This window comes from Labeo rohita, chromosome 3 (genome assembly GCF_022985175.1).
Source record: "Labeo rohita strain BAU-BD-2019 chromosome 3, IGBB_LRoh.1.0, whole genome shotgun sequence".
Taxonomy (NCBI): domain Eukaryota; kingdom Metazoa; phylum Chordata; class Actinopteri; order Cypriniformes; family Cyprinidae; genus Labeo; species Labeo rohita.
In genome coordinates this window covers 2,733,866-2,844,533 of record NC_066871.1, presented here as the reverse complement: position 1 = coordinate 2,844,533, position 110,668 = coordinate 2,733,866, and the positions used below count along the sequence as shown (strand labels likewise).

General features: G+C 34.8%; 3 protein-coding genes and 1 long non-coding RNA gene across 9 annotated transcripts in view; all 4 read left to right on the top strand.

The window, feature by feature from the left end:
• The window catches only part of si:ch211-108d22.2 (uncharacterized), a 28,665-nt gene extending 18,549 nt beyond the window's left edge, over positions 1-10,116 (top strand). Inside the window, exons 7-9 of the mRNA XM_051106697.1 lie at positions 5,879-6,325; positions 9,579-9,823; positions 9,970-10,116. Coding sequence (XP_050962654.1) covers positions 5,879-6,325; positions 9,579-9,804 — 673 coding nt within the window. The 3' untranslated portion in view covers positions 9,805-9,823; positions 9,970-10,116. The remainder of the gene's footprint in view (positions 1-5,878; positions 6,326-9,578; positions 9,824-9,969) is intronic.
• Positions 10,117-15,975: 5,859 nt separating this feature from the next.
• On the top strand, positions 15,976-16,909 carry LOC127163601 (uncharacterized). Its single transcript, XR_007827498.1, has 3 exons — positions 15,976-16,063; positions 16,504-16,530; positions 16,670-16,909. It is a non-coding gene; the product is annotated as an uncharacterized LOC127163601 (long non-coding RNA).
• Positions 16,910-29,793: 12,884 nt separating this feature from the next.
• Positions 29,794-82,024, top strand: plppr2a (phospholipid phosphatase related 2a). 5 transcript variants are annotated; one of them, XM_051105742.1, is made up of 8 exons: positions 29,794-30,125; positions 39,766-39,887; positions 55,132-55,320; positions 68,632-68,752; positions 70,659-70,909; positions 73,150-73,326; positions 74,493-74,620; positions 77,866-82,024. In XM_051105742.1, exons 2-8 carry the CDS (start codon positions 39,819-39,821, stop codon positions 77,972-77,974), a joined length of 1,044 nt encoding a protein of 347 aa, XP_050961699.1. In that variant the 5' UTR covers positions 29,794-30,125; positions 39,766-39,818; the 3' UTR covers positions 77,975-82,024. The 5 variants fall into 5 exon arrangements, 4 of the variants coding, with proteins under 4 accessions (XP_050961699.1, XP_050961702.1, XP_050961700.1 ...); XR_007827427.1 differs by having other exon boundaries at positions 29,795-30,125; positions 74,493-75,083; positions 77,866-77,951; XM_051105745.1 differs by having other exon boundaries at positions 29,795-30,125; positions 74,493-74,636.
• A 1,283-nt stretch (positions 82,025-83,307) lies between these two features.
• On the top strand, positions 83,308-106,276 carry tlcd4b (TLC domain containing 4b). Of its 2 annotated transcripts, none has more exons than XM_051105949.1 (6): positions 83,308-83,587; positions 88,939-89,091; positions 102,592-102,650; positions 102,753-102,847; positions 104,817-104,890; positions 104,987-106,276. In XM_051105949.1, the coding sequence occupies exons 2-6, from the start codon at positions 88,946-88,948 to the stop codon at positions 105,315-105,317; spliced, it is 705 nt and encodes a 234-aa protein (XP_050961906.1). In that variant the 5' UTR covers positions 83,308-83,587; positions 88,939-88,945; the 3' UTR covers positions 105,318-106,276. The 2 variants fall into 2 exon arrangements, with proteins under 2 accessions (XP_050961906.1, XP_050961905.1); XM_051105948.1 differs by lacking the exon at positions 83,308-83,587 and adding an exon at positions 90,974-91,063 and having other exon boundaries at positions 88,946-89,091.
• The last annotated feature ends 4,392 nt before the right edge of the window (positions 106,277-110,668 follow it).

Below are 110,668 nucleotides of genomic sequence, written 5' to 3'. Positions count from 1 at the left end.
TTTATTATATAAACATATTAAACTAATTACCTGTTACTTAATGGCTACAACATTATAAATACTGTGTTGTCACAAATAAATTATCTGTTTCATTCACATTCATACAGATCTTATCGATATTATTCTAGCGCATCACATACACCACATTTACACTACCAACTTCTGCTGAATGTGCTGTCTTCATTCACACCCAGTCACATTTTGAACAAGTGATTTCACCAACCTGCTTATGCATGAGATTTAGTGAAAATGTTGAATTCCTCCTCATTTCCTGCTGGATCTTTACTCACATGTGAAGAACTATGAGACTCAAACAGGCAGGAGTTTCCTTCCAGCATTACAGTCAGTTTTCCAGTCTCCTGATGTCTGGATCATAGATCTCTCACAGAGAAAGAGCTCCGTCCTCCTGGAAGTGCTGAAACTACAAACAAAGAAGAAACCAGTAGAGCTGAGAGGATGTTCAGAGGAAGAGAGTGAAATGATGAGTTTCCTTCAGTGTCTGCCCTACATCTCACAGCTGAGGTAAGACATTGTACAATTTTCTTAACATGTTTAAAGTTAACCCTCTGAGTGTTTTAAATGTATAAATACAAAAAAAACACAAAATTTTTACTGAACTTTTGAAAAGGAGGAATTTTATGTACAGTATAAATAAAGTATATTTATATATGATATTTGTGTAATTGGGGTAAACGTGTTCAATGGTGTGTGTTCTAAACAACATCACTATTTTTTATTACTTTACGTGCCATCTTGGAGTTATACATTACATAACTGGGCATTTTTTCTAGTAAACTGCAACGTTCTTCGAAGAGCAAGACAACTGTAGTGGGTTTGAATTATCAATGTGTCCCTTTAGCAAATGTAGTCTTTTAAAAGCAAGATTCATTTACATTTGGTCGTCAGTATTTTACGCCATAGTAAAAACGGTAGACAAACATACAAGAAAAGTTCAATAAAACACTGTGGAATAAAAGATGTTCATTGTGTAACTTGGTAATGTGGTTTTTCATTATAGTTATTTAATAAATTAAAACATTTCAGTGCAGTTGATGTTAGTATATGTGCATTTAATAAATGTGGAACTCTTTTGTTGAATAATTAGTAGGGGTTTGATGAGACACTTATTCCACAGAGACCAGGAGAGATTTTTAAACAGTTTTTAAGAAAACCTCTAAATGATGAAATATATAACAGTAAATAGTCTTTTATTTAACTTTAAACTGACAAAATGTATTTTAAAAAAAAAATGTAAGCATTTGAACTTTATGAAAATAAACTTCCATTTTAACCTTAAATATTATGTAGTAATAAAGAACATTTAAACTTTAGAGCTTGTTTACGAATCTGGATAAATTGAGAATCACAGTTATTTTTAATAAAACTGGAGACCATGATTTTTCTCAGGACTTGGAGAAAAAAAGATTAGAAAACTAAACAAAATAACATAATTTACTAGCGGTTCTGACAAACTGTTCATTGCTTATAACTTTTAAAAACAAATATTAATTTAAACAAACAAACAAAAAAACATTCAATGAAGCAGTTCAGTCGTTTCTCTACCAACATAAGACTGTGTTTGCCATCTTGAAATCTACATTATGAATGATTCAATAGTATACTGCCTTTTTCAGCGCAAGACAACTGTATTGGGTTTGAATTATCAATGTGTCCGGAAGAAATGTAATCTTTTAAAAGCAAGATTCATTTACATTTGTTAAGATACTTTCGTTTTGATAAAACACTGTAGACAATAAGTGAAATATACCCAAACTATAAACTTTTATTCCAGTACTTGTGTTATTTAAATGTCTGTAACACAGAAATAGTAATTATAATGTGGTTGAAAAGACAGTTCTGCGTTCACATTTTGTAAACCCTCTGATTCATTAACATGAGCAGCGACAAAACCTTTTCTCAGGCTCCACTAACACTCGCGATGTGTAACAGTCCTAATACTCATAGCTAAATCGTTAGTCACACCTGTCATTCAGGAATAAGATCGCGTGGGTGTTTGAATGAAGATCTGAAAATTTAAGGATTAATCGTGCAATTCTAATATAAACACAGCGAAATGTTTTATGAGGATATCCTAACGAGATCTCGCGAGATCCAACTGGTCCCGCGAGACACATCTGATCTCATCACATCCATAATAATTAGCTTTGTATTGACCTTTGGATTGAGTTTTGTGTAAATAAATGTCATTAGATACTGTCCTCTTATACAGTAATGTTGCTGTTATGTTTTTTTAAGAATAATTATTTTTGTACGCTGTATAGTTTTTTGTCTTAATTCAGGGCTACAGAAGCATGATCGTAGGTTTGTTTGTTACACACTTCAATTTACACCCAACGTTTTTGTTTGCCTCTTATTTATTAAATCCAGATAATTGGATAGTTTTAGACATGAATTAAAACTAAGGTAAAATTTATACAAAATTTAATTCACTTTAAATAAAGACTTTTTATAAATAAAATTTAATGAAGTAGCCTTGGTTAAACCTCTTGTCTGACCCACTCTGACATATCACCTCTTATGACATATATACATTTTAAACAAATAATATTTTATTATATAAACATATTAAACTAATTACCTGTTACTTAATGGCTACAACATTATAAATACTGTGTTGTCACAAATAAATTATCTGTTTCATTCACATTCATACAGATCTTATTGATATTATTCTAGCGCATCACATACACCACATTTACACTACCAACTTCTGCTGAATGTGCTGTCTTCATTCACACCCAGTCACATTTTGAACAAGTGATTTCACCAACCTGCTTATGCATGAGATTTAGTGAATACACAAAAAAATGTTGAATTCCTCCTCAACCATATCTATAAACTTTGCACATGATGTATCACATAACACTGCAGTAATGATGAACCATTCCTTAAATAGAGTCCTGTTGTCAAATTACTTTCACATATGGGATATAGAGTTTTATACAATCTATATGTTGTCACAAGTTAACATATTTGTTTCTCTGTATTTTATCAGGTTTTGTTTCTATCATGATGAAGAATGCAGATGTCTGGAATAAGATTCCTGCTGAGTCTCAGTGCTGCTGCAGTCAGAATTGACACAGTTACAGGAACAAGATTCTCGACAATGTTGTCATTTGTGTGCAGTTATAAAACCTTCCCTTTTCATGAAGAGTTTGATAAATACATTGCTGATGATCAGAGTGATTTCCTGCTGGATCTTTACTCACATGTGAAGAACTATGAGACTCAAACAGGCAGGAGTTTTCTTCCAGCATTACAGTCAGTTTTCCAGTCTCCTGATGTCTGGATCATAGATCTCTCACAGAGAAAGAGCTCCGTCCTCCTGGAAGTGCTGAAACTACAAACAAAGAAGAAACCAGTAGAGCTGAGAGGATGTTCAGAGGAAGAGACTGAAATGATGAGTTTCCTTCAGTGTCTGCCCTACATCTCACAGCTGAGGTAAGACATTGTACAAGTTTCTTAACATGTTTAAAGTGGTCGGTCTCTGTGTTTTAAATGTATAAATACAAAAAACACAAAAGTTTTACTGAACTTTTGAAAAGTAGGAATTTGATATGTACAGTATAAATAAAGTATACAGTATATATGATATAGAGTGTAACTCTGTAAAAAAGCAAAGTTCAGTCGGTGTCTCTGACCAACATCACTATCTGTGCTGTGCCATCTTGGAGTTATACATTATAACTGGGCATTTTTTATAGTAAACTGCCTCGTCCTTCGAAGAGCAAGACAACTGTAGTGGGTTTGAATTATCAATGTGTCCCTTTAGCAAATGTAGTCTTTTAAAAGCAAGATTCATTTACATTTGGTCGTCAGTATTTACGGTAGACAAACATACAAGAAAAGTTCAATAAAACACTGTGGAATAAAAGATGTTCATTGTGTAACTTGGTAATGTGGTTTTTCATTATAGTTATGAAATAAATAGAAAACATTTCAGTATTTTTGATGTTAGTATATGTGCATTTAATAAATGTGGAACTCTTTTGTTGAATAATTAGTAGGGGTGTGATGAGACACTTATTCCACGAGACGAGACGAGATTTTTAAACTTTTCTTAAGAAATCCTTAATGATGAAATATATAGGGTAAATAGTCTTTTATTCAACTGAAAAAGACAAAATGTAAAAAAAAAAAAAAATGTAATTGCAGTTTGAACTTTATGAAAATAAACTTCCATTTTAATTAATTATATGTAGTAATAAAGAACATTTAAACAAGAGCTTCACGAATCTGGATAAATTGAGAATCACAGTTATTTTTAATAAACTGGAGACCATGATTCTCTCAGGACTCTGGAGAAAAAAAAAGATTAGAAAACTAAACAAAATAACATAATTTACTAGCGGTTCTGACAAACTGTTCATTGCTTATAACTTTTAAAAACCTATATTAATTTAAACAAACAAACAAAAAAAACAAAAAAAACATTCAATGAAGGAGTCAGTGTTTTACTTCAATAAGACTTGTTTGACTATTGAAATCTCCTGAATGAATGATTCAATGACATACTTTTTTTAAGCGGGCAGTTGTCGCCACCTCCTGGCGGAAGAGGATAATCGTTACAGTACATACACGTGTTAAAATACTTTCGTTTTGATCGCTGCTGTAGACAATAAGTGTTTATACCCAAACTATAAACTTTTATCCCAGTACTTCTGTTATTTAAATGTCTGTAACACAGAAATAGTAATTATAATGTGGTTGAAAAGACAGTTCTGCGTTCACATTTACCCCGACCCTCTGATTCATTAACATGAGCAGCGACAAAACCTGCTTCTCAGGCTCCACTAACACTCGCGATGTGTAACAGTCCTAATACTCATAGCTAAATCGTTGTCATTCAGGAATAAGATCGCGTGGGTGTTTGAATGAAGATCTCGAAAATTTAAGGATTAATCGTGCAATTCTAATATAAACACAGCGAAATGTTTTATGAGGATATCCTAACGAGATCTCGCCAGATCCAACTGGTCCCGCGAGACACATCTGATCTCATCACATCCATAATAATTAGCTTTGTATTGACCTTTGGATTGAGTTTTGTGTAAATAAATGTCATTAGATACTGTCCTCTTATACAGTAATGTTGCTGTTATGTTTTTTTAAGAATAATTATTTTTGTACGCTGTATAGTTTTTTGTCTTAATTCAGGGCTACAGAAGCATGATCGTAGGTTTGTTTGTTACACACTTCAATTTACACCTAACGTTTTTTTTTTTTTTTTTTGCCTGTTATTTATTAAATCCAGATAATTGGATAGTTTTAGACATGAATTAAAACTAAGGTAAAATTTATACAAAATTTAATTCACTTTAAATAAAGACTTTTTATAAATAAAATTTAATGAAGTAGCCTTGGTTAAACCTCTTGTCTGACCCACTCTGACATATCACCTCTTATGACATATATACATTTTAAACAAATAATATTTTATTATATAAACATATTAAACTAATTACCTGTTACTTAATGGCTACAACATTATAAATACTGTGTTGTCACAAATAAATTATCTGTTTCATTCACATTCATACAGATCTTATTGATATTATTCTAGCGCATCACATATACCACATTTACACTACCAACTCCCAGTCACATTTTGAACAAGTGATTTCACCAACCTGCTTATGCATGAGATTTAGTGAATACTTTTAAACAAAATGTTGAATTCCTCCTCAACCATATCTAAAAACTTTGCACATGATGTATCACATAACACTGCAGTTATGATGAACCATTCCTTAAATAGAGTCCTGTTGTCAAATTACTTTCACATATGGGATATAGAGTTTTATACAATCTATATGTTGTCACAAGTTAACATATTTGTTTCTCTGTATTTTATCAGGTTTTGTTTCTATCATGATGAGGAAATGCAGATGTCTGGAATAAGATTCCTGCTGAGTCTCAGTGCTGCTGCAGTCAGAATTGACACAGTTACAGGAACAATATTCTCGACAATGTTGTCATTTGTGTGTAGTTATAAAACCTTCCCTTTTCATGAAGAGTGCAATGAATACAATGCTGAAGATCAGAGTGATTTCCTGCTGGATCTTTACTCACATGTGAAGAACTATGAGACTCAAACAGGCAGGAGTTTTCTTCCAGCATTACAGTCAGTTTTCCAGTCTCCTGATGTCTGGATCATAGATCTCTCACAGAGAAAGAGCTCCGTCCTCCTGGAAGTGCTGAAACTACAAACAGAGAAGAAACAAGTACAGCTGAGAGGATGTTCAGAGGAAGAGAGTGAAATGATGAGTTTCCTTCAGTGTCTGCCCTACATCTCACAGCTGAGGTACCTGAAATTTCATGTTTTTGATTGTTGATTTAACCTTCAGAGACCCAATTTTTTCACCATAAAATGTGCTTTTATGACACCATTGATAAAAATATAGCAAATGAAAGTTTGAATTCAGTGCAAACTTGTATATGAAGAATATAATGTTACAATCAGTAAGGAAAACTTCATGAACACAGAAGAGCTGTAATTATTTTAATTCATTAACACCACCAAAACCAAGAACTATTTTAAAAAAAACAAAAAAAACACACACAATAGAAATTCATTCAAAGCAAACTGACCCTAATCATAGTAAAATAACAGTTGAATAATCCGTACACAACTGTTGAAATAAACAGCATCTTTCTTTTGTAAGTTAAACTTTGAAATTAGTCGAACAGGCGGAGTAGAACAATAGCAGACAGATATAACGAAGGCAAGACATGGGGATAGTCCGTGTAGCAGGCGTGGGTCGATGATCGGTGAATGTAATCCAGGGGGAAAAGCGAAGGGGAGATCCGTGAAACAAGCGAGTAGTCCAAAGGCAGGCGATGAGACAGACGAGACAAGTACTGCTCACTGTAGAGACGAATGGCCTCCAGCTCCCCCTCTCTGGATGTCCAGCTCCACCTCTGTGTGAACTAATGGGTGGAGTTATGTTTAGGATAGGGTAAGGGGTAGGGTTAGGGTGTGGTTAGGTGTCTATCTGCCCCCATTACCTCCAGCAAGGGGGAGCTAGAGCTCCAGCTCCTCCCATTTGGCTCTGCAGCGTGGAATCCATGATCCGTGAAACAAGCGAGTAGTCCAAAGGCAGGCAGCGAGACAGACGAGACGAAATGGCCAGGTGAGAAAGCAGACTTTTGATCACAGACTTGTGATCAGATGAGACCTCTGGAGCGCTCCGGTGTGCACACCAAATGGCAACCGCCATTAAGGGAAGAGCAGCAGCGGATGGCAGGACCTCTTTAATGGTTGGATTAGAAGGTGCAGATGCCACTGGGATGTTTGCAGCCCGCACTGACACTAGTGGTGGGTCCAGCACGCTGGCCATCATGACAGGCCGTGACCTTGGGGTCTCAGACGAGACATGGCGAGGCTCTGGGCTGTCAGACGAGACGTGACTTGACCTGGCTTGTGAAGATCTGCAGTGACGTGACTTGGCTTGTGGAGATTAGCAGTGACTTGACTTGGTTCAGGAACGACAGCTTCGACTTTGCTTGACTCTGGAACAACAGCTGTAACTTGACTGGACTCGGAATCAACTTGACTACAGCTGTAGCTTGACTTGACTTGGGAACAACAGCTGCAACTGGACTTGACTCGGGAAACACAGCTTTAGGTTTGCTTGGCTCAGGGGTAGCAGCTGTGACGTGACGAAGCACCATTTTAGCCGCCATTTTGTGAACGGGCTCCGCCGTCGCCGCCATTACATGAGCGCGCTCCGGTGCGGCCGCTATGTTGCGAACAGGGTCAGTTGTAGCCGCCATTATGTGAATGCGCTCCGGTGCAGTGTTGCCAACTTGGCGACTTTGTCACTAGATTTAGCGACTTTTCAGACCCCGCTGGCGACTTTTTTTCGAAAAAGCGCCTAGCGACAAATCTAGCGACTTCTTGGACAGACCTTATTTAGTTTATGAGACTCTCTGGTACTGCCGCGCGAGCGCAAACTTGTGCTTTTCCAGCGCGCGCGCTCTCCCTATCTCTCTATCTGCGTCTGCTCTGTTCAGTGAGTGGCAGAGAAGCAGCACTTTCAGATAAAAAAAAAAGATATTCTGATGCTTCTAACTCTATTTTACATGCAAGTATAGCCAAAATCACAGCACAGCCATTGTCTTAATCGTATGTGTATTTTATTTCATTAGACAATGTCGTGATTATGAATCACGATTTTAGTGTAGATAAATATCTTCGAGAGCTGGTTATGTAGTCCTAATGGGCCGCGTTTCAGTCACTATTTCATATTTACCCCGTTGTCTGACAAAAGAAACCGTAAAATATATCAATATATCTATGAAATATATGAATGAAAATAGTTTTATTGAATTTGGCTTCATTAAATAGCAGTATGTGAGCACAGAGAGGCAAGACAATACGATGTACTGAAGTACGCTAATGAGCTAATATGCTAATGAGCATATGACGTCATTTAGCAACATTTAACGACTTTTCAAGTGGGGTTTAGCTACTTTCCATTGAAAAAAGTTGGCAACACTGCTCCGGTGCAGCCGCCATTTCACAAGCGGGTTGCGTGGCCAGCATCACCGGGATGTCGCGTTCCTCATCCGCCACACCCACAGTAAAAGATGAGCCCACAGTCAACAAAGCAAAGTCCATAAAAGCAGCCAGTGATGAACGCGGACCCTCACGTCTAAGTTTCGTCTTTAACAGTTCATTTAAACTATCGCAAAAAAAAATCTATTAAAATACAGTCTGGGAGAGCTGAATGATTGGCAATGGATTGAAATTCACAGATGTGCTGTTCGAGTGTTCGTGGGCCTTGTTTTAATCTGAATCGTATCCTTGTTGTGTTCACACCTGTGTAATGTCCCGGTTTAAAGCTGCTGGATCCTCATTTGACGGAGTATTCTGTAAAGCTGGGAGAGAGACGAGAGGCGAGCGGATCCATTCGCAAGCTTTTATTCATTGGATGAGACAAAGACATGGTCGAACAGGCAGAGTAGACAACAATAGCAGACAGATATAACGAAGGCAAGACGTGGGTCGATGATCGGTGAACGTAATCCAGGGGGGAAAGCGAAGGGGAGATCCGTGAAACAAGCGAGTAGTCCAAAGGCAGGCGGTGAGACAGACGAGACAAAATGGCCAGGTGAGAAAGGGGAACTAGATATACAATGCAATAACCACAATACTCCGTGAGTCTCGGGGGGAAGTCCAGGTCTTATATAGAGCGCCTGATTGACCACAGGTGTTAGCGCAATCAGCGCGATGGGAGATGGGAGAAGTAGTCCGGGGTGCAGTGCAGCAGTCTGTTTGATGTGAAAGAGTGAGAGCAACATCTGGTGGTGAGCGGACCGACGGTCACCGACCAGATTCATGACAATGGGCTGTGTAGTGTAGTATTTTTATACTATTTAATTGGAATAAAAAGTTTGACCGCTTAGAAAAATGCTCATAAAGTCTTTTCTCATTTCTTTTTCCAGGGACCAGGGACCAGTGACTCAGGTTTGACTGTAGTACACATTTCAGCAGTGTTTGACTTTTATTTCCATGGTATGATAAATACAAACAATGAATTCTGTATGTGTAGGCCATCGAAAGAGACTCTCCAGAAGCTGGTTGAATGTGTCTGTGAAGCTCAGGAAGAAGAACTGACTCAATGCTTCCTGCAGAAAGTGGGTGGAGGATCTGACTTCCTGTTCCCTAAACTGGGAAGAGCTTCATTATTTTCTGCAGCACACAAATTCAACTCATTGCTGTGGACTTCAGAAAGAGCAACATTAAATGCAGCATCAGTGAAATTCTACCATTCCTGAACAGGATTCATTTTAAACGGTAAAAAATAATTATTTCTTTAATAAAATCTGCATGTAAAATGAATTGCTTTTCTTTTTTTTTTTTTTTTTTTGCATAAAAACGTAAACTGAATAGCATGATAAGAAATGTACAATGATTTAATAGCGAAAAATATGTCTTTACAGGATGAGCTCTAGCTTCATGCTGTCTGTAATCAGAGAGATCCATGAGTCCGGCTCTGTTGGTTTTGTGTCCAGTCTGTTGAGTTCAGTGGAGAACTTCATTAACCTGCAGAGCAGAGAGCTGGACTCTGTTCACTGTGCGGCCCTGCGATTCACACTGCAGCACTGCACTGCAGTTTCACTCAATCTACAGTGGACCTCCATACCAGAGGAAGAGCTGAAGAGCATTCTGCCTCTCTTCACACATGTGTCCCACCTCAGGTCTCACTGCATTTCTCTGTTTTTCTGTTGTTCACATTTTCGGTCTCAGGTCTGCCTGTGTGTTGCATTCAGCAGATTTATTGGTGATTTATTGCTTAGTTAAAAGCATATTATTTTCTTAGTAGTATTTTCATTTAAAAAGGTTCATAGACACCTTTTGAATTAATCAAAATTATAACAACCACTAGGTGATAGAACTGTGTTTCCAAACATTTCTACTTCAAAAGTAGTCAAAAATGTATTATTAATGGAACAATTAAGGTACTCAGAACCATTAAGAGGAATCATAATCTTTGAATTAATTAAAATTAACATTTATGCTTTTAAACTGTTTCCAGAATCTGTCCTGATCTAGTGTATGTCTGTGTTCAGTGTTGACAGACTGCTGTTACTGAAGATGCTTTACTGCTGCAGTGTCTCTGATGTCCAGCAGGAGGCAGCAGCAGTTCTGCTCATAGTCCTGCAGCACAAGCTGGACTTCTCCTGCCGTTCTGCTGTGGATCTGACAACAAACACAGACTCAGAGACTCTACATCTGACAACTGACGACTGCCGTGTGATGTCCAGAGTCATTCAGAGGGCTCATTCAGACACAAAGATACAGCTGATTCTACATGACTGTGAGATTAATAGAGCTGGAATTTATCAGCTGTTCCCAGTGTTACATTCTGTTCAACTCTGGTGAGAAACTTGAACAGATCACATTCATAAACAGATCCAGTATAAACGCATTCAATATGTATGAGGCATCTCTGACTCTCTGTCTTTCAGCTGTGATAAATCTCTGCTGCTTCAGTTTCTGGCTCATGTGAGGCCTGAGGAAGCTGAGTCTCTTTCTCAAGCTCTGGGTGAAGAGCTCGACCTCAGTCAGACTCAGCTGGACCCGCAGGTCTGTCGAGGTCTGGTGCTGATTCTGGAATATTCTGAAGGACTGACAGAACTGGATCTGAGTCAGTGCCGTCTCACCGATGACAGCCTGAATCTGCTGCTCCCAAACCTCCACAAAGCACAAAACATTGAGTGAGTGACTGAGAAAGAAACTCAAAGTGCACATTTCTGAAGTAGCCTATAATGTAATTGTTCTTACATTTCTGATTTGCTTGTTTGTTTGATCTCAGTTTTAGTGGCAATGGCATCACTGACGTTGGGGCTCTAAAAATCTACTTTATCGTCACTCTTAAGAGTAACATAAAGACAGTAAGGTGTGTGCCTGAGTCTCAAAATTCTTTGTTATTTAAATGATGATATCTGATTTATGTTTGAGTAAAGAGCATTTTGTTGTCATCCAAAAATAAATAAATAAAAATCCATACATTGATGCAGTTTATACTGGTCAACAGAACTAATTTCATTTAAATAGAAGCTTTTAGATCAAAACTTTGTAGTCATGAAAACTAATTTGGTGAAGTTTGTCCAAACTTTTGATTGGTAGTTCATACTAAAATCATTAATGGTTATCAATGTGTGTGTGTGTGTGTGTTTTATTTACATGAATTAATTTTACATGAATTCAAGTGCAGAATTCAAGTCATCCAAAGTGATCTGAAGTGAATTGCAAATGAAGAGTACAATTAGTCGGTTGTAATACCAGTGTGTGTTTGTATCTCTGTAGGCTCTTCAACAACAGAATTGAATTCAAAGAAATCTTTCCACAGAGACCCACGATTTGAGATCTGGTGATGCCAGTAAACTCTCAACTCACTGGAATCAACAAGCAGGTGAAATAACCAGTGGGGAATAATTAGGTAACAGATGTAAAAACTCTTGAAGAATCCCAAAGACAAATCAAGCCACCAGTTTGTAAACCACATTCATTTTTATCATCACTTTCAGTCATAATCAACACTAAGTTTCTGTTGTATCAACTGTGTTTTATGACATGACCAAATCTATCTCATTTGTAAACTGTCTTTCCCCTTCTCCACTCTTTATATTATTTGTGTCATGCAGAGTTCTGAATTTTTATGTTTTTATTTCTCTATAATTATTTATTTGCCTTTTCAAAAAAAATTTTTTGTTAGTTCTTATTCAATTTTTTTTTTTTTTTTTTTTTTTTTATTTTAATTTTTAATTTTCATTTTAGTACCCTATTTTGGGACCCCTTTTTTAAATGTAATTTTAAGAAAAATAATTTAAATAAAAAAAATTATAATAGCATATCTTTCAAAAAAAAAAAAAAAAATACTCCAGCTTTGACATCTTGCTGTGTAATATCAAAATCATTCCAGTAGAGGACAGCAGCAATTTATTAATAACAGGAGCAAAAAATCCACAGTGAAGATACCAAGGGGGACCACAAACCAGAAACAACCAATATAGAGAGCAAGTGCATTTAAACCATTGATTACCTGATCTTCTCTTCATCCTAAAGAAAGATCATTTGCAAGCAGGAAGTGTTTTACTGTCTGAACTCTAGTGTTTCCTGCAAACAGAATACAAGAGAAAGACATTATACTCAGGAAATCACACTTACCTCATTCCTGTGACTGAAATGTTTGGCTACTGTATTTTTGCTTTTGTTTTTATACCTACAGTATTAAATGTCATGGTACTAAAGCAGTTAGGTTAAATTACAACTGTATTACAAAATTTTACAGGACTTTTCTCATTGTGATACTGTTACTTCTTCTTTTTATGATAAATTGTATGGATGTGACGAGGTCTCCGACTGGCCTCGCGAGATCTCGTGAAGATATCCCCATTTTGCAGTGTTTACTGTGTTTACAATAGAACTGCACGATTAATCCTTAAAACATTAAAATCTCGATTTAAACACCCATGGGATCTTATTCCTGAATGACAACGATTTAACTATGTCTGTTAGGACTGTTTCACATCGCGAGTGTCAGTGGAGCTTGAGAAGCAGGTTTTGTGAGCAACACAAACAGTCTTTTCAACCACATTATAATCATTATTTCTGTGTTACAGATATTTAAATAACAGAAGCACTGGGATAAAAGTTTATAGTTTGGGTATAAACACTTACTGTCTCCAGTAGCGATCAAAACGAAAGTATCTTAACACTTGTATGTATTGTAACGCTGATCCTCTTCCGCCTGGAGGTGGAACTGCCCATTTAAAAAAAGTATGTCATTGAATCATTAATTCAGATTTTAATAGTCAAACAAGTCTTAATGATGTGAGATGTGAATAATATTATTATTATTTTGTTTAAATAAATATAGGTTTTTAAAAGACTTAAGCAATGAGCAGTTTGTCAGAACCACTAGTAAATTATGTTATTTTGTTTGGTTTTCTAATCTTTTTTCTCCAGAATCGTGAGAGAATCATGGTCTTCAGTTTATTAAAAATAACTAGGATTCTCAATTTATCAAGAATTGTGAAGCTCTTGTTTAAATGTTGTTTATTACTGCTTATGATTCATTAAAATGGAAGTTTAATTTTATAAAGTTCAAAATGCAACTAAATTTTTTTTTTTTTTTGTCTTTTTCAGTTGAATAAAAGACTATTTTCCCTATATATTTCATCATTGAGGATTTCTTAAGAAAAGTTTAAAAATCTTGTCTCGCCTCATTCTCGTGAACCCAGTCTCGTGTCTCGTCTCATGGGATAAGTGTCTCGTCACACCCCTAATAAATTGTGATAACTGTTTATGCTTTCGGCCAGTATAAATCTGTGGATATGATCATAAACTGTTACTGTATAAAAATAAAATGCTCCTTTGCTTATTCATGTGAAGTTCAGTGTGAATTCATTTGGAATCTGGAAACAATGTTTTGCTTTTCCTAAAAAGTTCAATTATTTTCAACGGTAATCATGATCCGGCTTTATTTCATGTTTTATTCTCTCTTTAGGCTCGATGGATATTGAATCATATTCAGGAACAGACTGTGAGCTTTTGTCTTTCTGTATTCATAACTACTGATTTTGAGATGTTTTATCTGATTTTAGCAGTGCTTTTGAGCAATATATTCTAAGATAGAAAAACAGAGGACAATCTGATGGAGATGCACATTAGGGGGATGATAGGGGTACTTGTACTGTCCTCTTCAGGGTTTATGAACATAGCTGTTGCCATGACGATTCCATTTCCACAGACATGCTGGAACAATGGCTTCAATCACAGAAACAATCTCAGGGCTTTTTCAATTGGACAATGAACATGTCTGTACGACAAGGGAATCTCCTGACGGCTAAGTGCTTTCAGAACATAAAAGCATCTTAACATCTTTTGGAAAGCGAGACGAGCAGCTGTTGAAGTGCCTTATATATGTATTCAACAATATAACACTTCAGTTAGGTTTGTTCTGAAGAGAGATACACTGCAAAAATGATTTTCTTACTCAGTGTTTTTGTCTTGTTTTCCATTACAAATATCTGCATAAACCTTCTTATTTCAAGACACTTTTACTTGAGAAGCTAAATGAATTAATCTCAAAGTCATTTATTTCCAGACATCATTATAGACTACATAAAGAGTCCAGAGTAACCTGCCATTTAAACTGGGAAAGCCTGTAGTGAGTCATTCGTTTCTGTTGAACGTTATGGCATAAGACAAAACCTGCATTTTTATGCAAATAGTCAGATTCTAGGTGACAATCAAATGCAAGAATGAAATAATAAATGGCAGTCAGAAGCTTGAAGTTAACATGCTTTGTGTGCCATTTATGTGTGATTAATTAGACATACACTTGAAAATTATAGAAAAACAAACCATTGACTATTATATGCAGCTGATGCACTATATTGGAAAGGTCATAAAGAGCTGCTTTGGGTAGAATCTTTTCTTGATCTTCAAAATGCTGTGAAAGCTTGTTTTTATAGGGAAATTTGTGTCCTAAATTATATATTACACAGTATGCATTTATTGATTGATTAATGTTACATAATGAAAAAATATCTATATTCATACCTAATCACTAGGACTGTCAATCAATTAAAAAATGACATGATTGTCATGAGTTAACTCACACATTTGAATTTATGAATTTAATTGCACATTTTTATCTGTTTTAAATGTACTTTAAATTAACACTTTTTAAGTTTTTATTTTTATCAACATGGGCATTGACAAATATGAATGCTTTATGCAAATGTATGATTATTATTAGTTAAACCATATTCAACATAGAGCTTGAAGACTAGACATTTTTCAAAGGTCATAGATGTTTTTTAAAGAACTTGTTCATGAACATGGCTTCCCATTACTTCTCTTTCTTTGCACTGAGCAATGCTATCACTGTGTATGACAAAAAACAAAAGACAGTGTGTTTTTTTCGTTTGAATGCTTTAAGCAGTTAAACCTCTCACCTTCAGCTTTGAACTTTTAAACTTAACTGTTGAAAACTATAAAACACATGCAGTTTGTGTAGTTAATGCAAATGAAATGCAGTAAATTAAATTATTTATCTTTTCTAGTTATCAATCATGAAGCGTTTATCTGCTGGTTTTGTGGATTTGTTTGACCAGCATGTGTTGGGAGTCTGTCTTTAGCTCTTGGAGAAGCAGAGAGTCCTGGCTGGCTCTTCAATGAATTATTCAGCTTTTCCACTTTGACCTGCTGTGGGTTTGTTTTTAAAGTCTTCTACAACCTTCATTTGCTTTCAGAGACCCAGCAGGTGCTTCAGCAGAAACAGTCTTCTCATATTGTGGGTTTTCTTCATAGTTTTCTTTTTATATGTGGGAAAGGAGTGTGTGTCTGTGTGTGGTAAAAACTTGGAAATAGTTTCTGCGACCCAGTGTTTATGTGATTTTTTTTCTCCAGGTTTATGGAGTTAGGAGTTATTGCTCAATCTCATCCAGTACAACAATATTTGTTGTGCTTATCTGGAGTTAGTTCAAGGGTTTGATGTACAACTGCTAGTTCAGCCATGCAGTAAGTTTGCCTGTCTATTTAGACTAACAAGTTTTGTTTTGACAAAATACACCATTATGGTGCAACTGACTAACATGCATGCTCTGTAAGGTTCATGTATGTATCCGAAACGGAGATCAGTGTATTTAAGTCGCGGAGACACATCAACAATACCCAAATGTTGTTCCACCCTATATTGAAAAAAACAGCACATGCTGGTTAGGTATGTTCTGAAGCATGGCAGCTTTGAGCTGTCAGGAGCTGGTTATAAGCTGGTTTTGAGCTGGTCAGGAGTTAGTAACTTAGGACCAGCACATGACCAGCTTAAACCAGCTCATGACCAGCTCATAACATACACAGATTCTGCACAACAAGACCACTGTACTGTAACAAAGTCAGTTTTGATTGATTGTTGAATTTAAATTGAAACTAAAAACATCTTCATTTGTGTTTCATTGAAGGTCATACAGGTTTAGAATGACATGGGGGTGAGTAAATGATGACAGAATTTTCATTTTTGGGTGAATTATTCCTTTAAATGACACAATCATTTGTAGTGAAGTACACTTTTTGTTATTGTCGCACAGAGCTGATTAGTCCTCCTTTGCATGTGTGCTTCGCCCACAGAACACCTCCCTCTCTCCTCCACCCCTCTCATTTCTGCTTTCATCTGCTCTTCTCTCAGGAAGGCTGTATTGTCTCGTATTGTCTTTAAGCCCTAAACACGAAAGCAATCTGCTCAGCAACTGGCACATCAGACGACATGAGGCTTCCCTGTGATAAACACTTGCAATGTTTGATTGCATAACAAAAAAAAAATCTTTCATCCCTTTTAAACATTGCATCTAAAGGCAACATGAAATTAAAACTGCATTAACAACTAATTGTTCAGTCAGGTTTAATGTTTTTTTGTTTCATTTCGATTTTGGAGTCAATATGTAATCAAATCTGTAGGTCACCACTTTTTACAGTACATGTTGTTTTTATACTTCACTGTTTTGTCACACATGACTGTTATACGGTGCCATTCCCACAGAAATACAACAGGCCACAGAGACTAATTCAACAGCATAAGAATGAAGCTACAGTATGTGCTTTTAACATCAGTTTACCTCTAGCAACAGTTTTACTTGTTATAGAGTTTCTAATATTAAGTCTGGTCTTCTGTAAATGTCCTGGTTAGAGGTGACAGGGCTGCTGTAGATTGATGGCAGAGATGCTGATGTCTGCAGATGGTGTGTCTAATGCTGATGCAGCTATGGAAAGCTCTCAGCCATCATTCCAGAGGGGTCTTTCCAACTCTCAGCTCATTTAAATTCAGCAAAAGAGCAGATTTATAGAGTCCACTTAGAGCTTCACCTTAGCATGAACTTTCCTATGTACATCACACTACAACAACAACAACAAAAAATAGCTAAGAAAAATATAGCTGCAAGCAGCGGTTACTGGGGTTCAAGCACTTTAAGGCATTTAAGCAAATATGGAAAAAGACATTACATATTGTTTAGCAAGCCTGTAAAAACCTAAATCAATGACTGTTTATGACCGTTATCACACCACCTGTTGTCTGATCTCCTTAAAAGTTTGTATGCTTGTTTAGAATCACCTGTCACATGTGCTCATCAGGTTTTGTGAAGTTTTGAGTTTTGCTTTAGGCTTTATAGGCTTTGGGGTATATTTAGACAGGCCCCTTTTCTAAACAATATAGCTTATAAAAAGGGTAAATTTCAAAATGTATTTGATAATTATTAACCTAGAGAGTTCAGAGAATTCTACTGCAGTGTTTTTTTTTTAGACTGAGCAGAAAACCTAGGGCTAATTTGCAAAAGTAGTTTTTTTTCATCATATAATATCATATAATCATATTTAACAAATGATTTGATCGATAGCAGTAGTTCTAGAGGCAAAGTTGTCCGAGAATGAGGAGTTCTATCATATGATACGAATAGCGTGTGTGTGTGCGGAAAAACGCACAATGTACAATCGCTTACGGCCTTGAAAAATGCGTTATCATCCCCAGTGGCCGATTTCTTTCAAATTTCTCAGAGACCTTTGGGGCCGTGAGTCAAACAGGCTCACCGAGTTTCATTCCAATCCGGGCTCCATTAACCTTGTCTAATAGGCAGTGCTTGAAGTCATGCCACTTTTGACATGTTGCCGGTACTCAGAGTCAAAGCATCAGTGTCTGGCCGATTAGAAATGGCCCTATAAATCACACTACAAGGAGTTGTTGTCTCATCTCGACAGTTCACCTGAATGGAGACAAGTTGGTCTACCTCAGGGGTTGATCACCCAATCTTTTGAAAGTGCGTGGGGTAGATGTGTATAATATGCACGCGAAAACTGTGTATTATTTGCACGACAAACATATGCATATCATATGCACGCCAAAGTCAATTTCAGCGTATGAATAACATGCCAAATAGAAAGAGAAAATCGTGCTATTTATACGCATTTTCATTTAACGAAAACAATACCTTAAAATGAAAAGAAGCAGATTTTTGCGATCACATAATTTTAAACCGGTAAACTCCTGGAAAGTCCAAGGGTTTAGTAGGTGAAAGTATTCAAACTAAAAGTTCAAAATAGCGCTAATAGCGCTTTAATTATTGATGTATTGATTGTGGCACTACACATACATTGTGAATTATGAAAATGAAAAAGTACTTATTTATTTTTTTTCCACTTTAAGCACTGCTAATAGGTGCTTAAACTTCATCATCCAATGGCGACCATGTTTTCTTGAGATATGCAAATGTCCTTAGTCACTTGTAGGATTTCGTACTTTCGTTTGCCGTAGCACCCCCGTCAGGCAGATTGGGGTGAGCCTTGGTCATGTTGTAGGCAGTGTGAGTACTACCATCCCTCCAAGTTTCAAGTCTCTACAACTTACAGTTTGGTCTGCACAATCAGCTTTACGTGGAGATTGCAAATCCTTGACCATTCTAACAATTTTCAGCACTACGTGCTTGAATCCCTAAAAAAATCTCAGTCCTGTGAGCATGGCAAGAGATACCAGGGAATTTTTAGAACATGCTTAAAAATAAGGGCCCTTTACCAGCATTGATGATTCCATGAGGAACCTTTAACATTTACAGAAACTTTCAAATGCACGAAAGGTTCTTTATACTGGAAAAAGTTCTTTATATTTAAAAAAATGTTCTTCACACTTCACTGAAAGGTTCTTTTGGGAACCATAAATTATTTTTATGGCATCACTTTGAAAACCCCTTTTTAGAACCTTTATTTTTAAAATATGGTTATTTGGAACATACTGTAGCTGTTTTTGTTTCTTCTTTGTATTTCAGTAAAAGCTTCAGTACAATGGTATTATGATCAGGGTAGCATTTCTCTTCAGGTTTGATTCATGGTTATGTTGCTAGAGGTTTATATGAGGTTTATAGAGGTTTATACCTTTATGATCTATAGAGTCATTTGATGTGATGTGAGAGCAATAGGGCTGTATGGCCAAAACACATAAATAATAAACAAGCTTATACTCTAGAGCAGCTACACTGCCATTTTGTCCTTTTGTGTTCATATTTGCAACTGTTGGCTTGCAGGACCCACCATCAGTCATTCTGTCAAATTAATTCCCACCTCAGAACCTCATCAGCCGACCGTTTCCAGCGAGTAACCGCAGATAAATAAACCTGTCTTTAGCTTTAGTGTCAGCTGGCTCTTTATGAACTTATTCCAAATGATGATATAAAATTATAAGTAATGAATGTATTAGTATTAACTGATGATGGAAAACTAAATAATACAATTATTAGTTATTATTATTATTACAATATTAACAATATTATTAAAGTGATTTTAACATCGAGATACTATTATAGTTTTTATTTTTGTGTTTTCCATTTTTATTTTAAATTTAGCTAAACGTTTAGTAATTTTGTTGTGTTTTGTTATTTTTATTGGTTCTTTTTTAAATGTGTAATATAGTTTTTATTCATTTTTATTTCAGGTTTAATTTTAGTTATTTAGTACATCTAGTTAAACTAAATGAAAATAACAATTTATATCATTTAATGTTTTTCAGGCAAATTTTTTAATGGTTTATTTAACTATTAACTTATTAACTAACTAATTATACAAAAATTGTATAAAATCCAAATGTATTAGTTATTTCATTCAGAATACAGTATATATGTGACCCTGGACCACAAAACCAGTCTTAAGTAGCACGGGTATATTGATAGCAATAGCCAAAAATACATTGTATGGGTCAAAATGATCGATTTTTCTTTTATGCCAAAAAATCATTAGGATATTAAGTAAAGATCATGTTCCATAAAGATATTTTGTAAATTTCCTACCATACATATATCAAAACATAATTTTTGATTAGTAATATGCATTGCTAAAATCTTCATTTGGACAACTTTAAAGGTGATTTTCTCAATATTTTGATTTTTTGCACCCTCAGATTCCAGATTTTTTGGCCAAATATTGTCCTGTCCTAACAAACCATACATCAGTAGAAAGCTTATTTATTCAGCTTCAAAAAATGTATAATTTTATCAGTTGCATAAATGTATAAACTGACCCTTACGCATGGTTTTGTTGTCCAGGGTCACATACTTATTTATTATTTCCTGGTATGATTTTCATTATTTTCATTAAAATCGTTATTTCCTGGTGTGATTTTAACCAATAATTTCCACAATTCTTTCATGATTCCAATAGCACAATAATCCAGTTTCTTGGTTCCTCTAAACGGCTTCATCTTTCACATCCTGGGGCTTGTGCCTATTTGCAGGAGATTTGCTGTGGCGTGACTCACAAACACTTTCTAACTGAGATTTCAGCCATGCTGGACTCAGAGAAACCCAGAGAGCCTCGGGCCTTAAAATATGACATGCTTTCACATCACCCAACTCACAGCTGCTTCACCGTGACCCCAAATGCATAACGTATTTTCAAAAATAAAAATAAAATCACATCTAAATACAAGATGTTCTACCCATACTTAAGAAATCTACTTTTGGAGGGATAAGCTTTAGTTTAAAATGTCTTAAATCTTGATTTAATCTTTTTTGAAATTAAGCAAATGGACTTTATTTTGCTTTTATGTTGACTTTAAAGTTAGAAATGGTAATGGATAATAGTTTTGATGGTAATATAAATGAAAGAAAACTAATACTCTTTCATCACTGTGTAATTATCAGTTTGAAGTGAATATAGTTCAGGGATTCTCACAAAGGCATTATAGAAGGTCTCAAGGAAATAGAGGTCAGTAGGACATGATATGAAGCATGTGATGAAATGCATTAGTCCCAGTACATGAACACACATGCACATATGCACACATATACATGCACGCACATTCACCTCTCATTCCTGAAATATTCATTCAGTGGCATGATGGGATATTTCAAAAGCAGCCATGCATGTGACAGAGGGTGGACAGAGCAAGATTCCTGTGCATTTTTCTATCAGCTCGCCTCTTCTATCGGAACTCAGTGAGGTCATGTGGCTCTGATTTAAATTAGCTGGACTGTTCCAGACACAATCTGGATTCTCAGTGAGCTGCCAGCTACTGCTGGAAGAACATCCAGCCCTGTGCCAATAATTTTCACTAACCAACGTTTGTGTGTGTCTGTGTGTGCTTTTGCATGTAATGTTTTCATTCCTTTAAGAAGTGAGATGTCTTCATTATTTATCTTAGATGTATGTTTAAAGGAACTGTACACTCAAAAATAAAATTTGCTAAAAATGTACTTACTCTCAGGCCATCCAAAATGTAAAGTTTGTTTCTTCATATGAACAAATTTGGAGGATTAACATTACAGCACTTGCTTACCAATGGATCCTCTTGTGAATGGGTGCCGTCAGAATGAGAGTCCAAACATCACAATAATCCACATGTAATCCACACCACTCCAATCCATTAATTAACATCTTAATTTAAAAGCTGTGTGTTTATATAAAACAAAACTGTCATTGAGATATTTTTTTAACTTTGCCTTCTGCCAAAATACCAGTCCATAATTCAAAATAACGCTTCCTCCAGTGAAAAGGTCATCTTGTCTAAATCAGGAGAGAAATATGCACAGATGAAGCATTGTTTACAACGGAAAACAGTCCAAAACAGTTCTAAACAAATATGCTGATTTTTTTATTCACTGCAGGAAGCATTATTATGAATTATAGACCCGTATTTTGGCCAGAAGTGATATTTTAAAGTTAAAACACCTTAATGATGCATTTGCTTTTACAAAACAAACAGAATTTCAGTTCACAGGATGTTAATTGATGAACTGGAGTGGTGTGGATTACTTGTGGATTATTGTAATGTTTTTATCAGATGTTTGGACTGATGGCACCCATTCACTTCAGAGGTGAGCATCTCTGCTGATGAAGAAACAAACTCATCTAATCTTCTGTATTCTCTGTTTTATCACATTTTACTAGTGACAGACCAGTTATCTCACTTCATATGTCATGATTATAGTCTTACATTGTTCTCAGATTTACCCAGCTACTAAATTCTGATATCAAATCTCAAACTGCAATATTTCAATAAAGTTGAAATTGTTGAAAGTTAATACTTAATAAAACATAACTGAGATCTTTGTTACAACTTGTCTTTGTGTCAACATGTTTTTAGTAGCCATGAAAGAGAAATGTGACCCTGGACCACAAAACCAGTCTTATATAGCATGGGTATATTTGAAGCAATATCTAAAAATACATTGTATGGGTCAAAATTACTTGTTTTCTTTTTTTTATGCTAAAAAATCATCAGGATATTAAGTAAAGATCATGTTCCATGAAGATATTTTGAAAGTTTCCTTCCGGAAATATATCAAAACTTGATTAGTAATATGCATTGCTAAGAAATTCATTTGGTTAACTTTAAAGGTGATTTTCTCAATGTTTTGATTTTCAAATAGCTGTATCTCAGCCAAATATTATCCTCTCCTAACAAACCATACATCAATGGGGCTTATTTATTCATCTTTTAGATGATATTTATATTTGTAAATGTTAATTTGTCATAAATCTATTTTGTCTAAAGAAATTAAATGTATTGTTTAACTTTGAATGTCTCTTAGGATCATATCAGGCAGTGGGGACGCTTTGAGTCATTGCTGAATTGTGACGGCACCTCATACCAATGAGTACAAATCAGATTCATGTGCCATGACAGAACATGTGAGAGGAAATTATTTGTTTCTCCATCTGAATAATTCAGATCTTTGGATCCACTACAAAATAACCTTTGTGTTGATTTTTTGTTTACATGTTGTCTTTTGAAGTTGCTAAAGTGAAATCGCATGTTCCTACATATTGAAATAAAAAGAGAAACAATCTTAATCAAATTACTATGGTTTAAAGTTTTCCATAAATGATAATGACTATTGCAATTGTGCAATTGCAATACTGTGTTTGAGGAATGCGTCTACCACAAAAAAATGAAAGAATACATCCTGTCCTTTCTGACTGTTTGCTGGTTATGACCTCTTTTTTGTCATGAATTTTAATGAGGGAAGGCCGTTTATTTGCATGTCGCAGCAGTGTATTCTGCATCAGTTCTCCATCTGGTGCGCTGAATGACACGCATCATTTCCCACGCGGCAGCAGAAAAGAAAGGCAGGCGTATTTCTAGGGAACCAGAGGTTCTACAAGATCTTCTGAAATGAGCTCTAATGAAACATGATGTTCATTTACCCATTGTACATTACACTGTGGGGCAGATGAGGGGAAGAATGAGTTGCACCCACTGATGGTGCCAGGGATTTTTTGCATAAACTGTTTGCGTTGCTTTAGCACCTAATTCACTGAAGGAATTATGCAAATCAGGGAACAGTGAATATGTGCACATAAAATCCGAATGGTGAATGCAAGTTGCAAATTTTGTTCCTAGTTGAACCGAGCTGGTGATTATTGAGTTTCACCAAAATAATAGTTACGGTATAAGTTTATGCATAAGAGCATAAGAGACTTCCTGAAAAAATGATGTATTAAGCAGCACAACTCTTTCCAACATTGATAATAAATCTGCATATTATAATGATTTCTGACACTGAACACTGGAGTAATGATGCTGAAAATTCAGCTTTGCATCACAGGAATAAATTCTAATTTATAGTATATTAAAATAGAAAACCACTATTTTAAATTGCAACACTATATTCATAATATTACCGTGTTTTCTGTATTTTAAGGGATGCAAGCTTTTGCCAAAAAACATGCATTAATGATCTAAACTTGTTAATTTTCTGCTAACATTTTAAATATTCATGATTTTGCCCTTTTGTGCTTTTTTATTCATCCTTCAGGCCTTTAAAAATATAATGCAGTTGTTTGCTTGTATGCAGCTGACATGCATAGTAGAAATATGAGGCATTCGAGGTCTTTATCGATTTTTCTCTTTCTCCAACACCCCCTTATTGCAATGATCAAGTGTGAGCAGCACTGCCTGACTGAATGCAGTACTCCAGGGACTGCATCTTGATGTGTGTTAAGCAGAGCTGTCCAATAACACACACACACTAGAAGCAAAGGTTAAGTCACATTTGCACCCAATGGACTGCTTTAATGCACATAACTCACCCCTGAGATATGTTCACGTTTCATTTGCATTTACTCCAGTCACTGATCTTTTTGCAGTTCCAGATGATTGCTAGGGCATTGCTAGGTGGTTGTTAGGGTATGGAACAAAAATAATGCCAAAAGTATTTGAAATAAAAAGCTTGTTGAATTACACAACTGGGAAAAAATGCATTGCAATTAACAGTGCTTACATTTTAATGCATTGTATTTTCAGGGGTTGCATTTTTGTGCGCTGCATTTTAACATGGTTGTATATTTAAGTAGTGAATATTTCAATCGGAAACATTTCACCAACTTTTTCATTGTTAAAAATTCAATAATTAATATTCACCTCACAAAGTCCATTTCCAAAATATTCAGTTTGTTTAATAATTCCAACAATAACATTCGTCAGACAATTTTCGGTTAATTTTATTTCACTTTACAAATTCGTTTCCGAAAATTCAGTGGTTCAAATTCGACAGCTCTTAGCAGCGCACATCCGGGAACTGCAGGAAAAGCAGTAGAGTACCGGTAGAAGATCGCCATCTGCTGTTAGACGTCCTCACCAGCAGGTGGTGCTGCTTCATCAACAGGCCTGTGCAAAGCGATATGTGGCCAAGATGGACCAAGCGGTGAGTATTAAATACCAATTAAGACATAAAACCGAACTTTACTTCTTCAGTTGCCTATAGTAATATGTCATTTCTTTTTACCTCGTGTAACATGATCTTCTTTCACTGTAACCTTAAACAGGGCTCGAAACAGCCATAATCAAAGCAGGCTAGTCTCTCAATATTCAAAGTGCAAATAGAGAATTTTTCCAAGCATGATACAGAGCTATAGACAACTATACACAACCTATTATAGCCTACAGCCTAGTTATGTTATGTAGCCCAATTTGCGCACATTGGGGAGTCGCTCTATGCGTGTGGTATTAAAATTACTTTTGAAGGCGCGCGCGCCTTTTACTTTCGGTTTCGTTTTAACGATGGCACGAAACTCTCGGCGGTGCCGAGCGTGCATTCTACAATAGAAGACATTAATTTAACAAAACAATTTGAAAGTGGGGGGACACAGTCGGGATTTTGAAAAGTGTGTCCCCAGTGGAAATTACGCCCTTGCGTGAGTGGAACTCTGAAGATGAGTTATCATTTGATGTGAATGTGTGCCGCGTTGTACAGTATATTGAGACGGAGGCGCCAGAATTGCGTCTGACAGAATGTGCGCTGTAGCACGAAATATAGTATATTTTTTCAAAAGCAGATTGTGGAGACATTTTAATCGTCCACAATCAAAAATCGTCATATCACACACCCCTAATTTCAATGAAGTTTGCGCAAATCCGGAACGGAGGTTTGTTGAGAGAGAGAAAAAAAAGGCCGGTTCCGAGTTTTAGCGGAGCGCAGTGTCAGTGACAGCGAGTGATTGACGGCTAATATCTAAAATCTGCATTTAAGATCAAGTTTAATTAGTTATGTAATGCTGGAGAAAACGGCGAAACTGTCACTGTATCAGCTCACAGCACTCTGGGCAGTAGTTAGGCTAGCGAAAGTTTTGTAAAGAAATTAAAACAAGTCGCACCACAACAATTTCTGGCACTCGCACCAATGCTTCCAAATATATTTTGGAATATAATTTAATCACAGATTAAATTTTAGGAGCATATGTGCGACCAAAACGGTCGCAATTTCGAGCCCTGACCTTAAAGGTGATATAACGCAATAAATGTAACACATCACATCCAGTTTTCCTGTAGTTGGCAGTTATGTTACGTTTTAGAGAAACCAACGTAATTCGCAGAGAACGACTTGTCTTTGCTATTGACTTTTGTTTCCAGTCCACATACTGTAGCATAAGATTCTTAAATCGAGAAGTTTTTAGTAGACAAGCAACAAGTAGTCTACTGGTTTGTTTTCTGGGGAAAAAAAAAAAAAAAAAAAAATATATATATATATATATATATATATATACACACACACACACACACACAAGTCGTTCTCTGCGAATTACGTTGGTTTCTCTAAAACGTAACATAACTGCCAACTACAGGAAAACTGGATGTGATGTGTTACATTTATTGCGTTACATCACCTTTAAGGTTACAGTGAAAGAAGATCATGTTTACACGAGGTAAAAAGAAATGACATATTACTATAGGCAACTGAAGAAGTAAAGTTCGGTTTTATGTCTTAATTGGTATTTAATACTCACCGCTTGGTCCATCTTGGCCACATATCGCTTTGCACAGGCCTGTTGATGAAGCAGCACCACCTGCTGGTGAGGACGTCTAACAGCAGATGGCGATCTTCTACCGGTACTCTACTGCTTTTCCTGCAGTTCCCGGATGTGCGCTGCTAAGAGCTGTCGAATTTGAACCACTGAATTTTCGGAAACGAATTTGTAAAGTGAAATAAAATTAACCGAAAATTGTCTGACGAATGTTATTGTTGGAATTATTAAACAAACTGAATATTTTGGAAATGGACTTTGTGAGGTGAATATTAATTATTGAATTTTTAACAATGAAAAAGTTGGTGAAATGTTTCCGATTGAAATATTCACTACTTAAATATACAACCATGTTAAAATGCAGCGCACAAAAATGCAACCCCTGAAAATACAATGCATTAAAATGTAAGCACTGTTAATTGCAATGCATTTTTTTTTCCCAGTTGTGTAATTCAACAAGCTTTTTATTTCAAATACTTTTGGCATTATTTTTGTTCCATATTAGGGTGTTCTGGATGGTTGCAAGGGCATTGCTAAGTTGTTTTTAGGTTTTTCTGGATAGCTTGTTAGGTAGTTGTTCGGGTGTTCTGGATGGTTACTAGGGCGTTGCTGAATGGTTGTCATGGTTATTTGGATAGCTGCTAGGGAGTTGCTAGGGTGTTGTCACAGTGTTCTGGATGGTTGCTAGTGGTTTTATGGTGTTCTGGATGGTTGCAAAGGCATTGCTAGATGGTTGTCAGGGTTTTCTGGCTGAATAGTTGCTAGGGCATTGCTGGTGGTTCTTAGGGTGTTCTGGATGGTTGCTAGGTGGTTGTAAGGGTGTTCTGGGTGGTTGCTAGGGCATTGCTAATTTTTTATGGTATTCTGTATGCTTACTAGGGTGTTGCTAGGTGGTTGTCACAGTGTCCTTGATGGTTACTAGGGCATTGCTAGGTGGTTGTCACCGTGTTCTGCATGGTTGCTATAGTGTTAGGCTGTTCTGGAATGTTGCTAGGGTGTTGTTAGGTGATTGTCACAGTGTTCTAGATGGTTGCTAAGGCATTGCTAGGTGATTGTCATGGCGATTTGGATGGCTGCTAGTGAGTTGTTAGGTGGTTGTCACCATGTTCTGATTGGTTGCTATAGTGTTAGGGTGTTCTGGAATGTTGCTAGGGTGTTGTTAGGTGATTGTCACAAGTGTTCTGAATGGTGGCTAGGTGGATGTTATGGTGTTCTGGATGGTTGTTAGGGCTCTGGTAAATGGTTGTCAGGGTTTTCTGGTTTAATAGTTGTTAGGACATTGATAGTGGTTTTTAGGGTGTGCTGTATGGTTGCTAGATGGTTGTTAGGGTGTTCTAAATGGTTGCTAGGTGGTTGTCAGGGTGTTCTGGATGGTTGCTAGGGTGTTGCTAGGTGGTTGTTACAATGTCCTTGATGGTTACTAGGGCATTGTTAGATGGTTGTCATGGTGATTTGGATGGCTGCTATGGAGTTGCCAGGTGATTGTCACATTGTTCTGAATGGTTGCTAGGTGGTTGTTAAGGTGTGCTATATGGTTGCTAGGTGGTCATCAGGATGTTCTGCATAGTTGCTAGGGTGTTGCTGGGTGGTTGTTACAGTGTTTTTAATGGTTACTAGGGTGTTGCTAGATGGTTGTCATGGTGATTTGGATGGCTGTTAGGGAGTTGCTAGGTGTTCTGAATGGTTGCTATAGTTTTAGAATGTTCTGGATGGTTGCTAGGTGGTTGTCATGGTGTTCTGCACGGTTGCTAGAGCATTGCTAGGTGGTTGTTACATGTTCTGAATTGTTACATGGGCAATGCAAAGTTGTTTGGTTTTTCTGGATGGTTGCTGGGGCATTGCTAGATGGTTGTTAGGGTGTTTTGTATGGTTGCTTTGGCATTGCTAAGTTTTTAGGTTTCTTCTGGATAGTTGCTAGATGGTTGTTTGGGTGTTCTGGATGGTTGCTAGAGGGTTGCTAGGTGGTTGTCACAGTATTCTAAATGATTGTTATGGTTTTAGGGTGTTCTAGAATGTTGCTAGGGTGTTGTTAGGTGGTTGTCACTGTGTTCTGGATGACTGGTTGTCATGGTGTTTGGGATGGTTACTAGGGCATTGCTAACTTGTTAGGATGTTCTGGGTGGTTGCTAGGTTGTTGTCAGGGTGTTCTGAATGGGTAAAAGGGTGTTGCTAGATGGTTGTCATGGTGTTTGTCACAGTGTTCTGAGTAGCTGCTGTGGTTTTAGGATGTTCTGGTATTTTGTTAGGGTGTTGTTAGGTGGTTGTCCCAGTGTTCTGGATGATTGGTTGTCATGGTGTTTGGGATGATTACTAGGGTATTGCTAACTTGTCAGGGTGTTCTGGATGGTTGCTAGGTGGTTCTCAGGGTGTTCTGGAATGTTGCTAGGGTGTTGTTAGGTGGTTGTCACAGTGTTTTGGGTGATTGGTGGTTGTCACGGTGTTGCTAGATGGTTATTAGGTGGTTCTGGCTTTGTGCAAGGTTCTTACTTACTGGCTAATGTCAAAGGAGCAAATGTCTAAAGAAACCCCAGAATTGTCATTTTTGAGTACACTCTGAATCAAGCCACATTTGCAACAAATGAAATACTAGTAGTCAGTCATTTCTAAGGGAAAGTTGCATGGAGACTTTGTGGAGTTTTGATTCAATTAATCAGATTTTATCTTAAACACCTGGTAACATGTTTCATTAATTCCGTTGTTTAACTCTGTAGCAACCAATAATATGATCCCTCCCCAATTACTGGAAGTCGTTTGTCTTATGTAGGTCACTGTTCATTCATTAGACTATTCATTATGCATTACTATCAATACTGATGCAATTTGTCTTATATATTGTAGAGGCTTTGGCACCCTTGACCCACAGCACATCACTGTGAATATAACATTAACCTACATTCACTACAACTCACTGTTACCTGAATTCTCAGCGCGCGAGAGAGAGAGAGAGTGAGGGAGGCACGAGTCTGAATACAAATCAGACTCTCCCCTAGACTCCCCGTTGCACCGACTAGCACGGGCGCACACGCGCATTCTCTGCAGCCGCACTGGAGAGCTGCGGATGAGGTGACGGTTTAATCTCACACGCCTCATTAAGGAAGGATCCGCCTGGTTTGCACACAGACCGTGAGCGCATCTGCGTGCGCTAATGTGAGAAAACGCTCCGCGAGAAAAATCCTGCGTGGGTGGGTGGATAAACGGAAGAACGAGGACGAGGAGAGGGAAGCTGGATCGGTGCACAGGAGCTCCATGGAAAACACACGTTATGGCCACTGCATAGGAATCCATCGCGACGGCTGCAGGGTGTGAGGTAAGTCTGGCTATCCATTCCGTTGTGCATGCAAACGCTTGTGGTCATTGTGGTGCATGACTGTAATTTCAGGGTGCATGTGGGGGCGAGTCTGGCCGCTCTAGAGTGAGTCACCCTGGAAGGATGAGTGATGATTCCTGCCCCATATCGCTGGAAATCATAAGGACGTGGAAAAGGAAGGAGGGTGGGGGTGTGGTATTCCCCAAACGCTAGCTCTAATTACCCTGTATGGCAAAATCCCTTTAGGGTTTTACGCTCTTATTGCTTTCGCATGCACCCCCACCTTTAATAGCTTGAAATTGCGAAGCTGACGGCTGATCCATGTGGTGGTTTGAAACGTGCATGTGTTTTGGGGGTGTCTGAAACCCAGAGACACGTTCAAATCAAAGATGAGACAGCAATGCCATAGACACGTACACGCAGTGTAATCCAGGTGCTTACAACAGCACGCCAGCAAGAGGATTACGCTTTTACGCTCTTCAGCGTCTCTTTTATTACTGGGTTGGACAAATGAAGGAATACAGAGAAGAGCGTGAATCAAGTGACAGTAAAGTCGTGCATCATGCCTTGGTAAGTGTTTATGAGTTGCATTTACACAGGATACAATGATGGGCTGGCCTTTATCTTTTTTTTATGTTTGGTAAAAGAATAGTTAAGGCAAAACTGAAACGTCATTTGCTCAACCTTAAAAACCTGCATGACTTACTTCTGAGGAATACAAAAGGAGTTATTTTGAAAAATGTCTCAGTGATTGTTGTTGTCAGTGCATGAAAGTCAGTGGGGTTCAGTGTTTTCTTTTGTGTTGTGTAGAAGAAAGATTTGTACATGCAAAGACATAGAACTACATGAATGAAAGTAATTGATGGTATTTTGATTTAAGTCAAGCATTAGTTTCCACTGCTCATTTTAGGGTTAGGAATTTCGACAGACCCTTAAAGAGCAGGTCATATGGTATTTTAAAGTGTCATAATATTGTTTTGGAGCCCCCTACAACAGGTTTAAATGCATCTAAGGTCAGAAAACACTGTAATTTTCTCTGAATATACATTTAATATTAGAGTCATTTTGCAGTGATTTAAAAACGATTAGTTTGAAGCAGTTCTAAGATCTGTAACCCCACCCTTCCATAAGCCTACTCTGTTCTGATTGGTCAGCTGGCCAAGTCTGTTGTGATTGGTCTTTCCGTATACAATGTGTGTCAGAAATGAAAAACACAACAAATCAAAAATAGTGGATGCATTTGCCAGGTGCCAACATTACTGACTGATGAGAAAATACAGTTTGTAAACTGAAATATATCTACATTCTTTATTAATAAATAAAAAAATGAATAATGAATGACTACATTAATCATCACATTCTTAGGAAACAGTGGGTTCACAACGAATTATCAGAACTATTTCAGTAAGACAGTAATATCATGGTTTACCTGGAAACCTAAAGCTGCACAAGGTAAACATCACATATTAGCAGGAAAAACTTGATAGTTTGAGCACTACAAATAACGTATTAATCATACTTACAGGTTGTGGTTTGGAGACACTTGTTGGTACAAAAAAAAATGTATGGATTTATCTTTCAAGGACAAGCATTTAGCAAATGCCACATTGGACTCGCCAAGATTAGAGAAGCACTCCTCGGTAAATTGACGAGCACAAAACAAAAGGTTTGAATTGTATTGCTGTGGTATCGTGAAAAAAAAGAATTTTATGCACTGATTCTTTACATCATCATCTTTATGCAATGAAAACAAAACAAGCTTGCTTGGCGCAGAACACAGCGTCTTTTTGACATGATGTAAACACACTAACTAGCAGAAGTGTTTGTGGTTAGGTCAGAGTGTTCGTATTTTGCAGGCAGGCGGGGATTATGCTTGTGGGTTACCCAGTGACGTAGATCAGTAACAGGCAGAAGATTCGAAAATATGATGAGAGACAATATCTTTATTTATTATGCACGTTTTTGGTTAACAACTTTGCAGACTGCTTACGTAGAACGTTACAAACTGCAAAAAAGATATTTTCGAAAACCCATATGACCTGCTCTTTAATACTGTATAGTGTTACACAATTTGGGGAAAAATCAAATTGTTATTGTTGTGTTAAAATTGTGATTATTATTTTAATGATTTTAAAGTGATTAAAAAAGTTTGTAGGGTTACACAATTTGGCTTTTTTTAAAAAAAGTATATAATAATAATAATTAGTAGTAGTAGCAGTAGTATAACTAAATAAAATAGTAAGAAAAGACCTAAATATTACTGTTGAAATATTTAACTGTAAAATAAAAAAATCAAGCATTTAAAAAATAATTTACAGTACTAAAGTTAATGTAAATTGATATTTTTGTCTGTCTTAATTTCTTCATTTCACACATTAAATCATAGAGCTTTTATTCTGGTGGAAAACCACAGGGAGTCATTAAAGCTTCTGTTTTGTTGACAACAGCTGGTTTGTAAGTGCTTCTCATAATAGATTTAGGAAGATGGTTGGCACATGCTGTTCCCAAATGACATTAAAGCAACCCGAATGACCAGATAAGTTTATGTGGAGCAGCATTTACTGCAAATGAAGCTGCTCTGACACACTGAAAACACTGGATCATGAGCTGCTCACATGTGAAAAAAAATAATGCTGGGTTTCACTCTGAAACACACAAAATTGCTGAACTGCAATTTTATTTTTATTTTGATTATTAATTGTGCATACTGCACATTGGGATGTAATTCATCTCACATTGTTTGTGTAGTAATAGACATAAATATGTTGAGGAAAGGCGTGCTATTAATATTATAAACTATTTCTAAAATGGACATGCATTTTGTCATTAGTGTGCAAAAAAAGATGATTTACATATTTACATTGAAGGAGGGACCTAAGCCATACAGTATCTGTTTTGTGGGCTCATTTTATTGTAATGTAAGCAAATACCTAGCAGTTGCCCAGAACACTTTAGCAACCACCAGTTGTGTCAGTACTGCAAAACTTTTGATTTGCATTTGCTGCTATCAAGGTTAAGGTTTGACTCTAAATAAACATGTTGCATATTCATTGTCCAGGACTTTTTGCAGAACGAGTGGGACCAGGCAAGCACCTCTCACATTTTCTGTTGGAAATGTTTAAATAAAGGTCATTTATTGGCATCATTAGGAACCTTTAACATCTATGGAACCTTCACATTCCACAAAAGGTTCTTTATAGTGGATGTTCTTCACACTATAAGAAACTTATAGTGAGAACTGTTTGCTGAAAGGTTCTTTGGGGAACCAAAAATGATTCTTCTTTGGCATTACTGTGAAAACCCCTTTTTGGAATTTTTTAAAGTGTATTTCTACTTTTCTTGCTCTTTTCATTCCATACCATGTTTTCATGGTTTGTTAAAGTCAGGTTGCATTGGTGAGGATAGTACTGCTTATTCTGGCAAATACCTGCCAAATACATAGAAACCCTGTTGAAAAAACAGCATATGCTGGTTACATATGTTTTGAAGCACAGCAGCTGATTTGAGCTGGTTTAAGGTGGTGAGTTAGTTATAAGCTGGTTATGAGCTGAGCAGGAGCTAGTTCCTTAGGACCAACTTAAACCAGCTCATGACCAACTAAGGAGCAGCTCAAACCAGCTGCCATGCTAAAAATACTGGCTACCTATCCAGCATATGCTGGGGTTTTTTTCAGCAGAGAACATGCTGTCTGGCCACCATAGGCTAGCATGCAAAAAAATTTAGCTTACCTATCCAAATAATGCCACCGCAGTCTGTACAAACAGACAAAACTGAGAGTTATTAGAAGATGTGAAGAGACTTAGTGGTCAACAGTGTTCATATTTACACAGTTTACTGTTGTAGACAGCTTTTGTATTTTGTTTTGTTTCAGTAAAGTCAATGCATGATCATACATTTTAATCAAATTCACTCTAAAATTGCAGAAAATGTTAACATTTAAGCTAAAAATAATGTGCAAAATACATTCTCGTCTTTCATGTATCTCCTGTTGTTTGCAAGTTAGATCAGTCAAAGTCAAAGACCTTGAGGAGATTGTTTTGCTGTACTTATATCACCATTCTTAAATAGCAATCACTCTGAACTCTAATCTAATATGAAAGCTGAGACAGGCCATCTATATTTTCATACCTGAACCATAATGGAAAGTCAGGGCAAGCTCTGCGTAATAGAGTTGGTCCGCCCTGGGATCCTACAACTGTTTGACTGTACTAATTGAAGCTCAAGTGTCCTTTGAGAATATAGCAGCCCAGTCTCAATTTGTGGTAATCCAGCAACCATATATCTCTGGAAAAGCCCTCCTGTTTGAAGGGGCTCGTTCAGTATAAGGGGCTAATTTTAGCCATTGACTTTGTGTTTGTTTGTTAGCTTGGCTCTGTGGAGTATAGAGTGTTGATAGATACATATGAGTTAGTCATACACAGCCAGACTTTTGACTGTCAAGCATGTCTGGCCCACTTTTCAGCTTTTTTCTGAGCAAAACCTGTTCAGTGCCATCTGACAACAAGAATTATGCAAAAATGTGCACAAATTGGACAAAAATGTTAAAAATGTTTTAAAGGGAACCCTGGGTTTTAAGACTTGTATGGATTAATATAACATAAATGATGTCTCATACTGAAATATGTAGCAGAAATACCCTTCTGTTATTTAAAAAATTCACATCGTTTTATAAATATTTTGGACTATGAGGGGCGCCATTATTTCAATGACATGAAATGGCTGCACTCTGTGAGCTACTGCCGCTAGCTGTTGCTATTTTTACTGCTGCACAACCCGGAAAATACTGATACAATACCACATTGTGCGGCTTTTGGTTGTAATTTTCAGTTGAAGGGCAAGGAGAAGCAATGTAAGTCTTCACTGCTTTCCTAGTGATAAGAAGAAGAGCAGAGAATGGGAAGATGCCTGTGAATGAATAAAACTTCATGAAGACCCACATCTTTGTTTGCTCCACTTTAGCCCTGATGGCTTTGAGACTTTTGGCAGACAATAGCTACTGAAAGAGCTTACAATCGGCAGAGACAAGAAACTCTAGATGCAATGCTGGCAGGATGTAAACATGCCAATGCTTGTCATGACGCTGCAGCCGCTTAAGGAGATTCTCAGCACGGATTTCAATCGATATCTGGGGATTTAGACTCCTTGTGGGGAAAAATGATGGTATGACATTTGGTTTAGGCTTACACTTACATCAGTTGCCCCCTGTAAGTGCTTTCAGTATCATATCCCATCATATCCCTGCTGAAAAGTGCAGCATTGCTGGTCCCCAGCATGAGATTTTGGTTGCTGGTTTGTTGGTCCCCAGTGTGGGATGCTGGTGGCTGGTTTGCTGGATTCCAGCATGAGATACTGGTTGCTTGTTCCCCAGCATGGGATGCTGGTTGCTGGTCCCCAGCATGAGAATTCTGGTTGCTGATTTGCTGGTCCCCAGCATGAGATGCTGGTTGCTGGTTTGCTGGTCCCCAGCATGAGATGCTGGTTTGCTGGGTACCAGCATGGGATAGTGCTTGCTGGCTTACTGGTCCACAGCATGGGCTGCTGGTTGCTGGTCCCCAGAATGAGATGCTGCTTGCTGGTTTGCTGGATTCCAGCATGAGATACTGGTTGCTTGTTCCCCAGCATGGGATGCTGGTCGCTGGTCCCAGCATGAGAATTCTGGTTGCTGATTTGCTGGTCCCCAGCATGAGATGCTGGTTGCTGGTTTGCTGGTCCCCAGCATGGGATGCTGGTTTGCTGGTCCCCAGCATGAGATGCTGGTGTGCTGGGTACCAGCATGGGATAGTGCTTGCTGGCTTACTGGTCCCCAGCATGGGCTGCTGGTTGCTGGTTTGCTGGATTCCAGCATGAGATACTGGTTGCTGGTTTGCTGGACCCCAGCATGGGATGCTGGTTGCTTGTTTACTGGTCCCCAGCATGGGATGCTGGTTGCTGGTTTGCTGGTCCCCAGCATGAGATGCTGGTTTGCTGGGTTCCAACATGGGATAGTGGTTGCTGGTTTACTGGTCCCCAGCATGGGCTGCTGGTTGCTGGTTTGCTACTACATATTTCAGTAAGAGACATAATTTATGTTACATTAAGCCATACATGTCATAACACGCAGTGTTCTGTTTAAATGTAACCAGTTTTTTCATGTCATTTTGAAAACATCATTATAAATGAGTATACTTAAATTTGTTACCATTTTAAAATTACTGTTTTGAACTTTATAATCACAAATAATTACAAAGAAACAGCAAGTAAGACAGTGGATTAAACATGAAAATTTGTAATAGAAAGACTAAAAAAGTATTTTCTTGTAAAACATACTCCAGTAATCTTTGTTTTATTTACAACTTTGAAAAAAATACAATGTATATTTAGCTCATCATGAGTTATTTTGCCTTGATTGTATTTTAGTTAAACCATGCATTTGCATCATCATCTTTGCAAAAGTTCGTTAAAAAGACCAAGTTGGATTTCTGGTCCACACAAAATGTAAAATTAAAAACTAGCATACTTTCAAATTTAAATTTCATTACATTGCATTCTGCATTTCAGCATATATATTTACATATAACTTATGTGTAACTTGTGTATATAGATATTTTACCATATATGGTGAAACTAACTAACCTAGCAGGGTGCTCAATAAATGAAATAAAAACTTGATACCTTAAGCTTTACGTTGTGTCCTGATGAACAGATAAAAAAAAAAAGAAAGTGCACTAAGATTCTAGCTTACAATTTTGGCAATAATCTTACTATTTTTGTGTGTAACATGCAACAGACGGTCTGTAATGAGTCCATGGCTGTTCTGTGGGTGTGCAGACTGAGTCTACACATGAGTAGACCATATGCTAGAGCATTTCCAGACACTTCACCTGCATGCCTTTTTTTTGAAGCTTGAAGAAATAATTATCAAAGCACATTAACATAAGCAAGACTAAACAAAAGCAAATTCTAAAGATTTTTTAAAAACAGTGAGCGACCTACAGTCTTACATTTGAGCACGTCTTACATTTGAGCAGTCTTACATTTGAGCATTTGAGCAGTCTTACATTTGAGCACGTCTCCTTTCTGGATTGGAATTGTGCACTTTAGCTTCCTTTTTCCTCAAACACATAAAAACAACACACCACACAAACAGACTTTTTAGAAAACCTTCCAGTGTTGCCCGGCAACGAGGAAGCGTTTCAAAAAATGCTGGTCTACCGCTCCGTTTTTTACATTATCTGAGGACTCGCACACTGACAGATGTAAAATGTTGACCGCTGTGAGCGTAAGGCGCACTAAAAGCGGAGGCATGTACTAGATGCTTTCTGTCATAGTGCTTTAGTGCCTGCCTTCATGTGATATTCATTTCCCTGTCCTGAACTCTGAGGTTTACGCTGTGATGTTCAACAGACCTGCTGACAAAATGCTGCTCGGTGGTTCACGGACCAATGAAAGTCCAATCCTAGAGAGTTCTGGGTCGGTTTAGACCATCTGTTCGCAAATGAATACTAGGGTAAAGGGGCTTTGTAAGTACTAATTAGATTGTAACCCACTAAAACGGGTTGCATCATTTGTTCTCAGTACACTGTAAAAAATAAAAAAACACAATTTGTTGAGTCAGCTTAAAATAATTTGTTACAATGCTGCCTTAAAATTTTGAGTTCAGTCAACTAAAATAAGTTTAGTCAACTTGAAATGTTGAGTTGTACTAAGTAACAACTTAAATATTTGTGTTTGCTAAAATTAATAGATGGGTAGGTAACCCAGCTGCCTTAAAATTTTAAGTTGATTCAACTCAAATATCTAAGTTGTCACTTAGTATAATTTAACGCTTCAAGTTGAATAAACTTTTTTTTGAGTTGACTAAACTCAAAATTTTAAGGCAGCCAGGTTACAGATCATTTTAAGTTGACTCAACAAATTGTTTTTTACAGTGTAGTTAGTGTTGTAGGTCATAAGCTCTCTGTAAAGTAAAAGTAGTCACCTAATATGACATCTACCTTAATTAATCCAATAAGCAGCCTAATCTAGTTTGTAACCAGCAAGTCTTGTAGTGTTTCAGTTCACCATATGTATAAACCTTTTTGGGTCATGTGAACTGTCATTGGGAATAAAATGATTTTTTATTTAGCAAACACAAGAACAGGATATACAATAAATAAATAATCATGAAATGCATTAAATAGCATATTTAAATGAGTAAATAATAAATAAATAATAAATATTTACTAGAATTTATTTACTACAATTCATATATTTCATAAAATTAGTTACTGATAATAATATCTGTGCATTATATATATTAATACAACAGTTGTTTTAGTGTGTATTAATATATATATTAATACAAAAGCTGTCTTTGTACGTTTGGCCGAATTGCCTAGCAACTTTTGATGGCTGTTGTTGTTTATTAATATTATTATTCAACAAATAATGTTTTACATAAATAACAGGAGTATTTAATATTACTGTTTAGTGTTGAGAAATAGTGTGTGTTCATGATGGTGATTTTAGATACATTGTTCCGCCATTGGATGGCGACAAGAGTCAACAGTAAAGACTTTTACATAGAAAAAAAACCCTAAGTTACTTTTTGTTTCAACGACAGCTTGACCAGCAAACAAATGCACTGAGCAGTGCTGTCATCAGAAATTACCCGTAACAGATGAAAAAATATTAACATTACGACAAAGATAATGTTTTCCTCAGCGGACAAACTAATGTTTTATTGTGAATATGAGACTGATCTGAAGAATGAATGCAGCATCAGATGCAGGTAATCACACTCGCTCAGTCCATTTCTCTCTCATAGAACTTCACATAATACAGTGAGCTTTTAATACAGTAATACAATCAGCTTTTAATGAAACAACTCAATGTTCCTTCGTTACTAGTTCTAAAGTGATGTTTTGGAGTTAGTAACGGAGGCTTGGGCTCAGCTGTTAAACTGTCAAACTGAGATTTGAATCAGTGGCAGAAGGAAATAGTTCTGCACAAAAGAGGGTATTTAAAGACACTCTGTTGTTGTTTCTTATGTATTTACACACTCGGGTCATCTAAATGTTGTATAAATGCAATATCACACTCGTAGACGTGAGATACGGCTGTATATTGGTACGCTGTGATTACCTACAGCACTTAGTCTGCGGCTGAATCACAGCCGTGCCGATATACAGCCATATCTCACATCGACGTGTGTGATATTGCTCACAGTTGCATAAAACATAAGCTCTCGATATAATCAGATTGTTCTGACATTTTTGTTTTCTGGTTACCTTCGTAAATATTTAGCTTATATAAACTCTTAAAAATAAAGGTTCTTTATTTGCATTGATGGTTCCATGAACATCCATGGAATTTTTCAAATGCAGAAAAGGTTCTTTATATTCAAAAAAGTTCTTTAGATTTTTAAAATGTTCTCCAGATTGGTTCTTTTAAGAACTGTTCACTGAAAGGTTCTTTGGGAACTAAAAATGGTTCTTCTATGGCATCAGTGCAAACACACCCATTAGGAGCCTTTATTTTTAAGAGTCTACATGGTTATGGGGTCATATGTTAATGTAGTCATGCAGGAGAACATCCTTCAGACGTGCAACAGACGATTAAGTTATTGTAATTGAGTTTTTCAGCTTCTGACCTGTTTTTTCTTTCTCTTTCATGTGAGAAGAATAAAGTGGGAGTGTGAGAGGAGGAACAGAGCAGAAAGAAGAGGGATCTACAATGGCAGCAGAAGAGAAGCCTGCTGTGAAGAGCAGTAGCTCCATTGTACCATGTTTCCTATTTGTGGAGGTGAGTTATATCATACAACATTAACCCTAACCATAAACATAATCCAGACTTTATCAAGTTGGATCAGGATGCTTTATGAACTCTGAATGGGCTCACAGTAAATGATGTGATGTTTTTTTCTCATGACCTGAAAAGAAATTGAAGCTCAGATCAATACGATGATATATAAAAAGAGGTTACACTCCAGCTATTTGCTTTGTATTGATTCAGATCAGTTTTACCTGTGATTTTGTAGGTCACAGTTCACTCTATTGAAGAAAGCATACCACATTATCTTTTATAAATGAATAATAATAAAAAGAAAAAAATAAACATACATATACGTTTCACTTTTCATTTTGAAAAGAAAATGTGGTCAGTACTCTGTAAACAAATATAAATAAAAATGCAGTAAAACAGTTAAATAAATGTTAAATAATTGTTTCTATTTTAATATATTTAAAATATGTAATATTTAATATAATACGTAATTTATTACAATATGTTGTAATTTATTCTTTTGATGACTGAAGCTGAATTTGATAGAGAAGATAATAGTATTTATTTGAAGAGTTAATTTGCAAAAACAGATAACATCATCAAAAATCATGTTTTTTTTTACTGTGAATTCCAATTAATCTCAATCAAACTGCAGTTGGGTTATTTTGATTAAGTAAAAATAAGTAGGGATGCACGATATTATCGGACTGATATCGGAATCGGCCGATAATGACTTCAAATGTAAATATCGGCATCGGCCCGATATGAAAAATTATGCCGATATGTTTTGCCGATAAGATGAATATGTTAACTCACATGTGCTAAGGGTGTGCTAGGGATTAGATCACGTCAGCAGTGTGGCTCATTCTTGAAGCAAAGTTTTGACTGAATGAGGAGTAGATTCACTGTTTTGTATCGCTGCATTTAAACTGAGAATACACATACAGAATGATGCATAGCAATAGCACGTGCAGTGGCAGCAGCGGCTATAGGAGAAAGCGCGCCGTTGTTCCATTTGGGATAATTTACTGTTGCCTGTTTCATATCCAGTCACTAGATCGCTAAATGCACATTTTAAATGGTTTTATGGTGCTATTTGTTGTATTTTGAAACCCAATGGCTGTGTTTGCACATGACATGATCTGCATTTAAAATAAAAAGTAATTACGGCGCGCGGTCAGTGAATTCTCTTTCTTCGGCGGCGCAACGGCAAAACACACTGTTGCTCATATGAAACATTTTTCGTGAATATGACACAAGTGAGGTACAAAGCATTCTTTATAAGTTAAATAATTGGTTAGCAGGCAAATGTTAGTAGCGACCATACTTTTGGATTCATGCAGTTCGAGCCAATACATTTAAAGCCATAAGCGGCTGTGTGTCCTGTTTTCCCGGTTGGTCACGAATTGCCACAAACTTAATAATATTTATAGTTTCTTTTCACAAATCATCACCGTCTCACCCTTTAATTTCGCAGGTTTGTTTTCTTGTCATTTACTTTTAATCCATGTTGTCGGATCATTTATGCGGGTAAACTGCGTGTGGGAAATAAAAGATTTCGTGGCAATAAATTAAGAATTCGTTAATACGACTTTTTAATTCGTTCCCTTATTTTACAAATTAATAAATTAATAAAACGTAGGAACGAATTAACAAGTTGTAGGAAATAATTATGTTCGTGTCCCGCAGCCCTGTCAGAGCGCAGTGCACCGTATAAAATAATTAGAAATTATAATTAAACATGACTTAGTGACTACATTTCTATTACTTTCTTTCCATGTTGAATGCCTTTGTATTGCAGGGCTCTAGAATGATCAAAACTGTCACTTTTTTTTTTTTTTTTTTTTTGTGCAAGTTAAAATTTGACGTGGTCGCACTGCTCCATACAGCGCGGGTTACAGAGTTACAAAGCCGTGGCATATTCAGGATTTCACTGATCACGCAAAGAGTAGTTTTCGTTGTGAGCGCTTCGGGTATAGAGCCTGGTTTGTATTTGTAGTGTCAGCACGAGCCAGGTGGTGACGGCAAAAAGGACGCGACTATTCTGGAAACGATGGCGGACGGAGGATTTGGTTTTCGAGTAGGGTAAAAGACCGCTTGTTAAACCAGAGAAGGTAAACATGTTGGTATTCTTGTGCAAAAAAAGTGTACTGTTTTGCCAGTTGGTCACGAATTGCCACATAACTTAATATTTTTATTTTCCCAAATCCTCACCGTCTCACCCTTTAATTTCTTAGGTTTATTTTCTTGTCATTCACTTTTAATCCATGTTTTCGTATCTCTTACTGTGATAAATTGCGGGTGGGAAATAAAATATTTCGTGGGAATAAATTAACAATTCATTAATACTACATATTAATTCGTTCCCTCATTTTACAAATTAATAAATTAATAAATCATAGGCACGAATTAAGAAATTGTAGCAATGAATTATGTCCTGTTCATGTCCCGCAAAGCACCCTCACAGTCACCCAGTTTAGTTCTACTTTTCTGTTTTCGTTTTGAAATGTTGTATTCAGATTGCGAATTCGAAAGTGAAAGCATCCGAAGTTCGGCTTATAACATAGCAAAAGTGAACTTAATTTACAAAATTCAGATCATAAATAATGCTAGTCTACTGATGAAAAAGAAGGGATTGAATGTAAACCACTCATTACTATTTATTTAATCCTAACGAATAAGTTATTGTTAAAAACTAACTTTCCAAATAAAATGATATATATCGGTATCGGTATCGGTATCGGCCAAAATGAGATGAAAAAATATCGGCATATCGGATATCGGCAAAAATCCAATATCGTGCATCTCTAAAAATAACTAAAAAATACAGCTAACTAACACAATAAAACACAATAAAAAAATGATAACATATTAAATGTAAAAAGTTTTTGCAAATAAACTCTTTGTTTATTTATTTATTTATTTATTTATTTAGTGCTGATAACAGTGACAAAAATTAAATCATTTCTATGATTTAGGCTGTTTAAGGAAGAAATCATTTATTTCCAAGTGTCAAATTTCTTTCATTCTTTGTTTCTTGAAGGATGGAAAGATAATGGACTGATTTGTTTTTGTGTGTGTTATTGTGTGTGTATGCGCATGTGTTTGTGTGTGCTAACGTTGCGCGTGCATCACAAACACATCACGACATTTGCCTCCGCTGTTGTTACTATGGCTACCAATCAGCTGGATCTCTATTCTGTGTCTGTATCCTTCTTTCGCTGTATCATTTTTAGATGCTCTCTCTCCCACACGTGTAAATCTTCTCTTTGCTGCCTTCTGCAGCTTTCTTGCAGTAATACGCCCGCACATGCATTCACACATATACAGTATTGTGCTTTTGCAGCATGCATGTATTTGATAAGCCATAGTGATTTTTCTTCATGTAGCACATTCATCTATTGCTATGACTCATGTTAGCAAAGCGAAACAAAAAACTGGGAATGTGAAAGAAACATAACAACCAGTTATACTGTGGTCTGTTACTGATGATGTGAATTGTAGTCAGTAATGTAATTTAGATTACTCATTTAAGATAATGTATTATGATTTTTTTTGGATTACTTTTAGATTACTTACAGTTGAGGTCAAAAGTTTACACACACCTTGCAGAATTTGCAAAATGTTAATTATTTTACCAAAATAAGAGGGATTATACAAAATGCATGTTATTTTTATTTAGTACTGACCTGAATAAGATATTTCACATAAAAGACATTTACATATAGTTCACAAAAAAAAATAACCCTGTTCAAAAGTTTACATACACTTGATTCTTAATACTGTGGTGTTACCTGAATGATCCACATCTGTTTTTTTTGGTTGTGATGGTTGTGCACAAGTCCTTTGTTTGTCCTGAACAGTTAAACTGCCCGCTGTTCTTCAAAAAAATCCTTCAGGTCCCACAAATTCTTTGGTTTTTCACTGTTTTTGTGTATTTGAACCTTTTCCAACAATGACTGTATGATTTTGAGATCCATCTTTTCACACTGAGGACAACTGAGAGACTCATATACAACTATTACAGAAGGTTCAAATGCTTACTGATGCTTCAGAAGGAGACCCGATGCATTAAGAGCTGGGGGGTGAAAACTTTTGAACAGAATGTAGATGTGTGCATTTTTCTTATTTTGCCTAAATATCATATATATATTTTTTATTTAGTACTGCCTTTCAGAAGCTGCAGAAGGTACTTACATGTTTCCCAGAAGACAAAATAAGCTAAATTTACCCTGATTTTCAAATTCAAAAGTTTTCACCCCTGGAACTTGAAGGTGTCATCAGATGCAAAGTTCACTTTATGTTGTTTGAACATTAATGTGTGTTGGCAGTGTATGTACACACCTACCCTAAAATGATAAAAATCCATGCAGTGGTTTTTAATCATTCTGTAAAAATAATATCCCCTTTTTCAAATCAAGTCATTCTCAGATGCCTGTTGGTGTGACAGAGGCCGCTCCCATGATAGCTTCTTACCTCAGACCCGCCATACATCAGCTGTAACAGTCCGACCTCCATTGTTTCAATGCCAGAGCAGGGATGTAAGTTAGACAAGAATATCTCCAATTGAGCGATTGAGGTGTTGTGTTGCTGGATGTGATAATGAACATAGTGGTCGTCATTTACTCCCGACATCTGAGCCGCTGAAGATGCAGTGGATTACATTTGTTTGTGAAGGGAATGTGCCTCCTGATCTACATAAATGCGCCTATGTTCACGCAAATCATTCGTGATCCAACTTCACTTACAGCAGAAGTGAGTATAAGGGTTTTTTTTCTCTCTTTTTCTTTCCTAATAACGTGCTAGTTAGCAAGTTTAACGGCTAAATGCGGCTAAAGTAAACAATCTCTCAGAGCACAACTCCAAGAGAGGGGCGGGGCGAGCAGAGCTCATTTACATTTAAAGGAACAATCCCTCAGAATGCGATGATTTTTGCAGAGCTCATTTTGACAAGGCAAAAAGGGTGTTGTTTTACACTACCCTTGAGAATTTTTTAACCAAAGTATATTATAGACTTTTCATTAAGACCCTAAAGAATCATATCAACTTGTGGAAAATGGGCATCCGATGACCCCTTTAATGCATCGTGTTTCCTTTTGAAGCATCAGTGAGCGTTTGAACCTAAACGCTTAATAATAGTTAAGTTGTAATAGTTGCTTATGAGTCCCTCAGTTGTCCTCAGTGTGAAAAGATGGATCTCAAAATCAAACAGTCATTGTTGGAAAGGGTTTAAATTCACAAAAATGCTGAAAAACCAAAGAATCTGTGGGACCTGAGGGATTTTTCTGAAGAATAGTGAACTGTTTAACTGTTCAGGAGAAGCAAGGGACTCATGAACAACGATCACTAAACAAAACAAAACAAAAAAAACCATAAACTTTTGAACAGGGTCATTTTTGTAAATTCACCTACTATTGTCGCTCGTGGACTATATGTAAACATTTTTTATGTGAAATATCTTATTCAGATCAGCACTAAATAAAAAATAACATGCATTTTGTACAACCCTCTCTTTAGTTTGGTAAAATCATTAACATTTTGCAGATTCTGCAAGGTGTATGTAAACTTTTGACCTCAACTGTATGACCTAACGTTAAATACAATATATTCCATTCTTTGTTATCAGTATCATGAAAGCCATTAAACATTATACATCAGGGTTTCCCAAATTGTCGGTTTTGCCTTAGTAGATTTGTGATTCTGAAGAAATTAGCTTTGTATCTCCTTTAAAATCCAGTAGAGGGCGCAGCACCTCAGCAGGTGCTTTTGTGACTTTAAAAACAGTAAAAACTTTGTTCACATCAGTTTGGGTCATATTTAACTGAATAAATATTCTTATCTTGAGGTGAAATCATTAATTAGTATATCTATGGATGTGAAGGTTTGTTTATGTGTCTCTGTGAGTCTCTGTTTGAAAATATCCACAAAGATAGTAAAACCTGATATTAGCTTCATTGTTAGCTACAGGGAAGCAATTTAAAATGCACTTTGCTTGTTAAAGCATTGAATATTTAACAAGCAAAAACATTTAAAAAGTACAGTTAATACATATAATGATCAGTCAATGTCTGGCAGTGAGCAATAGCATCTCTGGCTCCTTTGATAGCAGCATGGAGATCTACAAAGGCGCTGGAAATGAAAGGAATAAAAATTGATTTTTTTTAAATGAGCTTGACACTTGAACTGGCAGGTCGCTGATGAGCATTGTGGGAGCTGTGCGGTTTGACTCTGTAGGAGGATAAAAGACTAACAGCGGGAAGGCACAGAAACAGCGATGCTCTTGACGGATGAAAGAAGAGTAGAGAAGACTTGTAGAAAGGGAGGAAGAGCGGCACAACTTGGCAGCGTCCTAAATGACTTGAATTTGCTGGAGCCGCATCTCAGCAGGATAATGTTTATTTACAGCTGAGAATCTACAGCGCACATGCTGAAACACAGACTAATAACAGAGTGATCAAACAGATGTGTGCTATCCTGCATCTACGGCTGTGGTCTCTTAACAAGCCGCTAATTATGAAGCAACAACAAACATGTTGAAACATTATTCATTTTGTGCAGAAAATGCTTGAATTTTAATTTAATCAAGTCTGTCTGCCAGATCCAATCCTTTTTTGCTGGTTTACTGGTTTTAACTGGTTTAAGGTGGTCTCCCTAACAGGCCAAGCTAGTTTTCAGCTAGAAAACTGTGCAAAACCCCAAAAGCCACCCTGCCTAAAGATGTTTGGAGAGCAGCTGAGACTGTATTTATTAAAGATCTTATTTTAGCATCCATCTATCCATCATCACACAGTACAAGTATATGGTACATGGTGTCCTTTGGTGCTGTTTAGTTCTGCTCATCAGGCAGAATAAAAGCCCGTAATGAGCTATGAATAAAAGGAGAGATGAGCTGTCACTCAAATGGCCAGACAGCCTTCAGTGTCTGCCAGCATGAAGAGAGACAACTCTAAAAATACTCTGAAAGACCAGACTGATTTCAGGCCCAATTAGAGCTGAGACAGTTGAATGACACAGAGATTATGAGTCATATATATATGTATGTATCTATGTATGCATCTATGTATGTATGCATCTATGTATGTATGTATGTATGTATCTATCTATCTATCTATCTATCTATCTGTCTATCTGTCTGTCTTGTGAAAATTCTCTGAGCTTAACTAAAATTCTGAAGTATTTTTGTATTTCACAATAATAATTATATTAATATATTATTAACGTTATTATTATATACTTAAAAATAAAATAGTAAAAATATAAATAAAATATTATTAATAATAACAATAAAACTAATCTTAATATTTTTGTATGACATAATGAGATTAAGTAATATAAATAGATATAAATGATAATATATACAATTATTATTATGATTATTATTATTATTATTATATATTTAATTAAAAATAGCAGAAATATAAGTAAAATATAATAATATATTAATAATAACAATATAAATTATCTTAATATTTTTCACATTATTGAAATTAAGCAATATAAATGCATATAAATAAAACAATAAAAGTATTAGTAAATACAAAATTATTATTATTATTATTATTAACACAATAATATAAATATTAATATATGAATTAACTTTATTATTATTATTATTATTATTATTATTAATAGTATCATTATTATATTTAAAAATAAAATAGTACAAATATAAATGAAATTTTATTAGTAATAACAATGTTAATAATATTAATATTTTAATTAATAATCTTAATATTTCACAATACTGAAATTAAGCAATATAAATACATATAAATAAGAAAACAATAAATGTATTAGTGAATACAAAAGTATTATTATAACTATTATTGTTATTATTATAACACAATAATATTATTATTAATACATTAAGACATGTATTATTATTATTATTATTATTATTATATTTAAAATAAAATAGTAAGAATAATGAAATTGAGCAATATAAGTACATATAAGTAAGATAACAATATAAGAAAAATATTTTTATTATTATGATGATTATTATTAACACAATAATATAAATATAAATATTAATTCTTATTATAATTATATATTTAAACATAAAATAGTATAAATATAAATTAAATATTATTAATAAAAATGACTAAATAATCATTTATTAATAACATTATTAATTAATAATAAATAATCTTAACTTTTATATTTCACAGTAATTAAATTTAGCGATATAAATACATATAAATAAAAAAACAATACAAGTATTAGTAAATACACAATTATTATTACTATTAGCACAATAATATAAATGTTAATATATTAATAATTGTATCATTAATTGTATTATTATTATTATTATTAATACACTTAAAAATAAAATAGTACAAATATAAATAAAATATTATTGCTAATAACAATATAAATATTCTAATAATATTTTTGTATTTCACAAAAATGAAATATTAAGCAATATACAGTAAATACTGTATAAATAATAAATTATTTTGTATTATTTATAATAATAATTATTATTATTTTTATTATAAAAAAACATTATAAACAATAATATAAAAATATTCAAATAAAAATGTTGTATTATTTTGTATATGTATGTACGTTATTTAAAATAAATACAAAAATTGTATGAATATAAATATTATAGATAGTAACAGTATAAATAATATAAAAAAATTATTCAAGTAAAAAAAACAAACAAAAAAATATATATATATATATATATATATATATATATATATATACAGTACATATATATATTAACAGTATAATAAATAAATAAATAAATAAATAAAGGCATTTTTAAAATAAAAATAGCAGACTTCTGTCTGTCTATCTTTTTAATGTAGATATAGTTAGTCCTAAATATCAGAATTGTAAAACAAAGTCTTAAGGCCTGTTCACACCAAGAACAATAACTATAAAGATAATAGATAAAGATATAGTTTTAAAAGTTATTCTCAATATTAAAGAATGGCAGAGTTCACAGCTAAAACAATAAATGCACAGAGAAACTATATTGTTGGAATCACTTTAAGAATGATTTTTTCCATATGATGAACGATAAAAACATTGACAGCCAATCAGAGTCAATCCTGATATAACAAGCTTGAGAATGTAAAGCTGCAGAAGAATAGCTGCTTAGAATAAACAAATGATATCGTCCGCTGGTGTGGACGCTAATATAGATATTCTTACAGTTATCTTTATAGTTATTGTTCGGGTCTGTAGAGTTCAGGCTGTAGTTCCTCCAGAGCTGATGTTGCGTTTCATAGTCTATCTGCATGACGCTTTCAAACCCTGAATCAGAAAGAGGTCAGAATGCTCAGAGGAGTCGTACCTTCTCTGAAACAGATCTTCGGTTCACCACGTTCTTTCCGAGATTATAGCGCATCTGTCATCCTTAATTTATGACAGCGATGAGTCTTGTCCTTTGGAGGTCCCCTCTCTCTGCTTTCCTCCAAACACAATCAAGCGTGTTCTCCGCGGCGCCTCTCCAAACCGTGGAGTCGCCTGTCAGCTTTGCTTACGGTGATGCTGTGTTTAATACGGCGAGGGTCTCTATTGATCTGTCTCAACTTGTTTGCTGTATCCGCCATAATAGAGAAGTGCATATATTACAGAGCAAGTATTCATATGCATGTGACACATATTAAAGAATTAGTTCAATTCCAGAACAAAAAACTTACAGATAATGTACTCACCCCCTTGTCATCCAAGATGTTCATGTCTCTCTTTCTTCAGTTGTAAAGAAATTGTATTTTTTGAGGAAAACATGTTAGGGGCTGTTTACATATCGCGCCTAAAAACGCGTGGAAAACGCTAGGCGCCGATTTTGAACGCGGCTGCCACGTGTCTACATTTGAAATAACAAACTTGAGCGCGCAAAAGACGCGATATGTGAACGGCCCCATAAGATTTCACTCCATGTTCAAATCTGAACGTCCAAAACGCCGTTTAAATGCAGCTCTAAACGATCCCAGCCAAGGAACAAGGGTCCTATCTAGCAAAACGATCGGTTATTTTCTAAAAAAAATTACAGTTTATATACTTTTTAACCTCAAACACTCGTTTTGTCTCTATGTGAAGTGTTTTTTTTCCCGGTCATGACAGTTAGGGTACGTCTAAAAACTCCCGTCTAATTTTCTCCTACAAAAATCTTCAAAATCTTCTTACATCGCTGTTTTTACCTTTTTTTTTTTTTTTTTTGGCAAAGAGTGTTTGATCTTCTTTCAGTGTTCACTTTGTAAACTCTGGGTTGGTACTTCTGCAGCGATGTAGGACGATTTTGAAGTTGGAGGAGAAAATGAGACGGGAATTTTTAGACGTACCCTAACTGTCATGACCGGAAAAAAAAAACATTTCACACAGAGACAAGACGAGCGTATGAGTTTAACAAGTTTATAAATTGTAATCTAAAAAATAAAATAAAATTAATAACCGATCGTTTTGTTAGATAAGACCCTTTTTCCTCGGCTGGGATTGTTTAGAGCCATTTGAAGCTGCATTTTAAACTGCATTTTGAAAGTCCACCATAGAAGTCCATTGCATGGAGAGAAATCCTGAAATGTTTTCCTCAAAAAACATAATTTCTTTATGACTGAAGAAAGAAAGACATGAACATCTTGGATGACAAGTGGGTGAGTCTTCTTTTGCTCATGTCTTTCACAGCACATGCGCTCTTTAGTTCAGTTTAGCAGATGTGTTAATGTCTCCAGGATACAATTTAGACTGATCTGAACTTTTATCTCCAGCTGAACTGAGTGATGACAGCAAAGTAATGTTGAATTTTGCTCGCTGTGGAGAAACATGTTGCCATATGGAATATTCCTTCCCCCCGCTCTCTAATTAGACTCTTTGAGTGAACACAGAGCCACAGAGAGTGATTCTGGCACAGTGCATTAAATGATCGTTTCACAAACTCGTGCCAAATAAAAGCAGCATGTTCCAGTAAGATACTATTTTAAAATGTTTAATTTGAATATTTCCAGCTACAAATGAATGAATGAACGATTAGATGTGCAACACTACTGTGTTCACATACTCATGATATTGATATGGTGAAAAAGCAAATATTGTTACTAAACATTTTATATGTATATACATTTGTAAATAAATATGTATAATTTTATAAGAAGCTTCTTTTAAGGCTCTAGCGCTCACCAAGGCTGGATTTATTTGATAAATTAGTGATATTGTGAAATATTATTACAAATTAAAATTGTTTTATGTTTAATACATTTTAAAATGTAAAAAATGTTCAAATTCCTGTGATCAAAGCTGAATTTTTAGCATCATTACTCCAGTCTTCAGTGTCACATGATCTTTCAGATACTAAAAAAAAATTAAATAAAATAAACAAAAAATCTACGTTGAAAACAATTGTGTTGCTTAATATTTTATTTATTTATTTATTTGCTTACTGACCTCTGACATTTGAATATTTTTTAGTAAAAAGCGTACACAGCATACACAGCATTTTTATTCATACTTTTTTATTCTTTTTTTTGTAATGCATTGCTGTGTGGTTGGTCAAAAATATTTGATGTAAATTTTTAATATTACATGATTATCATGTTCATATGCCTTGATATTCAATGTAAATTTGCACAATTGTTTTGTTTTAGTTTTTTTTTTCATTTATTTTTGGTCTGTTTTATTGTCTCATCAACAAACCATTAAATATATTTTATAGCATCATTACTCCAATCTTCAGTGTCACATGATCCTTCAGAAATCATTCTAATATAATGATTTTTTTTTACTAAATAAAATAAAAATAAAATAAATTTTAAATAAAAAATAAATCAATGTTATAAACAATTGTGCTGCTTTATATTTTTATTGATTGATTGACTAATTAATTAATTAATTAATGTATTTATTTATTTATTATTTACTGACCTCTGAAATTTAAATATTTTTAGTAAAAAATTGTTTGAACAACTTAAAAAAAAGTTTACTTATTTATTTATTATTGTTATTATTTTAAATAAATAAATAAATAAAAGTCCACCCTTATATGTTATGTACATTTATAATATTACGTGATCATCATGATCATACCTAAGATATTCAGTGTAAATTTGCATTACAATAAAGTTTTTATTTTTTTATTTACACATTTACTTCTTTATTTCATTTGGCCTATTTTGTTGTCCAAAATCATAACTCTGATCACTTAGAAAACTAATAGCACCTCTCTTATCAGCAAACCACACAATTTAAGATATTATTAATTTTTGTAACAGTTATTCACTGTAAGTACTTACAGTTACTTACAGTTAACTGTTTGCTTTAGTAAAAGATTTCTTACTCTGAATATGAGCAATAGCAATAGTGATTCTTGCCCCATCAAGCACAACTAATGATCTTAAAGCTCCTCTCTGTCCCCTGGTGGACACGTCCAGCATTGCACCACACCGAACCTATGCTCTTTTCCTTATATCTTCTTTATATTTTTTGTAAAGCTGCTTTGGAACAGTGTGTGTTTTAAAAAAGCATCATGCAAGTACGTACATTTCTGTTTGGCTGTTATAATCTACAATTACTCTCAGGCTGTTATGTTAGGAATCAAAATGTGCTGAATATTTTAACCCTGCAATGTTTTATTCTTCACTGTGCAACAGTATTTGTTCATCTTTCTCTCTTTTTAACTGAAAGAGACAAGAAAGGCGTTGAGAACACTTGACTGACACGTGGGTCAGGTTTTGTGTTTGGGTGTGTGTGAATGTGGGTGTCTGTGTGGGTTGAGAGATTTGAGTGAATAATCCAAGCGCATTTTTCACGCTTCAAGTATTCAGAAAACAAGTATTATGCACTTAGGAGAATAAAAAACACGTATTATCAAATTGCATGCATTTGAACACGTCACAGTTAAACATGTCATTGTAGAAGATAACATGATATCTTTTCTCACAGCTACTTCTGTTTACTCAGTGTCTTCTAATCAACTGGTGATTTTTAGCGTATACTGTACGTTACGTCTATTTTCCGAGTTCACACAGGTGTTTTGGTATTTTATGTAGTACAATGAAATTCGATATGCATTAGGTATCATGATATAAATTAGTGTGATCACAGAGGCTATGATTTAATTAAATAAATATGTGCATTGCATATTTTAGAGTCAAGTGTGGCACTGTGTTCATTTATACATGAGCAGCTCATGAGCCAGTGTTTTCAGCGTCTCGGTTCACAGTAAATGCTGCTCCGCACAAACTCATTTCTGCATATGATCTGAGTTTGGGATCATTTAATTGAACATGTGCCAGCATCTTTCCATGCTTGTAATAAAAACCTCTTTTCAACAACAGAGAAGTATTAAGGTTTTGCGGTTTCCCTCAGAATGAATGTTTGATGGTTTATTGTTTGAAAATTAAGAAATTAAGACACCCCTATAGCAAATTTACAGTTGTAATGTAAAATAAACTACTATTTTGTTTTTATTTTACAATGAAATATTGCAGCAATAATAATAATAATAATATTTAAAATTATATAGTAAAATTATACATATAATACAATTATTATTGTTATTATTATTGTTATTATTTTATTTAGTCATTTTGATGTGTAACCACAAATAATGCAGCTCTACAAATAGTTATAAAATTGTATAAATGTATTCTTTTTATAATTCTATAAAAATAAATTATCAGAAAAAAAGTTTGGAATGCTATTTCAGTTTTTAAATGTCAAAACATCATGTTTAGTTCAATGTGTTACTTGCCATTTATTTGTGAAAATTTTAAATATTTTTTTTTTTACAGTGAAATATTACAATAGTAGTAGTGTTTTTGTTTATTTAGTAGTTGTATTTAGTAGTAGTGATAATAATAATAGCATGTTGTTATATAACCAACATTTTACAGCACTACAAAAAAAGCACAGCAAACCTAGATATTTTTTTAAATCACAAATTATTATCTGAAAAATCGTAATTAGACTTTTTTACCCCCAAATCGTGCACACTTACAATTTATTTATTTTTTTAAGTTGTAAATAAAACAATTTTCAGAGAATGTTTTACAAGAAAATATCATTTCAGTTTTTCTGCTCCGAAATATGACATTTAATTCATTGTGTTACTTGCCATTTCTTAGTAATTGTTTATAAAATTTCTAAGTAAAAATATTAAATACTTTTTTATTTTACTGTGAAATATTGCAATAGTAGTAGTAGTTTTTGTTGTTGTTGTTTATTTAGTAATTTTATAGTTTTATTTAGTAATAGTAGAAGTAATATTATTATTATTATTAACATATTGATATATAACCACAAATTATACAACCCTACAAAAATCACAGCAAACCTGGATTTTTAAACAACATTAAATACTTTTTTTATTTTACTGTGAAATATTACAATAGTAGTAGTTTTTTGTTTGTTTGTTTATTTAGCAATTGTATAGTTTTATTTAGTAGTAGTAGTGGTGGTGATGATAATAATAATAATAATAATAATTATTATTATTATTATTATTATTTATTAACATTGGCATTTAACCACAAATTATACAGCCCTACAAAAAAGTACAGCAAACCTGCAAATTATGATCACAAATTATCACAGGTTTAGTAAAAAAAAAACAGATTTTTTAAAATCACAAATTATTATAAGAAAAACCATAAAAAATACTTTTTTTTTTTTTTACCCCAAAAACGTGCCTATGGTTGTAAAAAAAAATCTTGTAAATAAAACAAAAGTATGTTTTACAAGTAAATACCATTTCAAATGTTTCTGTTTCAATAATATGTTTAATTCACTGTTACTTGCCGCTTCTTTGTAGAATTTTGTGTGAAATTTGTTTCTATGTTTATTTCAGTGCATCTCAAACCCTTTGGGGTCCCCATATATCAGTAGTTAATTTGCGGTTTGCTTGTGTCACAAGGTGTTGTCTTTGTGTTTGAAAGGTTGAATGAGAAAGCCAGTGTGTCTTGAATGAAGGCGAGCTGCTTTTGAAAGTCGCTAATGAGCGTGTTCACACCCTCGTTGTGTTTCGCACACATCCAAAATGTCACTTGCACGCACGCGGACGCACACACGCGCCGCTGAGCCAATTTGTGTCCGCTCCGGCTCCAATTCACGCTGTCCCTCCCCGCTGACTCTCTCCGCAGCGGTCCCCGTTTTCCACTCTCCTCTCGCTCGCTCTGCGCGGCTTGCTTCACGGAACAGCATGTAACGCTCTCAGTATCACGACGCCGGAGAGTGTGTGCGGGCGTGTGTCTCTGGGCTGTGGCGGAGCGTTTTCTTCTCTGGTTGTAAAGCGTGGATCATGTTCTATTTCCAGCTGGTGATCATGGCAGGCACCGTTCTCCTGGCGTACTACTTCGAATACACGGACACCTTTCCCGTACACATCCAGGGGTTCTTCTGCTTCGACAAGACGTTCTCCAAACCCTACCCTGGACCGGATGAGAGCAGTAACGTACCGCCGGTGCTCGTGTACTCCCTGGTAGCTGCTATTCCCACTATAACCGTGAGTAGCCTGTGTCTTTCCTGCATTTCCCTGTGTGCTTGTGGGCTGTCAGGATCAACTTTAGCATGGGTGATGAAGGATGAATCATCATTCATTATCAGGATGTATGGACACGTGTGCTTTTGTGTATGTGAGAGAATCCAGATCTCACTCTCGTCAAATTCTGTCAAGAACATGTCTGAGTCACATTTCACACCTAAATCAATCACATTCAATGTGTTGTGAATATTTTATATTTAAATGTTATGTTATGTGCATGTATGTAGACTGTTTATGCATTTTTACACTATTTTAAAAAAAGTGCCAAGAAAACAGACTTTATTATACGAAGAAGGTTAATTTTGTTTGTGACATTATTTTTATAATTAAGTCAATTAGTCAATAAATCCTACATCAATTAAGTCCCTACACACACACACAAAACTAATGGCAAAACCATTAGTAATGGCAAAACAATGAAATTCTAATTAGCATAACTTTTTTTGTAATATTTAGTTTTTTATTTAATAGTTTTATAACTTTGATAATAATAATAGTAATAATAATAATAAATTATTATTATTATTATAGTCACATTATGTAATCACACAATTTTGGCCAAATTATACAAAAAAAACATTCAGAAACTGTGAAAATATTCTTATTTATAACAGTAATAATAATAATGCTAATAATAATAAAAATAAAATTTATTACAATTATTATTGATAGTAACATAATAATAATAATAATGATAATAGTCGTCATCATCATCATTATTATTATTATTATTTTATATATGTTACATAATGCATATAAAATAATTGAAAATAATTTATATAATACATATTATATACATATTTTATACATATAAGTAATATAAATATATAATACATTATATATTAATTTTTTGGTAATTTTGTTAGTGACATTATTTAAATTAATTAATAACAAAATATCCTATTATTATTATTATTATCATAACTATTATTATTATTATTATTATTATTTAATTATATATTTTATGTAGCATATGTAAAACCATGTAAAATGATTTATATAATACATCAAATATATAAATATGCAATAAATATATTTGTAAACATTTTATTTGTGACATTAATTCTTTCCAATTAGTTAAACCATTTAAAAAAAATCCTATTATTATTATTATTATTACTATTACTATTATTATTATCATTTAATTACATGTTATTTATATATAATTATAAAATAGAATTTATATAGAATTAAAGTAGTAAATAATTTATATAAAACATATATTATATATACACATTTTATACATATAAGTAATATAAATATATAATAAACTAATTTTTAGTAATTTTGTTTGACATTATTTTCAAATTCATTATCATAATGCCAAAAATAATCAAATTATAATTACCATAATAGATAATATGTTCTTTAAATTGTAAATGTTATTAAACAATAATATAATAAAATAAACCTTTGAATGAAAACCAACAATTTTGTATTTTTTTAATTACAGCAAAAATTTAATAAAAAAATATATATATTATAACAAATTAATGAATAAAAAAATATTATAATGGGAATCTACTGAGAATGACTATTATTGAAAAAAAGTAAAAAATAATAAGAGTAATAAAAATTTGGTGGTAAATTATCATCATGAAATCACATCTTTTTTTGATTAATAATTTTAGTAATAATTCTGATAATTTTGTGACCTGGACAGACTAGAGGTATTTGTTTTGCTTATAAAGTTGTATGTGACAGTGCTTATTTAATGACCTGTAGTGTTGTAGACAGCTTTTATATCTCTCTATAGTTTGGTGGTTTCTCATAGGTAGCACTGAGATTAAATGGAGAGGTTTAGTTTTGTCTCCAATTACATCTGAGCTGAGACTGACGTCAGTATGTCAAAGTGCTTGGTTTTAAGACAACAAAGTCTGCAACCGAAAGTCAGAGATCTGGCCTGTAAATTTGAAAATTAATCCCAAACTGAGAATTAAATCTGAGTTTAAAGTAATGAAGCAACAGGTTTAAATTTGATCTTTCTTAAGTTAATTAAAACCATGATCAAACTGGTTTAATGTAAGCCTGTTTATTTTTAAACAAGGTAGATAAACTTTGACTTAATATAGATTTAAGCTTAATCCTTACTGGTGCAATTAACCCAACCTAAGAGAATTTAAGGAGAAACATCTGAGATCATGTTGATACTGAAATGCAACATAAGCTCCAGTGTGGAAGCTGTAGACAGCAGCTATAACTGGTTTGTAGGTGATGGTTTTACTGGTGTCTCCCTGCCACGTTGTGATCCGGAGGCAACAGATTGCGGGACCACATGGATCTTCCTCCCTCCTTTTCTGAGCCTGCCAGAGCCGCGTGTGGTTCTTCTATCTAGTGTGTGTTTGTGGGCATGTGTTTTTGGGCTGCATTAGATCTGAAGCCTGGAGTACGAGCTTCACATGCGTGTATGAGTGTACTGGCAGAGCCCAAAAAATCACTCACGCAGAAAGTACAGCCAACTGAAGATGCATGAAATGGAGGAGTTCTGTTGGATTCATAAATAAGGGAAAGTACAAGGAATCGAGCAAGGCGTAGAGGGGTTGAAACACGGGCAGAGGCTCATTTAGAGATGTTATAATGGCCGGCTGGGGGAATGATGGGTTGAGAATGAGAGAGGGAATGAAATGTGCGACATCTGCTGCTTTTGTCCAGCGGGACGCGGCCACATTCTGGCCAATGCAGAGTAACACAGTTACCCAAATTCTTTTTTTATGCTTAAAATAAATAAAATGTCATGCATACAAAAACACTACCTGACAAATGACACTGAGACAAGCTTGCCTTCTCAAGACAACTATTTCAAAGACATTCTAATTATAAATTAAAAGGTAACTTGCATGAGGTATAAAAGTTGTAAATGTAAATTAATTAAACATAATATATACAATAAGTTTTGTAATATTTAGTAGGGCCCTATGAAATCCATTTTATTTTTTCCCAAATTCCATTTTATTTTATCCCAGATTCCGTTTTTTCCATTTGAATTTTTCTGGATTCTTTTATTAATCAAAAAGCATGTCTAATTAATTAAGATCGTGAAACGTATAGAGTTAACATCAATTTATTAAAAGTTTTTAAAAAATTACATGTTTAGAGCTCAATTAAATGTTGTTTTATTGTTATTGTTTTAGCATGTCTGATTATTTGAATGCATAAAAACAACTTTTATTTATTCTTACAATAGCCTTATGAAAAGTTTTTCCCCCTCAGAAAGTCTCTGTTGTGTATTTAATTTTTTTCTGGTTACCAAATGAACGCAAAAAACATTGATTAAATTTATCTTTTAATTAATAAAAATTAAAAACATTTTATTTATTGGCAAATAAATGGGATAATATTTGCAAAAACTATTGTGATATTATTTCCTAAAAAATAAGGTTTTATTATTATTTTCAGCAGTAATAGTATCACATACATTCTACACTGACCAAAATTATAAATGCAACACTTTTGTTTTTGCTCCCATTTTTCATGAGCTGAACTCAAAGATCTAAGACTTTTTCTATGTACACTAAAGGCCTGTTTCACTCAAATGTTGTTCACAAATCTGTCTAAATCTGTGTTAGTGAGCACTTCTCCTTTGCCAAGATAATCCATCCACCTCACAGGTGTGGCATATCAAGATGCTGATTAGACAGCAAGATTATTGCACAGGTGTGCCTTAGGTTGGCCACAATAAAAGGCCACTCTGAAATGTGCAGTTTTACTGTATTGGGTGGGTCCGGGGGGTCCGAAAACCAGGCAGTATCTGGTGTGACCATCATTTGCCTCACGCAATGCAACACATCTCCTTCGCATAGAGTTGATCAGGTTGTTAATTGTGGCTTGTGGAATGTTGGTCCACTCCTCTTCAATGACTGTGCGAAGTTGCTGGATATTGGCAGGAACTGGAACACTCTGTCGTATACGCCGATTCAGAGCATCCCAGACATGCTCAATGGGTGACATATGTGGTGAGTATGCTGGCCATGCAAGAACTGGGATGTTTTCAGTTTCCAGGAATTGTGTACAGATCCTTGCAACACGGGGCTGTGCATTATCATGCTGCTACATGAGGTGATGGTTGTGGATGAATGGCACAACAATGGGCCTCAGGATCTCATCACAGTATCTCTGTACATTCAAAATGCCATCAATAAAATGCACCTGTGTTCGTTGTCCATAACATACGCCTGCCCATACCATAACCCCACCGCTACCATGGGCCACTCAATCCACAACGTTGACATCAGCAAACCACTCACCCACACAATGCCATACACGCTGTCTGCCATCTGCCCTGTACAGTGAAAACCAGGATTCATCCATGAAGAGAACACCTCTCCAAAGTGCCAGACACCATCAAATGTGAGCATTTGCCCATTCACATCGGTTACGACGACGAACTGCAGTCAGTTTTATTCTGATTGGTTGTCATGAATTTCTTTAGATTTTTGTGTGTGTATAATATGACGCTAGTTTTACTCAAATTAAACTGCAAAATGTTCATGAAGTGACTCTCAGAGCAGTTCTGGAGATGTTGTTTATGTATTCATGTCCTCATTTAATGAGACGGCAGTCGCTGAAATCACCACGAGCTTCACATGCGCTTCTAAATTCTGACTAAACAATATAGATAAATAAAAGACTAAATTCCAGTTTTATGACTGGATTCCGTGATTCCGATTGCAAAAGTTTTTTTGTCACATTTGATCAATTTAGTGCATACTTGCCCAATTTAAGTATTCATTTCTTAAAAATAAAAGTCTTACAGATCAAATATTTGAACAGTATATATATATATATATATATAGTATATATATTAAACATGGTATCGTAGTATTTGTTCTACTGCCTTTAATTTTTGCTTACAGTAGCAGATATGGAAGTGTTTGAGAGTTTGCAGGTTCATTTGGTGTCACAGAAATGTCTTACAGCAGTTGAACTCGTATGGCCCACAAACTATGATACAAAGTGTTCATCAGAAAGCAGACAGCACTGCCCTTGGGTGACGTGACATTGGTTGACACCATCAAACACAGACATCCTCCATGTTTTCTAGTGTCCGTGTCAGCATGTTGCAGAGGCGTTCTGATTAGTCTGAGCTCTTTAAAGTCATATTCAGTCATCATAGGAGGGAGAGGAGATGTCCACATCAGACTCTGGGGGTCTCTCTTTTAATTAAACTCATCCATCATCAGACCTGCTATCTTCATCACAGACTACACGAGAAGATGTCACTGATTCATATCACATCTGTTATAATGGTCAGTCTGTTAATGACAATACAATGCATCAATAACAAAATTTGATCGGATAGGTTGGTTCTTTAATAATTCCAGTATCTGTCTGTTTGTTTATCTGTCTGTCTAGTTTGAAAAAAAACTAGATGTATTAATAATATTAGATAATTAAAAAAGCAAACTAAGTAACTGTAACAGTAACTGTTTACAAAATGTATTTACAAAAGTGCCAATAAAATAAAACAAATAAATTAGAGTTTAAAAATGAGAGAGAATGTATTTCCTTACATTTCAAATTTGAACTTTAATTCTGCATCTATTTGCTACATCAAGTTCAAATTCAAATCATATTCAGGAAATTGTAAATTAAAAGTCATTTTCAATTCAATTCTGAATGCTGCACATCCCTGTTAGTAACACATCGATCTAATTCTGATATTTCAAATTCTTGCTATAAAAATCTATAAATAAAAATAATTATAAATAAATAAATATGTATGTATGTATAATGTTTTGTGAAAAAATGAATGTATATAATATAAATACTAAGTATTTAATATTGTGTGTGTGTGTGTGTGTGTATATATATATATATATATATATATATAGTTACTATAGTTATTTATTACAGTTATATAGTTATTATTTATTAAGTTACTAATTGTTATTCATATTTATAAATTGCATTGTTAATATTCTTCTTCTTCTTTGTCATAATAATAATAATTTGTATTATTTATCTAGCTAACTAATTATCTACCAAATTTCAGATGCATAATAAATGAAAAACAATTAAAAATAAATCAGTAGACTGCATAAGTGTGTGATGATTTATATAATAATAATAGTGTAACAAATAGTAATAAAAATAATAATTAAGATTTTTGTTTATGAGAAGAATAGGAATAATTTGTTTGGATTTTTTATCAGTGGTTCTTGTTACATTTTGATAATAATAATAATAATAATAATAATAATAAATGCAACAAGGAAAAAAAATAGAAACAAGAAAGAACTATTAAATACATTTTATCCACTTTTTCTTACAGTAAGAGTGGCCATTTGTACATTTTATGGATTTGGCTTCAGCTTCCTATCTCATCCACATCCGGCTATTTTTAGCTTTACAAAACAGCTCATTTTGCTGCTTGATATTGCAGATTGGTGCATCTTATCATATTATTTTCATGTATTATCTCAATTATGAATACACTGGTTTGTAGTGCATACAGTTTTACCATTTACTGCATGTTTTTACTGTTCTCGCTATTTTCCTATCATGGCTAATGAACCAGAAGTCTTGCCCATAGGCTATAGGCTTCTTGTTTCACATCTCTCACTGTCCTTGAGTGTTTTCCGTCACCTGTTGTAGATTCATGCTGAGATTTCAAGCTGTAACCACTGAAGCTGAAATGAAACTCAATGTACAGCTGCTAATACTGCAACTCTGCTCATCTCATTCCCGTGTGACACTATTTTGGAGAGGCACTCTCTCTGTTCATGTTTCTGAAATGTGCTAAGAAACTGTTTGACACAAATCTTCAGTTTCCAATTAATATTGCGTTTGTTTCTAGAGCTTGTGGATTAGATGTGAACACCTGTGTGTTCGTGACATTTGGCCCTGCATTAAAGAGAACTGTTATTTGCTGCTAAGATGAATTCTACCAAACACAGAGAGCCCTGAAGTGCTTATTTCTCAATAGTCAAAAGAAATGGTCTTCTCAGAGAAGGATCAAAATAAAAATTCCCTCTGATTCACATACACTCACACATGTTATGTAATTCATATTGAGGGCAGTAAGATGTTGGCTGAATCTGGTTTGGTCTCACAATGCCAATGTGATTGCATGAACACATGGTGTACTTCACAGGCTAGAAGAAGATCTTTGAAGAAATATTTTCAACATATCTCAGTTCTGAAATGAGTTTTTATACCCAAACAATCTTGCAGCTTAAGGCATTTTCATCTTCACCATCTACTGATTAATCCATCTAGTGACATTGAATATTCCGGTTTACAGTCAGATTTTTGTATTATTTGAATGAAAGTGATTATTTTTTGTATTATTCATTTTTTAATTTGTTTATTAATTCTTTGTTATTAAACCATAGTAATTTATTTACTTATTTATAATAATATTATAATTAAAAATGTTTTTGTGTTTTTAATAATACATATTAACCTAAAACTAAATTAAAAATTAAAAAATATATAGAATAATAATAATATTCAAAATGGGATTAGTTTCACCCATAAAAAATGTTGTGATATTATCAAAGGGTTCTGCAAATTCTCTAGTCAGTTCTAGCCTGCGGAAGTGTATATAATGGATCAAATAATGAAAGAAATTGTATGAAAGAGTGTTTGCAGAGCCGATGATTAATTTGAAGGGAATGTGAGAACAAGAGACTGTTAGCGTTATGAGTGATACAGACTGATGAAAGAAAGCCAGAGATAAACACCAACTCTACACCGCATGATCAAAAGAGCTGAGCTAATGCTGAAAGAATGTCAAAAAGAAGCTGTTAATAATTAATTGTGTACTACTTTAAAAGTTTTCAAAAGCTAGGTGTTGTAGGCAAGGTATGTTTTATAAAAATTTGATGGCAGACTGCAATATCGCATAAGTAACCTACTCATATTTGTAGAGCAATCAAATACAATGTAATGCAGTCATATACAATGATGACTGAGAGATGAACAAGTGATTGTTTCTCAGAAGCCTGATGGATCATATTTGGTACTCATATTTTAACATGATTATTAAAAAAAAGATTCATGGTTAATCAGGTAAACATTAGTTGCTTCAGTCCAGTATTGTTCATCTTGCAACCTGATGAAACCACTAGATGGCACTTTCTAAAACATCCGCTTTTCAAGATAAACATGCAAATTTGGCTGATGCTTGAGGTGATTCTGTGCTTACTTGGTCTAATATTTGATGTTTTCTTTTAAATGTTGTAGATTTAAGTAGCAAATGAGAATTGCTAAAATTCTTGAATCTTGAGACAAAGGTCTTCTTAATGATTATTGCACAGGTGTGCCTTAGGCTGGCCACAATAAAAGGGCACTCTAAAATGTGCAGTTTTATCACACAGCACAATGCAGATGTGATGTCGCATGTTTTGAGGGAGTGTGCAGTTGGCATGCTGACTGCAGGAATGTCTACGAGAGCTGTTGCACCAGAGCTGAAAAAATAAATAAATAGTGTTCATTTCTCTACCGTAAGCCATTTCCAAAGGCGTTTCAGAGAATTTGGCAGTAGATCCAACCAACCTCACAACCGCAGACCACGTGTAACCACACCAGCCCAGGACCTCCATATCCAACATGTTCAACGCCAAGATCGTCTGAGACCAGACACCCGGACAACTACTGCAACAATCAGTTTGCATAACCAAAGAATTTCTGCACAAACTGTCAGAAACCGTCTCAGGGAAGTTCATCTGCATGCTCATCGGGGTCTCGTCCTGGCTGCAGTTTGTTGTCGTAACTGACTTGAGTGGGCAAATGCTCACATTTGATGGTGTCTGGCACTTTGGAGAGGTGTTCTCTTCATGGAGGAATCACGGTTTTCACTGTACAGGGCAGATGGCAGACAGCATGTATGGCGTTGTGTGGGTGAGCGGTTTGCTGAAGTCAACGTTGTGGATCGAGTGGCCCATGGTAGCGGTGGGGTTATGGTATGGGCAGGTGTATGTTATGGACAACGAACACAGGTGCATTTTATTGATGGCATTTTGAATGCACAGAGATACTGTGACGAGATCCTGAGGCCCATTGTTGTGCCATTCATCCACAACCATCACCTCATGCTGCGGCATGATAATGCATAGCCCCATGTTGCAAGAATCTGTACACAATTCCTGGAAGCTGAAAACATCCCAGTTCTTGCATGGCCAGCATACTCACCACATATGTCACCCATTGAGCATGTCTGGGATGCTCTGGATCGGCGTATACGACAATGTGTTCCAGTTCCTGCCAATATCCAGCAACTTCACACAGTCATTGAAGAGGAGTGGACCAACATTCCACAGGCCACAATTAACAACCTGATCAACTCTATGCGAAGGAGATGTGTTGCACTGCATGAGGCAAATGGTGGTCACACCAGATACTGACTGGATTTTGGACCCCCCCCCAATACAGTAAAACTGCACATTTTAGAGTGGGGTTTTATTGTGCACACGTGTAATAATCATGCTGTCTAATCAGCATCTTTATATGCCACACCTGTGAGGTGGATAGATTATCTCGGCAAAGGAGAAGTGCTCACTAACACAGATTTGTTAACAGTATTTGAGAGAAATAGGCCTTTTGTGTACATAGAAAAAGTCTTAGATCTTTGAGTTCAGCTCATGAAAAATGGGAGCAAAAATAAAAGTGTTGCGTTTATAATTTTGGTCAGTGTATGTTGGGTTTCCATCTTAGAGATAATCACCATGCTTAGAAAGAAACCATCATATTTAAAAAAAAAAACACGTTCAGCATGACTCAAGGTGTAAATTGCTTGAAAACAGCCTAAATATAAGCTTTTCATGGCCAGAGGGAGGACTGGGGAGTGTGGAGGTGCACAGCGATGCCACCTGAGAAACTGCAGCAGATGGCACCGGCTGCTCGAGGGGTGAAAGCGCTGGCATTTCAACATATGCCTGAACTGTGCACCTCTCTGTCGTGGCATGAATGTCCACTCGCCGCCTCAGGGAAGAGTCGTTTCATGATCTGTTTGCGTCACGAAAGAGGTAAAGCAGCAGCGTCAGGCCTCTAGGCTTTCATTCTTTCATCACACAATCATCGCTTGACTGGCTGATTTTTTTTGTTTTGGGTAAATAAAATACTTTTGTTTAGCAAGGGCGCATTAAATTGATCAAAAGTGACAGTTAAGACATTTATAATGTTACAGGAGATTTCCATTTCAAATAAATACTGTTCTTTTGAACTGTCTATTCATCAAAGTATTCTGAAAAAAAAAGTTTTAACAAAAAAACATTAAGAAGCACAATTGTTTTCAACATGAATAACAATAATAAATGTTTCTTGAGCATCAAATCAGCATATTGAATACAGAATGATTTCTGAAAGATCATGTTCACTGAAGACTGGAGTAATGATGCTGGAAATTCAGCTTTGCATCACTGGAATAAATTACATTTGAACTATATTTAAATAGAAAACAGGAACTGTAATAATATTTCACAATATATCAGTTTTTTCTGTATTTTTGATTAAATACAGCCTTGGTGTATAATATTAATGTTAAATCTAAATACAAATATTGAGATATTCATGTTGATTTTTAACATTAATATTAATATTAATGTTAAATCTAAATATAAACACTGAGATATTCATGTCAATTTTTAACATTAATATTAATTTCAATATTCATTTAAAATCTAAATATAAATATTGAAATATTCATGTTCACTATTAACATTATTGTCAATGTTAAATCTAAATATCTAAATAGAAATACTAAAATATTAATGTTGACTATTACCATTAATAACAATGTTAATGTTAAATCTAAATACAAATATTGAAATATTCATGTTGATTTTTTTATTTATTTTATTTTATTTTGTTTTTTATTTTATTTTATTTTATTATTTTTATTTTTCTCATGCATCACATCCCATGCATTTTTTAATAGGACTTCAAGGGTTACTCACTTTTAAAAAAAAATAATTTACATTTATTTGATTAATCGTCATGTTTTATTTCTTATATTATTTTATTTTGTTTTATTTTATTACTTAGTTTATTTTATTTTATTATTTTTAAATATTTTATCTATTTTTAGATATTTATTTTAGATACAAATTTTGAGATATCCATTTTAATTGAATTGTGTGTGTGTGTGTATATATATATATATATATATATTTTTTTTTTTTTTTTTGTTTGTTTTTTTACTGTTTTATCAAATTGTTGCGTGGGCTCTAGGTATACTTTCCTGCCCTCATTTGGGAGTCGTTGTGGTGTTGAGATCTGCTTTATATTATATATTAATATGAGAAACTAAGCCTAATCATCCATGACAGGCTAAAAGCTGATAGAAAGGATCTAGAAATGCAATATCATCCATCTCATGCTGCATTATTCACACATGAACTGATGTTCACAGTCTCACCAACACACAGACAGTATTAGTTGCACATCCAATTCAGTCAGCTTTTAAAAGAGTAATTCACCCAAAAATGAAAGCGCAGTCACCCTTACTATATCATGTCGAACCCTCCAAACTTTCTCTGGGTGTGTGAGTCATGTGGACTGTGTGTGTGACTGATGTCACACTCCATCAGTCTGTGTCAGCGGTCAGGTGCTAAACTGGGAAATGTGTGAGTTGAACACCGTGTCCCTGTCCCTCACTGTCTCATCTCTGACGTCTCTCTCTGTCTCTTTGAGTTGAAGGTAATAATTTGATGTCGTGTTTACGATGTTCTTCTAGCACTGCCAGGAAAGCACTTGTACAGCAGTATAGCTCAGGTCTTTAGTTCAGTGGTTCTGCATTTGTTTTGCTTTTACATCGATCATCAAATCATGACTGAACAAAGTACTAAAATTGTTGACCATAATATTCACAGTAAATTGAAATTCCATAATCTCAGTTACATTATTTTTTTTTTACATGACTTTTACGGTTATTTGCTTTTTAGTTATACAGTGTCTTTATAATTTGAGTGTATTTTTATATTATTTTACTTTATTTTATTTTCAGTACAGATATGGTCTCCGATATGTTGTACATCCCATGCAATTTTATAACACTACTTTCAGTGTTGTTTCAATTTTTTCATGTCTCAACAACATAAAATGAGTAGTTATACAACATCGACTTTATTATTTCAGTGCATTATATTTTAATTTTCATGCATCTTGTCCCATGCATTTTTTATTTTATTTTATTTTATTTTATCATGCATCACATCCCATGCATTTTTTTCTAACATGACTTCAAGGGTTATTTACATTTTTATTATTATTTTACATCATTCATAATTTATTTGATTAATTGTCATATTTTATTACTTATTTTATTTTATTACTTAGTTTATTTTATTTTATTATTTTTATATTTCTAATGCATCACATCCCATGCATTTTTTTTACATGACTTCAAGGGTTACTCACTTTCTAAAATTATTTTACATTATTCATAATTTATTTGAAGCTTCATATTTTATTTTATCTTATGCATCACATCCCATGTGTTTTTTTTTTTCTGACATGACTTCAAGGGTTACTCACTTTTTTATTTTACATTATTCATAATTTATTTGAATAATCTTAATTTTTTTCTCATACATCACATCCCATGCTTTTTAAAAATATTTTTTCTAACATGACTTCAGGGATTGCTCACTGTTTTGTTTTACATTCTTGATTATTTGTGTATTTTATTATTAATTTTTAGTTTTTATTTTATATTTGTCTTTTAAAAAAATATTTCCCTCTCTTCTCTTTGGTTTATTTTTGATTTACAAACAATTGAATATTTGAATTTGTTTATGGTTTCATGCTGTAAGCCACAAAATGCATTTTGGTTGACACAAACCATGTTTATTGCAAATGAACCTGTATTTAATTTAATTCAGGTAATTTATTTTACCTTGCACACTGTTATCCATCTTTTTTAGCTTCTACCATATACAACAGGCAAAATACTAGCCTACTACATTACTATTTTCAATGCAAAGAAGACATATTCACTTACAGTATTAGTATTTAAACGCGTAGAGAATTGATGTGATCACACCTCTTACATTGCAAAGCAGAGTTAGTCACGTTGATGAGCTGTTACTCATCTTAACCGTAACCAGGGAGATCAGAAATAATGAGGTTCTGGTGCTGGCATTTGAGGACGCTGAAAATGAGGGACTATTAGCGACTCATGATTCTGGAAACGCCTGCTTAGCAAGTGTAGGCGCCTGTTTCCCGCATTCGGATTTCAACCAAATGGAGCCTAAATAATGCCAAAACAAATGGGGTGGTGGATGCTTTGGAAGCTACGGTTTGTTTCAGTCGTGTTTTTCTCCTCCTCAGATCCTGGCTGGTGAGGTGATGGCGTTTTTCATGAGGTCGGAGGGCACGCAGGAGAAGACCATAGTCACAGCCGACTGCTGTTACTTCAACCCTCTGCTGAGACGCATCATACGCTTCCTGGGTACTTTAGCATGCACTGAAGATGATGATATGAATGATGTCATAAGAAACTAATAATGAACCTTTTAGGAAAAGCACTAGTGGCTCTAAAGCTCAGATAACAGCATTTAATGAAAATATTATGATCCTGATTATAGCATAAATGCATCAGAAATATAAAAAATCATTTTAAATGCCACAAATTGTGATATTAAGGTAATCATATGCAGTTTGTGAATAATGTGTAGGTCCCCCCCTACACATTAATTAGGGAATGTAAGTGGATATGTGATTTAAATGCTGCAAAATTTTTTACTAAAGTTTTCTTTTACTATTTTTAATAAATGTAACATTTTTGCAGTTCACTTAAATAGTTCTGCAGTGTGACAGATGAAATGTAAAGTACAGATATTTTAGGTTGTTTCTGAATTAATGCAAGTTCATAAAAACTGCATATATAAATAAACAGACAAGAAACAAATAAAATGATTTAATATAATTTCAGATGAAGTATATCATCACATGGTGTGACACTGTTGTCGCTATTTACCAACCCAAATATTTTTTGATCAATAACAAATACTGTATGATGGCCAATATTGTAAAGTTATTTTTATTTTATTTTATGAGCAATAACAAATATGATAACCTATATTATTTATTTATTTATTTATTTATTCATTCATTCATTCATTTATAATCAGTAACAAATTGGCAGTAGTGAATATAAAGGCACATTATAAAGTTATTATTTTATTTTATTTTTGTTTTGTTTTGTTTTTTTGTTTTTTATTATTTTATTTTATTTTATTTTATGACCAATAAGAAATAAAGAAAAAAACAGTACTGTAAAGTTTTTTATTTTTTATTTTATTGTTTAATAATTTTATGACCAATAATGAATATGATGGCCAGTATTATAAAGTTATTTATATTTTATTTTATTGCCAATAATGAATATAAAGGCACATATTATAAAGTTATTTTATTTTATTTTATTTTATTTTATTTTATTTTATTTTATTTTATTTTTATTTTATTTTATTTTATTTTTTATTTTGTTTTGTTTTGTTTTATTATTATCTTTTATTTTATGACCAATAAGAAATAAAAAAAAACAGTACTGTAAAGTTTTTTTTTTATTTTGTTGTTTAATAATTTTATGACCAATAATGAATATGATGGCCAGTATTATAAAGTTATTTATATTTTATTTTATTGCCAATAATGCATATAAAAGCACATATTCTAAAGTTATTTTATTTTATGACCATGACGATGACCAGTAATGAATATAATGACCAGTGCTGTAGTTATTTTTATTTTACTTTATTATTTAATTTTATGACTAATAACAAATATGATGGCCAATATTATAAAGTTATTTATATTTGATTTTATCGTCAATAGTGAATATAAAGGCACATATTATCAAGTTGTTTTTATTTTATTTTATTTTATTTTATTTTATTTTATTTTATTTTATTTTATTTTATTTTATTTTTACCAGTAATGAATTTGGTGGCCAATTTAAAATAATTTTAGATGAAGTATGTCTTCACATGGTGGGACACTGCTGTCACTCTTTGACAACCCAAGTACAAATACAGTGTTTTATGACCAATAACAAATACTGTATAATGGCCAATATTATAAAGTAATTTTCTTGTCTTTTATGAGCAATATTTTAAGTTATTTATTCATTTATTTATTTACATTTTATATTCAGTATCAGATATGATGGCCAATATTATAAAGTTATTTTATTTTATTTTATTATCACCAATAATAAATATGATGGCTAATATTATAAGTATCATTTATTTTATATTCAGTACAGATATATATTATACACAATATATTAGCAGCCCCAATTTTTACATTTTACATTTGTTTCTGATACCTTTGATCTCTGTCCTGCCCCTCAGGTGTCTACACCTTTGGCGTGTTCACCACCACCATCTTTGCCAATGCCGGGCAGGTAGTGACAGGAAACCAGACGCCTCACTTCCTGTCAGCGTGCAGACCAAACTACACAGCACTGGGCTGTCATTCCAACCTACAGTACATTACAGAGCGCAAAGCCTGCACGGGAAACCCTCTCATAGTAGCGTCGGCACGGAAATCCTTCCCCTCTAAAGATGCGGCCCTCAGTGTTTATTCTGCAGTCTATACAGTGGTGAGAATAATGAGCCTACAAATATTTTAATGACGTGACTGAATCTGAAATAACTTTCTTGTGGGTGTACTGACAAACAAACAAGTGCAGCTATACTGTACAGTACATCTCTGGAGTCATAAGCAATCTCACAAACTCTAGGGCACAAAATGTAATTGTTAGCTAGCGTTTGTGATCAAAAGGACTGATGTTTCCCAGGGCTGTGCTAAAACTGGAACTCAAAGCTTATAGATTTTTAAAAAAAATAATAATAATATTCTACTTTGCAGTTATAAGAAAGAGCAGGTCACACTACTATGAATTTCAGTGTTTTAGTCAGAAAGAGTCAGAGAAAAAAACTGGTTCAGCATGTTTTTTTTCTGGTGAATCTGGTTAAACAAGGATTAAAGGCCAATTCTCACCACGCCGACACACACGGACCAATTGCAGACAGCAGACCGAGTACAGTACATCACTTCTCAGACGTTCCAAGACCGACAAACGCCAACACAACGTGTTGAAGCACCAACCAATGCCAACAGACATCAACAGGCATAACACACTGATCAGACAAAACCTGACAAACGTGTCTGGTGCCATTTGTCGGTGTCTGTTGGTGCCGTGTGAATTGGCTTTAAGATTGTCAAACAGGTGCCTTTTCCATTTGTAGCAGTAGCCAAAAATACACTGTATGGGTCAAAATTATTGATTTTTCTTTTATGCCAAAAATCATTAGGATATTAAGATCCTGTTCCATGAAGATATTTTGTAAATTCCCTACTGTAAACATATCATAACTTAATTTTTGATTAGTCATATGCATTGCTAAGAAGCTTCATTTGGACAACTTTAAAGGCGATTTTCTCAATATTTAGATTTTTTGCACCCACAGATTCCAGATTTTCAAATATTGTCCTGTCCTAACAAACAATACACAGCAATGGAAAGCTTATGTATTTAGCTTTCAGATGATGTATAAATCTCAATTTCATGACTGGTTTTGTGGTCCAGGGTCACATTTTTGTATGTTTTTTGTCTTTTCATCAGACCAATAATTTCATAATAGTTTATCAAAAGTTTGGGGTCAGTAAATATAAAATATGCATCATGGTTTCCACAAAAATATGAAGCAGTACAACGTTTTCAACACTGATGACAATAAGAAATGGTTCTTGAACTGCAAATCAGCATATTAGAATGATTTCTGAAGGATCATAATGATGCTGAAAATTCAGCTTTGCATCACAGGAGTAATTTACATTTCAAAATCTATTTAAATTGAAAACCGTTATTTTGAATTGTAATAATATTTCACAATATTACTGTTTTTACTGGGTTTTTTATCAAATAAATGTATTCTTGAGTAAGCAAAAGAGCATACAATTCTTTAAAAAACATTAAAACTTTCATATGAAATCTTGAACTAATAAGGAAAAAATAATACTAAACACTTAAAATATGTAATATTTATAAAATTTAAAATACTACTACTTAAACTAAAAAAGTACTTCAAGAGGTAGTAATAATTACTCATGTCATTCCAAACCCATAAGACCTTCGTTCACAAATTAAACACAAATTACAATATTTTTGATGAAATCTTGAGAGTTTCTGACCCTGCATAGACAGCAATGCCACTGACACGTTCAAGGCCCTAAAAGGTAGTAAGGACATTGTTAAAATAGTCCACGTGACATCAGTGGTTCAAATGTAATTGTACAAAGCTACGAGAATGCTTTTTGTGCGCAATGAAAACAAAAATAAAGAGAGTACCACAACATATGCATGTGTTGCTGCTGACGTAGAACCCTGATTCGCTGCGGCTTATTTACGTGCAGAGGAAAGCACATGCATATGTACTCACGATAATGGCGGAAGACGGTGATGTGGCAGAGAAGAATTGTTGAATAAAGTCGTTATTTTTTGGGGGGGTTGCACACAAAAGGTGTTCTCGTAGCTTCATAAAATTATGGTTGAACCACTGATGTCACATGGACTTTTTTAATAATATCCATACTACCTTTTTGGGCCTTGAACGTGGTAGTTGCGCTGCTGTCTATGCTGGGTCAGAAAGATCTCGGATTTCATCAAAAATATCTTAATTTGTGTTCTGAAGGTGAACGAAGGTCTTACATGTTTGTAACGACATGAGGGTGAGTAATTAATGTCATAATTTTCATTTTTGGGTAAAGTATCCCTTTTTAAAACAGTTTTAAAGCCATATATTATTATTTTTTACCACTGTCTGTCTGTGCTTACAGATGTACGTGACATTGGTGTTTAGGACTAAAGGGACGCGTCTGACCAAACCCACACTCAGTCTAACTCTGCTGTGTCTGGCCATGCTGGTGGGTGTGGTAAGAGTGGCTGAATACCGCAACCACTGGGCCGACGTCCTCGCTGGATACTTCACTGGCGGAGCCATTGCTGTCTTTCTGGTGAGAGCATGTGGAGTGTGATAAAGCAAGACTGAAATGACAAGATAACTGCATGCAAATACAGATAATATGTAATATGCATATACAGTTGAGGTCGAAAGTTTGCATACATCTTGCAGAATCTGCAAAATGGTAATTATTTTACCAAAATAAGAGGGATCATTCAAAATGCATGTTGTTTTTTATTGAGTACTGACCCACATTAGACATTTACATATAGTCGACAAGAGAAAATAATAGTTTAAGTTATAAAAATGACCCAGTTTAAAAGTTTACATACACTTGATTCTTAATACTGTGTAGTTATTTGAATGATCCACAGCAGTTTTTTTTGTGTGTGTTTTGTTTTTTGTTTAGTAATAGTTGTTCATGAGTCCCTTGTTTGTCCTGAACAGATAAACTGCCTGATGTTCTTCAGAAAATTCCTTCAGGTCCCACAAATTCTTTGGTTTTTCAGCATTTTTGTGTATTTGAACCCTTTCCAACAGTGACTGTATGATTTTGAGATCCATCTTTTCACACTGAGGACAACTGAGGGACTCATATGCAAATATTACAGAAGGTTTAAACGCTCACTGATGCTCCAGAAGGAAACACGATGCATTAAGAGCTGGAGGGTGAAAACTTTCGACCTCAACTGTATAAATAATTGTATATACACTACCATTGAAAAAAAGTTAGGTCCAGTAAGGATTGTTTTTTTCCTTCCTTTTTTTTTTTTTTTTTGGAAATAAATGAATACTTTTATTCAGTAAGGATGCATTAAATTGATCAAAAGTGACAGTTAAGACATTTATAATGTTACAAATGATTTTGGTTTCAAATAAATGCTGTTTTGAACTTTCTACTCATCAAAGAATCCTAAAACAAATCACAGTTTTAAAGTAATAAGCATTTCTTGAGCAGAAAATCATAATTTCTGAATAATCATGTGACACTGAAGACTGAAATAATGATGCTGAAAATTCAGCACTGCATCACAGAAATAAATTACATTTTAAGATACATTCAAATAGAAAGTAATTTTAAATTGTAATAATATTTCACAGTATTAGTGTTTTTACTGTGTTTTTTGATCAAATAAATGCAGCCTTGATGAACATAAGACACTTCTTTCTCGTACCACTGCTTCTTCTCTTTATTCCCTCTCTCTCTTCTCTCTCTAGGTGACGTGCGTGATCAACAACTTCCAGCAGGCAAAGCCCCCACCCCCACCGGTGCGACCCCAGCGTCCTGAGTCTGTGCTGGGCATGCCCATGGTGGCGCTGCCCTGCGTAGAGAGTCCACTTGAAAAGTTAAGTGGCACTCAGGTAAGGGGTGGGAGTGGGTTAGTGGCAGGGCTGCACACATAAGGGGGATGGATTACGCCCCACCCTGTCCTTCTGTGTTTCACCCAGTGGACCCTAATGTGACTCCCACGACCCACCCAGCCCTCCTTCTCCCTTTACTAGCATGTCCAACCTGCACAACCCCAAACACCAACCACAGCACCCTGCAAAACCCACTGACGCTCTGGAGGATTGATCTGCTCCTTGCTTATCCCGAAGAGACGTTTACATTACTTTTATAATAGAGTAACTGAGAAGCAGCAGAATGTTTAGGGCCATTATCTCATCGATCCCTCAATGGGTTGATGGGAATTTAACATCTCTAGGGCAGATGTTCCCTTTACGACAAAGAAAATGGACTGTGTAGCATGTGGAACTTCAAAGACGGAAGGCCATTAGATGGTTCATTCTGGGAAAAATTGCCACGGTGTGAGTTTCCCTTCGTAGGCCACCCTCATCCTCCTCACTTTTGAAACTACTTTGCCTTCTTTTCCTTTCTTTGTCACCTCGACCATACAGTCATCCCTTTTCTACCTCAGTCTTATATTTTATTTAGTGATGCACCGAAATTTTGGTAACCACTTGGAGGGGTCATGGGGGGTCGAAATCATTGACCGAAACAGTGATGTTTAATTTTCGATGTCACATTGTGACTGTCAACATCTATTTCATGCACACAACTTTATGGCAGCCTATTTACATCACATAATAAAAAAATAAAAAAGGTAATAGCAACTTTTTTTTTTCTCTCACAATTCTGACTCTTTTCCACCTCAGAATTAAAAACAAATAGTAACTGTGACTTTTTCTCTGATGATTCTGACTTTTTTTCCACCACAGAATTAAAAAAAATAATAATCATGGCGACTTTTTCTCTCTTCCCACAGAATAAAAAAAAATGCAACATTTTTTTCCTAACAATTCTGGCATTTTGACTGGGTTCAGAGCTTGGTATAGTACAGAATCTGCTCTTTTGAAAGTGGTAAATGATCTGTTATTAGCTATTGACTCTGGAAAATGTGGGGTTTTGATTCTATTGGATCTAATCTCAGCTTTTGATACTATTGATTATTCTGTTTCATTGAGGCGATTGGAAGAGTATGTTGGTATTACGATAACAGCCTTGAGCTGCTTTTCATCTTATTTTAAGGGGAGGTTTTTTTTGTAGCAATTGATAATTTTACCTCTGTCTCTACTGCTTGTACTTGTGGGATACCACAGGGCTCTGTCTTAGGCCCTTTTTTGTTCTCCCTCTTCCTTTAGCCAAGATCTTTCGTAAGCATCAGATCTCATACCATTTTTATGCAGACAATATGTAGCTTTACCTTCCAATGAAACCAGATGAGAACATGTCTCTCCAGTCTCTGATTGTTTGAGTAAAGTTAAAATTTGGACGGTGGATAATTTTCTACAGCTAAATGACTCGAAGACACTATTTGTGTAATGTGGGGAGTCGTGATAACGAAATTGAGAATCCAAACGCAAGGCGTATTCATACAGGCAGTCGAACACCAGCAAACAATATTATCCAAGACAAAGACAAAAGAGTAATCCACAAACATGCAATGGTCAGAGCAGGCAGCAAACAATCACAAAAAACATGGTAACAGTCCAGGATCAAAAGCCAAAACTGGCAAACTAGGAAACTAGATTTTTTTTATTTTTCTTTTTTAATTTTGTCATTATTACCTGAGATTATCACTGTCATATAGTTTGTATGTTGTTGTTCCAGCCGCAATGTCGCGGAAATAGAAAACGCGTGTCGCTGTCATGGCTATTTAGGACAAAAACTCATATTAACATGGAAAAGATATCTTCTTGTAGTTGGGACACGGTGTAAGATTAGTTCCTAGGCAGGGTTTATGGGAAATCGAGTCCAGGATGCAGTTACTGACAATAAAATGCAGCATTACTATCATTTTCGCATTGCGTTCTTCTTCTAAGGTAAATTCTGAAATACAGAAATGAAAAGTAGCCGAGATGAACTTGATGAATGTTCACGTTTGTTTACGGAGGTGATGTGGGCATTTACCTACATGTCTCATGTGGATGTTTAAAATTTGAAATGCGGAGCCGCTTGTGGGCGTGATTACATTAGAGATGAGTTTAGATGGTGAAAACTAGAGCTTGCATTGGTATCATACAGATTAATTTATCAGATAATATTGGTTTTCGACCTGACTTGTTTCATTTACGTGTCTGTGAAGAGAAGTGACATTGACCAAGATGGCAGAGAGTGCATCCTGTTTATTTATTTTACAAAAGCACATTGTTTCTTGATATTATGAATATACACAAATAAAAGTAGACCTTTCGCAGTTTTAAAATGGAGTATTTTTAGTTCTTTTCGTGCTCATCAAGAAGAAACACGACAGACTGCACCAGTACAGTCTTCAGGGTTGCCAGGTTTTAACTAGTCCAATCACGTTTCGTTGGGGGTCCCCTGTTAAAAATCACATTCCGGGGGTTAAAGTACACGTTTTTTTTGTTGTGGTTCCCCTGGTAAATTTCAGGGACTAAATACGACGTTATTGGGGGACATCAGAAACAACCCACGGCAACAGTGTTAAAGTAGCCCAATTCTGCCAATTCCCGCGGACTTGGCAACACTGGCGGTCTTTGACCCCAGAGGGGTAACAATGTTGCTGTTGAATGTTTTTCAAGTCTCTCACGTTGTCCCACAGCAACATTAAAATAGTGTAGATTAGTGTAAATGTTCATTTACCATATTTAATATTGGGGGCATCCAAGTTATTTGACATATTTGAACATTTTATTTAAAAAATATCACAATAGTTACTTTCCCTGGTAGTTAGTTACTTTTATAATGATGTAACTCAGTTACTATTTGTGAGAAGTAACTAGTAACTATAACTAATTACTTTTTTAAAGTAACATTCCCAACACTGGCTATATTTTTACTTAACCTGTTCATTCACGTCTTCATTAATGCATGTTTAAATAAAACTGTCATGAAAAAATGTTTTATTACAAATTACAAATTAAAGCAGGAAAATAACTGTATTAAATACATGTTGATTATTATATTTGATTCATTGATTATTAAATGTTATTTTTAGTGTTTCGGTAAAAAATGAATTTCGGTGCATCACTAATTTTATTCTATCCGAACACAGTTTCCACCTTCCAGTTTTAGTTTCTCATCCTTTCTCTCTTTCTCCCCTCACACTCTTTCTCTCCCCCCTTACAGACTCCAAGGGGATCTCCATTCACTGAGATCACATGACCATCAGCCTCATCGGTTCCCCGTACCCCCCGATGTCCTCATACCGTCTCGCTCCATTTCCAGCGAAGTCTAGACCAGCCGTCCCAGCACGCGCGCCACTGCGCCGCCCACTCCGCGGGACGCTCCGCCGCTCTGCACCGCTCCTACTCGACGCAGGTCTAGATTTCCTCACCTCCAACCCCTCATCCTCCATATTCCTCCATGCTGCCGATAGGGCCTCCACAAACCGCTCAAACAAACCACGAGAAGCACTTTTAGAGAGCCTGATTGGAGATCCCGAACACCTGAACGAAAGCCAGAAATCACAGGTAGGCGTCTCACTCTTGCCAGAGAGTTTGTTTGGACTGTCAGTGGAGGATTCGCACCTGTGTAGACCTCTCGAAACCAACCCGACCTACTTCCTGGGGAACCGATGAAGAAGTCTTGATCAGCTTTTGGCTGAAATTCAGAACTCTGACTGCAATTTTTACTGCAGTGCCAGTTCGTATGTAAATACATGCACTGTTTTCTTGGTCTTTTGGTTAAAGGCATGTCTTTTTTGTTCTATTTTGTTTATTAGGGTGACCATATGTCCTCTTTTTCCCAGTGGTATTTACGTTTTTTACTGGACGGTTTCTAAATCACCAGAAATGTTCTAAAAGTAAAGACTGAAAAGTAGTGATGCAAGAAGATGATCATGATGCAAGAAGTCAGGATCTATAGAGAACGCAAAACAATGTATTGTACAGTGCAAGTCAATAGGAAAACAAAGCCAAAACCTGGATATTTTAGCCAGATTTGAAAAAAAGAGGGAAAAAAAGAGGACGTATGGTGACCTTAGTACTGATGGAGTTTTTAAGTTATGTCTTTATAGTCCTCATAGTGTATGGTTTTGGAAAATGACATACGTAAATGATCTATTGGTTTGTTTTTGAGTCATATTCACTATGCACTTGGGACAGTCTCATCAGCATCAGCTATCTGGATGTTCTGTAAGTGCACATCAAGAAAAACACCTCTAACCTTGGAGACATTCTTGATACCAGCTCTTGTGATAATGTTTGGATGCATCGTAAGGAATTGACAGACACGTAAAGATCAACAACAGCATTCTTTTTTAATATTTAATGTCCGGTTCGTGCTCGCAAGGATTTCTCCACCAGCTAGATGTAATGCACAGTCTGACTGTGCCTGTTCATTGCTGTCGCTCCAGACCCAACACAAGGCTTTCGGATATGAGACGTTATTAAAGTTTTTTATCAAAGATGGATTGGATTCTTCACTTCTCAGGAGGGAAAAGCAAGAAAAGCACCCCACGACATCAGCAGAACAGTAAAGACAGCATCTGTATTGTTGTTGGTATTTCTGTGAAGGTTTTCAAAACTGCAGTAAATGAAGGTCAGCTAGTTTCTTTCCTGTATATTGAGTAACCTTTTCACATTCATATCATCATGTGTTACTAACAGGGTTGTGAGGCATTCAGAATTGAATTGAAAATGGCTTTTAATTTACAGTTCGATTCCTAAATATGAATTGAATTTGAACTTGAGGTAGCAAATAGATGCAGAATGTAAGGAAATACAATTAAAATTCATTTAATTTATTAATTCCATTTATCAAAACAAACTTTGAATGTTGGTGTAAATGTTGGTGTAAAGTCTTGTTTGATTAAAAGATTCAACTTTTATAACTCTTTTTTTTTTTACTCTTAATTTTATTTTATTTTATTGGCACTTTTGTGAATACATTTTGTAAATATCCCAGTGTATGTACAGTTACTGTGTTAACAGTTTGCCTTTTTTAATCATTTAATATGAAATGGTATGTAGACAATGTTAAAAGTCATGTTCAGGTTTAGATTTATATTAAGTTCATGTTTAAACTTAAAATAGAAATCAGTAGATAGATAGATAGATAGATAGATAGATAGATAGATAGATAGATAGATAGATAGATAGAATTAATTCAAAATCACATTTGTAAATTGAAAAGAACCAATTCTGAATTTTGCACAACCCTGGTTAGCAAGTTTGTAAAAACCTTTGGCTGTCATTTTATGTTGATTATGTTATGAAAGGTCTTTGCAATGAAGTCATTCCTGCAAACAGCACAGGATGCCTGGTAATACAGTAGGTTTTTAACATTATTGGAGCTGTTTGATGACTAATTAACATTAACCAATACCATGCACTGCCTAGGTGATGAAATATGAAAAAGTTGTTTCGGTAGGTGAGCAAGATTTTCTATTTGTATGAACATTTAAGACAAACATCATTTTCTGTTGGAAGAACATGCACTGATGAGTCATTCATAATAAGACCAGGAAAGTGTATTAAAGGAACAGTTCACCCAAAAATTAAAATTTTCTGAAAATATATTATGTAAGATGTAGATGAGTTTGTTTCTTCATCTGAACAGATTTGGAGAAATGTAGCATTAAATCACTTGCTCACCAATTGATCCTTTGCAGTGAATGGGTGCCGTCAGAATTAGAGGCCAAACAGCTGATAAAAACATCACAATAATCCACAAGTAATCCACACCACTCCAGTCCATCAGTTAACATCTTCTGAATCAAAAATCTGCATGTTTGTAAGAAACCAGTTAATTTTTAAGGTGTTTTAACTTTAAGCTGTTCCTTTCTGCAGAAATACGAGTCCTCTATACATAATATCGCTTTAAGTGCAAGTCACCCTCCTGTATCAGGAAAGAAATATGCACAGATCAAGAACCATTTGCAAATGAAAACAGTTCGAAAACAAATATGTCAGTGGATTTTGATGTGAGGGTACAACAGAGGACGGACTCTCTTAATGGAGGAAGTGAATTATATATTATTATGAATTATATAGACTGATATTTTGGCCAGAAGCTATAGTTTAAATTAAAAATGTCTTGATAGATTTGTTTCTTACAAACATGCAACTTCTCCTTTCACAAGACGTTAACTGATGGAATTGAGTGGTGTGGATTACTTGTAAATGTTTTATCAGCTGTTTGGACTCTCATTCTGACGGCACCCATTCACTGTAGAGGATCTATTGGTGAGCAAGTGAAGCTAAATTTCTCCAAATCTCTTCCAATGAAGAAACAAACTCATCTACATCTTGGATGGCCTGAGGGTGAGTAAACTTTCAGCAAATTTTCTTTTTTCGGATAGACTACTCCTTTAAGAAATTAAACAGGGGAAATTTTGAGCAAATGATTAAGTGTCTCAGGCAGCTAAAGTAATGCTCACAGATTCACAAGCACATGTTTGATCAACTATAATAGATTTTCTACACAGGATGTTCATGAGAAGGTCGATATGTGCTGTACCATACACAAGCCAAGTGTTGTGCACTTCATAATTTTCTTGAGCTCTGTTAAATTGGTTATTTTTCTGATTTTTTAGAATGTTTGATTTAAATGATATTTCTTTTCTAACATAGTGTTTATCTAGACTAATTGTTTGGTACTGTAAGTAAGCTGTGTAAACTTTACCACGTGTACTTTAATCAGAACGAGTGTAAACACTCCACCTTGTTGCACTCCAAATGGATGAAAATTAATGTTTGTAACATTAACTGTGACATCTAATCTGTCTGATGCCCCTCAGCCTTTACATCCCGGCACCAGGTCCAGCCTCTGCCACATTCTGTGCTACGTACAGTTACTGTCTCTGTTGTAAGAGCACCATCTACACATGCTAAGAAACACCTTCACACCCTTAAAACACTCCATTAAAGGTGAAGTATGCAATTTTTTACCACTAGGGAGTGGAATTACAACAGGAATGACTGATTTCAAACAGGTTTCCCAAACCTCTGCTATTGGTTGGACAAACAGAAAGCCCCGCCCCCAAGCTCATGCTATTGGTCGAGCAAGTTCTGTTGGTAAATAAAAAATTACATGCTTTACCTTTAAAAATCTTTTATCTGTAGTTCTCAGCTCTCTTATTTCTTCTTTCATACACCCAAATGAAAAGATATTTGTACAGTTTTGCAAACAAGTCTTTTTGTATTAAAAGAAGAAAAAATGACGTTTTGCACACCATTCCTGTGCACCGGATTAATTTGTTACATTGGTGATTTTTATTTATATACACCCAATGAGTCATTGATCTGTGTTTTGGGTAATTGAATAAAGTAAAAGCGTGACATGCCTCTGACTCTTTCTGTCACACTGTTATTAAAGGTTTTGTTGACTGCTAGAGGCCTGTTTCATTTTAGATATAATATGTGACCAAATAGAGCCTTTTAAAATGATTGGACTCATAATTGCGTGCTGTTACATAAGTGACGTGACTGACTGAAATCCAATTTCATGTTGTATTTCTATATGCATTAAGACCACAGATATTTTATATCCATGTTCAGAAGAGTTGACTGTCAATGTGGGTTTTTTTAATGACTAAAATTCTGTTTTGCCCAGTCCTTTTTTGTATATCTTTTGGTTACATATATTCCTTTGTCCGTATGATAAAAGCTCCCCAGCTAATTACACGTTTGATTGTCACCTACTGTATAAATGAAGTTATGCAACTGCAAATGTTCTTTAGTTAGTAATTATGATGTCCAAATACTGTAGTTAAGGCCGGTTGAGTTAAATAACAGAATGATTCACTCCCATCTTGTCTATGCAATGAAATAACAGTATGCACAGATATGCACAATGCAGAAAAAAAGCCTTTTCTTTCTGAAAACAATTTCAAACCAACAAATGACCCAAAGAAACCCCAAACAGTGTTTTCCCTGAGTAGCTTCCGCATGGTCAATATTGCACAACGCATATCAGCAAACTAAATTTTGCTGCCGTCGTGCTTTAATGCACTTCTCCAGAAGAGGATTCATGCATTGTGACTCATTTCAGATGAGTTTGTTTCTTCATCTGAACAGATTTGGAGTAATTTAGCATTTTATCACTTGTTCACCAGTGGATTCTCTGCGGTGAATGGGTGCCGTCAGAGTCCAAACAGCTGATTAAAACATCAAAATAATCCACACCACTCCAATCCATTACTTGTGGAATATTGTGATGTTTTTATCGGCTGTTTAGACTCTCATTCTGATGGCACCCGTTCACTGCAGTGGGTCCATTGGTAAGCAAGTGATGAATTACTTGAAATCTGTTCAAATGAAGAAACAGACTCATCTATATCTTGGATATCTTTAATTTTTTGAGTGTACTATTCCTTTAAAATGCATGTCTTTGCATTTCAAAGGATGCATCTTTTTTCTTTTTGCTTTATTTTTCGTATTACCTGCTCTTGTATAATATTTCAGAAGATAAACTAGAAATACGAATGTTTTATAGATAGATAGATAGATAGATAGATAGATGTATTTTTCTCACAGACTGTTCTAATCAGCAGCGTCTATGGTGGGCGTGGCTTCTCAAGGGGGTGTGTGCTGGGAGGAGCAGTGGGCGTGACCGTGCTGACGTAACCGCCGAGCCTGTCAATACGGTGAAGAAATGCAGTGTTTGCTGCAGCGGGCTCCGTGTAGCTTTACGAAATCCTTGTGTTTTTTAAAGGTGGGAAATGGCCTCGCTCCAGAAGTACAGGTTTATTCGGCACTACACCATGGAAGACGTGCGGGTCTGAAGACAGCGAGTGGGCAAAGCGCTCGCTAGCCGTCGCCATCCAGATAAAACTGGGTTCGTGGACAGAAGAAAGCAGACAACAGGATCCGGACACGTTTACACAGACCTATGAGACTGTTATCAGGTAATGTACACAGTGGATGTCATTCGCAAAGCGTGTGTGTACGTTACAGAAGCATCGCTCTCTGCACCTGTCACTTGCCTTATTATTTACATGGCCATTGTTACGGCGACAGATGAATAGAAAAGTTTAGCTCTCCAGAGTTGGTTTGGACACTCATTCAAGTCGCTACGTGTGCAGAATTTCCTTACGCACTGCACATACAACGCTTTTCTAGCGTGAAGGCGACCGGGCTCCCTGCGTGCTCGTTTTGTTTTTGTTCGAGAGTTTTGAGAATCGAGGACGGTTACGCATTATTATGCAGCGCATTATGACGTGCCGGGGCATTATGACGCAGTCGCTTTCTTTTATGTTTCACAGAATGCATGAGTGTAGAATTCAGTGCACACTGAGAATCGGTAGTTGTTGCATGCTTATTCGGGCGAAACTGAACTTGTTTAGCGAAACAAGCTTCCGCATAATTTCGTTTGAAAGCTGTTTTTTTCTTTAACACGGGTTTGTCACACAGCCTCTTAAAATAGACTATGTAAAATATGTGTCCTTTACTATTTATTTTAGCAGTGCTAAAAAGTAAAATTCCCTAGAATTACTATTTTAGGCTTTTCCCCTACCCGGACTTTTAACTCCACCCTCTAAAATTGAAGAAATTTACACTGTAAATAAAACCCTCTAAGAATAGGGCACTGCGTATTGTATTAATATGAAGTAATTTTACACCCACACCTATATATATATATATATATATATATATATATATATATATATACACACTACCAAAAAATTTTGAACATTAAGATTTTTAATGATTTTTGAAGAATTCTCTAATGCTTACCAAGCCATGCATTTATTACAGCAAAAAAGTACAATTTTGAAATATTTTTACTATTTAAAAAAACCGTTTGAGTATATTTTAAAATGTAATTTATTCCCGTGATTTCAAAGCTGAATTTTTAGCATCATTACTCCAGTCACATGATCCTTCACAAATTATTCTAATATTCCGATTTGCTGCTCAAAAAACTGTTATTATAAAGTAGAAAACAGTTTTTTTTTGATGAATAGAAAGTTCAGAAGAACAGCATTTATCTGAAAGAACAACCATTTGTAACATTATAAATGTCTTCATCATCACTTTTGATCAATTTAAAGCATCCTTGCTAAATAAAAGTTTTAATTTCTACAATTTCTTTCCCCCCAAAAAGATACAGACTCCAAGCTTTTGAATGATATACTGTATAATGTTACAAAAGCTTTTGATTTCAGATAAATGCTGATCTTTGGTTCTTTCTATTTATCAAGGAATCCAGACATGTAGTCAACTATTTTAGATGTTTATAAAAAATAAATAATAATTGTTTTGAACAGCAAATCAGCATTTAAGAAAGATTTCTGAAAGATCATGTGACACTGAAGACTGGAGTAATGATGCTGCAAATGTAGCTTATATATATATATATATATATAACTGAATGCTGACTTGTTGTATTGGCAAGTCCAAGGTATCCAGGTATTTTGGCACGTGGATTTTCCTCCACCATGTCATGTGCAGTATAATGACTTGCTGACATTTAACCTGCCAATTATTGTAGTTCACAGGTGTGAAGTGATAAATAGATACCAGTCAACCACACCTGCTTCAATAAGACACATTTGTCAAAGTCAAGCCTTAAAGGGGTTATCGGATGCCCATTTTCAACAAGTTGATATGATTCTTTAGAGTCTTAATGAAAAGTCTATAATATACTTTGGTTAAAAATTCTCAGTGGTTGTGTAAAACAACACCCTTTTTACCTTGCCACAATCAGCTCTGCAAAAATCATCCCGTTCTGGTCGAGGCTACTTTAAATGTTAATGAGCTCTGCTCGCCCCGCCCCTCTTTTCTCTCTGTGGAGTGACGAGCCTGTTTACTTTAGCCGCATTTAGCCACGTTTAGCTGCTAAACTTGCTAACTAGCACATTATTAGGAAAGGCGATCGCAAAGATTCATAAAAACTCCTTATACTCACTTGCTGTAAGTGAAGCTGGATCACGAATGATTCGCACGAACATAGACGCATTTATGTAGATCAGGAGGCGCATTCCCTTCACAAACAAACCTAATCCACTGCATCTTCAGGAGCTCAGATGCAGCTCAGTCGGGAGTAAATGACGACCACTACGTTGATTATTACATCCAGCAACACAACGCCTCAATCGCTCAATTCTTGTCTAACTTACATCCCTGCTCCGGCATCAAAACATGGAAGTTGGACTGTTACAACTCATGGGAGCGGCCTCTGTTGGTGTGATGCAACAATTACAGGCATCTGAGAACGGCTCGATTTGAAAAAGGGAATATTATTTTTACAGACTAACTAAAAACCACTGCATGGATTTGTATCATTATAGGGTAGATTTGTACATACACTGCCAACACACATTAATGTTCAAACAGCATGTTCATGTAGAACTTAGCATCCAATGACCCCTTTAACTAATGTTAAAACTATGTAGTGATGTACTTATATGCACTGGATTGTTATTATTGCAACATCCTCTAGTTTATCATGCTATGGAGCTGACATTCGAGTTATTATTTTCAGCCGTGGTGGTCGATTATTTGTTGTTGAAAGGTTACCTGAAGCACATTCCCTCTCTTCAGCATGCGTCAGTGCTACAGAATGTGCTCCATATGTGCCCTCCTCACAGATCACATGTCAGCAGTCACCTTTTTTGTCTGTAAATAGATTTACAATGAAAGTGTTAAGTTGGGGCAACAGGAGGATGGTTACTAGATTAAAGAAAGAGACTGTGCAGATCACATCATGACCCCATCTGCTCCTCTTTAATCAATGTCCTATTGTTGCATGCATGCCAGTACCTTGGTAAATGATTTAAACCTTTGTTAATTTAATCTTAATGAAGTACAGCTACATGTTTACTCACATTTTTGGTGGGATTAGTGCACTTGAGCCCATTGTTTGTGTGTTAGACCCGATCATGAGGGGTTTCGCAATGGATTCCTCAGCCGCTCTTCTGAAAGTTCAACTAAATGCCTACAGTTTGGTTCATGCATAAGAATTAGAAAAGAACAGCTGGACTTTGTGTGGAAGAATCCAATGTGTTTGGAAAATCATGCGTTTGGCACTAAAAATATGAAGTCAAAAATGTGTTTTGTTTTTGGTTGGTTAAGGTTAGAAGATGTTATTAATGCTGTATGAAGAAGAAATGTTTTATCATAGAGGCATTGATGCACTGTGTGTGTCTCTGTGTGAGTGTTTGTTATAGCTTGATAAAGTGATACAGCTTGAAAAATACCAGATGACTCAATATGACCCTTCAGCATGCTGGGGGTCAGTGACCCACTCTATAATGAGACACACACTTATTACATTCCTCTTGCCTCTGGCGCTCATTTTTCTGAGATTTGGAGATATTGACCTGAGAAATTAAGTTTCCTGTGCTTGTTTCTCTCAAATGTCTTAAAATCTTGTCTTTTTCTAGTCATTATTCTTTTAAGATAATAATTAAAAAAAAAAAAAAAAAGATAAATCCTATATATATCATAAATCACTTTGGATAAAAGCCTGCCAAATGTGTGAATAAGCTATTTATTCTCTCAAATATTTTCCTAAGAACATTTTGATTTCTTAAGGATAAAGTTATATTATTAACAGTAAAATAAAAATGGTCTGATTTTATACTATCCTGCACATGAGGTTGCAGCATTCAATTCAAACTATTTAAAACTTTACACTGGTAAATCTTAATCATACAGTCTTTTAACTTTTGCAATTTGCAAAATGTATTATAAAATGCATGAAATGTGTTTAATTAATGACTTTAACTGTCACAGTAAAATTGTCATATGTTGTAATGCACAAAATTTGAAACTACACAATAAATTAAACATTTTACCTTTAAAACAAGTTGTATTTAAACTTTATAAGGATTTTTAAGTTTGTTTTAATAACAATTAGTAAAAAAAATAGAAAAAAAACCCGAAATATTCTTATTTTCTTTTTGAAAATAAGAGGAAAATGGCAGTTAGGAAGAATTTTATTTTTAAGACTGTTACACAAATGGATAATATCCTGCTAAGTTTACATACACCTTTCAGAATCTGCAAAATGTCAATTATTTTACCAAAATAAGAGGGATCATACAAAATGCATGTTATTTTTTATTTAGTACTGACCTGAATAAGATCTTACAGAAGGTGTAAATGCTTACTGATGCTTCAGAAGGAAAAACTATGCATTGAGACAGGGGTGTAAACTTTTGAACAGAATGAAAATGTGTACATTTTTCTTTTTTTGCCTAAACATCATATTTTATTTCATATAGTAGTGCCCTTCAGAAGCTACAGAAGATACTTACATGTTTCCCAGAAGACAAAATAAGTTACATTTCTTCAAATTCAAAAATTTTTCACCCCCTGGATTTTAATGCATTGTGCTTCGTTCTGGAGCATCAGTGATCGTTTGAACCTTCTGTAATAGTTGCATATGAGTCCTTCAGTTGTCCTCAGTGTGAAAAAATGGATCTCAAAATCATAGTCATTGTTGGAAAGGGTTTAAATACACACAAATTCTGGAAAACCAAATAATTTGTGGAACCTGAAGGATTTTTCTGAAAAACAGCAGACAGTTTAACTGTTTAGGACAAACAAGTGATCACTAAACAAAAAACAAAACAACAAAACAAAAAAATCACGGCTGTGGAATATTTAGGTAACAACACAGTATTAAGAAACAAGTGTATGTAAACTTTTGAACCGGGTCATTTTTATAAACGTAAGTATTTTTTCTTGTGGACTATATGTAAACGTCTTGAAATATCATATTCAGGTCAGTACTATATAAAAAACAACATACATTTTGTATGATCCCTCTTATTTTGGTAAAATACTTAACTAACTTTTGACTTCAGCTTTATGTAAACTGTAAAAAAGTTTTGACTATTTTTCGCTAGTGTAAATAGAAACACAAAATAAGTACATTTTCGAAAACATGAAACAAAAAAAATCAGAAAAATAATCATTACACTTTAAAAAAAATGCGTGTACATTGTCTTTGTTCCTTCTCTCACATTCTCCATCACGCTTTCCCCACCATGATAATCTTCTTTAAATGTTTGAAAACAATGGCTTCTTTCACAGTACTGCATGTTTAATAACTTTCTTTGTCACTCTACTTCTTTTCTCACAAACAGATTAATGCATAACACATAGTGTTTGTGAAATGAATGAATGGTCAGTAGCTGTGCTCTTGAGTGGCAAGAGTTTGCATGTTGCCTGTCCCGCTTGAAGTTCGGCTCATTAGCCAAGAGAGAGCGCAAATGTGACGGTGGATGTTGTGGTGTCTCTTGTGCAGGTGAGAGATGGATATGAGAGAGGTGTATGTGGTGGCCGGCAGCTTTGTGGGGTTTCAGCTGTTCTTCTCGTGCGTCAGTCCGGTTCTGTCTTCCAACTTCACGCAGGGTTATGGGAAACTTCCTCCACACAAACTCAATGACTGGAACTCCAGGTATGAGCCTCAAATAACACTGCACTGCTCTAATAGAAATGTGGGTAGAAATGCATGAATGGATTGGTAGCTAGATTTACATGGATTGATCAATAATTGTCATACATGTCCAAATATAGACAGATCAAAAACACAAAGCAGGTTGATACAGTCAAGATCAAAAGTTTACACCCCCTTTCAGAATTTACCAAATGTTAATTATTTTACCAAAATAAGAGTGATCATACAAAATGCATGTTTTTTTTTTAATATAATACTGACCTGAATAACATCAGATTTCACATAAGATATTTACGTATAGTCTACAAGAGAAGATAGCTGAATTTATAAAAATGACCCTGTTCAAAAGTTTACATACACTTATTTCTTAATACTGTGTTGTTACCTGAATGATCCACAGCTGTGTTTTTTATGTTTAGTGATAGTTGTTCATGAGTCCCTTGTTTGTCCGGAGCAGTTAAACTGCCTGCTGTTCTTCAGAAAAATTCTTCAGGTTCCACAAATTCTTTGGTTTTTTAGCATTTGTGTGTATTTGAGGCACTATTACAGAAGGTTTAAATGCTCCAAAAGGAAAAAATAATGTATTAACAGCTAGGGGGTGAAAACTTTTGACCAGAATGAAGATGTGTACATTTTTCTTAGTTTGCATAAATATCATATATTTTTTTAGTTAGTACTGCCCTTCAGAGGCTACAGAAGATAGTTGCATGTTTCCCAGAAGACAAGATTAAAATTTACCCTGATCTTAAAATTCGAAAAGTTATCACCCCTGGCTCTGCAGGAAATGCAGTTAAGAAGCATTTTGTTATGATCTAAGGGTCTAAGGATTTTGAAGATAATGATTTTGCAATGGAAGTATTGCAATGTCATATTTGTAAGTAATATACGATATTAGAATTGTATCCAGTCAAATGAGAAAATTATCTTGTATGAAGAATGTCTTCAAAAGTACAAACAAGCCTGCAAATACCATCTATAATGTTGTCATACATAAATGTTGGCCAACACAAGTGAGATCTAGTGATCTCTGTACTGTATTGTGAAATGTAGGTAAAGGCAGTTCGGCCTAATCACCTTTCCTCTTTGCAATCTTTTGAACCTGGTTTACTTTGACCTTACAGCACTTATTTAGAAAGAGATTTGAACAGTATTTTAAATGGGTATATGAAATATCAGAGGTTGACCAAGTTTTTAAGCTCAGATTGTTTTTAGAAGATGCTAAATACCGCCTGTTCTTGTTTTGACATCCTCCATTGTTTTGAAAGTCATGACGTGTCTTTAGTGAATGAAACTGATGTGATATTCTGTTATTAGAAATATAAATGTTTAAAGCTGTAAACACCATTTTCTGAAAGTTAGTTTAACAACCATTGCTTTGTAACAATTCTACAAATAATGTATTCAAAATTATAGTGTTTTTAAGGACAAGCATTTTGCACAATAGTTTGCTTATCTGTTGCGAATTAGCTTACACAAACCTATTTAAAACCATTCACCTCAATGATGAAACATTTCACCTCAATGATGAAACGCACTCATGTATGCCAGACCAATGGATCAGATCAAATCATAGTTCATTCTTTGTCAGCTAACTGCCGTAGATACCATTTCCTACTGTGTCAGCATCATGTTATCATGTTCCTAATGCTTGATTTCTTTTAAACACCGTATGTAAATTATAATGACTTTTTGATCTTCGTCCTGCTGCCCTTGGCACAGTTATTAAATTATTGATAAGAAGTGTCTATTTGGTGCCAGCATTGCAAAATTCACAAATTGAACCATTATCGATTCATGTCACTGTACTGAATTGGCAACCAGACAGGAAGTGCAAATCCAAACTCAAACTTTGATTGCTGAAATGTTGTTTTTATGTCTTAAGGTTGGTGTCCACAGTCCATGCGTTAATTGTGGGCCTGTTTTGCCTTTATATCCTCTGGTACGACGATGCCGTCAATGAAGACCCCGTCTGGTAAGTTGCAGGGAGTTCAAAAACAGGGTGTGTGTTTTTTTTGTTTTTTTTTAATCTCATTATGATATTTTCCATTTTTCAAAATCAAAATGGCATCTTTCAGCTATTTTTGAATCCATAAAAGTCTCAAAAGTAAGAATCAAACTTGTAGTTAGTACCAATCAATATTTAAGTCTCAATATCATGGATTATATGTCCAACTGCTGAAATTTTTAATTGCAACGTTTGCTCTGCCATCAGTAATGTGTCCTCTGTAGTCGCCAGTGCACACAACTGCCGTCTCATTTGTCTTCCTGTCTTTATTTTTCTTTTCTTCTTTCCCTCTCTTTAATCTGTCCTTTCTGCCTGCTGCCTGTTTGGTCTGCATCTTTGCATCCTGAAGGGGAAGAATGGTAATTTGTCTTTAGTGGTTGTCACCTCCTCTGTCCTCTATAGCTCTGCTCTAAAACCTATTGAGCTGCCTACTGAGACAGCATTTTAAGGCCTCATAAGCTCCTGGCGTGAAGCCTGTTGCAAAAGATAGACAGCAACTTAATATGTATGGAGAGAGAGAAATAAAGATATAGATAGATAAAGATATTCAGCACACAGCCAGGCAGCTCACTAGGAACAGAGCACATGTCTCCTTTTCACTTCACTTTTGTATTCATTAGGGCTGGGTTAAAAAACATTGATTTCTTAGTTTTAATCAATTACCAATTTTATTAAACAATATTGATTATTAAATCCCAAGAATCGATTAGTCTAGCCTGTTTTCAGTTAATGAATGGAGCATTATAGCACACATCCCATCCTGTAAATCGCAATAAGCTTTGTGCTTTCTTACTTTTGATATGAAACAAAATCTCAGATTTTCAGATTTGTCTATTTTATTACAGTATTGAAACAATAGATGCCATTTTGGTGCTTTTTTTCTGTGGAGACTGCTGTAGCACCTCAGTTCAAGAAAATCTCCTCTGCTTTAATACCAGTTTCAGCATGAAATAAACATGCATGAACATCCAAAGGTATGTTGAATGAAAGAGTACAACATACTGAAATCCATATCCTGTCTCATGTAATGGCTCAATCAGTGTTTCAACCGTGGAAAGACGTTAGTGTAACGTCACATTTACCTCTGAAAAAAATATATTCTGTGACATAAACTCAATAGTCAGATAGAAAAATGAACTCTAGAGTGGAGCGTTTCGCTAAATATATGCACAACATAGGCTCATTGGAAATATGTGCCTCTATATACATTTCTGCAAAACTGACAAAATGTACCTCTATGTGCGAATCACTGCAGTTTCCAGTTGAAATGAACACTAGAGGTAGTAAAACTCCAACAACTTTTATTCCTTTTCACACAAAGTGTGAGTTTTGATTAATAAAGCCTATTTTTCACACAATTACTTGCTGAATATTACATTATGACTTTAAAATAAGGTTAACACCCTGCACAGTTTGAAAACTGATACTTTTGAACATTGTCGTCACATATACAGCTTCAAATGCATGAGTTTTCTAATTTAGCAGATTTGCCTGGTAGCTCATGCGATTACGCTGTTGCACTTGAGCAATTAAGAGCTCTGGTACAAACCCAGTGAAACTATGGTTCAACGAAACAGCTTAAATCTGCAAAAGGAAGTTGAAATAGCACAGCTGCATCAACAAAAGTATGTTTTTAAATAATTTTTGTATTTGTTAACACTGTCGTTAGGTTTTGGGTTGGCTTTGGTGTAGGGGATATTTCCAACATGATAGTGCATTAATCTGTAAAGACACGTCCCGGATAATTGAATAGCCACAATGCGTACCTCAAGCAGCGTAATAAAAATACAGCATTACGTGCCTGTACCACCATAATAAAAACATGCCACGATCACATATTGAATGTGTGTTTTAGCGTAATCACAGTGTTGCAGAAATGTTTATAGAGCAACATATTCCAATAAGCCTGGGTTGCATATGCACCATATAGCATATTCATTATTATTTTTTTTTACTGTTCTTCAGTGTTAAATTCATGTTTAAATAAAACTGTCAAGATTTTATGACAGCCACCACTTAAGCCTTTTACGCACTGCACGATTTTAGCAATCCTATAAGATCACTGCTAATTACACTGTGCGACGTGGATCTAATAAACCTGTGTAGGACACGCATGCAAACTGTACGATGATGACACCTATTGACCTGACTCGCTTCTGTTATGAGCGCAGCTACCGCGCACCTACATTTGAAATAACAAACTTGTGATATGTGAACGGCTCCGTCATGCGAGCACTAAATAGCGCTGTAATATACTGTAATAACACTCACTGCAGCATGGTATTGTGACAACAGTGTGGGATATTCACATTGAACTTTATTACAGGATTAATGGCATATAATTATAGTATGTATGTGTGATTAAGCAATAGCATTTATACTGAATCTTTATAGACTACCGTTTTTCATACGAATAGGCCATGGTATTGAGGTACCATTATGTGTGGTTTTAACTGTGTTTATCATGATTTAAAATGTATGCTTGCTACTATAGGAGACCAATGCTTAATTAAAAAAAATAAATAAATAAATAAAAAAACTGTCAGAATAAATTTAACCATGTAACACTGAAGTTGCTACAATTTTTACAGATGTTACTGATTGATAATGAACAAAATCAATATACAAATCAGTTTTTCAATATTATAGTAATATAGTACCAGTGGACTCCCAGTAATATTTTACAGCATTAGTTAGAAAGAAAATAGATAGAAAATTTGGCATGTACTGTACTTGATATATATCCAAAATAATTAATATTGAATCGAATCAGAAATCGAATCACTTGTGAATCTGAATCAAATCATGAAATTTGTGTCAAAACCCAGTCCTAATATTCATCTCTTCTTCTTTTTCCATTTCCATTTGCTTATTTAATAGACGCAACACCTTTTCTGTGACCTTGGTTCTAAAGGTCATTTTCCCCCTTTATCTTCTGCTTATAGATTTTATGAGACTCTTTAAGAAAGAACCTTGAATCGGTTCAAATGTCTTTGATTTGAAGTAAAAAATTAAATGGGTTAGAAAAGGCAGAGGTACACTGTAAAAAATAAAAAAAACACAGTTTGCTGAGTCAGATTAAAATAATTTGTTACCCTGCTGCCTTAAATTTTTAAGTTCAGTCAACTAAAATAAGTTTAGTTAACTTGAAATGTTAAGTTGTACTAAGTAACAACTTAGATATTTGTGTTTGCTAAACTTAACAGATGGGTAAGTAACCCAGCTGCCTTAAAATTTTAAGTTGATTCAACTCAAATATCTAAGTTGTCACTTAGTCTAACTTAACATTTCAGTTTGAATAAACTTTTTTTGAGTTGACTGAATTTGAATTTTTAAGGCAGCCAGGTTACAATTTTTTTTTAAGTTGACTCAACAAATTGTTTTTTACAGTGTATTTAAATTTCTATTTATAAAGAAATGAACTACAAAACTGAAAGTTTACTTACCCTCAGCCTATCCAAGATGTAGATGTTTCTTCATGGTAACAGATTTGGAGAAATGTAGCATTACATCACTTGCTCACCAATAGATCCATTGCAGTGAATGGGTGCCGTCAGAATAAGAGTCCAAACAGCTGATAAAAACATCACAATAATCCACAAGTAATCCACACCACTCCAGTCTATTAGTTAAAGTCTTGTGAAACCAAAAGCTGTGTGTTTCTAAGAAACAAATCCATCTTTAAACTGTTGCTTCCAGCTAAAATATGATCCCTCTTTCCAAAATATTGCTTTCTTCAGTAAAAATATTAACACACATGTATATAAATAGACAGAGAGTATAGGAAGACCGACTTGATTGTGTCTCAGAGTGGAGCTGTTTTGAAAGCTTTATATAAGATTAGTAAATAAACTTTAGGGTATCGAAAAATTGATTTTTTTTTTCTTCCTGAATCCCTTTTTCTCTATTTTCTCTTCTTGCTTGTCTTCTCTCGCTTTATTTCTTTTCCCCTTTCTCATCACCTCTGTTTTCTTTGGTCACCTGTGCGAGTCGACTCTTTCAGTGAGGGAACTGTATTTCTCTGTCTGTTGTCAGTGTCTCTTTTCCTCTCTCCCTTCTCGCACTCTCAGATCAGAGAGTTTTTAATCTTGCCAACAAGGCGTCTTTTCAACAGGAAACAACAGATTCCCAGACCCCTCCTCTGCCATATCATGTGACAGTCCTCCAGGCCTCCTCTCTCCTCTGATCAGTCCCTCTCTCACTGTCCCATAGGCCGCTTTGGCCAGTAATGCTCCCCCAAAAAACTCAACAAAAAGAGCATTAGAGAGAGGAGAGGGAACCACTGAGAACCCATTCCTATTCGTCATAACATCCTCATCCCAATACAAACAGTGTCATTCTATGATACAGATGCCTTTTTTAACATCTTATGAAGTAAATTTCTTTTTAAAACATTTTTTTACTAAATTTCATAATGGATGATGTCACCTCTTTGGTCTGTTTTGCTCTTTTCTTGGTTGTTTGAGCTTTGAGTTCAGGTTGGTGGGTGTTGAAGGATCATGTTTAAAGCGAAAGGTTTTCCTTTTTATTTTGCTGTTCTTGTTGTGACCTGTCTGAGCAGCCACTGCATGGGTTGTAAATATCCAGTTTCAAGTGTAGATAAATTGCAGTGTGCGTCTCAAGCTACGCTGATCAATATTAATATAAGCCAGTCTACAACTAATGCATTTTAGGGCCGATGGTAATAGAGTTGGCAGTTCTACAGTTTAGCCATTACTTGTGGTCATGGATAATAGTTTACCAAAACTACAACCATCAAAAAACAATTCTGTTACTTGAAATAAAATATACCTACTATATAATATAAAATATAAGAAAACAAACTCAATTGCAGTTAGTTACCAAGTTTTCATCTCTAATTTTTATTAAGTTCAAGTACTAAAATAGGTAGAACTGTAGTAAAAATAAAAACAATATATATAATTATATATCTCATATACAGATAGATGAAAACGAATAAAAAATGATAAAAAGACAGAAATTATGAAACTTAATTAAAACAAAAAAATAATTCAGATTAATTCAAATGAAATAATTAAAATTAAAATAAATAATTAAATACATGTAAAAAAATAATAATAATAATAATTAAATAAATAATTGAAATAAAAACTGAACATATAAATATAAAAAGATCCAAAATATTAATTCAAACTGTAAAGTGGTATAAAATATAATGCATTTTCATCTCAAATTTTAAATAAGTTCAAGGTAGACTACTAAAATAGGCAAAACTGTAGTAAAAAAAAAAAAAAAAATATATATATATATATATAATATATAATATAAAATATAATATAAAAATATAATATAAAATAATATAATATAATATATTTTCATCTCTAGTTTTTGTTAAGTTCAAATTAAAGTACTAAAATAGGTAGAACTGTAGTAAAAATAAAAACAGTATAGATAGATATAGATATCTATATAGAGAGATAGATAAAAACAATTAAAAAAATTATAAAAACTATTAAATTTAATTATCAAATTTAATTAAAACAAAAAAAATACAAATTAATTAAAAAGAAATAAATAAAACTGAAAAATATACAAATAAAACAATCTAAATATTAATATTAACTATAATTGTATATAAATGATGGAAGGTATCATTCATATTTAATCATTAATCATATTTAATCAATCATTAATATTTTTATTTTTTTTTTTTTTTTTTTTTTTTTTTTTTTTTTTTTTAGTATTTAGGTCAATTTTACAATATAAATTAAATGCTAATATATCTACAGATATCTTGTCAAGTTTCAGCAGATGTTTATTGTATAAATTGATGGTAAGAGTGTTCCTTCTGCACACTTACCAAAAGATGAAGTGATATAGATATTTCATGTCCTTGCAGAGTTCATCTGCTAAAAGGAGGATGTCAACTTCTGTTTTTGAAGTATGAAATAGTACATTATTTTAATAAGGGCTAGTTATGATGGTAACTGGGTTGATAACCTGCGGGCACAGTGACATGCCTTTTAGTTTACATCATGTCAAATAACGGATTTGGCTCCTTATCTGAAACACTAATTTTGTAGAATGACCCAACACATTCTTGAAAGAAAGTTAATTTGATTCAATCATTATGCTTTTGTTTGCTAATTTAGAAATGCGCAGTCAGATATGATTAGCATTTACTCCAGTCTCGCCTGAAGAGTTACGCTCCACAGAGCCTTTCAAACTTTTAAGCTGATCTCTTTGTGTTGTATAGTAATGACTGCAAACTCCGTCATCAATCCTTACACTATAATGGCTTTCATTAGACTCGTCTTATTGTCTGAATCTCTTCTCTAAAGCTAACCTGTTTGTCCAGATAGTGAACTGAATGAGATCAAAGGTTAAGAAACTTGCTTAGGTGTGTCCATTTGAAGGATAATTCTACATCTGTCTGTCCAAACAAACTTTGGCCTAAATAATTATTTCCTAAACCAATTATCTGCACGCAGGTAAGAATAAAATAACATGATAATTATGTGGGTTAAAGGTACTGTCAGAATGACATGTTCAAACCATAATGGAAGTCCATGAAAAAAATAGATTAGATAACAGGGGACATTTAAATTACTTTTTGAAGAATTGTATGATTCTGTTATCATTTTTTTTACTGCCAAATTATCACCAAGTTTATTTACTTAAGGCTACAACGGTGTTATTTTAGTATCACTGATGTACTAGCATAGTTTTTGTTGATATTTAGGACCCTATTGGAATTGAGTTTCTTCTTCTCCATAATGAATCACATTTTTGAGGGCCCAAACATGCTCGAAAATTTGCACACATGCCAAAAGTGGTGAAAATGTACATTTGATATGGGTTTCAGAAGTGGACATGTGGAAAAATGGCTTGATAGCGCTACCTATAAAATTTCAACGAAGTGCTCCTCAAGCTGGGTTTCACATGCATGTACGAAATTTGGTAGACATGTAACACACCAGTACCTACAAAGTCCAAAACCCAAAAGGAAGTCTGTTATTTAGAATTTTCTCAGCAAGTTTTGTGCCGTTCTTGCCGTTTTCAGGCGTTGTATTTAAACAAGCTCCTGGAGATTTTAAACAGATCAACACCAAATTCGGTCAGTGTAACCTAAAGCCCTTTGTGGCCTGTACAGATCTAAAGACCAATTTTCAGTTATAACCATAGCTGGCAACAGGAGATGTACCAAAAGTCTGCACCAAATCTCACACGTTTCGTACAAGTCCTGGCTTAAAGACATCTACAGGTGCATCTCAATAAATTAGAATGATGTGAAAAAGTTCATTTATTTCAGTAATTCAACTCAGATTGTGAAACTTGTGTATTAAATAAATTCATTGCACACAGACTGAAGTAGTTTAAGTCTTTGGTTCTTTTAATTGTGATGATTTTGGCTCACATTTAACAAAAACCCACCAATTCATCTCATCTCAACAAAATAAAATATGGTGACATGTCAATCAGCTAATCAACTCAAAACACCTGCAAATGTTTCCTGAGCCTTCAAAATGGCCTCTCAGTTTGGTTCACTAGGCTACACAATCATGGGGAAGACTGCTGATCTGACAGTTGTCCAGAAGACAATCATTGACACCCTTCACAAGGAGGGTAAACCACAAACATTCATTGCCAAAGAAGCTGTTCACAGAGTGCTGTATCCAAGCATGTTAACAGAAAGTTGAGTGGACGGAAAAAGTGTGGAAGAAAAAGATGCACAACCAACCGAGAGAACTGCAGCCTTGAGAGGCTTGTCAAGCAAAATCGATTCAAGAATTTGGGTGAACTTCACAAGGAATGGACTGAGGCTGGGGTCAAGCCATCAAGAGCCACCACACACAGACGTGTCAAGGAATTTGGCTACAGTTGTCGTATTCCTCTTGTTAAGTCACTACTGAACCACAGACAACGTCAGAGGCGTCTTACCTGGGCTAAGGAGAAGAAGAAATGGACTGTTGCCCAGTGGTCCAAAGTCCTCTTTTCAGATGAGAGCAAGTTTTGTATTTCATTTGGAAACCAAGGTCCTAGAGTCTGGAGGAAGGGTGGAGAAGCTCATAGTCCAAGTTGCTTGAAAACATGCCTTGTTCACGTGAAGTCCACCAGACTTTAATAATAAAATTTCTGGCCTGAAGACATCTACGCGTCAACAGGAGTCTAAGAAATTTATCAAAAACAATAACTCATAATGCTAAATCGAACTATTATTGATTTCTGTCAACAGATTGACAAATGTGCTCTGTTAAAGTCTTTCTTGTTTTGTCCAAATTGTTTAGTAAGAAATATCATAAATACTTCAGAACCACTTGCACATGTTAGATTTAATATTCCAGGTGTAAAATCCTGCATTGGTGCTGGGCGGGCAGTGAGAGTTGAGTGTTTGACAGCGGGGTCAGAGGTCAGTGAAGGTGACAGCAGAGTCACACTGAGGGTAACTGAGCTTCCTGTGTACGAAGGGCCGCTGGCGCTCGTATTGAGATTGTGTTTCTCACACACACCTCCTCTGCTACTGGACACCTGCGACCGCTGTGTATCAGTTCCCTGATCGCTTTACAGGGTCACAGAGAGACACACATCTCAGGGGCACACGTACTGTATAAGGCTGGCATGTTATCCATTCACAGAGATATTCAACTTCCATATGGCGAGCGCTTGGGTTTGTTTAGACATTTCACCTCTCAAATGACCCCATCGACTGCACTTGAATGTTTTTTTGATGAAAACGAACGGCTTAAACAAAGAGCGTATGCTGTGGTGCTCGATTGCTTGATGGTTTTGTGGGAGGTTTATTTTTACATGTAGTGCTATGATATACTATTTGAGCTACAGGAATGATTGTTCATGAGTTTATGTACCTGTTTCTTAAATTTTTCTGAATAAAGCATCTTTGTTCATTCTAGTCTTGGGTCATTAGGGCTCTATCGTTTCTGTGATGTGGAAAACGCAGATGGTAACACAGAATCCAGTCATTAAAATGGAATTTACTTCTAATGCAAAATGTCTTTGGATAAATAAATCAGAAGTAGGGCTGTACACTTCATCAAATTGAAATTATAGACTGTCTGTGAATATTTAAGTGCAAAAAGACTGCTATTTAAATATCTGCATGTCTCTGTAAATGAATGGCGTGGTTTTGTCTACTACACATACTGAAGCGTGCGTGACGGTTGTCGTGTTTTCGGCATCTGGCGTCTCATTATATGTCGACTTGAACACATGAACTTCATCTCCAGAGCAGTTCAGTCACTTCACCAACATTTTACGGTTTCATATATATATACAGTATATATGTGTAAACATACAGTGCCTTGCAAAAGTATTCATACCCCTTCAATTTTGTCATGTTTTATGTTGCTGCCTTATGTTAAACTGCTTCAAATAAATTTTTTCATAACGACACAGCAAAAAAGTTGGCACACCTTCGTAAATTTATTTTTTTTTAAAAAAACAACAACTAAAATAAGAACATTGCATAAGTATTCATACCCTTAACTCAGAACATAGCTGAAGTTGATGCGACAAGTTTTGCACATCTGCATGTGGCAATTATCTGCCATTCTTCTTCTCACCTCTTCACCTCTCAAGCTCTGTCAGGTTGAGGGGCAGATTTTCAAGTTTTTCCAGAAGTGTTTGGGTTCAAGCCGAGGCTGTGGCTGGGCTACTCAAGGACATTCACAGAGTTGTCTATAAGGCACTCTTCCTGTGTGCTTAGGCTCATTGTTCTGTTGGAAGGTGAACCCCCTGCTCAGTCTGAGAATCTGAGTGCTCTGGACTGGGTTTTCATTAAGGCTATCTCAATATTTTGGCGCTTTGAGCTTTTTTCTACTCTGACGAGTCCCTCAGTACACTTTACTGTTGGGATGGTACTCTGCAGGTGACGATCAGTGCTTGGTTTCCTTCAGACATGAATCTTGAGAATCATTCAGAAGATTCAGAGACTCTTGTTTCTCACAGTCTGTGGGTGCTTTATATGTTTTTTTTATGCTGTTTCGTGTGTCTTCACTGAGGAGAGGTTTGAATTTGGTCACACCACCATAAAGCCCAGATTGGTGGAGTGTTGCAGTGATGTTTGTCCCATCTGCATATACCTGTATGATCATGGAGCTCAACTAGAGTGACCATCAGCTTCTTGGTAACCACAGCCAAGGCCTTTCTCCATCAATTGCTCAGTTTGGCCAGGAGGCCAGGTCCTGGTTGTTCCAAATGTCTTTGATTATGGATAATGGAGGCTACATGCTTCTGTGAACCTTCAATGCAGCAGAATTTTTTCTGAACACCTCCCCACATCTGTGCCTTGATGCAATCCTGTTTCTGAGCTCTATAGGCAGTTATTTTGACCTCAGGGCTTGCTTTTTGCTCTGATATACATTTTCATCTGCTAGACCTTTTTCAAATCTTACCCATTCAATTGAATTTGCCACAGGTTAACTTCACTCAAAGTGTAGTAACATCTACAAGCAATTTGAGTGCTCTTGAGCCAAATTTTTAAGTGTTCCAGAAATGGAATCATTTCGGTTTTTCCTTTTTTAATATACTTGCAAATATGTTAACTTCTTTTTTGCTTTGCCATTATGGTGTATGGAGTGTAGATTGATGTGGGGAAAAAAGTAATTTAAAGCAGTTTAACATAAGGCAGCAACATAAAATAAGAAAAAAAATGAAGGGGTATGAATACTTTCGCAAGACACTGTACACAGAAACTCATAGTTATGGAAGCCATTTTCCGCCACGAAATATAAAAAAAAACACACTTTCATACCTTTCATTTTCCATGTAAAAATAAATAAATAAATAAACAGTCTTCTGAAATATAAACTCACAATTCTGAGTTTATATTTCTCAGAATTGCAAGAAAAAAGTCATAATTGTGAGACATAAACTCAGCAAAGGTCAGAATTGTAAGATAAAAATAAACATATTATTTATTTATTTATTTATTTATTTATTTATTTATTGTGGTAAAATTCCATGGTTGTCCTGCTGAGGTCTTCACAGCAACTCATTAAAATATATGTTTGGTTTAAATTGAAATTGTGACAGAAAAATATGACTATTGTACAGGAGAATGTACTTAAGTAATAATAATAAAATAATAAGTATACAGTTTAATAAACTATAATTTTAGGAATAGTACACAATATCAGATAATTATTACAAGGTGTGAGTAGATTGCTACCAGTCCAGATATCTCTGCATGTTCACCCAGGTGAAATGAATGCAATAATGTTTCATTGGAATATGATTGTATTGTGCAACATCGGTTGTACAGCTGGTAGTGTTGACAGTGGCATGTTGCCACAGTATAGTAATAAATGACTTCAGTCAGAAACAGCAGCACTCCCTCACGCTTTGTGTCTGCTTTGGGTTTCCATCTGTAGGTTAACTGGGTGGTGATGCTTTCAGAAACAAGCAGTTCATGTTAAACCTGTTAAGTCCAAATGCTTCCATTGCTGACTGTCTGCATTTCTTATTCTGTTGTTTTTGCCTTTTATTGAGCTATATGCTTTTTTGTCTTTCCTCAGGGGTGATCCTAACATGGTTAAGCTCAATGTGGCCATCACCTGTGGATACCTGTTCTATGGTATGAATCATTGTTTTATTATGCAAGTTCAAGCACAGATTACACATACAGTAGATCTTTTCAGGTTTGTCTGCATTTTTTAACTGTCTTATCTTCTCTCAGACCTGGTGCTACTGGCTTGTAACTGGAGTACCATGGGTGACATCTTTTTTGTCTGTCACCACTTGGCGGCGCTGTACGCTTATGGATTTGTGCTGGTAAGTACCTAGAAATACAAAGGTCATGCAAGGCCCTTGAAATTATGGATATTTACTATAAATAAGGATAAAAATTCATATTTATGCCTGTTTTCTTGGGCTTGTGTCATTTATTTATTTATTTATTTATTTACTAAGCTAGTTACAGTATTATTTTAGTATCATTGAGATTCTATTATAGTCTATTATTCTATTATATATTTTGGTTGCCATGAATATAGCCATTTTTGCTGATATGGCTAAAAATAAATTAATAAACAAACAAATAAATAAATATAAATATTTTGAAGCTGTTTTTTACTGTATTTTTATAGTACTTTATTTTGTTTTTGTAATTTGTAGTAGTTTTATATTTATATTTTATATATTTTATGTCTACATATTTTATTTTAGTTTTAGTTATTTTAGTACATTCAGTTAAACTAAATTAAAATGAGAAATTTTGCCTTGGCAAGTTGCTAAAAAAATGTTTATTATTATTATTATTATTATTATTATTATTATTATTATTATTATTGTTAGTATTTATTTATTTATTTTTAGTTAATGTTTATATTATTTTGCAGTAACAAAACTGTTTTCATTTTAATTTTCAGTTAACTATAATAAGCCTAGTTAGTTAAAAGGATTTCAATGAGACTTTTTTTTCTCTTTTTTGCAGTTTTGATTATTATTTTGAATATCACAAATTGTTTGTTTTCTTGGGCTTGTGTCATTTATTTGTTTAGTAAGTTAGTTACAGTATAATTTTAGTATCATTGAAATTGTATGATAGTGTGTATTAATATTTTGAATCAGTTTTTATTTTATATTTTTATAGTTTTAGTTACTTTGCTTTGTTTTTGTCATTGTTTTTAGTAGTTTTTATATTCTATATATTTTCTATAAATCTGTATAGTTTTTTTATTATTTTTATTTAAGTTTTAGTTATTTTAGTATATCTAGTTAAACTAAATTAAAACTATTATTATTTTTATTATTATTATTTTATTTTAGTTAACATTTATATTATTTTGTAAAAACAAAATGTTTTAATTTAAGTTTTCAGTTAACTATAATAAGCCTAGGTAGTTATGTTGATTGCACCACCCTGACTTTGGTTTGGCTGATAAAGGCTTTTTCAAATATTAATACTAATGTTTGACTACTTATTTTTTAAAATAATAATAATAATACAAATGTAATAAATAATAATGATACTAACAATAAAAGATTATTTCTAAAATGATTTTAATAAGACATTTTTCTTTTCTTTCTTTCTTTCTTTTTTCTTTTTTTTTTGCAATTTGGAATATTATTTTTGAATATCACAATTTGCTTATTTCCTTTGGCATGTGTTATTTATTTATTTAGTAAGTTACAGTATTATTTCAGTATCATTGAGAAATATCATGTTGAAAACTATTTTTATTTTTTGTTTTTAGTTATTCTGTTTTGTTTATGTCATTTCTTTAGTAGTTTTTATATTTATATATTATGTTTTATATATATGTCTACATAGTTTTTATTATGTTTACTTCAGTTTTAATTATGGTACATTTAGTTAAACCAAATTAAAGCTGAAATTATTATTATTAATTAGTTTTTATTTTATTTTAGTTGACATTTCTATTATTGTGCTGTTACAAAACTGTTTTAATTTTAGTTAACTGTAATAAGCCTGGTTAGTTAGTTAGTTAGACATGTTGGTTACACCACTCTGACATTGGTGTGGCTGATAAAGGCTTTTTCAAATAATAATAATTAATAATATACATTTGAATAAAAAATGATGATACTACTATTACTAATAAAAGATTATTCTAAAATGCAAAACTTTTTCCCTCCATTTTTTCCTTCATTTGCTACCAATTATTATATAAAATATAAAATAAATTTAAATTCATAAAATGAAAACATGTTCCTCTTAGGATAGGTATTCAAACAATTGTCTTTATGATCTACATTTTTTTTTTTTTTTTTGTTCCAGACACGTGGAGTGCTTCCTTATTTTGCGAACTTCCGACTGATTTCAGAATTGTCAACGCCATTTGTAAATCAAAGGTGAGATTAATTTATTAATTTAAAGAGATTTCATTTAGATCCGCTAACTTGCCAAATGCTAAACGTCTCATCTGACCTCTGTCTCTCTCTCGGCAGGTGGTTTTTCGAAGCGTTAGCTTACCCTCGTACTCACCCGCTGGTTGTCGCCAACGGCGTCGCAATGGCGGTCGTGTTCTTCCTCGTGCGGATCGCCGTCATGCCCCCCTACTGGGCGAAAGTGTTTGGCACCTTCGGTACGCCGGCGTTCGAAAGGCTCGGCCTGGCGGCTCAGGTGGCCTGGATCGTTTCCTGCGTTTGTTTGGATATCCTCAACACAATCTGGATGTACAAAATCACCCGCGGCTGCTACAAGGTCATTACCGGCAAACTAAGAGGAGGCAAAGTGGACTCCAAAAAGAGCAATTACATAAACAACCACACCGACTGAGAATCATCGGCAATAGATTAGATTAAACACAGTCTCTAGTCAGAATATAGGAACTTCTGAGTTTTCCATTGCACTCTGCATGGACGTACTCTCGAAACAGAGGTTGAGAGGAGGGAGTATCATCATCCCAATGTGGTTTCAACCTCTATGTCATGAACAGACACTCTGACTGGTGAAAGTCAAGCAGACGAACTAACCCGGTTATGCCTCAAACACAACCAAAGTGCCTCCAAGCACAAGGAGAAGCAATAGAACATAAGCTTGTGATCATGAAAAGTCCATCAGATCTTCATCACATGGCCTTATCCACTTAGCACCCAACTAATCGTCGCTTTGGGAGCCGTGTTTCCTGTGATATTTACACTGATGTGCCTCAGTGGCCTCCAAGTATAAACATTTATCACTTATTAATCAACTTTAATCTTACGCCAATCTGACCGGCTGCAAGGCTCTGTGAAACCTCAGATCTACCTCTATCATCGTGTCAAGCACAATTGTAGTGTACCTGCCCGTCCCAGAACGAACACCTTGAGGAACATCTTGAAATGACAGCACTAATAGTTCAGACTTTCAGAACTCATCTTATGTTGCACGTCAATCACACTTTTGCATTTCCAAAAGACATTCTCCATGTGGAAATGATGTGAAAGGTGGTTTCTTTAGCAAATACATATGTGCATGCTTCAATTCTGACCATATGAAGTCACTTCGCATTAGATTCGAGGAGCTGCGGTGGTTTATCTATTTCTCAGGTTCTTGCCTTTTCTAGAGCCCTCACTAAACTATACATGCACAGGTTGTAGACAGTTTTGTTCTTGCCATGCAGATTATTTTAAACATTCAAAGCTCAAAGCTGGATGGAAACTGGTGCAAATTCACATCTCAGTCCTGGTTCTGTCGTTTCTTCCTGCCAAATTCATGTTTTTGATTTTTTTTTTTTTTTTTCAGCTTGTTGGTCACCAGACCTTCCAGACTGACATTTAGGCTTTGTCATGATGCATCATGAATGCTGTTGAGAAGCTCTTGAATGTGAGTTTCTCTTGAATGTTGCGCTACAGTATGTATACGCAAAAACATATGCAGTACTTGTTCCTGCCAAGTATTTGACAATAGTGAATCCCTCTGTAGTCAGAGCTAGCGTTTTGTCTCTTCTGAAATTCAGGTACACCTTTAAAAAGAATGTTATTTTCATTGAGAATGGGAGAGGATTGTGGGAAATGCAGTGTTTTGCCTTGTATCTGTAATTCGAAATGACCAAATCATCCTCCAGGCCTTGAACATGTGAAGCTGTGACAATATACACTACCAGTCAAAAGTATTTGAACAGTCAGATTTGTAATGCTTTTAAAGAAGTCTCTTCTGCTCACCAAGCCAGCATTTATTTGATCCAAAGTACAGCAAAACTGCAAAATTTTGAAATATTTTTACCATTTAAAATATCTGTTTTCTGTTTGAATATATTTTCAAATGTAATTTATTCCTGTGATCAAAGCTGAATTTTGTCCAGTCTTCAGTGTCACATGATCCTTCAGAAATCATTCTAATATGCTGATTTGCTGTTCAAGAAACATTTTTATTATTATAATTATTTAAAACAGTTGAGTACATTTTTTCCAGGATACTTTGACGAATAGAAAGACCCAAAGATCGGCATTTATCTGAAATAAAAAGCTTTTGTAACATTATACAATATACCATTCAAAAGCTTCGAGACAGAAATGATTACTTTTATTTAGCAAGGATGCTTTAAATTGATATAATGTAAACTGACATAATGTATAAATGGAGTCCTTCTGAAATTTCTATTCATCAAAGTAACCTGAAAAAATTCTACTCAGCTGTTTTCAACATTATAATAATAATAAATGTTTTGGAGCAGCAAATCAGAATATTAGAATGATTTCTGAAGGATCATGTGACTGGAGTAATGATGTTAAAAATTTAGTTTTGAAATCACAGGATTAAAATACATTTTCAAATATATTAAAATAAAAAAAAGTTATTTTAAGTAGCAAAAAAAATTCAATATTTAACTGTTTTGCTGCACTTTGGATCATATAATTGCAGGCTTGGTGAGCAGAAGAGACTTCTTTAAAAAAACATTAAAAATCTTAGTGTTCAAAAACTTTTGAATGCTAGTGTACTCTGGAGATGTTTTGGAGAAGAAAATGGCCATTTGGTCATGTAATTATATGTACTTAGAATGTCTGAAAAGAGCTAAAATCTTAGCTTTTATGGAAATGCAAAGAAGGTTATGCTTTATTGTACGACATCAATACAATCGAGAGCAATTGTGGCATTGATATTGTAATATTTGTAATCTGATGAAGGGCTGATCGAAATTCAGTAGGAAGTTCATCTACCGGATAAACTGATTGGCGACGCTCAAAATAATAAATTGGCAAAAATAGTTATAACAACCAACATTTCTCAACAGTTATTAATCGTTTTCTGTATAACGGTCACTTAAATGTGCCTGTTTCTATATAAGCTACATTTGAGTATATGAAATGATAGTGTAGATAGGACTGTACTAGTAGAGTTAACACAACACTAATATTAGTACCTCATCTAGCCTCAGATTAGCTTAAACTCCTACGTCACTGTGGATTCAATGGTGGGAAAATGTTAGATTGAAATTGGTAGATGGGTTCCCCTTATCAAACGTCGTCCTATTAGAGTTAATTGGTACATTGTTTACAAAGTCCTTTGTAATAATCTATGCTGCACTTGCCTGCTCTCTTAGGTTCATTCCTGGTGTAGAGCAGATAGACTGACAAAACCAAGACAAAGGTGTTTTTTGTAATCACAAGGAGCCCCAAATTGTTTGTCAGTGTTTCAAGCTCATGTGGTTTTAAAAATGAACAGTCACCAATTAAATTATATGGATTTATTAAGACGTTTTAAATTGCTTTGGTGCATTGGAGGACCCATATTTGTTTTTGATTATCAATAAGAAGCAATAATCTATAAAAGGGTGACTAGATGGACGTTTCTGCCTGTTCAGATGTTCAACAAGGATTTTTCATTCATTCTAATGCTGTCGGGCTGACAGCCTGGTATTCAATGGAATCATTTACCATGTGCAATTTGGTGACTAGCCCAATGCCAGTATTGAAAATCTATGTATGTGTATATAGTCTTTCAGTCTTGAAGTACAAGTCGCTTTTAAGAAGTGATTATAGGAATACTAAAATGAGCACAGAACTGTTGTGATGATTGTAGTAGTTCAGTTCTCCAATCTCTTGATTTTATTGATTTTTACCTTCTTCTTCTTCTTCTTCTTCTTCTTCTTCTTCTTCTTTTTTTTTCTTTTAACACCTTACTGTTGTGGATCCAATCATCTTTGGGAATTTTAATGTGAAAATCGACACCCAACAGAGGCCTTGGAGCCCCTGTGATTATATATTACCAATGGATGACATGTATGACCACTAATAATGTTGTCCAAGTAGCAGTCAAAACTTGAGAAATAACAGATTAATAAATTTGAGATGATTAAAAAGCCATCCTGGATTGTTTTGTTACTTGTTACTTGTTACTTGCGTTAGGATTGTTATAGCTGAATGCAACAATTTACACTACTGTTTAAAAAGTTTTATAATTTATTTATAATGTCACAAAAGTTTTCAAACCTGCTGTTTTTTTAACTTTCTGTTTATCAAAGTAAGAAATCTACAAAAATATGAAGCAGCTGAACTGTTTTATCACTGATAGTAATAAGAAATGTTTCTTAAGCAGCAAGTCAGCATGTCAGAATGATTTCTGCAGGATCATGTGACACTGAAGACTGGAGTAATGATGCTGAATGTGAACTTTTCAATGGTAATGCACTTTTTACATGTTTATTTAAATAGTAGAATGGTTTCATTAATTAAATGCTTTAGATTTAGTTGGTCAAATTCTTCATCTTCATGCTTAAAATATTTTATTATCATGACATGTTTCACCTTCACAAATTTGTAGCAACTGTCTAGCAATGCCTTAGTAACCACCAGAACACCTTCACAAACCTCTAGCAACTGCCTAGAAACATCTTAGTAACCACTAGAATACTATCACAAACCTCTAGAAACTGCCAAGTAACGCCTTAGTAACCACCAGAACACCTTAGAAACTCTCTAGCATTTGCCTACCAATGCCTTAGTAACCATAAGCTTCAGAAACCTCTTGTAACTGCCTAGTAACGCCTTAGTTACCAGCTTCATAAACTTCTAGCAACTGCCTAGCAACACCTTAGAAACAACCAGAACACCTTAGAAACCTCTAGCAACTGCCTAGAAACATCTTAATAATCACCAGAATACCATCACAAACCTTTAGAAACTGCCTAGTAACACCTTAGTAACCAGCTTCACAAACTTCTAGCAACTGCCTAGCAACACCTTAGAAACCCTTTAGCAACTGCCTAGAAACACCTTGGTAACCATCAGCTTCACAAACTTCTTGCAAATACCTAGCAAAGCCTTACTAACCACCAGAACACCTTAGAAAAACTGTAGCATTTGCCTAGCAATGCCTTAGTAACCATCAGCTCCACAAACCTCTAGCAGCTGCTTAGCAACACCTTAGTAACTGCCAGAACACCTTAGAAACTCTCTAGCAACTGCCTAGCAATGCCTTAGTAACCACCAGCTTCACAAACTACTATCAACTACCTAGCAAAGTCGTAATAACCACAAAACACCTGTAGCAACTGCCTACCAACACCTTAGTAACCACCAGAACATCTTAGAAACTCTCTATCAATTGCCTAGTAATGCCCTAGTAACCATAAGCTTCGCAAACCTCTAGCAGCTGCCTAGTAACACCTTAGTAACCAGCTTTACGAAACCTCTAGCACCTAACACCTTAGAAACCACCAGAACACCTTAGAAACTCTCTAGCAACTGCCTAGCAATGCCTTAGTAGCCATCACCTTCACAAACCTCTAGCAACCGCCTAGCAACACCTTAGAAACCCTCTAACAACTGCCTAGAAATGCCTTAGTAACCACCAGCTTCACAAACTTCTAGCAACTACCTAGCAAAGCCTTAGTAACCACTAGAATACCTTCACAAACCTGTAGCAACTGCCTACCAACATCTTAGTAACTACCAGAACATCTTCACAAACTTGTAGGAACTGCCTAGCAACACCTTAGAAACCCTCTAGCAACTGCCTAGCAGTGTCTTAGTAACCATCAGCTTTGCAAACCTCTAGCAGCTGCTTAGCAACACCTTAGTAACCACCAGAACAACTTTGCGAACTTCTAGCAACTGCCTAGAAACACCCTAGTAACCACCAGCTTCAAAAACTTCTAGCAACTACCTAGCAAAGCTTTAGTAACCACTAGAACACCTCCACAAACC

Coding starts and splice junctions, on each gene's coding strand:
- tlcd4b (XM_051105948.1), top strand. CDS start 88,946: ATGGATATGAGAGAGGTGTATGTGGTGGCCGGCAGCTTTGTGGGGTTT. Junction 89,092..90,973: donor CTCAATGACTGGAACTCCAG/GTATGAGCCTCA, acceptor TTATGTCTTAAG/GTTGGTGTCCACAGTCCATG. Junction 104,891..104,986: donor ACGCCATTTGTAAATCAAAG/GTGAGATTAATT, acceptor CTCTCTCGGCAG/GTGGTTTTTCGAAGCGTTAG.
- plppr2a (XM_051105742.1), top strand. CDS start 39,819: ATGGCAGCAGAAGAGAAGCCTGCTGTGAAGAGCAGTAGCTCCATTGTA. Junction 55,321..68,631: donor CTGCTATTCCCACTATAACC/GTGAGTAGCCTG, acceptor TCTCCTCCTCAG/ATCCTGGCTGGTGAGGTGAT. Junction 73,327..74,492: donor GAGCCATTGCTGTCTTTCTG/GTGAGAGCATGT, acceptor TTCTCTCTCTAG/GTGACGTGCGTGATCAACAA.